The following is a 131,215-nucleotide window of genomic DNA, read 5'->3' on the forward strand; positions in this document are numbered from 1 at the left end:
TAGATAGATAGATAGATAGATAGATAGATAGATAGATAGATAGATAGTATGGGTGGGAAGAGTGATATATAACTTGTCATGTACATAGAGTATAGTAGCAGTGAAGTACACACATAGGAAACACATGCAGACAAGGAACTTTATACCCCTGACCCTGCAGGGCCCTGCTGTCCTTTATCTTTTCATAATGTTGTTCCCACCTGGGTACAATGTCTCCACTGGGCAGGTCAGTAAGCTAGACTTCCGATTGCCAGGCTAATTTTCTCTTCAGTTTATAGTTATCTCCTTTTTCTGGTGCCAAGGGTCACATTCCACAAGGCTGTCTTACTCAATTACTCAAGTCTGTTCTCTGCTGGGCATTACGTCTCGTTCTAGAGCAGTAACTTTGCTATAAAATGGCATGGATGACTCAAGGGGAAGATAAATAGCTGGCCCCCTCATAACTGCTAGCATTTATACAGCACTTTACAAATATTATCTCACTACAGCCCTGAAAAGCAGGTGCTCTTATTATTCCCATTTTACAGATGAAGAGACTGAGGCAGACAGAGGATAAGTGACTTGCCCAGGGTCATTCAACTAGTAAGTAGCTGAGGTAGAATTTGAATTTGAATCTTCTTGACTCTGGAGTCAGTGATTCATGCACCATGACACCTAACTGCCTACTCTTTTTTAAGTAAAAAGACTTTTTCCAGAAATGGCTCTCTTTTCTGCTGTTGGGGGTCATTTTCATCAAAGCTGTCTCTACTAGCTCATCAGTCATTTTTCAGTGGTGTCTAACTCTTCATGACCCCATTTGGGGTTTTCTTGGTAAAGATACTGGAGTGATTTGCCATTTCCTTGTCCAGCTCATTTTATAGATGAGGAAACTGAGGCAAACAAGGTGAAGTGACTTGCTCAGGGTCACACAGCTAGTAAGCATCTGATGCTAGATTTGAACTCAGGTCTTCCTGACTCCAGGCCCAACATTCTATCCATTACTCCACCTAGCTGCCCTCATTTCTCACATTGACCATGTCCAAAAACATATGCTGCATTCTACATATGTAGTCTGTCACCTCTTGGTCAGAAAGTGGGTAGCACACCTCAATATTGGTATATATATATATTTATATGTGTGTCTGTCTGTCTGTACAAACATATACACACACATATATATTAATTGAAAATGAGTATCACTCAGAAGGCAATGGGAAAGCAAATGGTAAGTGTGAACAGGCTGTAACACATTGCAAACAATGTGAACTGCAGTAAGAGATGCCTTCAAAGAAATGTATGAGGGGGCAGCTAGGTGGAGCGGTGGATAGAGCACCGGGCCCTGGAGTCAGGAGGACCCGAGTTTGAATCTGGCCTTAGACACTTGACACTTACTAGCTGTGTGACCCTGGGCAAGTCACTTAACCCCATTGCCTAGCCAAAAAAAAAAAAACAAAAAAACGGAAGAAGAAGAAAAGGAAAAGAAAGAAAAAAGAAATGTACGAGCTAAAAAGTTGGGCTGGTCATGTGACCAGAGTGAGGGTTAGTCAATGGACAGCCTATCAGAGCCATTGAAATATGTCCTATGTCAAGACGAATCAAAGTAAACCTCTAATATGTTGGGTGGAATATTTATGGGACAAGGTGAACAAGAGTTGCATAGGATGTTTCTAGCTATTTTGTAGGAGGGAATATCTGTAATGGTGAAACCCCAAATCCATTTGAATATTTGATTATTATCAGTCAGTCAGTCAATGAGCATTTATTAAGTGTCTACTGTGGTGGCTCAGTACAATAGAGTGCTGGGCCTAGAGTCAGAAAGACCTGAGTTCAAATCTGGCCTCAGACACTCACTAGCTGTGTGACCCTGGATGTTTGGCTTAATCCTTCAGAAAAGGAAATGGCAAACAATTCCAGTATTTTTGCCAAGAAAACCCTACATAGGATCACAAAGTGCTGGACATGACTGAACAGCAACAACAACAACATGTACTCAGGACTGGGGATACAAAGAAAGGTAAAAAAAAAAAAAGAAATAGTCCTTTTCCTCAAAGAGTTTACAATCTAAATGGGGTGACGTCAATAACTTTGTCCTTAAAGAGTACACATTCTAATTGGGCTGAACCAAAGACATTGAATATTTGCACGGGGCAGCAGACTTTGGAGAAGAGATTGTGAGACTGGTCTTTAGAGGCTAGTGCTGACTTTTTCCTGGGGCTAGAGATCAAGGGAAGCCAGCCCCCACCGTTCACCTTGATTCCTAGCACCTGAAACCTTAAGAGTTGTTAGGAGCAGATCCCCCTGGGTAAGATCGTTCTATCTCTCCTGAGTTGAGCGGAGGTTTTATCTTGCTGCTGTCTGAAGGGCGCTTGCATATTCTTTGATCTCTTCTAATCTGTATAACTTCCTCTCTCTTTATTTTTTGTTTTGATAAAGAGGTTTACCAGCTATTTGTCATGGTCTTTTGTGTAATCAGTTTGGATGGAGGGAGTTAAACTGGCAATAGGAAGTCTAGTGTTATGCTCCCCTTGACAGTGATGGGTAAAGTGCCTTTTATTCTGGATCTCTTATTGTACTGCTAGGCTACAGATATTTGATATGTGGTAGGTAGATGTATTTTTAGTCCAATGTCCTTCTTGGCGATAGGAGAGTGTAGGAAAGACCACATGCTATGTTGATCTAGAATCCCACTTGCCCTTCCCCTGCTATACTACTGAGTATAGGCAGCGACCTCTTCTTACTCTTCACTGAGAGAAATGATTATTCCTCCCTCATATTAATAATCAATTATTGAATTAGGACCAGGATTTTTTTTTAGAAGCCTGTAGGTTGCTCTAAAGGACATTGCTGATGATGAGATTGAATTAACTTTCTCCTCAATCTTGTTCAGACCCCACTCAACCTTACATGGAATCTAATCTAAGGTAAGGAAGCCCATTGTGCTCTACACAGGTATGGGTGGAGATGAATTCTTTGATTAGATTGTCCAAGGCTGGGAGATTTAGAAGTAAATGACATAATCAAAGTTATATCCCCAGCCCCTCATTAGAATAGGTCCACCTCTCATTGTAATATTCATTCTCTGTCATTAATTGCTAACCAATTAGAGTTGATTGCCACTCTCAGGAACACCCACTCTTCCAAGGACATAGAAACTATGAGCCTCAAACCATGATTGGTCTTTGGCATTCGAGAGTGTCACTGGCCCTCTTATTAACAAATGCTAGCATTATTAATAAAATGATTACCCAGAAACCATGTCTTTTGAACTTTTTAAATGTCACATCACAAAGACAGAAATTACAGGAATAGGAGGGTACTGGAGCTCATTGTACAGGGTGGGGAGAGAAGATATGGTTGGACATCAATTTTTTAAAAAATATCATTGGGTGCTGAGTGGAGGATGGATTGGAATGGAGAGAGAATTGAGGCAGGAAGACTAGTTAAAAACCTATCATGGTGGTCCAGGAAATAGATTATGAAGACTTAAAGTAGGATGGTCACTATGAGAGTAGAGAAAAGGAGACTTCTAGGAGAGAGATTGTGAAGGCAGAAATGACAAGGTTTGGCAACACTTTGAACATGAAAAGTGAGAAGTGAATGACACCAAGATTGTAAACCTGGTTTACTTGAAGGATGGTGGCACCCTTAACAGAAATAGGAAAGTTTAGAAATGAGAAACATTTGGGAGAGACATATAAGGTGTTCTGTTTTGGATACGTTGGGTTTATGATGCCAACAGGGAGGACCAGCCCACATGGCGGAGTAGGAGGAAGCATTGCAGCCCAGCTCCCCCAATGACTACATAAACAAAGATATCAGATAAACACCAGAACAAACTGTAATCAGAAATCTAAAATGAAATCATGGTAAGTCATCTTTCCAGCATAAGATCACAAACTCAAACCACAGACAAGTGACCATAACAGGAACTGTGGAACAGGGGTGAGTCACGATGGAACAGGGGTAAGCCAGACCTGAGAAGCAGAATGAGGGGATTGGCATCTTGGTCTCAGCCCTTGGGTTTAGTGGCCGCAGCTTTATCACTGTAACCCTGGAAAGGAGACCTTAGCTCAATGCCCTCCCCCACCCCCCACCCCATGAGAGGGATCTAGGAGGCAGCTCCTCTTTGCAGAAGACATAGTTCTATTGCTCTATGTAGGACAGAATCTCAGAGCCAGACCTTGGGTGAAAAATGGGGTTGCAGCACTGTTTCTATGACCCAGTGGCAGAAAAAGAAATAAGGGAGGTCACAACAATCTTCCAGAGGGTGCAGAGGCTGGCCCTGATGCAAAATCCCCATCTAGGAAGTAAGGCTGGAAAAATAAGTAAACAATAAAAGATGAAGAGTTATTATGATGCCAGGGATGCCCAAGTTGAAAACTCAGAAGAGAAGAATAATCCCAAAATACCTACAAGCAAAGCCTCAAAGAAAAATACAGCTTGACCAGAAGATCTCTTAGGATTCTTTGAAGAAATGAAACAAGATTTTTTTAAAAAGATGCCTATGGGAATCCAGTTTGAGATGTTTAAAAAGCAGTTGGAGATGAGTGACTGCAGCTTGGGAGAAAGAATAGAGCTGAATATACAGATCTGGGAATCACTTGCATAGAGATGATAATTGAACTTATAAGAGCTGATGACATCACCAAGAGAGACAACATAGGCAAAAAGAAAAAAGGATCCCAGGACAGAACCTTGGGGGACACCCATAGTTAGTGGGCATGACATGTTTGAAGAGTCAGTAGTGGAGACCAAGATGGAGCAGTTATTAAGAGAAGAGCCAGGTGAGACCAAGAAAGGTCAAGAAAACCTAGAGGAGAGTGCATCGTTGCATGAATCCATTAAATAACCATTGTCAATAACCCAGCAAGAGAAAGAGACATTTTTACTGTAGCTCATTCTCTCAGAGTATGACACACTCCATCAGCAATTGATGGAAATGTGTATCATTCACAATTCAGCTAGTAGTATTTATACAAGACAAAGAAGAAAAGATGGCTGCTTATTATAGAGCAACTGGTTATACAAAGAAAAAAGTGTGCTCATTAAGGAAAATGTATCTCCCTAGCTACAGGAGGTAGAAAAGGGAATGTGCCCTTGTTAGCATAGCTAGTTGTACTAAATCAAAAGGAACTATACATTATGTCAGACAGGATAAAGAAGGGAAACATTCTTTGGGCTGCGGAAGTCCTTTTGTAGCAATTAAGTCTTTTGTACCAATTAGGGGAGGAAAGAAGACACTGAAGGAAACCACTTGTTGCAACTGGTTCTGTAGTTTATGCAGGGGTCATACACAGCAAAATCACAAATACAGAACAAAATGGAGTTAGTTATGTCAATTCCTAACAGACCACTCTTAGCTCTCAAAAAATCCACTTATTTAATAGTATCCAAGAGGAGAAAGTGATCAACAATGTCAAATGCTGCAGAGAGGTCAAGGATGATAATCGAGAAAAGGCCATTTGATTTCATAATTCAGAAATCATTAGTAATTTTGGAGTGGGAAGTTTCTATTAAATGATGAGACTGGAAGCCTGATTATACAGGGTTTAGAAAGTTGTGAAAATAGAGGGTGTAGAGGTCCTAAGTGTAGATTATTTTCTCAGAGAGATTAGTCATCAAGGGGAGCATTGGTATAGGATGAAAGTTCATGAGTATGGTGGGTGGGATCAAGTGAGAGACTTTTAAGTGTGAGAAAGATATAGGCATGTTTGTAGGCAGCAGAGGCCTTTTCCTTCTAGTAGATAGGAATCTCTTGAAGATAAGAGAAAGAATGGAGATGACAGTGGGGATAATAGGCTGGAGAGATGAATAGGGGATACAATCAAGGGCACATATAGAGAGGTTTGCCTTGGTAAAGAGAAGGGCTACTTCTTCATCTGAGCCCAGAGCGAAGGAGGAAATAGTGGGGGAAGAATTCTCAGTAATGGATGTGAAAGAACGTGTTGGGAAGGAGGAGCTCTTTGTTTTCTTGTCAGTCAAGTTGACCCTAGGTCCTCAACTAAAAAGGTGGTGGGAAGGGGTGCTGTGGGATGCTTGAAGAAAGAGGAGATTTGAAACCACTGTTGTGGAGAGTGGCTGGTGAACCCATTAAGAAGAAATAGAATGTTTGTAATATCATAAATAGCATCTATCCAAAAGTAAGCATTACATATAATGGGGATATACTAGAACCTTTTCCAACAAATACAGGAGTGAAGTAAGAATACTCATTCTCCTCTTTAGTATTTGATACAGTACTGGAAATGCTAGCAATAAGACGAGAGAAAGAAATTCAAGGCCTAAAGATAGGTAAAGAGGGGATAAAACTATCCCAATTTGCTGATGATGTAGTATATTTGGAAAATTTTAAGGAATCAGAAAGATATTAATTGAAATAATTAATAGTTTCAGCAATTTTGCAGGCTACAAAATAAATCCTCAAAAATCAACATTTCTATATAATAATAAAATTCAAGAAGCAATAATAGAAAGAGAAATCCAAATGATTACAAAACACATAAAATATCTGGCGATTGACCTACCAAAGCACATAAAAGACTTGTACAGAGCCAATTCCAAAGTGCTCCTTAAAGAAATAAAGAACAACTTAAATAGCTAGAACAATATTCAGTGCTCATGGCTATGCCCTGCCAATATATTAAAAATGATAATACTAGCAAAATTAATGCATACTTTTAATGCTATCCCAATCAAATTATGAGGGGGATGCTTTATAGAACTTGATACATTAATAACAAAGTTCATTTGGAAAAAAATGAGAAATATAGACTATCTGAGGAAATGATGAAAAGAAATAAGGATGAAGAGAAAAAGACCTTAAACTATATTATAAAGCAGCAGTCATTAAAACCATCTGGTATTGGTTGAAAAATAAAGAGATAAATCACAGACTAGAGAAGAAAGAATCAGAAACAATGGAATGCAATAAACTGGTGTTTGATAAAGTGGAAAACATAAATTACCTAGGAAATAAATTTATAGATAAAAACTACTAGGAAAATTGGAAAGCAGTCTGGCAGAAATTAGCCTCAGACCAGCACTTTATATCACATTCTATAATACTCACTCAATGGATACATGACCTTAATATTAAAGATCATACTATAAAAAATTTAGAAGAGAAGTAGATCATATGCTTCTTATAGCTATGGGTAGGAAATAAAGGCAATAACAAAAGATAAAATAGATATTATGATTAGATGAAATTGAAAAGCTTCTTTCTGCACAGACAAAATTAATGTTCCTAGGATAAGAAGGTCGAATGGGAAAAAAAAGTTTTTGTATAAAATTTCTCTGATAAGGGTTTGTATCTAAGATTTATAAATTACATGCATATAATGTATGTGTATACACACACACACACACACACACACAAAATTAATAGCTTTTCTCCAGTAGATAGGTGGTCAAAGGATATGAAGAGTTTTCAAAAGAATTGCAAGTATTTATAACTATATACTTAACATCATTGATAAGAGAAATGCAAATCAAAGCCACCCTGAAGTGTTGTCTCACACCCTGCAAATTGGCATAGATGACCAAAAATGGCAACAGTCAATGTTGGAGGGATTGTGGAAGTGAATGTGACAAAATTATAAAGCTCAAGCATGACTAGAATGAAGAGATATGAGAGGATATTCCCAACCCACCTCTTTGTGGAGGTTGGAGGGCCACATGGGTTACACAGTGCATGTGTTTTCTTTTTCAGTATATCAGCTGGGCTGATTTATTTCCTCTTTAAAAAACTATTTGTTATATGGGATCGCTGTCTGGGAGGAGAATGGGAGAGTATCAACAGTCCCAGAGCCAGCCTCTAACCTGTGGATGGCCGGAGCCGAAGTGTAGGCTAGAGACAGGAGTCGGGAATCAAACTGAAGTTTAATTTCAAAGTGAGGAAATGGCTTGCAAATGAGGACACAGGTGCCAGAGCCCAGTCCCTAGTGGGGGCACCTGAGGCAGTGTGGCGAGATCTCAATACTTATACCTATGGCTACACAGTGAGTTTTAGCCCTAATAATGAGGGGTAACATTAACAATGTGACGTTTGATTCACAGCAGGGCTTCATGACTAGAAACATTTCTGGGATTTTGCTGTGGCTGAGATCACCAAGAGGGTGAATGCAAAGGATTGTTATTATGCCAAGCTCAGGACACAGCCTGCTTACTGGGCCTTAGTTCTGGAAAACTGTGTGTCTCTCAATATCTTGATGGGAGGGATACTGAGGATAATAAATTTGATGATATAAAAAATAAGACATTGCCAAAAACTTATTAAAAAAATGTTTGCCTCACTGTAATGCAGACCCTGTTGAAATTAGATACTAATTGTAGCGGGGCCCAGTCAGCATCATATTCAAAGCCCATGAATAGGAGGAGCAAGAGATGTGAGTAATGTAGGCTTGGGATTTGGCTATGGATAAAACAAGCAGATTCAAGGATAAATGATAGAATGGAATTGGTTCACCAAGGGGTTCAACTAGGGAAGAGAGGAGAGCGTAGCTTGCAGAGGGGAAAGTACTTAAGGGTGGAGGGTTGACGCTGTGGTTTGTTCTTTGTTTTCAAAGAGGACCAATGACACCATGGGGTGATGACCTGACTTGAAGGGGAAGTGGATTTAAGAAAGTCATCAGCCTGGTTCTCCCTTTCAGAGTCATTGACATCCAGCGGTAGGACAAAAATCAGGATGACTGGCGATAGCCTGGGACGCAGGGCAGGGCCTTGGTATCTCTGACGTCTGACCAAGCTGTAAGCCTTCCATGGCATCTGCTTTCCACCACCTTCCTTCCATTTCCCACTTTTAATCCCCTCCTAGCTTGATCATCAGTAAGAGGGGATTCAGTTGTAGTTGTCAAAGACTATCTTTGTTATCTTATCATGCTCCTGGATTTGTTCTCATTCCCAGCTCATTGTTTGTCCTTCCTGCTCAAAGACCATGACATCAGGAAGGTGATGCCAGGACATGAAAGTGAATTGGATTACAGTGAGGGAGGGCTGTAAAAAGTCACCAGCCTCACTTTCTCCTCCAGAGCCATCTGAGTCCAGTGGGCAGATATGGATCAGGACGACTAGCGATGGCCTTGGAGAGGCAGGGTAGGCCCAAACTCCAAAGCGAGGGTAACTCTCAAGGCAGTGACATGTCATTTTTTGAGGTTTCCCATGTATAGAACCTGGAAGGTTCTGCCTCATCACTTATTTCTTAGGCATACTTTCCAATACGTTTCTTGCCACTCTCAGAAAATTTCCACCTTTACATAAAAGGGTGGAGGGACTGAGAGGACAAAGAATGAGGGCAGGGGTCATAAAGGATCATAAGGAAAGGTGGAATGAAAAAAGGTTGTGACCAGACAAAGAAGTTCACAGTTCAAAACAAGTAGGTATCCTGTGGCCTCATTAATAACCGCATTATTTCTCTTGGGTCCAAGGCTCCAGTCAATGTCCCAGGGACTCCCAACAAAGCTGTAAAATCTAATGCAGCCTCCATAGCCCTGGCCTTCTTTCCAGGGCCGGATTCCCTGAGATCCCGCCGGTGCAAGCTTGATGCAAACTTGCTGCCCGGGTCCGAATGAGACGCAGCTTCACCCGGAGGTTCCTGATTTCTCTTCCCATAAATAATAACCTATCCACTTAGTTTTATTTAAAAAACACAATCAGCTGCCATCTGCAGGCCTTCCCAAGGTCTCTGCCCCGAGCGGGCCCAGGAGGTGCCGTCCAACTCTTACTGCACCCATGTTCTCGAAGAGTAAACTGAGGCTGGGGGAGGAGGCTTGGGGCTTGGATTCCGAGTCCGAGGCCTCTGGTCCAGCGCAGAGACCCAGGCATGAGGGTATTGGTCAGAACCGCAGGGCAATGCGCAGGGCGGCCTCGGGGCAGACTGGGGGCCCGTCTCCGGGCCACGCACGCCCGGTTCGGCTCGAGCCGTTAGGAGGAAGCCTAGCCTATAGGAAGGCTGGCTTGGAGAGTGGCTGGGGGCGGGAGAGGAGGCGAGGGGCGGGGGGATGCGGAGCTGAGAGGAATCCAGGCTCCCGCGCCAAGCCGCAAGGCGGTAGGGGGCGGGGCTTAATGCTCAAGACGGCATCGGATTGGCTGGAGTGCCTCTGGGCCCGCCTCCTAGCCGCCTCCATCATACATATTGATGACTTGCGCCGAGGAGCGTATTGATTATTCATCACGTTTCGCGGGCTCCTCCGGGTCACGTGGGCTTTTTCGCGCGAAAGCTACTTGCCCGGGAAGGAAGGAACTGCGGGTCGGGTAGCTGAGCTGAAGCAACTATGGCGGTGAGCGGGGAGCACGGCCAACCTGGAGGCCGGGAGACGGGGGGAACGTGACGGAGGGAGACCCGTGAAGCGGATACGGGGGCTTTGAGGGACTCGGTTGGGGCTGCGATGAAATAGAGAAAGAAAAGAGGGGTGGTGGGGGAAATGAGAAAACTTTGGGCATGTTGCGCATGCGCAGTGAGCAGGCGAGGGGCCCTTGCGCCTCCTACGAGTGGGGGGAGGGGAAGGTTGTGCATTGGTTCCACAGGCATTTATTAAGCGCCTGTTGTTTAGGGCCCTGCAGTCTTAGTGGGGATGAGGCCCCCACCTGCAGACGGAACTGTAGGGACTAGCCCACTAGGTTGGGGGGGCAAGTGGGAAGTCATTATCGGGTGGAGGTAACTGGGTGGGTGAGAGGGGAAGCATGGGTGGGGGCGGGGCAGGAGAGTGGTCTTGGGGTGGGGGGCGGGGACAATCTGCAGGGGTAGAAAGAGAGTAGACTAGAAGTCTGTTCTTTCTCTTCTGGTCCAGTTTCCATATGTGTATATATATATGCATTGAAATGAGTCAGACGAGTTAAATGTCTCAAGTTGATTATTTCATTTTAGAGATGAGAGAGGAGCCCTAGGCCCTGAAAAGTGGGTGACTTGCCCAGGGTCATACAGTTAGTAAACAATCAGTAGAACCAGGATTCCTAGGGAAGTCCTGATCCCCGAACTCCAGGTGCCAGGGTCTGTGACTCAAAAAAAGACCTAGATAGAGGTAGTTTAGAGGAGACGCAGTCTTTGCTCTCATTGGAACGTAAACCCTAATAGGGGGAAAAAAACAAGTAGGCTAACAACACCTAAGTGCATTGGAGGGATGAGGCACCAGCCTGGGTGAAGGAAATTAATGGTAGAGTATCCAGGAAGACTTCTAGTAAATAAACGTTTATTAAGCACTTGTTAAATTACCAGCCCCCTCCTACCCCTGAACTTAGGCAAAGGGAAAAAAAAAGTCTCTGTTCTCAGGGAGTTTACCTGTTACTCAGGGTAAATGGGTAAATATACAGATAATTACAAAATATTTCAAAGAAATTTCAAATGTAGGGGGGGGAAGTACTAACAAGTTCAGAAAAAGCCTCTGGAGGGATGTGGTGCTTGAGCTGAGCTTTGAAGGGGGAGGAATGGGAGCTTCCAAGAAACAGGAATCAGGAAGAAGAGCATCCTGCGGCTTCCTGGAGGAGGGAGCATTAGAGTTTGGGCTTTAGAGAATGGATAGAAATTCAACAGGTGAAGAAGGAAGGGGGGATGGCAGTACACCCATAGGGAGCTGTGAGGAAGGGGGCTTCTCTTGAGTTAGAAAGACCTTGTTTAGCCAGGCTTATAAAAGTGAGGAGGAGGCTGCCGGGGCTGAGCAGACTAAAAAGAAGCATTCTACTCATTGCCTTAAAGAGCCTTTCCTCTGAGTCTTTGATGTACTTAATATTTTGTAATTATCTGTATATTTACCCATTTACCCTGAGTAACAGGTAAACTCCCTGAGAACAGAGACTTTTTTTTCCCTTTGCCTAAGTTCAGGGGTAGGAGAGAGCTGATAATCTAACCAGTGCTTAATAAATGTTTATTTACCAAAAGTCTTCCCGGATTCTCTACCATTAATTTCCTTCACCCAGGCTGGTGCCTCATCCCTCCAATGCACTTAGGTGTTGTTAGCCTATTTGTTTTTTTCCCTATATTAGCATTCTCACCTACAACTTGAATTGGCACCAGGGCTGAAAGTGCCCCAATTTATTATCTCCCTTTTATTTCTACCTTCTCTGCTTTGACAGAAGTTTTTTTTTTTAACCTGAAAAATAATTGATCTAAAAGGAAATCTCTACTTTGCAGGATTCTTTCCTAAAGTAAGGGTAAAGAAAACTTATTTCCTTATACTTCAGTTCTCACCCCATAGATCCTCTTCTTGACCCTAGCTTTCTTGCCAAAACAAGCCCTTCTGTGAAAGCCTCCTTGTCACTGCCTCTACACAAATGCAGAACTGTTGACCATTCTGGTCCTTTTTCAGGATTCCTCAGAGTCTTTAAATATAGCCTCCTCCAGTCCAGCCCGAAGATACAGACGTGTCAGTGATGGTTTGACATCCAGCCCGGGGCGAGGTTCCCGGCGTGGGGGCACTGATGCTTTGACCTCCAGCCCTGGCAGAGACCTGCCACCATTTGAAGATGAATCAGAAGGTCTTCTGGGCACTGAAGGGCTTCCTGATGAAGAGGAAGAGGATGGAGAAGAGCTTATTGGGGATGGAATGGAGAGGTGAGAGGTTTGGGGGTGGGAGGGGAGCAGAATTGGTGGTGGGAGGATCAGGGCATTTGAGAGTATTCTAGACCAGAACCCTATTCTTTAGGACTGGCTAGTCAGGTAGGATACCAGGGATTAATTCCATCTGTCACTGCTTTTTTAGCAAGTTTCTTCTCCCTGTGTCAGTTTCCCTTCCATAATATATGGAAATGATGATAGCACTGAAACAACATACTAGAATTTTTTGGATGTAGCCTTAGCTATCCTTAGGGGGAAATGTATGTCTCTTTATCTGGTGTATATCTGTATATCTGTTGAGGTTTCATGGTGTGTTGTGGTGGGACCATCTCAAAGAATTCAAAGTCAGACCACCTCTAATCCAAGTATAGGCGTTTATTGAAAATTGACGCCCCTCAGAAGCAGGCTAGGTTCCAAGAAGAACCAGCAACTTAGTAAGGTAAAATAGGCAATTTTATAATGTAATGATGCTGATTACACAACAAAAACTATGAATATTAAAAAGGCAGGAGCAGTTTGTTAACGGATTAGGTAATGGGGAGGGCTCCTTTCTATGATTCAGTGATCAAACATCCTGGTGGTGTTGCTTTCTGATTGGCTACCTATTATGGTCATGTCTAGTCAAGGTGAATAGTTAGGTATTGTGGTCCTGTCTTAGGCTAAATGCTAATGTGATTGTGGTTGAGTACAAGAACATATCTGTTCAAATATATGAACTGGATCTGGGGGCAGTGGCTAGCTAGGGGCAGTGTCTGTATTGAGCCTGGGAGCCTATGATGTGGTTAAAGCCAGATTGTGTGGTCAAATCAGGACGTGCCTGTTGTTCAGTGAGGCCCATTAGGAAGTTAGAATATTGGGGCTGGGGGCAGCTTTATTAGGATTCCATCACTTTCATCAGCAGAAGAGAAGGAGCAGGTCAATGAACTGGACATGCAACTAATAAAAATTAGATAACCAACAAATTTTTAAAACTTAAACGCCAAAATGGAAAATTTGAAAGTCAAAGAAGAGATTAATAAAATTGCGAGTCATTTTCCCTTTGCTGAGATAATATATTATAGTTATTAAGCAAAAACTGCACCAAGACTTTTGGAACACCCTATATTTTGAGCATTATGTTGTAATTATGCAGACATACTGCTCTACAGACATCAGAGATTCTGTATTGGATCTTAGCAGTGCTTTTTTCATACAATATTCTTTCTCTGACAGCAGCATCAAAAGATGATGTGTGGGAGAGCACAACTGCCTACCTTGATACTGACTGTAAAGATTGATGTTGTCTAAACATCCCTAACTTTAAGTCATAAATGTCTGTATCCATTAATAAAGTGCTTTTTGATCTCTGGGGTCGTGAGGTCTTATGAATGAGACAATTACCCTTTGTAGCCCTAAGGCTAGCCACGTGAGCCCTCTGTGTCCGTGACTGTAGAACTTGCGTTGTCTTTCCTCTGCACTAACTCTACTTGCTCTTGGGTCTCCCTAGGGATTACCGAGCCATTCCCGAGCTAGACACCTATGAGGCAGAAGGGTTAGCCCTCGATGATGAAGATGTGGAGGAGCTGACAGCCAGCCAGAGGGAAGCTGCTGAGCGGGTGATGCGGCAGCGAGACCGGGAGACTGACCGAGGCTTGGGGCGCATGCGCCGAGGGCTGCTCTATGGTAAATACTTCGGATTTCTTGCTTTTTGGGACTAAGCGCCTAAAAGTGCTTGATTTTTATTATCTCTTCCCGTCCCAGGGCTTGGGGATAAACCTTTGGAGGGAAGAAGAGAAAGAGGGGAAGGAAGATGGTATTTATGCTCAGTTAAAGAGACTTGCCATTCAACAAGTCCATCTCCTTTGGGGCTACCATGATTTCCATGGTATTCAAACTTTTTTGCCCTTCTCAGCTGTAGGTTAATGGCTGCAGGTGATCTATTCACTGAATAATGGGAAAGGTGGGTATGGCCCCAGGGAGCACACTGGATTGGTGGTTGAGAGGGAATGATCTGGTGGAAGGAAGCTATGAATTAGACGAAGGGAGAGACAGAGGAGGCTGACCGGCTTGTTCCTTATGGTCCTCAGATAGTGATGAAGAAGATGAGGAACGGCCAGCCCGGAAGCGGCGCCTGGTGGAGCGGGGCACAGAGGAGGGAGAGGAGGAGGAGGACATGATAGAGAGCATTGAGAATCTAGAGGACTTGAAAGGCCACACCGTTCGGGAGTGGGTGAGCATGGCAGGCCCTCGACTGGAGATCCACCATCGATTCAAGAACTTTTTACGCACTCATGTGGATGGACACGGTCACAACGTCTTCAAGGAGCGAATTAGCGACATGTGTAAAGGTACATGGCCAGGGCTCCCTTCTCTTTCCCCTGCTCTCAGACCCCATCCCATTTCTCATGTTTTCTCCCTTTCAAAATACATTGCACATCTAGTTTTCTATTTTCTGTTCTCCTAACAAGATGCTGTTTTTAGCCCTTTAACGGATAAATTAGGACACAGGGCACTTCACCAAGCTGAAGTGAGCAGAGCTAGACCTTGAGTACATGGTTTTTGAGAATTCTTGCTCTGTGCTCTTTCTCCATGCGTGTTGTCCTGACTCTAGCATGGCCGAATTCGAGTTAGGGCCATGTTCTCCCCAACGTAAGTAGAAGGAAACCTGCCTGCATTGCTCAGGACCCTAGAGAAAAGCTGCCTTGGAATTCTAAAACCATTTTTGTGTCCCCCCTGCAGTTGCACCTTTCTGACCTCTCATACATGCGTGGTATCTCCTAATTAGTGGGTGAGCTCTATGAGAGCTGCGACTGTCTGGCTTTTTCTGCTGGCATCCCAGGACTTAACAGAGTGCTTGGTGTTAGTAAGCACTTACTACTTACTCTCCATTCGTTCATCTTTCCACCTCACCAGAGAACAGGGAAAGCTTGGTAGTAAACTATGAAGACCTGGCTGCCCGGGAACATGTCCTGGCCTACTTCTTACCCGAGGCACCAGCAGAGCTCCTTGGGATCTTTGACGAAGCTGCCCGAGAGGTGGTGTTGGCCATGTACCCAAAGTACGACCGAATTGCCAGTCACATCCACGTCCGTATCTCTCACCTTCCCCTAGTGGAGGAACTGCGCTCCCTCAGGTGAGAAGGAGGGAAGCAGAGCCAGGGTCCTCAGGGGAACGGGTGACGGGGATTGCTTACCAGTTTCTTCTGCTAGACCTTCTGAAAGCTGGGCCTCTGTGGGGTTTACTTCACCCTTTCTAGACCTGGATGGGATAGTAGGATGAGAAATTAAAGTCTACCTAGAATGCCTAGGGGAACAAATCCTGAAGAGTTCTGTCTTGTGCAGGGATAAATGAAGATAGATCTGGCTAGTTCTGCCCAGTGGGGCAGCTGAGGCTTTCGTTTTCTGGAACAGGATTTCTGTGTGCCCTGAATGAGAGTCCTCTGGTCCTTCCCGGCCTTGGCCTACTCTGAGGAGTGGCCCCGGCCAGAGCCAGTTCGCCTGTGGCCTCTGAGTGGTTCTTCTTCCTTCCCCACCCTCCTCTCCTTCCTATAGGCAGCTGCACCTGAACCAGTTAATCCGAACCAGTGGAGTGGTGACCAGCTGCACAGGAGTCCTGCCTCAACTCAGCATGGTCAAGTACAACTGCAACAAATGCAACTTTGTCCTGGGGCCATTTTGTCAGTCCCAAAACCAGGAGGTGAAGCCCGGCTCCTGTCCTGAATGCCAGTCCGCTGGTCCCTTTGAAGTCAACATGGAAGAGGTGAGCACAGGTGGTTCAGTGGATAGAGCATCAGGCCTGGAGTCAGGAAGACCTGAGTTCAAATCCAGTCTCAGACACTAGCTAGCTGTGTAACCCTGAGCAAGTCACTTTGCCTCGTTTGCCTCAGTTTCCTCATCTGTAAAATGGGGATAATAACAGCTCCTATCTTCCAGAGTTGTTGTGAGGATCAAATGAGATAATATTTGTAAAGTGCTTAGCACAGTGCCTGGTCATAGTAAATGCCCTATAAACATTAGCTATTATTATAATTATTCTATTACTACTATAGTCTGCCTGGAGGAAAACTAACTAGGCAGTATGAAGCAGTCATTTTGACTGCTCGGGGCATGTGGTGGGGTATTCCCTGAGTGTAATTGCCCTTCCTCTTAAAAAGAGAAATCTTAGCATGCATCCATAGCATGAGTGATCCCTTCCTGTGCTTCCTGGAGTGTCTGGGTGGATATGAGTGAGAGGCATTTGGCCAGCCTCACCTGCAGCATCACCAGGTGACCTTGGTTAAGTCACATCTTTTCTGCCTTCATCTTCATCTGTCATTTACACGTAACACTGCTCCCTGAAGGACTGGGAAGGATTGACCAGTAGAAGGAAATAATGAGAAGTCAGAAGGTCAGCAGTGATCCTCCATGACTTTTTTATTGGAGAAGCCTTCTGGAGAAGGGCATGTCAGGGTAGATAGAAAGTCTTTACTTTCTGTGTGCCCCTATATAGGGCTGTGGCATGAAGAGTGAGACATGGGTTCTTGTCTTGGCTCCCATCCTAACTAGTTGTAAGACTTTCAGCAAGTCATTTATCCTAACTATATTGGTTTCTTCAGATATATCAACATAAATATCCATATCTGTGTATCCTGGCCAATTCCACAGGGATATCATCAGGATAAAATGAGATAATGTAGATGAAAGAGCTTTGACAGATTAAAAGTGCAACATAACAAATATAAGGCATTACTGTCCCAGAGGCGGAGGGAATTATTAAGTTTGCTTTGTCAGTTACATTAAATATTAAGCACCTGCAGCATTCAACACTATGTGACAGGCACCGAAGGAATACAAAGAGAGGGTCCTTACCCTCAAGTAAGGTAGCTAAAGAAATAAGTGTCATACAAAGGAGGATACTGAGTGCTGTAAGAGGTTCAAATGTTTTGGGGATTTGGAGGAAAGCAGAGACCATAAATCCTGAGAGATTGGGAAGATTTTATGAAAGATGCTGCTTTGAACTGAAACTTGAAGAATGGGTAGGATTTTGATAGACAGTGATGAGGAAGGAGGCATTTCAGGTAGAAGGAACAGTGAGCAAAGGTGGGGCAGTGGGAAAATGAAGAGTTTTTAGGAGAATCGCAAGTGTTTGAGTACAGCTGGAATATATTGTATATATAGATGACAGAAGATAAACAGCTAGAGGCTGTTTGGGGCTAGGGCATAAACTTTGAATTTCCTATGGAGGTGGGACTTGATCCTGTATAGGCATTGATGAGCAGCCATAGTTTTTTGAGCAGGGTAATGGCATGACTAGAGAGCAGTGCTTTAGGATTCTCACTAGAGCATCCTTTGTCTTCTCTAGACAATCTACCAAAACTACCAGCGCATCCGAATCCAAGAGAGTCCAGGGAAAGTGGCTGCGGGCAGGCTTCCTCGGTCCAAAGATGCCATCCTCCTTGCCGATCTAGTAGACAGCTGCAAGCCAGGAGATGAAATTGTGAGTGAGCGGGAGAAAGAGGGGGGCTGAGCCACCTTCACCTCCGGACCACACACTGGGAAATGCAGAAGAGTGGGTACAGGTTGGGGGAAAGATGGGTGTGGCAGTGTTTGTAATGGGTGAAATGTGCATTTGCATATATAACTTGAACCAGTCAAATGAAGAAGCCTGGGGTGAAGATGATGATGAGAACAACAGAGTGGAACCTTGCTCTGCCATTCATTCATTGAATAATTTAGGGCAGGACAGCTTATTTATTTGTACCCTGGTTAGATAAATAACTTGGATAATGGAGTTTGGAATTATTTCCCCTATAGTTCTAAATAATTTTCTAATCTTGGTACTTCAGGATTAGAGGGCTTAAGGAAAAATAATAAATTGGTGGAGGCCAGCTGTGGGGTGGGATCTAACTCTTAGCCTTGCTCCTCCAAAAGGGCCATTGACCACTTCCTTTTTTCCCATTCAGGAGCTGACAGGCATCTACCACAACAACTACGATGGCTCCCTTAACACTGCTAATGGCTTCCCTGTCTTTGCTACGGTTATCTTGGCCAATCATGTGGCCAAGAAGGATGACAAAGTAGCTGTAGGGGAACTGACTGATGAGGATGTGAAGACTATTATTAGCCTCTCTAAGGATCAGCAGATTGGAGAGAAGGTGAGTTGGGTGGAGAAATCTTGTTGTGGAGATGTTTAGCAGTTAAAATCTTTTCACTGAATCACCTTGACCTCTCCTGTCTGAGTCTTTAATTCTGGATTTGTCCTTTCCCCAAAGTGGTCAGTGAGTATATTGGCTCTCGAGTGAACTGTGGGTATGTCCAAGAAACCCATAAGATAGGACAGAATGTCTCAGAGTTGCTGAGATCCCTAATTTTGGGGGCACATAACTGCAGATAATTTTATTTCCACTGTGTGGAGCTGACACATCACCAAACCAGAGGAACGGACCTTTGAAGGCCTGTAGTGCCTTAGTGTCTGCAGGCTAAGTGTATGCTGACATGGAAACCAGGACCTCTTAGGGTTCTAGCTCCTGTTTCCCCGCAGTGGTCCTTCACCGTATTATTATCTTCACCTCGAGAGATGAATGACTGTCTGTGAAGTGTCATAGAGGCTTATAATATTGCCATTGTTTGGAAAAGTGATAGTGCTCAAGGTTCTAGTTCCCATCATGCTTTCAGGATGCTTGTGTGAGAGGCAGAGGATCATTCTCCTGGGGGTGTGCAGAGGGTATATTACAAGGAAGTTTAAAGAACCCTGACACCTCAGGGGAGGGGGGTGTAGTCCATCCCACTCTCGTAGCATCTAGTGCTATCATTCTGCCCTAGTCTTTTCTATTGAGGAAGAAAGCCCTGTTAGGGAGTTAATGTGGTTACCTAGTTCTAGGAGTTTTTGCATTTTAATGTAGCAGCATAGGGGAGACAGTGAAGTGGAAGAGGCATCATGGGGTTAAAGAATTCTTTACTTGGAATGCTCATCCTCCTCATCACTGCTTCCTTCAGGTCCCAGCTCAAATCCCACCTACTGCACAAAGCCTTCCTAATTCCCCTTAATGTCAGTGACGTCTCTCTGTCAATCATCTCCGGTTTGTCCTGTCTCTGTCTTGTCTGTTCATTGTTGTTTTCTCCGTGTCTCCCCCGTGAGACTATGAGCTCCTTGAGGGCAGGGACCGCCTTGCCTTTCTTTGTATCCCCAGTGCTTAGACAATGCCTGGCACACAGAAGGCACTTAATACATGTTTATTGACTGGCTGATTTAACTGGAGAATATGCCTCAGAATTGCTTATTAGAAATCACCTGCCTCTCTAAGGTTAGCTTTTACTGGGGTTGTAGTAAGAGCTTCCAGGGGTTCCAAATGCTGTCAGCACCTGTAGCCTCACACACTGGTTGATTCTTTCAGGTCTTTGCTAGCATTGCCCCTTCTATCTATGGACATGAAGACATTAAGAGAGGCCTCGCCCTGGCTTTATTTGGAGGAGAACCCAAAAACCCAGGTAAGTGGTAATGTACCATGGGGCTGACTTGTGGCTTTTTCAATGTTGACTCTCTCATTTTAGTGCACGTTCTATTTAGAAGCAGTCTTATATGAGACCTGTTTGACAGAAGTGTATGTGTTTGGTAGTTTGCAATTTGAGGGTGAGGACACATGTTCAAAGGTAGCCTGTGTTGACGAGGGATAACTGGTAGCTTTTCGTGCTCTTCATACTGTAGCCAAAATGGTCTGAGTGACCCCCCCCCCCGCCCCATAATACCTTGATGCTCCCCTCTGTCTTTGTCCATCAACTGGTTATCTCGGTGGTATGGTGCTTCTTCTTTGTCCCTATTGCCCTCCTGACTAAGTGACAGTAAGGAATCAGTGGAGTTCAGCTGCCTGATAAGTCCCTAGTTCTTACCTTCCTCACTTCCTCACTCCAGGACAGTGTTACCTATCCCCCAAACATTTATCCCTTTCTCCTTTTAGGTGGCAAGCACAAGGTTCGAGGTGATATCAATGTGCTGTTATGTGGGGATCCTGGCACAGCCAAATCGCAGTTCCTTAAGTATGTGGAAAAAGTGTCTAGCCGAGCCATCTTCACCACTGGCCAGGGGGCCTCAGCTGTGGGGCTCACTGCATATGTCCAGCGGCATCCTGTCAGTCGAGAATGGACCTTAGAAGCTGGAGCATTGGTTCTGGCTGACCGAGGGGTGTGCTTGATTGACGAGTTTGACAAGGTGGGTGCTTGGGCTTTAAAGGTGTTGAAAACTGGTTTATGGGAAAAGCTCTTGGTTGAACCCAAGTCTGGCGTAGACGAGGGAGTGGGGATGTGGACTAAGAAGGACACTTGCCTATACTGCAGATGAATGACCAGGACAGGACCAGCATCCATGAAGCCATGGAACAGCAGAGCATCTCCATATCCAAGGCTGGCATCGTCACCTCCCTGCAGGCCCGCTGCACTGTCATCGCTGCTGCCAACCCCATAGGTATTAGGGTTGGGGGGTAGGAATGGTTCTTCCCCTTTGAATACAGAGACTGGCGAGAGGGCTTGACTCCCAGTAGAAGACCGTGTCGGAGGGATTCTGCCATCGTTTCTAGGAGTCCATATGGCCCTTCACCTTCTTGTCTCTACGATTATACCAGCTAGAAGTAGGTTAGGGCATCTGCTCCCCAGCTTTGGTTTGGGAAAGTAACTGATAACAAGAGGTGCAATAAAGCCTCTGATAATATATGTTCATTTATGTTAGAAACACTAAAAATAACAGCTCTCATTTACACAGCAGTGTAAGATTTGTGAAGCACTTGGCATACGTTATCAAGATTGAACCTCTTAACAGTCCTTTGAGGGAGGTGCTAATGTTATCCCTGTTTACAGAAGAGGAAACAAGCTCAAGAAGTTAAGCTAATTTGCAACTCACAGCATTTCAGGTGACACTTGAACCCAGGTCTTTCCAGGTTCAAGCCCACTGCTCAAGAGCCCACTATGTTCTGTAGCATTTCCCTTTTTTTTTTTTTTTTTTTTTTTTTTTGGTGAGGTAATTGGGGTTAAGTAACTTGCCCAGGGTCACACAGCTAGAACGTGTCAAGTGTTTGGTCTGAGGCCAGATTTGAACTCAGGTCCTCCTGACTTTAGGGCCGGTGCTCTATCCACTGCGCCATCTAGCTGCCCCTCCCTTTTATTTTATAGCTATCTTTTGATAACGTTTCCTTAATATGAGAGAAAATATTTGTTTGAAACTTAGAGCTTATAATATTTGAAATGGAGCAGGAGGAGATACTTTCTGACTAAGGAGGACAAAGGAAGGCTGCCTGTTGTCAACATTACTGTTCATTATAGTTTTAGAAATACTAGCTTTGCAGTAAGATTTTTTTTTTAATGGCATAGAAGGCAAAGACGATATCAAATATCCATTTGTGGATATACTTTGTTTAGAAAACCCAACAGACAACAAAATGAACCAAAATAATAATTCAAATGGGTTTAACAAGATACCAGAATATAAGAGAACCACACTAAAACCATAAGCTAATAAAAATAATCACAGCAATAAAATGTATCAAAGACTAGGTCTTTCATTTAACAAAGACCTATGTAAAGCCAACTGTAAAACACTTTAGACAATAGTAAAGGAAGAGTTAAGTAATTTAAGAGATGTTCAAAGTACATGGCTTAGGTTGAGACAGTAAGATGGTGATACTGTCTAAATTAATTTGTAGATTTAATGTAGTACCCAGATTAACAAAAATATTTTTTACACTTATACATCGCTTTTGAGATCTATAAAAAAAGGATGGAGGTGGCACTAGGAAGGCAATCCTGGGGACTCAATTGAGCATTTACATTTCATCGGCATCTACGCTCTGCTCTCTCTGTAAATGTGGGAGAGAGAAGTCAGGTTCATACTACCTTGCAGAGCAGGCATTAGGTTTCCATCAGGGCAGTTCAGGTGTTGCTACACATCTTTTTGTTACTAGCTTTTCTTCTCTGAGAAGCAGCTGGACCCTCTGAACTATTTTCCTAGGTCATTCAACCCTTACAGAAATAGCATGTCTACCTTTGTCTTTGCAACATCTATATGGACCATTTTGTCCTTGGGCTGGAGAAAGTGTTCTGAAAGCTGAGTAGAGGTACAGACTTGGGAAAGTAAGAATTAATTGAATCACCCTTATGTTGCAGGAGGGCGTTATGATCCTTCATTGACTTTCTCAGAAAATGTGGATCTCACAGAGCCCATCATCTCCCGCTTTGATGTCCTGTGTGTTGTGCGGGATACTGTGGATCCTGTTCAGGTACTGCTATTCTCCAAGAGATTTGAGCAGTGAGGCTTATTAATAAGGAAAACTCACATTTATGTAGTACTTTACAGTTTATATAGTGCCTTCCTCAAAATCCTGTGAGATGAGTGATTATAGGTAATTGTCTTCCCATTTTACAGGTTTCCTGAGGCTTAGAAGGTTAACTGACTTGCCTAGTCACATGGCTAGTAAGTGTCAGAGCCAGGATTGAAAACCAAGTTTTCTGACTCCACATGCAGTGGAGTGCTCTTCCCTCAGAACTCTCCAAACTAGGGGTTCTTAACATTTTTTGTGTCATGGTCCTCTTTGGAAGTCTGATGAATCCTGTTGCCCCCTTCTCAGAATCATGTTAAATGCATATAGTAAATTGAAGAGGAAATATCAAAATAGAAGTTAGTGGTTAGTGAAAATAAAGATGTAATTTTTTTAGCTAGCCAAGCTCACAGGAATCTAACCATGCATCCTTCGGGAATCCAGAGACTCCAGGGTATGAACCACTGCTACTCCTGACTTTGGTACTTGGATGGTGCTTGGGAATGTTGGGTTCATTATGGTAGTAGTACTGAGCAGAAGGAAAGGGATGACCCGATTGGAGATATCATTCTGGTGGTTAATTGGTTGCCTTCTCAGGGTCATTTCATCTCATTTCTTCTATCTGGCTTCCCATGGTTAAGATGATTGAATGACTTGCTGCAGGATATGGATTTGGTTTAGAAAAACAAAGTGTCCTAACTGACCTTTCCCCTCACCAGGATGAAATGCTGGCCCGCTTTGTGGTTGGCAGCCACGTTAAACACCACCCCAGCAATAAGGAAGAGGAGGTAGCCAGTGGTAGGGCACCGGAACCAGCCTTGCCAAACACATATGGTGTGGAGCCCTTACCTCAGGAGATACTGAAGAAGTACATCATCTATGCCAAGGAGAAGGTCCACCCAAAACTCAACCAGATGGACCAGGATAAAGTTGCCAAGATGTACAGTGACCTAAGGAAAGAATCCATGGTGAGAACCCTAGGGAGTAAAACTCAGACTGGGAGGAAAGGTGATTTCGGTTCAGTTCAGCAGGCATTTACCAAGAACCTACGATGTGGTAGGAACTGAGTATACAAAAACAAGAAGTAGTCACTGCCCTTAAGTTCATATGCTACTGGAGGACATAGCATATAGACAGGGAAGCAAGTAATAATTTGAGGACAAAGAGAACACTAAGGTCTAGGAAAGGTTTCTTCTACGTGGTGGCATCTGAAGTGAGGAGGAAGATCATTGGGCAGAAAAACCTGGATGAAACAAAAAAAAGGTGATGCATCGCTAGGTTTAGGAATAGGGGAGTAGGCTGGTTTGGCTGGAAGCAGAGTGTAATACTAGATTTAAATGTAATTGGGAAATATTTAACGAAATACAAGAGCATATTTAATGTTAACGTGATTTTCTAAGTCAATATTCAGCCCATAGGGATCCCATTTCTACTTCACTTTGGTACCACTGTAGTAGGTGTAAAGGGGAACAATATGAACTAAGTCCGGAAAGGTGCAGCTGGTGCCATGTCACATGAAGGGTTTTAAATGCAAGGCTTGGTGATATGGACCTACTCATCACCAAGATAGTTTTTCCAGACTTGTTGGACATGTAGGGAGTGTTTCTTCTGTTTTCTTTGCTATTTTTCTTTACTCCTCTAAACACTAGTTTACTAGATTTCCCTCCAGCTAAAAGCCTGAACATGATCTCTCTCCGGCAGGCCACAGGCAGCATCCCCATCACGGTTCGGCACATTGAATCAATGATCCGAATGGCAGAAGCCCATGCCCGCATTCACCTTCGGGACTATGTGCTGGAAGATGATGTCAATATGGCCATCCGGGTGATGCTAGAGAGCTTTATCGATACCCAGAAGTTCAGCGTTATGCGCAGTATGCGCAAGGTGGGATACAAATATGGGTTTAGATGAGGAACAGTTAGACAACTAGCCTTGCCTGAGAAGGAATTCAGTGGGGGGTTGGGGGACTCATGGCCCTACAGGTGGGGCCCTAACCCTGCCCCAGGCTGTTCTAGTCAATGGAAGCCGGACTGGTCTCACTGCTGTGAGCAAGTAAGAGGAGGTGGGGGCAAGGGACACAGCAAAAAAACCTGGTTAATGGGGAATGTTAATGCTATGGAGAAGTGGTTGAGAGCACATGGGTTGATCTTGTGTCCCTTTTTTCTTCTTAGACCTTCGCCCGTTACTTATCGTTCCGGAGGGATAACAATGAGCTATTACTCTTCATCCTGAAGCAGCTAGTGGCAGAACAGGTGATCTACCAGCGCAATCGCTATGGGGCCCAGCAAGACACCATTGAGGTACCTGAGAAGGACCTAGTGGATAAGGTAGGGACCAAGAGCAGGGATGTGCTGTCCTGGGTCTTAGGGCCATGTTTGGGGAGCATGGGCTATCACATAGCATGCTTTAATTCCCTAATTTTGTCTTTCTTAGGCTCGTCAGATCAACATCCACAACCTTGCTGTTTTTTATGACAGTGAACTCTTCAGAATGAATAAATTCAGCCATGACCTGAAACGGAAACTGATTATCCAGCAGTTCTAAGACCTCAGGACACTGTAGCTAATTATGTACTTTGCTTCTGGAAGGTCAAGACAGCTTTGAACACCCTGTTTGCTTTGTGCCTTAGGGAAACCTCACCCAAGAGCTTTGTTAAACCACCAATGGACATGGGAAAATGGTGGAGTCCTGTTGGTTCAGGATTCGGACACCTTAACTTGGCCACCAGGGTCCCCTTGGCTGTGGTTCTGAAGGTCACTGGTTGTGGGCCGGAATGGTCATTTTGTATGTTCTCTTCCTTTGCTGCTTTAGATGCCTCTATTTTGTATTTTTCTTCCTAGCTTCTCTGGAGCTTGAGCTCAAGACCTTGTGATCTAAAAGATAGTGCCCTCTTATTGATTTTGGTCAGAGAAAATTTCATATTTAATAATATTCTGAAAGCATGAGATACCCTGGCCCTGCGCTTAGTTGACTTTGGCCAGATGACGTATTAAGACTGGTTTTTTTCCACTCTGGCATTTCATTTATCATCTTTAGTTATTTGTGCCATCCTCTGCTTAATAGCAGTTACAAGTGAGTAGGAAAAACTAGTGTATATCACTTCTAGAACTGTCTGCCTTACACTCATCTGGGTAGAGGTGAATATCTGTATAGAACAGAAATTAGAAACCTAGCAATATAAAGTGGATAATTTTGACCCTGCCTGGCCCTCCTCAACTGAGGAGAGTCAAGCAGCAAATATGTGACTACATTATATGATCATGAGGGCCAAAGGTTCAGTCGTTTTTGCCACATCCACCTTTTCCCATCCCAGTTGTTTCCTTTTTACCAATGGTTTTTGTACATTGTGTTTTCACTTTTGTAGTTTTCATTTTGCATAAGATGATTAAAATGTTTACTTGGAAATTCTAATGTCTTAGTTCTCCTTTGAGGCATCAGAGTATAGTAGAAATAGTGCTAGAACAGAAACTCCCGAGTTCTGCTACTTAACTAGCAGTATAACCTTGAGCCTTCAGTCTTCTGATCTTTGGGGATAGTACCCTGCTTTGTCTACCAAGGTCATGAGACAGCTTCAGGGGTCAAATGAGGAGGCAGTATGATAGAGTGCTGGACTTGGAATTGTGAAGATAGTGGGCTTTAATTCTGTCTCTGACACCACCTATGTGATCACAAGGAAGATACTTTTCTGAGCCTCAATTTCATTATTTGTAAAATGGGGATAATACCTGTAGTACCTGTCTCACAGAGAGTTATGAAATGCAAATGAGACAGTGTATTGCAAAGCTTTTTGCAAACTCAAGTGCTGTATAAAATCCGTTTCTAATTATGATCATTACTGTGTCTTAAATACACACTCTTTAGGGTTCTAGCAGCCTCTTTTGAGGATTTCTTTCTTTAGGAGATCAGTCATATAGCATGCCTTGTTTAGCCTATATGTGGGTAAGGACATTTAACCTAGGGCTGATTGAGGACTTTACAGTTGCTGACTGGTAAAGTGAAAAGATCTCTGACTTTGGAGTTAGAAAACCTGGGTTCAAATTCCTATCTCTTGACTACCTGAGTAACTTTGGGGAAGTCACAGCTTTTCTAGGCCTCAGTTTCCTCATCTGTAATATAAGCAAGATAAGACGAGATGGCTTCAAAGGTCCCTTTCAGCTCTAAATCTGAGTCTGTTTGAAAAAGATTGGACATTTGAGATGGCATGGAAAAGACCATAAAGCTTATCTATTCCAACCTTCTACCTTCCATAGTAACTCTTTTAATATCTTAGTCCCTCCTTGAACACTTCCAGTGATGGGGGAGCTCACTACTTCATTCCACTGTTGGAACAGCTCAGAAATCTTCATCCCTATATAGCTTCGGCCCACTGAATCAATGAATGTCAGAGCTGCAGGGGACATGGGAAGTCATCCAGTTCAACACCTTCATTTTTACAAGGGAGAAAACAGGATTACAGAAAGTGAAATGATGTTCCTAAGATCAGAGTGAGTGGGACTAAAACTCAAATCTCCTGACATCTTCTGCTCTACTATTGCAGTGACTTGGTCTTTGTTCAGCCATTTGGAACAACAAATAATAGCTGACCTTTATATAGCTCCTTATGGCTCCACAGTGTTCTGCATACATCTTTTGGTGGATACTTAGGCTCCTGAGCACTTGTTTATTACTGCTAAAAGGGTGACTTTCCCATGGGTGGCAGAATCCACCTAAGCTGCTTCTATAAGCCATTTATTCACCTGTCTGCCACAGTCCCACTGCTTAGAAGTCCTATCATTGCTAGGCCACATTGTTTCCAGGGTACTTTCAGCTGTTCCCTCTAACGGTCTGGAGCCACACAGGAATGTAAGGATCAGGCTTGTTCTGTGTGGCCCCAGGCCTCTGAGGAATGGTACTGGTGAAATTTGGACGGACATAAGAAAACTCCCCTCCATTCCTGCGGAGACTTCGAATAAAGGCTGAATGAAGCACCCCCCCCCCCCCCCCAGGGATGTGTTCGGAGGCCCTTGCTCGGTGCGGGTTGGCCCTAGGGGCCCCGGGGCCTGCTGGTTGGAATGTTCCAGCCCTGGACACACGGCTGTGGACGAGGTCGGCCTCGCCTCCGTGCTACAGCAGCGAGACTAGAGGGACCAGGTCTCGGGCCCGGGCCCGATGCCTCCCAGCACAACCGTGGCCAAGCAAGGCCTCGTTCCTCGACCGAGTTAACCATCCCGAGGCTGGGTGTGTGCCTGGCCCCTGAACCCTTCAGGCGAGGCCCGCTTGGCCTGCGGCTCCTCTGCCCCTCCCCAGGTTCCACCTCCTTCTTCACCTGCCCCAGCAGGGCGCTACCCGACGAAGTGGCAAGGAGGGCGCGAGGGAAGACCTCTAGAGCCGTTAAGGAGGTTAGGGCCCTTAGAGACGCGAGGCACGTGAGAGCAGCCTCAGCGCCTGATTGGTTCGTCCCGACAGAAAAGGGCGGGGTTGGGGCGGAAGGGGGTCGATTCCTTCTGTACCCGCTTCCTTCCGGTCGAGGCGTGAGGCACGAGGCCCGGCGAAAGAGAGAGGGAAGGAGAGAAGGGGCGGGGTCCAGTGTGAGTGACTGCTCAGCGGCCTTATTGCGCTCGCCCGGCCGGCCCCGCCCTCCGCGCTCGGTTACGCCCGAGGCGAAGCTCCGGGGTTGCTGCGGCTGCGGCGGCAGGAGGACGCCCGGGGCGTCTGTGGGAGCCGAGCGAGGCTGCACCATGGGCCCGCTACTGCGCGCCGCCCTCCTGCTGGCCTGGGGTGAGTGTCCGGGGCCTACGGGCATGATGTCTGGGAGGCCTAAGGAGGAGAAGGGGGGAGGGGAAAGTGAGAGGGGGAGGGTCGGTGACAGACATAGTGCTGATGGACAGCGCCCGGGTGTGGGTGTGTGTGTGTGTGTGTGTGTGTGTGTGTGTGTGTGTATGCATGCATGCATGTGTGTGTGTGTGTGTGCGCGCGCGAGTGTGGATGTGTGTGTGAGAGACAGACACTGCTATACGGAGTGTGTATGTATGTGACACGCTGCTGGATAGAGCCTGCCTCTGTGTGTGACATACGGGGTGTGTGTGTGTGTGTGTGTACGCGCGTGCGTGTGACAGACACTGGTTTACGGGGTGTGTGTTTGTGTAACACACTGCTCTATGGTGGGTGGGTGGGTGTGAGAGAGGGAGACGCTGCTGTACGATGTGTGTGTGTGAGATACTGGTTTACAGGGGGGTGTGTTTGTGCGACACACTACTGTTCAGTGTATGTGTGTGTGTGTGTGTGTGTGTGTGAGACGCTGCTGGACAGCTCCCGGGTGGCCTCACCCACGGGTGTGCGAGGGTGCACGCCACAAACCCTGCCGTGCTGGTTCTTGGGTTGTCTCACATGGGGTATACGTGCACAGTTGGTGGGGGCAGGGAGGTAGAAGCGGTCAGTCGAGCTGCTGGACAGCGCCTGTGAGGCTTCGCGCAGGGGGTGTGTATGTGTCTCTGCTCCCATATGGCCCCCACCAGGGAGAGGTGTTCATAAGCATGTTTGTGTGACTGACACGCTTCTGGATAACGCTTATATGGCTTCATACAAGGTGTGTGTGACAGACGCTGCTGGACAGCTCCCGTTTGCCCTAACTTAGGATATGCGTGATTACTAAATTACAGCTTGGTGTGTGGGGCCACTGCTCAAGGGCGTGGGGTATGTGTGTGTATGTGAGAGACACAGACATGCTTCGGAGATATGATGCATGTCATACACACTCCCTAGTGGCTTTGACCCGGTGACACCTGGGGTGTGATCTTACGTGAGAAACAGACAGATTCTGCTGGACAGCTCCTGGTACAGCAGCCACTCAAGGATATGGGGTGAATGCATGATAGAGTAACAGCCAGTTCTGTGGCTTTTACACAAAAGAGAAGGGAGAGGGGTGTGTAACATAGTAGCTTGTACATAGTAGGTGTGAATGGTAGGTGCTTAATAACTACTGATTGAATTGAATTGAATAACTATTGATTGAATTCACATTCAGTAGCCATACAAATGTAAAGAATTATGTGGCAGTGAGTGTTTGTGTATGATATGTACCACCACCTTGGCCTTACATTCATGTGATGCTTTACAATTTTCAAAGTGTGTTCACATATATTATCTCATTTGCTCCTCAGGACAGCTCCTGAGGTATCTCAGTTTTACAGATGAGAAAACGAAGGCGTAGACAGGCTAAATATCTTGTTTATGGTCACATGGCTGGTTAGTATTTGAGCTGGGATTAGATCTCAGGTTTTCTAACTCAATCTATTATTGTTTTTGTTACATCACATTATCTCATCCACTGAGGAATAGTTCCTATATGATTACTACACAGGGGTGAAAGCTGTATATGTGCATGTGTTTGTGTTACAGATACTGTTGGATCTTGTGTAGCTGCTACCAGAACAATTAGGAAGGTATGATTCTGTCTGTGAGCAGACACTGTTGTACAGTCTGGCATAGTTGTCATACAAGGGTATAAATGTGAGCTTTTGTATGTCATAAGTGATGCTGAATAATTATTTTAAGGTACATACCGCTCAGGTCCTCTTTATATCCCTGTACTGACTGCAGACTGTCCCCTAGCTTAACCAATCAAGGCTTTGCAGAGAAATGTAAAGCAGAGTAGAATAACTCATTCCCTGTTTTGTCTTGGGATCCTATCGTCCTGACTTAGTGGTAGTGTTCTTTCACTGCCCTATTTTGCACCCCCAAGTGGGGACCTCCTAAGGGAATTGATCTATTTGTCTCTGTGTGTCTACCAAAAAGGTGCTTAAAATGAACTGGATTTCAGAAGCACTTACAGAAAAACAAAAACAAAACAAGATAGCTCTCTTTCTGAGCTGACTGCTGGAGCCAGGAGCTGACTACTGAGACAGAATTTGGAATTTGGGAATGAGCTGGGCAATTGCTAGGTGACATACCTCCTTCCCTTTTCTGTGTGGGATGATCAGTTAGATATTCCACTCTTTGGGGCTGTTACCTTAAAGAAATCTGTATGGGATCATAGTATGACCAAAGATCTAGAAGGGACCCCACAGTCCATCTAGTTCACCCTTACTTGCACAAGGTCACATCAAGTATCAGAGGCAGAATTTGACCCCAGGCCCTCTGACTCTAGAGTCAGTGTTCTTTCCCTTGTACCAATGTGCTTTGTGATAGCTTCTTTTACTCTACTCACTCTATTTGTCAAGCATCGTAAAGTAACAAAAAATTTAAAGTGCTTAGGGGTAAAGAAAACCAACCATTCAGAGTGAAATCCTGAAATATGAAGTTGGGTGTGGCCTTCATTAAGGCAGATTAATTGTTAAGTGTGAAAGTAATTATACTTAGAATGGTTAGGTCTGTGCTACTATTTTGGTGTAATCTTTTTGTAGATGTATTTGAAGAGAAAGGACTCTCATCTAATTACCTAAATAATTATGTACTGTCAAGGTCTTTGAAAATATCAAGGTCTATATAAAGGCAAAATACTCATCATAGAAGCAAAATAACCAAAGAAAATGGGATGCTTCCTGGAGAACATCAGCTAAAACCTAGAGATGAAAAACCAGGAAAACAGATTCTCTTACACGCACACACACACACACACACATCATTTCATTCAAGTCGGTCAAAGCCCCTGGTTATTTCAACTCATCCAAAAGAGATAGGAAAGAAAGCAGGGCAGGAAAGAGAGATGTGTTGCAGAGAAACTGACTCTCCTTACTTTACAGGTGAAGGAACTGGGTCAAGGAGAAGGAAGTGACTGGCCTGAGCCTCCACCTGAGTCAAGAATGGAACAGAGAATAGTGCCCACAAGTCCTTCAGTTGGACATTCTGTCCTGAATGCTCTATACAGGACTCAATGATCATAAAAATAATGGACTTTTTAGAGTTGAAAAGGACCTCAGAGGTTATTGAGTCCAACACGTGACTGAAATAGAGTATCCCTCACCAATGGTGGTTCAGTTTCCACATGACCACTTCCAGAGATGGCAAATCTAGTGCCTATTGAGGCAGTCTGTTCCACCTTTGGGTAGTTCTAATGGTTAGGAAGATTTGTACTCATATTTAGCTGAATTTTCTTTCACTGCTTCTCATTCTGCTTTCTAGGACCAAGCAAAACAAATCTAATCCTTTTTCCCATGTAGACCTTTCAAATATTGAAGATAGCTATATATCATGTTGCCCCCTGGTTTTATCTTTTTCAGGTTAAAAATCCTCAATTTCTTCAATATCTTCTTGTTTCATGGCTTCTAGTTTCTTTACTATTCTAGTCACCCACTTCATACTGTGTCACAGTTTATCAATATCTTTCTTTAAATGTGTTATCCAGAACTGAATGCATACTTCCTATGTCATCTGACCAAGGAAAATTACAATGGAAATATAAACTTCTTGCTCTAGACATTTCTATTCATGTAGCCTAAGATTGTTAAGAGTTTCTTTTCCTTTCCTTTTTTTTTTTTTTGGCCACAACCTCACACTATTGACCAATAATGAACTTGCAGTTCACTAAAGCCTCCAGGTCCTTTTGACTGAAATATTGTCTAACATCTTCCTCCCATGCTATATACCTATACAGTTACATTTTAAACAATTGCCTTTATTTTTAGTCTAAACTTCATAAACACCAAAGAAAAGATCATTTCCTCCACATAGTAGAGCAAAAAAAAAGAAGATTGTATGTGAAATGTACAGTTGTTTTTTAACCTAAGTATGAGACTTTTATGTTTTTCCTTTTAATTTTATTAAATGAAATTTATATCAGCCTGTCAGAAGCTTTCTAGATCCTATTTCTATCATCCAACATGTTATTTTTTCTCTCATCTACACAATGAATGAGCATACCATCTATACTTTCACCGAAGTCATTGATAAAAAATATTAAATTGAATAGTGCCAAGAATATAGTGCTGTGTCCTTGCACTAGAAATAGCCCTTCAGTTTGACCTCAATCCATTAATATCTTTGGGTCTGGTCATTGAATCAATTCCAAACCCAGCAAATGAAGGATCACTCAATTCACACCTTTTTCTTTTTTCAGCCAGGATATTGCAAAAAAAGATATTTTGCCAAATGTCCAACCAGACTTCCTAGAAAGATAGGGAAAATGAATGACTCTTCCTATCCATTCAGTCATTTCACAAACATTTATTGAATGTCTACTGTGTGCTAGGCCCTATGCTAGGCATTGAGGAATATAAAAAAATAAGTTTACAACCCAATGGGAGAAATATGATTTGTATGAAAACAACTAATGCAATTTATAGTATCCTAAATTCGAAAAAAAATAGTTATATCAAAATACTTTGGGATTACTAAGGAAGATTTCTTGGAGGAGGCAGGTACCTTTCAGAAATGTACCTGGAATGTGTAGTAGTTAATTCCCCTATCTTGACCCCCTCCCTGCAAGTTTGCCTAGTTTGCCTTAGAAGGTGTAAAAACTGCCTTCAAGATATAATTGACTCATTGAATAAAAGCTTGAGCCACTGAGGGTGACCTGAGTATAAAGCATCCAGGACATGAAGGGCTAGAGGTCCTTTCTCTGGCTTATGACTATGGACTGTCACCATGAACCACACTGGGAAGCTGTGTCCAATTGAACCAATGCTTTATCCTAGATGAACTCTGTCCCTTGCTCTGACTGCCTTCTCCTGCCATGGCTAAGTAAATTTCTTTTTTGCTAACTGTTAGATGGATTACAAGAGTATCATTTCATTTTGGTTTTAGATCCAGACAACCAGGATATTAGTCTTAATCAGAGCCAGCCCATGTCAGACTTCAGGTTTTCCCTAGGTGGATATAGGAGGAAAAAGACATTCAAGGAAGCAGGAATAACATGAGCCAAGGTATATAAGCAGGAAAGTATGGCATGCATTTGGGGCATGTGAAATAGTCCTATTTTACTGGACAGAAGGATTTGTTTAGAAGAGTAGTGGGAAGATGAAACTGGTAAAAGGTAGGTTGGGGAAAGATTGTTCAGAGAATTAAACAGATCAAGGCGTTTGGACTTTATTCTGTAGGCAAGCAGGTAGCCGTTGACAGTTTTGTTATTTTTCCATTTACATGTTTGTGGGCATTGTGTATGTTGTTTTCCTGACTTGTCTTATTTAGTTTTCTTTCAATTTATTTGTCTTCTTGTGCTTCTCTGAATTTTCTGCTTTCGTTGTTTTTTGTAGTATTAATAATATTGTATTGCATTCATGTGTCACAATTTGCTAGCCACAATAGTCCCCAAAATATGCTACTATGAATATTTTGGTGTTTATGGAATATTTCTTTCTATCTTTGACTATATATAAATGTGTGTGTGTCTCTGTGTGTCTATGTGTGTAATTTCTCTATAAATATGTGAAATATATCTAATATATATTATTATGTATTATAACCTTATATAGTATACAAAATATGTATTTCATATATTTATAGAGAGATATATTTGATGTTTATATAGAAATAATTTTATATTCTATTATAAATCATGTATGTAATAATTACATAATATATAATATTAATTATATAACAAATATAATTATATATATACATACTTAACAATAGGATATCTTAGTTAAAAGGGTAATTTTAGTCACTTTTTGGCACAATTCTAAATTGCATTCTCGAATGGTTGGATCATTTTATGGCCTTTCAACAACAGCTGTGTTCTGCAACCCATCCAACACTGATTATTTCCATTGTCATCTTTGCCAATTTGCTGGATATAAGGTAGAATCTCAAGTTGTTTTGATTTGAATTTTTCTCATTATTAGTAATCTCTCTACTTAATGCTTCTACTTCTCCTCTTACTCTCTTCTAAGCTCGATTCAGTCTGGCTCCCAACATCATCATTTAAATAAAACTGCTTTCTCCAAAGTTACCAATAATCTACTAATTGGCTAAAGCTGATGGCCTTTTCTTAGCCTTATTTCTTAATCTCTCTGTACCATTTGACACATTTGATCACCTCCTAGATCAGGGGTGGGGAACCTGCGGCCTTGAGGCCACGTGTGGCCTTCTAGGTCCTTGGGTGCAGCCTTTTAATTGAGTCCAAGTTTTACAAAACAAACCTTTTATAAAGGGGATTTGTTCTATGAAGTTTGGATTCAGTCAAAGGGCCACACGTGAGGACCTAGAGGGCCTCAAGGCTGCAGGTTCCCAAACCCTGGAGCTCTTTCCTCTCCAGGTTTTTCAGGACATTGTATTCTCTTCTCCTCTTAATTGGTATGACAATTCCTTCTCAGCTTCCTTTGCTGAAGTGTGTATGTCATGCCCACTAACCATGACTGTGTCTCCTCAGGCTCTGTTCTGGGCTTCTCTTTTCATCCCAAACTATCTATATGCCCTCATTTAGTGATCTCATCAGCTCCCCTGGGTTCAGTTTCTATGCAGATGATTCATAGATCTGGCTATCCAGTCCTAGTGTCTTTTTTGAGCTCTACATTTTCATCACCTCAAATTAGATGTCCTGCAGACATCTCAAATTCAATATATCCAAAACAGAACTCATTAATTTTCCATCCAAACCCTCCCTTCCTATTGTTATTGAGGGCATTACCATCTTTTTTAGTTACCAAGGCTGGTAACGTGGTGGCATTCTCAACTCCTCACTCTCAATCAATATACATATCCAATCTGTTGTCAAAATTAGTCATTTGTGCCTTCAAAACATCTCTCCTATACCTCCCTTTCTCTCCACTCCCACTTCCACCAAGAGATGATGAGGACTTAGTTCAGGCCCTCATCATCTCTTGTTTAGACTATTGCAATAGTCTTCTAATTGGTCTCTCTGCCTCTAGTCTCTTTCCCCTCCAATCCACTTCTTCTTCTTCTTCTTTTTTTTTTTTTTAGGCAGTTGGGGTTAAGTGACTTGCCCAGGGTCACACAGCTAGTAAGTGTCAAGTGTTTGGCCTGAGGCCGAATTTGAACTCAGGTCCTCCTGACTTCAGGGCCGGTGCTCTATCCACTGTGCCACCTAGCTGCCCCTTCCAACCCACTTCTGCTCCACTGCCAGTAGGATTTTCCTATACTTTAGTACCTTTTGCATAGGTATGACCTTGTCACACACACCCCATTCCCCATCCCCATTAACTGTAGTGGCTATTACCTCCACGATCAAATTTAAAATCCTTTGTTTGTCTTTATAACCTGGCCTCTTTATACCTTTCCAGTGTTCTAACACTTTACTCTCCATAAATTCTATGATCCAGCTACTCAGGCCCTCACACATAATACTCCATCTCTTGTCCATGTGCCTTTACACTAGCTGTCTCATGCCTGTAATGTTTGTTCTCTCTCCCCACCTCCATCTCTTACAATCCTTGGCTTCCTTCAGAACTCATTTCAAATGCTACCTCCCTCAGGAGGCCTCTTCTCATCCTCTAACTGCTAGAGCCTTTCCTTCTAAGACTACCTCCTATCTATTCTATGTGTTTCTTATATGTGTCTATTTCTCTCCATGTATAAGAGTATAAGATCCTTGAGGACACAGACTGTTCTTTTTGATTTTCTTATTTATTTTTTTGATTATTCTTTTTTGATTTTCTTCCAAATGCTTAGCACACAATATGCTCTTAAATAAATGCATATTGAATGACTGAAACTATGAATATTATGTACTGCTTGCCTTTTTAAAAGTATATTTCAAATCTAACAAGGTAATATCCACACTACCCTGCTTGTCTTCATCCCCTTCTGAATTTTCTTCTTTTCTCTTCTGTGCATTTAAAATTGTCTCACTAATGTCTTTTTCTTAATTTTCTTGAGTCATTTTCAACCCCTTAGTCCCCCTCACAATTCTATTACCTCCAAAAAATGACAGACTTCCCTTGTTAAAAAATACATATAGACAAACAAAAACAATCTATACATTGGCCATATATGAAAACATATCCTACTCTGCATTTATAATGCATCTCTCAAGAGGTGGGAAGTATAGTTTATATCATTCTTCCAGAGTTTTGATTGGTGAGAGTTTTTAAGTCTTTTAATATTGTTTTCCTTTACACTATTATATTCATTGTTCTCCTCTTTCTCTTCACTTCCCCAGGATTCTCTAAATTTATATCTTTTATAATTTCTTAATAATATTTCAATACATTCATATATATGATTTGTTACCCATTTGATGGACATTATCCATTTGATGGGAACCCACTTTATTTCTAGTCCTTTGTGCCAACAACAAGTGCTGCTATAAAATTTTTAAACTTATGGGTGCTTTTCCTTTTTCTTTGATCTCTTTGGGGAATATGCCTAGAAGTGGTATAACTGGGTCATAGAGTATGCACAGTTTAGTGACTTTTGGAGTATTGTTCCAAATTACTTTTCAGAATGGCTCAACCAATTCAAGGCTCCATCAACAATGGATTAGTGTGGCTGTCATCCTATAGCTGCTCCAACAATTGTCATTTTCCTTTTTTGTCATCTTTGCCTATTTGAAGTGGAACCTCAGAGTTGTTTTAATTTATTTTTCTCTTATTAGTGACTTAGAACAGTTTTTCTATATGGTTGTTGATAACTTGCATTTTTTATGAGAACTTCTATTCTTTGACCATTTATATATTGGGGAATAGCTCTTGTTGGAGTAATAGCTCTCATAGTAATATTAATAGTAACAGGACCATAATTTAGAGGTTAAGGAGACCTTAGAGGTCATCTAGTCCGATCCCTCATTTTTTTTTACAGATGAGGAAACCAAGACCCAGAGAGGTAAAGCGACTTCCCAAGATGACACAGGGCCAGGATTTGAATCTAAATTCAGAACTCTTTCTACTATAAATACCCTACTTCCCTATTTATTGTCCATACTGCCCCTCATGTGCCTATTGCTCTTCCCTAGAGCAATGGAGATTAAAGATTTTCATCACACAATTTTCAAGGATTTACTGCTCAGGTATACGTCGGACCTATAAAATCATCCCATATGTTATTGCAACCTTTTCCCTTTGATATTTAGCCTAGAGATTTAGCCAGGATGATTTGCCTGGAGGAACTTGGATCACTGTCTCCAAATGCCCAAAAGAGAGTGTAACTTGTCCTGGGTAGCTCCAGAGAGCAGAACTAAGACAAGGGGGGAAAAGTTAAAGAGTCAGATTTTGGCTCAGGATAATGAAGAATAACATTGGGTTGATTTTACCTCTGTTTTATTGAACATTGTGCTCCAGATTTAACTTCTGTTTGCTTGATTCTTTGCCCCTGGATGATAGTTGTTCTACAAAAAGCAGTCCTGGCATCTAGGTGAATGGGGTAGTGGAAGTACTCATTTATCTATCCAGTATCCTGGGAGCCCCAGGAAGACCAGCACTGAAGAGAGGGATGGGGGATGGGAATGGAAGGAGGGAAAAGAGAGAGACAGAAACAGAGAGAGACAGAGACAGAGAGAGATGGATAAAGTACTTATTACATACCGGAGAGGCAGGTAGGTGGAGCATGGAGCCTGGAGACAGAAAAGACACGAGTTCAAATCCAGCCTCAGATACTTACTACTTATGTGATTCTGGACAAGTCACTTATGTTTTTCCTTAGTTTCTTCAACTATAAAATGGGGATCATAATAGCACCTAGCACTCTGGGTTATTGTGAGGATCAAATGAGATGTTTGTAAAATGCTTAGCACAGTGTCCAGCCCATACTATATAAGTGTTTATTCTCTTCCCTATTTCCCTACCAGGTATTCTGCTAAGTGCTAAGGGTACCAAAACAAGACAATTTCTGCCTTCAGGGAGCTTACATTATAACAGGGGAAGACAATATCCAGGGGAGCTAGAAGGTGGGAGGTGGGGAAGAATGAGAAAAAGGGGAAGGAAAAGAGAATCCCCACATAGGGGCAAGGCAGTCTACCTTTGCTCCTGGTGCCAAAATAACTTTCATTCCTCCCTTATTTCTCTTCCAGTGGCTAGGATGAGATCAGAGATGTCGTAGCATGGAAGAGAAGACACTAACTATACATATGCAGCTATTTCTACAAAGGGAGGAACTGGACCCTCTGGGATATGGCAGAGGTGTACTGGAGCCAGCTCAAACTGCCTTATGAGCAGATTATCAAATTTTCAATATGAGCACTTACAACTCAGAAATTGACAAAAACTATGAATCAGGCCTAGATTTATTGCTTTGTTGTTTGTTTAGACTTAAGAAAATGATGGAAAAATGTTAATAATTCAAATCAAGCTTAAAAATGTATCATGGCTGCATTTTTTTTGAGAACCAATCATTAAATATTGACCAATGTACTCCTGGAAGTAGATGTGTGTTTCCAAAAATGATGATATGTATCCACAGATGGCATCTGGAGGGAGATCCCTCACTAAGGATTAAATGGAAAAGAGATATGTAGTGGTAATTAGTGACTCCTAGGTGAGAAATCCTCAGGCAGCTTTTTGTTGGCTTGACATTAACAACTGATGTCCATCTTCCCAGCTTACATATCCAGCATATGATGAAGAGTTTTCCAAGACTTGTCTAACCTGGTGACCATTGCTCATTGCCAGAAATTCAGGTGGGGACAAATGGTACTTCAAGAAGAAATTGAGAACATATTTCTGAAATGATGAAGTATTTAGCAAGAAAGTGAAGGCCTCAAAGAGCACAAGTGATATTTTCCCCATGGTTACTAGTTGAAGGTTGGGGCTTTGATAAAGAAAGGCAGATTTGGGAAGTAAACTGCTGGTTAAGAAGATGGGGGTCTAAGAACACAATTTAGAATCCTCTATAGCTTAAAATAGAAGAGTGATTGGCTTTTGACTGGGGATGGAATACACTCAGTGAGTGATGTTAAAATATACTTTTCTGGAGTCTTTTGAATCTGATTTAGAGGATGTTAAACTAAAATGGGAGGAAGAAGGTAAAAACTTGCTATGTATCACTCTAAATACCAGAGAGTAGCAGCTACAATATGGGCAGAATAACAGTAGAAACATTTAGTAATTCATATTCAATAAACTCCAAGAAAGGAGCCAGTAATAAAAGCTGACAGCCCTAGATTTTTGCATACAAATGCAGAAGTATGGGTGATTTCTAGAACCTAACCAAAGGATGCAAGTTTGACCTCATAGGTACCACTGAAACAGTAAGACAGGAATCAAAACTAGAATATGTCTTGGAAAGATTAGACTTTCTTCTAAAGGAACCATTACCCCACCAGCATATATTAAGTGCTTACTGATTTCCAGTATTTAGTGTTGGAGATGAAAAGAAAAAGCAAGAATGGTGCCTGCCCTCTAAAAACTTAATTCTAATAGGGGAAATAGCATATATAAATGAGAAAATGCAAGATCAACATAGCATAGTTGGAAGGTAACCTTAAAAGGGATGGCACTAGCAGCAGGCAGAAGAAAGGTCTCATGGAGGAGGTGGTCCTTGAACTGAATCTTATAAAAAGTCAGGGATTCTGCGAGGTGGAGGTGAGGAGGGAGAGCATTCCAGGCACAGGGAACAGCCAGTGCAAAGTCATAGAGACAGAAAATGGAGGGCTGCATATGAGGAGCAGCAAGTTGGCCAGTATGGCTGGCTTGTAGAGAGTATAGAGAGGAAAGTGGAGTGTAAAGAGATTGGAAAGATGGCAAGGGGTCAGGTTGTGAAGAGCTTTCAGTGCCAAAGGACTTTAAATTAGATCTTGAAGGTAGTAGGAAGTCGCTGAAGTTGATTGAGTAGGAAAATTATGAAGTCAGATCTACAGCTTCGGGGAGATTGCTTTGGAAGCTGAATGTGGAATGGATTGGAGTGGGGAGAGACTTGAGGCAGGAAGAATGGCAGTCCCTGCTGTGTATTAGGGAGGCCCAGGCTGCCTTTGCCTTACCTTGAAGTTACATCCTCACATATGTCACCATCCCCAGGTTATCTTTCTTTCTTTCTTTCTTTCTTTCTTATTTTTTATTTTTTGAGGCAATGGGGTGAAGTGATTGGTTCAGGGTCACACAGCTAGTAAGTGTCAAGCGTCTGAGGTCACATTTGAACTCAGGTCTTTCTGAATCCAGGGCTGGTGCTCTATCTATCTAGCTGCCCTTCCCAGGTTATCTTTCAAGTAGTGGAAAAAGCAGTGAGGAAAACTGCTATTCCTAATCTGATTATGAGATCGATGATGACTCTAAAGAATGACAAGAAGTGCACTTTAAAAAAAAGTCATGCTGGGGAAACAAAGCAAGGAACAGAAGGCAGCCCACTACACTGCTCAAGCGACAGTGAGAGCAAACAAGGGTGAGAAGTGACGACTGCTCAACGTGGCTTGTTTCTGGTTTTCTGCCAACGAGAGTGATCTGGGGACTAACAAGGATGAAACAAGAATGATTAACAGGGAATTGAAAGCCAGTTTAAGGGAGGAGATAGCAAGGAGAGAATCTACTTGCCATCAAGGAGTATGGAAGAACTACATTGTAGGGTAGTGAAAAAACCAACTAAACTGGTCGCTGAGCTACTGGCAGTGATCTTTGAGAGATTGGAAAGAAGGAGAGAAGTGATGCAGGTCTGGATAAGGACCCGTGTCCCACTGTTCAAAAAAAGGAAGAGAGTAGAGTCTGTGAATTAATCTGGTAAACTTCAATTCTTAACAAGGTTCTAGGGTGTATTTTTAAGTTACTTTTATTTATTTTTCATTTACTTTTAATATTTTCTTTTTCCCCAATTATGTGTAAAAACAATTTTAACTTTTATTTTCAAAATTTAAGTTTCAAATCCTCTCCTTTCCTCTCCTCCCCCCTCCGTTGGGAAAGTAAGCAATTTGACATAGGTTGTACGTTGAGTCCATTATTAAAAAAGATAATTTGTTATTATCCATTTATAAATGAAAGCTGTGATCATTAAGTGATGAGTCAAGTCACACTAGCTTATTTATTATTTTTTAAAAATGTAACCAGATCAGGAGAATGCTATAGATACAGTGTGCCTATGTTTCAGCAAAATATCCTACAGTCTCTCATGCTATCCTTATGCACAAGATGGAGAGATGTAGGCTAGGTCATCTTAGTTTAGATGGATTCAGACCTTGTTGAATGGCCATCCTTAAAAAATAGTCATTAATGCCTTGATAACAGCTTGGAAAAATGTCTCCAGTGCAGCACTCCAGAGATCTGTCTTTGTCTTTGAACTGGTTGACATTTTTATCAATGATTTAGATGAAGACAGATGCCACAAAGCTGGAAGGAATAGATAACACATTGGGTGACAGTCATAGAAGACCCTAAAAATAAACTGGGTAGCATCCAGAGGAGAGCAATTGGGTTGTGCGAGGGCCTCAAGTCCATACCCTGTGAGGATAGGTTAAAGGAACTGATAATGGTTAGCCTGGAGAAGAAAAGTCTGAAAACGTGATAGCTGTGTTCAAGTATCTGAACACATGTGGAAGCAGGGCTAGATTTGGTCGGGCTGGCTGCAGACGACAGAGCCAGGAGCAAAGTGAGACTTGATGTCCCCAAAAACTTCCTTCCAATTCAGGTTTTCCAAAACTATAATGGACTGCTGGATGACCACTTGTAGGGTGTTTCATAAGGAGGATTCTTTTAATAAAATAAAAATTTGTGTAACACCAAATTTAGGCCCCCACTGTACACTGTGCTACCAGTACAGGGATGAAATGGGCTAGATTGCTAGTGAGGTCCCTTTTGTCTCTAAGAGTCTGTAATTTTCTGATCTCAACAGGCTAGAATTATAGACTTAATCAAAGAAGATATGGTGGGAGGTTGGTCAGCAATAAGTTATTTGAGGGCAGGGACTGTTCTTGCTTTTTCTTTGCATCTCCGGCACTAAGTACAGTGCCTGGGACATAGTAAGCACTTAATGTATGCTGGTGGGGTAAACAGTTCCTTTAGAAGAAAGTCTAATCTTCCTAAGACATATTCTAGTTCTGATTCCTGCTGTAGGGCATTGGGCCTGGAGTCAGGAATACCTGAGTTCAAATCTGGCCTCAGATACTAGCTGTGTGATCCTGAGCAAGTCACTTACCTCTACTTGCCTCAGTGTCCTCATCTGTAAAATAAGCTGGAGAAGGAAATGGCAAACCACCCCAGTATCTCTGCCAAGAAAACTGAATGGAGTCGTGAAGAGTCAGACTCAACTGAAAAACAACTGAACAACAACAACAACAAACACTTGTGCTCATTGGGACTTTGATAATTTTTCTCTGTGAAGGGCAGAGACAGTCATTTGACTCATTCTAACTCAATGTGGAGTGATTGGGGATAAGTTGGTTGGCTCAGACTTAAACTGGAGTCTTCACTTCCCTTCCTCCATTAAAGCGCAATCTCTCTGAGAGTAGAGATTGTTTTATTATTTGTATTTGTGCGCCTAGAGTCTAGCACGGTGGCTGGTACATAGCAGATGCTTAATAAATGCATGTTAGTTGATTGATTGGAGGCTTGCCTTTTCTGGGGAGTTGCTGAGAAAGCAATATGGATAAAAGTGAACCTGAATCCCGGGGAGTGGCGAGGGATAGTGGTGGGTGGATAGTCGGTGCACGCATATAACCTCACCAGGATTAGGTAACAACTGTTTCTGAGACAGAAGCATGTGGGAGTTGCATGTATGTTCAAATCTATGCAGCCAAGAATGCCTGACCTTCAAGTAGCTAGACTCAGCCTAGGTATAAATAGAGGAAGTGGAATAGCCTCTCAGCCTAAGAGATAGCCGCTATGGAGAGGGGAACCATGTGATCTGAGTACCAGGAGTTCCCAAACCAAATTATCTGGAAAAACGTCAAGAGTTCCTGGACTCCAGCCTTCTGGATGAAGTGGAGATTTCCTGGGCAGCATGATTTTGCCTCTTAGCAACAGAAGAGAGGAGCCTCTGGGTAATGTCAGCCTTGACAAATTCAAGAATTTGGGGATCCAGAATTCTAGAGAGAGAATGGGCATAGGGGTTTTCATGGGCAGTACTGGCCTCTTGGATAAAAGAGAATCATACATGTGCCCACCCACCTGCCCCTGAGCAGCAAGGGCCTAAATATGGGGAAGCAAAAGAACTGAACTCTCTGTTGTTATTATGAGTTATGTGAGACAGCATAGGTCTAATGGGAAGTAGGCTGCCTTTTTAGCAACTCTTACATTTGTCTTTCTACTTAGGAAAATTCAAACTGTAAAAGTTATACCGTAAAGCTGGAAGTTTTCTTATTGTTCCCAAGTCTGGGACTTGTTTCCTAAGAGCATTCCTATAGGTTCATAGGCTCTTTTGGACTCTGTGTCTCTTCACTTTTGCCAGATTTATCATAGAACCGTAGATTTATAGCTGGAAGAGGACCTTAGAGATCATTTAGTCTAGGCTTCTGAGTTTAAAGATGAGAAGACAAAACAAAAGAGAGCACCAAAGAAATTAAATGACTTGTCTGGCTAGGGACACACAGTAAGGAGCAGAGCTGGGATTTGAACCCAGGTCCTCTGCCTCCAAATACAGGACCCTTTTTACTGTACCACATTCCCCACGTTATGTTCATCACCCTTGCTTCAAGGGCAATGGCGACCCAGGAGACAGAGTTTTACCCACTCTACACAACCCCCATAGCTATGGAGCCTACTCAGGTAGTCCAGGTAAGTCAATCCCATAGTGTGCTGGGTTTTCCTTAGGAATTCAGGGAGCTGACAAAAGTAATCATCATTCAATATAATCCCTCACTCCAACAGAATTGACAGTGTCAGCAGCTTCTTCATGTTATTCTTTTTCTTTTTTTTTTTGGCTAGTCAATGGGGTTAAGTGACTTGCCCAGGGTCACACAGCTAGTGAGTGTTGTGTGTCTGAGGCCAAATTTGAACTCAAGTCCTCCTGATTCCAGGGCCAGTGCTCTCTCCACTACGCCACCTAGCTACCCCTTGGCAATGTTATTCTAATGGAGTTGGCCCTTGCTGATCCTCAGACAAGGAAAACATTCTGCTCTCTGAATCTGACCTGTCAGCCTCAAGGACATCCACCCTATGTCATCTCTTTGGGTCTCTTGGCCTGGGGATTATAGTTAATTGAAAGGTCCCTCATGCGTTGAAGACAAGGAAGGAGGAGGGGTTTCTTGGTAGCTATTTTTTGCTTCTTAAGCCCAGAGACCCGTACGTAGACTTCACACACAGACAATAGATGGAGAGTGTAAGACATGATGCTCTTTACAAAGATGAATACCCATCCTCCCACAGGTAAACAAAGGGAGGGAGACCAACCTTGTCAATTTTCACAAAAGATTGGAATTCCTGACATTGAGAGCTCAAGGGAAGGGCCAGCTTCTGGCTTGCACCAGCTCTACCCAGGAAAGAAAAGTCAGGTAGCTTGGAGACAAGAAAACAGCTCATCCTCTTGTAAAAGACCCGGTGGGATCCCTTATGGCATCACCTTCAATCAGCTTCCTAGTCAGTCTTCAGCCATCACCTTTTACAGAGGAGGACACTGAGGAACAGAGGGGTGAGGGGCCCTACATAAGATTGCAAATAGTGGAAGAGGTACTTATGGAATAAAACAGACAAGCACACTTGCAGTTCCATTCTGAAGAGGAATGAAAAAGCGAACAATTTGGGGGGCCTTACTAATTTGTATATTACATTGAATAAAATGCAAAGTGAATCTCAGAACCACTCATCAGTTTGTACCACAATTCTTTTTAAAGAAAATATTCAGGATACTATGCAGCCAAAATACAGAGCAAGTTTTAAAAAGTAACCAATTTAGTCACATCCTTGATCAGTAGAAAGACTTGGGGAGACATGACTGTGGATGGAGTTAGTCTGGGATTCAATACTAATTTTCTCCTTACCCTCCCCCACACACTAGCACTATTTCCTAGGCCTTAAATGCTCTCCCCCTCTCCCTCCCCAAAAGAGCTGAACAGCCATTTGTCAGGAACTCCCCAGCCCTGCCTAGAGAGAAAAAGGAGGCCCAGCCTCTTCCTGCAACTGAAATGTGCCATCCTGCTGCCTCTCCTCAACTCATCCCCCATATACATGTATGTGAACCTATTCCATACCTCACTCCACCTCCCTCCCCAAATTTTGTTCACTACAGACTAAATTGATAAGGGTATTAATAAACTTGTATAAAGTTTGTGCTCTTGAGTGATTTTTCGGTCCAGATTCCTCTCTTCTGTCCCTTCCAAACTCCTATGGCCTCTTTTCTTTTTGTGTTTGCACAGGTATGTCCTTGGGTATGTGCGTGATAGGGCTTGAAGAGCCTGGCCCTGAAGGGCTCACTTCTACCTCTCTGTTGGATCTCCTGCTGCCAAGTGGACTAGAGTCAGTAGATTCAGTTGAGCCAAGTGAGGCCATCGGGCCAGGAGTTGGGTTGGGAGGCCCTGGTTCAGGCTTCACCAGTGAAGAGAATGAAGAGTCTAGGATTCTTCAGCCGCCACAGTATTTCTGGGAAGATGAGGGAGAGCTTAATGATTCCACCTTGGACCTGGGACCCACCGAAGGTAACTTGTTACCAACAATGCTGATTGAGTGCTAGCTACATGTATGGCATGGTTCCAGACAAGAGTGCAGATGACTTACTCCCCTTAGGTTATTATCCACACTCTCCCATCCCCCACACCAAATTTTTACTGTCAGAGTTATTTAAAGGTCCTTCCTGTCCATGTCCACACTAAAGGTGAACCTGTTCATCTACCTTTGAGACTCAGGTGGTGACAGGGGCAAACATAGGAAAGCTTATATATTACTGTATTACAATACCTAACTCATTTTAATTCTAAGGGACCAATATAATGGCTCCTAAGGTTCACTTTATTCTATCCTTTTTCACTGTAGGAAATTTATTTTGGATGAAAAGTTCTAAGTTCATTCACAATTCCTCCAAACCCCCAGTTAGGAAATTTCCTAACATTTAGGCAGAGGTTGGCCTCTGGCCTAACTTTACATTTATATCCATCTCTAACTAGCCTATGGCTTCTTGGTGGTTGACAAAGTTCAGTTTTCTGGAAACATCTGGGTAACAAAGCAGTAGCTTATATTAAAATGTTTGTGGATAAACAGACAGCAGAAGGAAAAGTTGGGGAAAGAGCCAATCTTATCTGGGGACTTCCCTCAGCCTGGGTCTTCTGCCTTTAAAGCTAATACCCTTGCCAGTTCTACCATTGCTCTTCAAGGATGTGCTGAAAAGCCACAGATACTCCAGCTTCTTGAATGAATGTGGTTCTAACTAGTTTGATAATTTATAGATGACCCTGAGTCATGGCCAAATTTCCTCAACCTATCCAAATATGAGTCTTGTATCACTACAGTTTGAAGGACTTTTCTACACTTAGTCTAAGGCCTATGAAATTGATTGATTGGCATGTGATCACTTACTTTAAGTGGGGTAAGTTTGGGTACAGGATTTTATTCTGCACTGGGTTGACAGGTTTGGGTTGTGTTCCAGGGTCCACCTTGTTCCAGGACTTCATAATTGGCTAGCTCTCAGTAGTCTTTCAGCTATCTGTGGTCATGGAGGATACCTTCCCTAGGCCTGCCGTAATCCCTCCTCCCAGAGACACTCTGAGATCTGGTGAAGGTGAGCTGGAGCACCTAGCAGTTCATGTGAATGATTTAAAAATTACACAGCACACTGTTCTTCAGCTTTGTTCTAGCAGCTGTGCAAATGTGCTTGGTTAGCAAGAACTCCTTATAGATTTCAGGCTATTGAAATTCTAGAGTGGCAATTTGGTAAGAGTATTGAGCCTGAGTCAGAATATTAGCGTTTGCATCCTGGATTGACTGTTTACTAAACCTGGGACTGGGTCTTACTCCCTCTCTGGGTGCCAGTTTTGACACCTGGAAAATGAAGATAATAATACTTGCACTACTTGCCTCAAAGGAACACCAGTTATGGGCTATAAAATGGCTGTATAAATGAGCTATTATTAAGCTTGAGATGGAAGGCCCACTCTGAAGACCCCCCAGAAGAGGAAAATCTAGTGTTGAATCTGTGCTTCCTGTTTCCCTCCCCACCCCCCATCCCCCAGGGACCTACTTCTGAGAAGTTAATGGGATGGATTTTTATCTTAGATTATGCAAAGTTCTCAATGCCTATCTCTTCCTACTTTTTGTTTCTCCTCCTTTTCCCCTCTTACCTCATAAGCTTTTCTTCCTTTCTTTCCTCAGTGTCTTAAATAGATTTCATATGTGTGCACAATACACACATATATATGAGGACATATATGTATGTGCATGCTCGAACACACTAATAGCTGTGTGTCTGAAGGCTTGTATTCATCTGCATGTCTTTCTCTCTGAGTCACTCATTCTCTTTTCCTGAGCATTGCATAAAATCTCAGAGTTGTAAAGGACCTTAGGGAACATCTAGTATAAACTCCCACACAATATAAGGATCTGCTCTATGGCTTCATGACATGTGATCATAATACTTCCAGTGACAGGTAGCTCATTACCTTTCTGGGTGGTTTATATTATTGTTGGCCAATTCTAATTCATGGTACCATGGAAAGAACACTGGCTTTGGAGTCAGATCCTGGATTCCAAACCTCCCTCTAATGTTTACAATACCATCATGACCTTGGACAGGAAGTCCCTGCTTCCCTGGGTGTCAGTTTCATCATATGTAAAATGAGGAAATTGAACTAGATGTCCTTGGAGGGCCCTTTTAGCTTTAAAGCTAGAGATGTAACATCTTTTCAAATCGTTAGAAATTTCTCTCTTGTACTGAGTTGAAATCTGTCTCTTGGTAACCTCCACTCATGAATCTTAGTTTGCCTTCAGGAGTTACACAAAATCAGTCATAGACTAAGAATGTTAAAGCTAAAAGAGACTTTATAGAAAGAGACTTTATAGATCACTTAATGTAACTGGATCTTCTTATGCATAAGAAAAATGAGACTGTGTAGATAAAGTGACTGAGCTCCATCTTGTCTGGTTTTGTCTTGTTTTTGGTTGGGTGAACCTAAAAAAAAGGTCTACTCAAAATAGTCCTGGGAAGATTTTTGACCTCTGTAGTACAGTTTAAAAAAATTTTTTTTTCAAAAGGGATCTTGCCCAAGATTTTTATATTCTAAGCCAATGTTTAACTTTTCTTTAAAATATCTTCAAGAGAATTTATAGCTAGTTGTATGTGTCTGAAAAGAACAAAACTGAAACTATAGTTTTTAAAGTCTGTCTGTTGTCTCTTTCAGATGATTTCCTTTGAAATCAGCTCTAAATTCCCTCCCATCCTAGTCATCTCCTCTCCAGGCTAGACATCTCTAGTTCTTTTAATTATTTCTTCTCTGACACTGAGTGGGAACTGCTGGGTTCTACTCTCAGTTCTGCTACTTAGGCAGACAGTAATCTCTTTCTTAGGTCTTCATTCTCATAGCTCAACTCAAGAGGCCCTTCCTAAGTTTTCAGCAATACTTTAGAAAAACATTCCCAGTTGTCTTTGCTTCCAAGGTCCCCGAGCTCAGAGTAGAAAATCAACACTACCTCCTCTAGCTTCTCTCTTCTCAGAGACAGAGTCCTGACTTGATTCAGGTCAACTTTGGAAACTTAGAGTCTTGTTAGGGTGAAATTATTATTGCCATTACAATGATTTGTACATTGTGGGCTCTTAACGTTGTTTTGAACTGAATTGGATCATTATCATTATAATTGTATAAATTTAAGCCTGAGTTGGCTCAAGTAAAGGGCCATGTTGGGGAATAGTGGGAAGTAGTAAGTCTGAAGAAGTAGGATGTCTCTCTCCTTATATCAGTCTCACCCAGTCGTAATTCCTTCCACCTTGCAGCTGGAAAGAAGTAGGGTTCAGGGAGAAGATTACTTAATGGTTAAATGAATTAATGATTAAATATTTGGATTTAATTAAATTTAAAATAAAATACTTAATTAAAATATTAAATGTTTAAATAAATAAATGGTTGAGTAGATAAATGAATAAATGAACTTTTTAATCTCTCTCTGTAGACTCTATTTTTCCAGTCTCATCACATTTCTAATCTGTACATAGTGATACTCAGAGCCATAACTAGAAGTGATCAGAGCTTTGCCTTAGGGCCCCAACATCATGGATAAAGGAGGAGTGCTTTCCTCTCTAGGCACTGGAATGTGCTTCTTCCTTACAGCTCTCACTATGCCTGTGGCAATCACCATTTGTACACCTTGCCCCACCTCCCACTGTGTGCCAGTGACTCTGGAGCCCCAGAGGGGCCAATAGAGTTGTTAACACTTCTGCCAGTTCAAGTCTGTTCAATGTTGGCAGCATGTGTTAAGTGCCTTCACAGTGGAAGGTGCTAGCCTGGGCCTTGGGCACACAAATGCACAAGAAGGAGAAACACTTCTTGTCCTCAAGGGGCTGAAATTGTATCCCAGAAGCTTCCATTCTTCTAAGAGGCCAAAGAAAGAAGGTGAGCAGACAGGCTGGCCCGTAGGCTTCTTAGAGAAAGAGACCACTCAGTTACAGACTTCTGTACCCCTCTACAGATAAGATACACTAGTCCAGTCCTTACATTTTACGGCTAAGGAAACTGAGGCCCAGCAAGGTAGTGACTTAATCAGGGTGAATTAAAGATAGGTTCAGAACTAGAACTCAAGTCTGCTGATCCCTAGTCAGGTGTTCTTTGATGTCAGCAAAGGATCTTGAGTGAAATGATGTGAGTAAATCAAGAGAGGCTAGGCCCCATAAACCAGTTAGCCCATAAAAGGGTAGCTACGGTCTAGATTACCCGGGATCATTGTCAGAAGATTATGATAGTATAGGAGCTCTCAACTCCACTCTATTCTTCCTGGGAGTTTTTGGCCACTCCCTGTGCTCTTTCAAGAAATGACTGTCGACCTCTAGAAGCCAAAAAAAAAAAAAAAACCCAAAAAACCTTGGTTTGGTGTTTAAAGCCCCACTCTCCCTGGCCCTTCTCCCTCTCCAGTTGTCTTATACTTTACTCTCCTCAACGCATGCTATGGTGCAGCTGCACTGGCCTATGTGCTGTTCCTCATACGGACCTCCTGACATACTACTGGCTTCCTTTAAGACTCAGCTCAGATCTTACCTTTTGGGGGAGGACTGTCCCATTCTTCCTCCCAGTCTCACTCGTGTTCTATCACTTTCCATTTACACAGCACATATCTTGTGTATATTATTTGTGTGTTGTCTCCCTGCATGGGAATGTGAGTACCTTAAGGGCAAGGATTAGGCTTATGCCTTTCTTTGTATCCACAGCACTTAGCATGGTGCCTGGCACATAGTAGGCACCTAATAAATGCTTGTTGATTGACTGACTAATATCTCCCTTCCAGTGGGTGTGCTCACAGAAACTCATACACACATATAAACATACACACATATACACACACATGCACAAACACATGTATACACAAACACACACACACACACACTCACACACACACACATACTCTTGCAGCTACAACATAGTATTAAACCAAAAACAGAGTAACCATCACAGGTAGACTTCCCAACTGCATGCAGACTCTTAACATATGCACATGTCTACTGGAAACTGTAGTGGGCCCTGACTCCGTCCCTGTTCCTCTTGGTTCCTTATTCGCAGGGAATCAGAAAATGCTTTCTGGCTTTTGCCAGGCATTTGGCCACAGGGACTTCTTTAAAATTACCTAGCCAGTCACTGTGAGCACTTTGGATAGAGTTCTGGAGCTTTGCTCTTTTAAAAAGTAATTTTTATTGATAGCTTTGGTTTTTACATCACTTAAATTTTCACTGGAATTCCTTCTCCTTCCCCCAAGAAACTTCTCATATAACAAAGACTTTTTTTAAGAAAAAGGAAAAAGAAAAAGAGGAAGAAAAGACAAACAGCAAAACCAATTAATACATTGAAAAAATTGCAAAGTCTATGCCATGTTCTTTTTGTGGAGCTTCTGCTTCTACAAAGTAGTCTGGGGAAGATGTCTTCTTCTATCTTTTTTGGGGGTCATGTGCTTGGTAATTTCATAACATTCACTTTCAGTTGTTTTGTGGTTGTTCTTTCCATTTATGTACAATGTTGTAGTCATTATGTATATTGTCATCTTGACTGTTTACTTCGAATTACACCAGTTCTCGTATGTCTTTCCATGTTTCTCTATATTCATTGTTTCTTATGGCACAGTAATAGAACGTTCGTTCAGGAACTGTCGCTTATTTAGCCATTCCCCAACTGATGGGCATCTACTTTGTTCTAGTCCTTTACTGTCACAGAAAGTGCTGTTATAAATATTTTGGTGTATACGGGTCCAAGTATTTACTCTTAACCAATAGAAGGATAGATTGAGAAGTTTGGGGCTGATCATTATTGCTTTTTACAGTTTCAGGAAATGGTATGTAGAATGGGTATTGTCATGGCTCCTGTCTCAGGAACTGACAGTTTAGTATGTCCAGGATGCTAAATTCTTGACCAGGAGCTAGTAGGGATCTTAGAGGCCATCTACTCTAACCTCTCAATTTTACAAATGAAGTTATTGAAGCCCAGGAAGATTCAGTGACTTGAGTCTTAGAACTTCAAGTTTGGTAGCCTCCTTCTAGCAACAACCACTCTGGCCTTTGAGACTTCCTGCCTCCTAATTGGTTTTGAGGAACAGCCTCTTGGGAATGATCCCAGGACACATGTAGTAGCCTTGCCCAGGCTTATCCTGATAAGGAACTTGAGAAACTGGAGATATTGAAAACCCATCTCCAAATGTCTACATGATATCTCCTCTTGAATGTTATACTGTTACCTCAAACTCATGGGACTTTTGGGACAACGTGTCTCAAAAATTGAGTTCATAATCTAACTTAAATCAGCACTCCCTTATAACATTCATTTTACATTAGGGCCCCAACCAGTCTCCTAGTCACCTGGCCTCTGAATCTTGGAGTCATCTTTTGACTCTTTTCTCTCATTTGTCCCCTACCTTCAGTCAATTACTAAGATGTATGGAGCATTCCTTCAAAATAGCTCCCAGACTGATCACTTTCGGTCCATCCCTACTTTTTCCACTTTAGTTAGATTCTCATCACTTTATCACTATTATTGCAGCGGCCTCCTTGCTAATTTCTCAGTGTCCACGTGTCCCACTTTTAATCTTCTAATCCATCATACATACCATTGCAAGACTGATGAGGTTTGTTTTTTTTTTTAATGCATAAAACCTTGAGTTGTTCCTCACCACCTATGAGATAAAGTCCAGATTTAGTCTGATTGTCAAAAATGTGGCCAAATATAGCATCTATTATTCCTTAAAATGATCCCTCCACTCTGGCTGGTCTTTTCTCCATTCACCAACAATGTTTTTTTACATTTCTTTTGTAGCACATTATGGTTGATAAATAAATCATGAATGAATGAGCTAACCTTTTATCTCTATCTTCAGACTACACCTTTCCACTCTCACCACAGAAAGTAGCACCAGGAGAAGACAAGAGCCAGGACCAAGAATCTCCAAGCCTCTCCTCTCCCCTGCCCACGATGAATCTGGCTGAGCCACCCTGGCATAATCCTCCTGAGGATTTGGATGAAGAGGAAGAGGAGGAGGAGGAGGAGGAGGAGGAGGAGGAGGAGGAGGAAGAGGAGGAGGAAGAAGAGGAGGAGGAAGAAAGGGAACCAAAAAAGGAACAGGAGGAGGGATTGCTTCCAGTGAATGGGTCCCAGGAGACACCCCAATCTCAGCTCCCTGGCCCCTTTTCTACCAGCACTACCCCACCTGGCTCAGCAGCAGGGGCTCCCAGAAACAGACATGAAGATCCTGCGGACCAGGGTGTGGAAGTGGGGAGCAGCGTGGAGCCAAGCTTATCCCCACTTCCCATCATCCCAGCTACAGTGGCCTTGGGCAGCCAAGACTTTACCAAGCAGGAGGCAGAGGGGACTGTGGGAGTGTTAGAACAAGATATGGGGCATGCTACAGAGTTAGAAGTCCGTGGGGGAAGAGATGAGGAGGCTACAGTGGTAACAAAAGGACCAGTGGTCAAGCAAGGGGATGAGGCCCCTTCACTGTCACCTACTCAAAGAAATGTACCATTTGGGGGTCCTTCCCAGACCAGGATCTCTGCCTCTCCCACCCTGGACCTCAATGGAATAGAACTCACTTCCTCTGCTGCTGCCACAGAGCAACAAGACCTTCCTCTTCAAGCTGAGGATGGGAAGGCTCCTGGGGTACCCACCAGAACATCCTGGGACCCAGCTCAGGTAACATGAAGGGACTTACTGACTGGGAAATAGTGAGATTCTGATACCATGTGCTAACATTCCATAAAGGAACTCTCAATAACCATGCATAATATGCACAAAATATAATATAACTATAACACAAAAAATAATGTTCATAAAGACTGGCCACTCCACTGGGTCTCTTACAGGGGAGCTAAAGCTTTTGATTTTGTAGGAGTAAATCTTTTAAATCAGTTAAGTGACAGCCCAGGGGTCGGGGTGGGTCAGGAAGAGAGTGGAATTTCAACTCTGAGAGACCCTCTAGGGAGATCCTCATGGCTTGCTGATGATTTGGTGGGGGGGTGGGGGGGGGTGGGAGGGGAAGGCAGGCTTCTACTCCATTAGCAATGGCATCCTACATGACGCATACCACTTGCATCCAGGCTAGTTGTCACTCTACTCCCTACCTCCTCACTTCTCTCCCTTTCAATGTCCAGGTTATCTGCAAAGACTGGAGCAACCTGGCGGGAAAGAACTACATCATCCTGAATATGACAGAGAACATAGACTGTGTGAGTGGTGGGTCTTGGGTAGGGACTTAGGAGAGAAGGTTTACCTCAAGAGGATTTGGGGGAGCAGAACAGAGGTTCATAGCAGGTGGGAGATTTGGCTGGGGATCAAGAGAAGGCAGCAAGAGGCAGGTTATGGATATTCACCAATATCATGGATAAAAAGTTCTCATACATTATTTTGTAAAATGTTATTCATTCATTATGCTTAATAGAACTAACAAAGGTTTACATCATCCATTTATTCATTTGCATACGAAATTTAGTTGTTATTTTTAATGATCTTTTTATGGCATTTGAAAATACAAAGTAATTTGTAATGGCATTTGTTTTCCTTCCTTCTCCTCACTTTAAGGGGCACACTTGGAGCTCTAAACAGCCACAGGCACCCTCAGAGCCAAGGGTTGGTTACTCCTGTTCTAAGTGGTTGCCTTTGGGAGAGTGGGAGTGGCCATGAAGATGGAGCCCACATTGGGTTGATGTTGGGCAAATCAGTGCCCAAATACTGGACGGTCAGAGGGGGTGAGCACTCTGTGGGCCAGGCATAAAGAAGATAATGCCACTGGGGGATGGGGCTCCAGAAAATATGCTTCTGAGGACTTTCCATTTTGGTGGGGACTTTGGGGAGAGGAGAGTGGCAGTGCTTTTACAACTCCACCCTTTGCTTGCCTAATCCCTGATCCCAAATCTGCCAACCAACCTTGACTTGGGAGTCTGTGCCTTGCCTCTAAGTCCTAGGAGGTTTCCATGAAGCGAATTCACTCTAGGAGGGTGTCAGTTCTTCCCACATGGTCTGCAGAGGGAACACTCCAAGCAGTCTGGACCTGAGTGGAGAAGAGGGCCCAAGCTAGATGGTGAAATATGGTTCCTGATCTCTCCCCAGCTCTCATTCCATCATCTAGTTGGCTCTGGGACTGCTAGGTGGCATTGTTCTTTCTCCTAATGTCATCTTTCTAGGGGACTGGAGTGACAAAAAATAGGTAGTAGGAGCTATCTGGGGTGGATGTTGTCTGACTGTTTCTGAGGGCCTTCAAGTCTGCCAAGCAAGGGTCCCTCTCCCTTCTTAAGTTCAAAATCAAGCCCTCTCTTCCCATTAGGCCAGGAAGAGCCTTGAACTTTTACCTTGGTAACCGGGGGGATGGTCAGGCCTGTGAATCATCTTGGTGGCCTTTGAGTTGGCATGACAACAGTAGCAGCAATATGGGCCAGAGAGGAGAAAGGAGGGGATGGGAAATGGCAGAGAAACCCCAAGGGATGGATCTGAATTCAATGTCATGCATGTCTTCAGGCTCCCCCAACCCAGTCACATGGCACAGGAGACAGATAGAGATGAGCACTGTCACCTCACCTGGCTGCTACCCTGGAGGAGAGGCTGGAGTGGGGCCATTAGGGAGACATACCGAGACTGTGTTAAGTGGAAGGGAAAGGCCTTCTGAGTAAAACAGAAGATCTGGAGCTGAGGGACCAGGGGAGTGACAGGACCAAATAAAAGCATCTGTAGAACTGGAGGATGGTAACTCCCTATGGGGGAATGTAGGTTACTTGTCTCTAAACAGGGCTGGACATCATTCATTCATTCGTTCATTCATTCATTCATTCATTCATCCATCTATCCAGCTATTCACTCAACTAGCATTTTACAAGCCCATACTGTGTCTAGAGCTCTACTGGATATTGTTAGTGGTACAATGATAAGTAAGACATTCCCTGCCATAAAGGAGTCCAGGATCATCATCATTATATGATTAAGGCCCAAGCAAGTAGTACAGACAACTTATTGCCATGAGTTTGAAGTACATCAAAGCCTGTTGCCAGGCTTCTCTGATGTTTGTGCTCATAGTGGTACCTCCCCTACAATACAAGGATGGGGCTAGGGAGGAGACTGTGCTATTGGCCTGGTCACCTCTTTAGAGCAAATGGAACAGGTTTGCATGGTGCAAAGCCATTGAGCAGAGTTTCTAAGGGGAAGGACTGGAGAGAGATAGGTCTTGGAAAAAACATCTCACTCATGGTGGCTTTGCTCAGCTTAGCTCTTAGGGAGATCTTATCTCTTTGGCAGGAGGTGTTCCGGCAACACAGAGGGCTTCGGCTCCTGGCCCTGGTAGAAGAGGTACTGCCCCGACAGGGGGATGGTCGTCCTGGGGACTGGCACATCTCCCTGAGCAAGCCCAGTGAGAATGAGCAACATTTGCTGATGACCCTAGTGGGAGAGCAGGGTAAGTGACCAGAGCAAGAGGTGGGAGGGCTTAGAAGAAGAAACACTCACATGTAGTGGGTGGGACAGAAGAGAATCAGTGTGAAGGAGGGCACAGAGTAGAGGCTTAGGATGACAGGGAACAGGAGGAAGAAAAACCTATGGCAGGCAGAAGAGAAAAGGGCTAGGCCTTTGCTCTTCTTTTCTTTTGTTAGACACAGAACACAGCAGGAGGCCTAATTCATTCAGAGGGCTAGCATCTTATTATGGTGCTTTGTAAAAGTAACAACAATTTGGCCAATTCAGCATTTCCAGGGTCCTTGAGAGTTTTCACACAGAATGAATTACAAAATAAAAAATGTAAAACCTTGGGTTTTTACATTTTCTCTTATTTTAGGGCTTTTGGGGAAGGTAGAAGAGAAGTCACTGATTAGATTTGTCAATCACATATTCAGGGTTCAGTGCGGGAGTTCTGGGATCTTGAGGCTATAGGGAAAATTTATAAGAACAGCTTTAGGGCACTGGAGAAGAAGAGGAGAGGATACATTATTAGGTTCATTCAGATCTATAAAGGCAGCCTGCCATAATGAACAGAAAGCTGGTCTCAAAACTAGAAAGACCAGGATTCAAGTGATATTTCTGACAGATCCTCATTGTGTGACCTTGGGTAAGTCACTTAACCTTAAGTACTGTAGGCACTCTCTAAGACTTTAAGTCAAAGAGAAGGTGCTGATCTGCAATTGTACAGAGGATACAAGAATTCCCTGTATCAATATAGTCATGGGTCCAATCCCCAATCCCTAATCCAGAGTCATAATCAGGCTGAGACAACCAAGGCTTTGTCTAGGTTACTGAAAAGTGCTGACATCACTTGTAGCTACAGCTCAGGTGAATTTCTGCCCTGGACTACTCCCAGCCTTGGCAGTAGTCTCCAGGTTCCCCACTTAGTCTGTAGAAATTAGGGAAATCTACAGGAGGAAAGAAAGGCATTTAAGTAGGAGAGAGGCATGTTTATAGGAGGAATGAAAGGAGGATGTGTGTAGAGTGAAAAAGGTGTGAGTGAGGAGTGTGGATGTATGAAAAAGAGTGGGAACTCAGTGGGGTTAGAGAGAAAGCCAAGGATAGAAATGGATGGGAGGCCCAGGAGCTGGGGCAATAGAGACAACCCTTTATCCTTCTCCTCAGGCGTGGTTCCAACTAAAGATGTCCTCTCAGTTTTGGGTGATATCCGGAGAAGCTTGGTGGAGGTAAGAGCCTTAGAGGATGGGTGGGCAAGGTGGCCTTCTTCAAATCACATAGCCATGTGGGCAAGGGCCTTACCAGGTAGACACATTAGGTATCTGCCTACACATTTGTGATTTGGGGGAATAAATGACTGTCAGCCCCAAAATATATCCTTACTGGTCTGCCACTGTCTGAAATTCCCACTATCAGCCCCTTCTTAAAGAACCTCCTGGAAGAGCCCAGTATTTTAGCTAGTTTAAGCCTCTCTGTTGCCTAGGAGGTATTTCCACATTCCTAGTAGACACATTAGTAGGAATTAGTATATCCTAAGTAATAATTTACTGCTCTATACATTGTTACCCAGTAGAGAACATAACCCTGAGGGGATGGGTGTAGTAGAAATCTGAGGGGGTAATAGCTACTTGGGGGAAGACCCTTGGTAGCCCACCTGAAGGCTAGGAAGGATTAGGGATTGTTAGAGAAATGGAGGAGAGTGAAGAGGACCTAAGAAAGGCTTTGTTGACATCACTGTTTGGCTAAGAATCAGCCTTGGCTCCTGGAAGGGTAGAGAAGGTGCTGTCTCCAAGTACAAAGCCAACATTTCATTCCCAGCTCAGGCCCTTCCTCTAATGAACTGCCTCTCAATGAGCCCCAAGCCAAACTTCTCTAAGGATTTTTCTACAAAGAATATAGCTGGAGATTTTCCAAACCCAGAAAATGGCAATGGAAGATTGAAATGAAAGAACTTCCTTTCTACCCCATTTTATTTTAGGTTATTTTGCTCCTTAGTATTTTAATCCTATTCTTTCTCAGTTGGATTGATTTTTAAGAAGACATGCCCTCAAGGAGCTTACAACCTACTGGGGAAAACAACAGGAGGTCAAATAAATTGGGTGTGAGGTAGAATATGATCAGGGCAACAGGAAGGTCTAGATAGGATGCTCTAGGAAATCTGAGGAGGGAGGAATGACCTTCAGTTATGAGGATCAGGGTGGGTTTCCTGGAGGACGTGGCACCTGAAGAGGGCCTTAGAGGGCTTCAACAGGCAGAGATAAGAGAGTGGTACTATGCCTATGGACTGGCTCATTTGAATTCAGAGAAAGGAGAGCTTAGGACCAGGTTCATGTCTAGACCCATGACTAAAGGGTGAGGACTGGTGGGCAGAGAAGGAGAGGGAGAACTGGGCTACTCTGGAGAGAGGGAGAGCTCCGGGTAGACAAAGTATTGGCCACCTAGGGTGGATACAATTCTCCTGAGAGCAGAAAAAAAAAGGGGCACATCTAAATATTACTTTTTGTAAATGCTCATGTTTTGTTACAAAATATTCCACTCTCCATGGTACCTACTATTTATTTTGTGATAAGTTAAGTTGTACATGTCATGGTGAGGCTCAAAACATCCATTGGATAACTACATATGATGGTATAACTTTTGATAGGAGGGAACCCAATTTTCTATCTTTGCCAAGGACATACAAATACCTTGTCTGTCTGCAAACTGACTAGGCAAGGACTGGCTTCACCAGCAGATTTATTAATTGATTGATTTTTAAAGAAAGAAGGGGTGGTAGCCCTGGAGCTCTGTGATATAGTCCAATAAGAGAGAATTGAAAAGGAAACTTCAGTTGGGACTGGATCTGAGCATAAGTTCCTTCTTGCTTGGGGGGGGGGGGCTGTTTATTAATAGAGCCTAGTTCTTAATGTTCACTTCCCCTTACTTGGTATGAATTTCCAGAGTCCCCATTATTCAGCTTTTGGATGCCTCTACGAATGAGACGCCATGGCCATCACCTTGTCACGTGAGGATTGATTGAAGGAATGGGAATACTTAGCCTGAAGACTTAGTGGGAGGTCTTGAGAACTGTCTTCAAGTATCCCAAGATTCTTAGAGAAGGCCTTAGACTGTTCTTTTTAGCCCCAGAACTAGGAACAATGGGTAGAAGTTGTAAAGGGACACTTAAAGTTGTATAAATGTTAGGAAAAATTTGCCATCAATTTGTGCTGTCCAAAAGGAAATGGGCTGCCCCAGGAGGCAGTGAGTTATCCTTCCCTGAGGTCTTTAAGCAAAGACTAAATGACGCCTTTTCTGAGTATTGTTCAGGGGATGGTCTGTGGGCACCCTCCGGATCTGCTACCCTGCTCTGCTATTTCCTGAGGATTCTTGCTTGAGGGCATCCTTGCTCCTCCCAGCCTCCCTCTGCTCTCTGACATACTTCTGCAGTGGACAGGAGTAGCTGGGAGGCTATTCTGGGGGTTCTCAAAGCCTCCCCATAGTGGCTAAGCAAGTGCCTCTGGTGCCTCAGGGGGGAATGCCCTCACATTTTTTTGTCCTCCTGTCTCTACTCTAGATTGGCATCCAGAATTACTCCACTACCACCAGCTGCCAGGCCCGGCCAAGTCAGGTCCGGAGTGACTATGGGAAGCTCTTTGTTGTGCTGGTTGTCATCGGCTCCATCTGCGTCATCATTATCGTGCTAGGGCTCATCTACAACTGTTGGCAGCGTCGCCTGCCCAAGCTCAAGAACATGGTAAGGGGCCAGAACCATCATGGGCAAAAGACCACAAAGACAAGTTGGGAATGGGACGGGCGAGCTAGTGGGGCAGGCGATGGCCAGAGAAGTGGGGAGTGGGCTGAAGGGCGAGCTGCTCAGTCATGGGCTGGGGCTAGGGAGGATGTGATCCCCTTCAATTCAGCGGATCTTTGTGGAACCTCTGCGGAATGCCCAGTGCTGGAGAGGAGCCAAAGATGAACAAGGTTCATGGTCTGCCCCCTCAAAGAGCTTACAGTGTAGTAGAAGAGGCTAGGCTGAGAAGCAGTACACAGCGGTATGTAATTGAGAGGCACACAGATGGTACAGACACTAAGTACTCTGGGGAGTCAAGAGAAGGAGATGTCACGGTGAAATCCTCTGGACCTCCATAGCAGGAGTCACGAGAACTTCATGGAGGAGAGGGGTTAAAGGACTGGTAGGATTTGAATTGGTAGAGAGGAGGGCATTTCAGGCAGGGGTGACATCATGAACTGGCTTTTTCTCATGGCTGGACATTCTCATCTCCTACCTCATGACAGTTCATGTGATTGATCTTTTATCTCTGACTTCTCTGAGGTAAGAGTGAGGAGGGGAGAAGAATGGGTACCCGAGTTCCTGTGTCCCTCCCATGATGGAGTGTAGTGAGCTGGAGATGAAGCTTACCAGGGAAAGAACTGCATCCTGAGAAGCTACTGAACACGGAGAGGGCTAGTTTGTTCAGAAAGGGAACAGGTTTCTGATCGATCCAGGCAGGAGAATAAGAAATGGGAAAGGGGGGGGGCAGTGTTCAGGTTATAACCAAGAGTAATTCCAAGGGACCTAGGAAGAGATCGAGCTTCCAAGAAGATTTCCAAAAGGGGCAGGAGGAAGGGTACATGGAGGCCACTCCTGTTGTGGTGCTAGGTCTGAAGAGTACTGTTGAGTCCAAAGACCTGGTTGTAGGTCAGGCAGTCCCAGGCAGTGCCACCTACCAGTGAGCCTATTCTAATCACCATATCCCTTGCCATGCCTACCTCACAGAGCTGTGGTGAGGATCCAATCAGAGAGTGTATGGGAAGTGTTTTGAAAAACTATAAAGCACTATCCAAATGGGAGGCTGGTATAAGTGAGGTGGTGGGAAGCTTAACTCCTAGTCATGGGCTGTAGGACAAGAAAGATGCAGGTCCTCAAAAAGAAGGGGCATCATTGTTCTCCTGGCTGGCCTGGGATGGCTCATTCTTCTTGCCTCCTCTTAGTTTTGGAGGCATCTGAGGAGAATTTTCCTTGATCCTCTTTCTAACAGCTTTGGTTTTTCTTATCTCATCCTCAGGCCCATGGAGAAGAACTTCGCTTTGTGGAGAATGGATGCCATGACAACCCCACATTGGATGTGGCCAGCGACAGCCAGTCAGAGATGCAGGAGAAGCAGCCAAGTCTGAATGGGGGCAGCACGGCCAATGGGCCTGGGGGCTGGACTGTGCTGATGGGCGGCAAGAGACACCCTGAGGACTCTGATGGATTTGAGGAGGACACACACCTGTGAATTGGGTGGGGGGACCAGTCCCCTCCCTCCCCTCCACCACAACCAGGCATACTCCTTTCTTTCCACCCCAGGACTTTGGACCAGCACTCTGGACCAAACCAGAGTGATATTGTTGATGGGGTGTGAGTGGAACATGTTCAGGTCAGGTTAGGTATGTCGGAGAGATAAGTACCCAATTCTGTCCTGCTTTAGAGACAAATCTGTATTATTCTGCTCGAAGCCCACCACTAGGTCATGTCTCTTTCTCTTCCTCTAAATCACCTTTCACCCTTCCGTCCCAGCCTGGCATCTGCCTCTCTGCTGGCCCTGAGCATCCCAAGCAGAGAGCTGATGACTTGATCTCCGCCCATCTCCAAGAGCTTGGGTCTGAACCTACAATGTCAGGCTTGAGCACCTGAGACAAAGAGAAAAGAAAGTCCAGGTCAACCTTCATTTTCTGTTCCACCAGAAAGCACCACCAGGAAACCCGAATATACTATACCCCTTCCCCCACCTCCTTCCTGCACCTCCGTTTCCCACATCTTGCTTTGGCTAACCCCAAAGCACAGAAGGGGTGGGCCCAAAGCCTGGTAGGGATTAGGACAATGCAGCCCACTCTCTGCTTCTCACAGCCCTCATTTCCCCTTTGCTGGTGTGGACCGGATGGGAAAGCTAGCAAATGAGGTTGCCCCTTCTCCTTTGGGAGCACCCCCTCCCCAGGTATCCCAGATGCCACTGCTACTTCCCTTGGTCTATGCAACCAAGGTTTATGAACCAGCCCACAAATCTTGCCTGGCCGTTTTCCCAAACATGGGTTAGAGAAAAAATGCTTCACTTCTGGACACCCTCGATCTGTTGTGCTGTTGCCAAGCTGACTTCTCATGTGCTCTTGATCAACCGCAATTTGCTGATGGGTGGTTTCTCCAAAATCACTGCATACTGCCCCAGTAGCAGCTGTGATTCATTCTAAGCTCTTCAGGGCAGGCAGAGAATGCTGTTCCCCTGGGGATCCAGGCAGGGTGCCTGAAGGTGGAAGCTGCTGTTATTTATTTTGGGGGGTGGGGGGGAGGGGGAAGGAAAGGGCAGATGATATCCTTTCCCTATTCCCAGTCAGCTCTCCTGCGGGCACCGTGGAACTGATTAAACTGACCCTGGATTAAGGATGCTGAGCAGAAACGTGCCTCCTGTCCCTTTTCTCCTCGGCAGCTAGGTCACTGGGCATTCCTGTGCCCAAGGAAGTGGCTAAACATGATGGCAAGAGCTGGCCTTGGCCAGAGACAGGGATAGCGAGACCATTGCGCCCAGAGCTGCGGTTTGGCAGAAGAGTCTCATCCAGGAGATTGTGTGCATGTGTGGGGCGGGGCCTCGTGAGGAGGCGGAGCGGTCAGAGAGCCAGAAGCCAATCAGAAGATGTGCACAGCTGCCAACATCTAAGGCTCCGCCCACGAGAGCCAGAATTCATCGTAACGCCCTGGGCTGCACATCCCCTGAGCTGATCCTAGTTTGGGGTTGGGGGACAGTGGGCTCGGGATATATTTTCTTTATTCGTTAGAGGGGACCTATCTGTGAGGCAGGGGCAGGGGAAAGAGGGTGGGGTGGGCGCCTCGGAGGGCGTTCCTGAATGCTTCCTAAGAGATCACCTAGGTACATCGCCCGCCCAGGTCTGCACATGCTCAGTTGGGCCTAGCTCCGGCCCGGTGGGTGATCAGGCAGCTGCGCATGTTCAATTGGAAGACTCTCCCGGAGTTTGAGCGAACGCAAATCCCTTTGAGGGGTGGGGGTGGGGGTCTTTCTTTCCACTTTCCCCCCGAAACTACCCCTCCCCGCCCCCAGCCCGCCATAACTGTATGCAGCCCAGCCGCCCACCTGGTGATGGAAACAGGCAGAAGCAAGGTTAGAGGTCATTATTTGTGGCCTCAACCCTAGATCGAGTTGTGGAGAAGGTCTGGCTTCGGAGAGAGTGCTTGATGTAGTCAGGAGACCAGTGTTCAAATTCTTCCACTCACGAGCTGTGTGACTCGGGCAGTTATGTGACCCCTGAGGTCATACTTTTCAACTCCAGCAGAGTCATAGAATGGCCAAGCTGAGAGAGGATCTTCCGGAGAATTTAACTCCTTCATTTTACAGCGAAAGAAACTGAGGCATAGAGAAGTGATTTGCCCAAGATAACACAATGGATCAGTAGAGAAAGGACTCTACTTCCAACTCAAAGCTCGTTTCCAACTCAACAGATCTCATAAAGTATCTACTATGTGTTAGGCACTGTGGCTACCTAGACAACAATTGAAGTAATTCCCTTAACTCAAAGAGCTTACGCTGTACTGCGTCACATGTGTATGTCTTCCATTGTCCCCAAACTACCTCCTTCTAGCTCTTGGGAAGGGCCATAGATCATACTAATGTCTCTAATTCAGGAGACCATGTTCTGTTTGGCATGAAATGAGGCCATGTTTTGGGTTTTTTTTGGACAAAGTTACTAAACTAGTAGATCAAGGATATGTTGTTTCTGCAGGAGTTTATCTGGATTTTAGCAAAGTCTCTCATACTATTATTGTAGGAAAGATGAAGAAATGTGAACTAGACAGTAATACAATACAGATGAATTAGGAACTAGTTGACTAGAGACACTTGACCATTGGTCTCCAGGGGAGGGCTTTTTTGATCTGTCCTTAGTCCTGTGCTTTTTAACATTTTTGTCAGCGGCTCAGACAGAGCACAGGCAGGCGTGCTCTTTGACTTTACAGGTGACACAATGCTAGGAGGGACACATTTAGCTGACTGGTAGGATCCTTGGCTGGGTCAGTGGAAGATCTCATCATTGTCCAGAGAAGAGGGATAGAGGCTGTTGCTCCCAGAGCTGTGATTTGGCAGAAGGGCCCCCTCCAGGAGATTGTGGGTATGTGGGAGCAGAATAGAAGAAGAATACATTTCCCCACTTTGCATAGATGTCACATTCCTGGACTATCGAGGAGGAAGAGAGGAGGTGTAGTCATAGAGACAGGATCCAAAGAGATCTTGAGAGATTAGAACATTGGATTGAATCTAATAAGAATTCAATAGGGATGAATGTATATACTTGGGTTAAACAAAATCAACGTCGAAAGTATAAGATGGGGATGGGCAGAGAGTGGGGAGGAGGCATGATTAGACACCTATTTGTAGGAAGAAAAGTTTTGGGATTCTTGATGGGCCTGCAAGCTCAATATGAGTCAGCAGTGTGATATAGAAGCGAAAAACAAAACGAAACAAAACCAAACCAAAAAAACACAAACCAACCAAAACCAAACCAAACCAAAACAAACAAAAAAACCTAATGTGAGCTTGGGCTAAAACAAGACATGTTTTCCAGGAATATGAAGATGATAATCCCTCTGCCCTCTGCTGTGGTCAGATAACAGCTGGAACATTGTGTTCAGCCCCAAGTGCCAGTTTTTAACAAGGGTATTGCTGTACACTCTTTGAGGACAGGAACTGTGGACTGTCTTTCGCCCTTTTTTGTATCCCCAGTGCTTCTTACAGTGCCCAGCACACAGTAGGTGCTTTATTAATTGATAAAGTAGAGAGTGCCCAAAGGAGAGCAAGCTCATCTGAAGGAACTGTGATTGTGTAGGCTGGAGAAATCTCGAGGGGAATAGGATAGTTATCTTGAGGTATTTGAAGGACTAGCCTGTGGGAATTGGCCCCACAGGGTAGAACTAATTATAATGGGGCAGAAGTGGCAAAGAGGCAAATTTAGGCAATGCCAGAAAGAACTTCCTAACAACAAGAGCCATCCCAAAGTGGATCAGGCTGGCTTGGGAGGTTGGGGGAGCTCTAAGGAGAAGCTGGATGACAATGGGCATTCCTTTTGGGTCCAGCTTGCACCAGATGGCTGTTGAGGCCTCTTCCAACTTCAATTCTGATTTCTTGTTCCTGTTTCCTTTCAGCCTCTCTCAGCTAGAGAGTTCTCTAAGGCCTCAGCATTTGCATCTGTCCTCACCTGACCCCCAAACCACCAAATCAGGCCTTCCCTGGAGAAATCCAACCTCAGAGAGCTTCTTTTGTGGTGCCCTGGACAGACCCTGAAACTTCTCTGAGGTCACCAAAGATTACTTAGTGCAGACATGTTCACAGGGTGGACAGGGGTGTCTAAGGTGGGTTTGATATGTCAGTAGCCTTCTCTGGATCCCCACCAGTTATTTTGTTGCAGTCTCCCTTATTCTACCTTCCTCAAAGCTGCCCAACAAGGTATAACTTGAGGACCCTGGACATAGGGTATTGTCTTCCAAAGACCTTGTGTCATGGTAGAAAGGATGTGGACTGGCAAGTTAGGAGCTGTGGGTGTAAATTGGCTCCACCACCAACTAACAGTGCTATTTTAGACACATCATTTCACCTCTCTTGCTAAATATGGGGGTCTGGGCTAGACAGTCTCTAAGGATCTAACATTCTATGAATGAGCTTAATTAACTTGCCTATCGTGGCCCTGAAATTCTATCATTTAGAAATTGATTCCTTTGAGTCCTGCCAGCTTTGGGCTCTTTCAGTACCCTTGGGAGGGAGAATACCCTGGAAGGAATTAGTTGAAAGCCAGCTGAGCCTAAGGGCTTGTAGTAACTGGTTTGGAGATGGAAAGGGGAAGAAGGCCCCTTACCCCAAATGTCAATCCCATATCCATGCCAGATCCTTAGGTGGCCAAACATGGTCAGAGCCCACCATCGGAGAACCCCATAACCTCTCGCCCCAAACTGTCGGTCTGACAGGTTCTCAGCAATAAGAAGAGATAGGGTGGGCTCTCGAGTTAGCATTGAATTGTAGAATTTACTCATTCATCAAGTGCCTACCAAGAGCAAGGGCTCTACTAGGAGCTGGATGAGATACAAGACAGCAACAACAAACATTTATTAAGCACACCTGGTCCGCTGTGGAAAGATACAAGCTAACCACAACAATTTCTAAGGGCGTGCAAAGTGAAGCTCCGCGTCACAGAGCTGAGGGGCTCCAGAGGTCATCTAGTCCCTCATTTTTGAGATCAGTGATTTGGCGAATCCCACAGGGATCAGGGAATCGTGGATTTGGGGCTGGAAGGGACCACAGAGTTTCTCTAGTCCATCGCTTTTATTATTACAGACGAAAAAACTGAGGCCCGAGGTTGAGTAACTAGGCGGAGGTCCACGTTGCAGAGCACAAATTCGAACCCACGTCCTCTGGCTCCACGTCCGTGCTTCCGTCAGTCAGTCAGGTGCTCTGGCCCCTGCCCTTTCGGAAGGCGCTTATAATCTCGTGGGGACGGGGGTCTTCCCTCCTGGCCCGCGCCGCGCAGCCTAGAACGCCGCCGCAGCTGCCGCTCTAGAACCCGGTCGGGCTCCCCGCACCTAGAACCCGGCGTGAGGGCACAGGGTCGTTGGTCCTCGGGCTCCAGCCGCCGCAGCGGCCGCCCCGCCCCAGGGGCGGAGCCGGGCCTTCGGGCCTGCAGTGTTTACATCCGCCCCGGGACTGGGACGAGGAAGGGCCGTGAAAGGGAAGGGCCGACGCCGCCGCCTTCGCCACCGCCAGAGTCTTCCCGAACCCCCGCCGAGCCCGAACCCACCGGGTCATGAGCGCTCCGGGCCATGGACACCAGCGATCTCTTCATCAGCTGCAAGAAAGGAGACGTTTGCCGAGTCCGGTGAGGGAGGCAGGGAGCCTGGGGGGAGTGGAGGAGGGGAACGTGAAGGCGGGGCAGGTGTGCAAAGACTGGGGGGGTGGGAGAAGGTGGGGGATAGGGGATGGGGTAGTGCAAGAGGAGATGAGGGATGAGAGGAAGTGTGCAAAGATTGGGAGACTGGAAAATGGGGAAAAGTGGATAGAGGAATGAGTGGAGGTCGGGATGGGAGATGTGTGGGAATGAGGGGAGGTGGGGGATGGGATCAAGTGTGTGATGGAAACTGGTGTGTCGAGAGCGGGGATGGTGGAGGTGCAGGGGGGATGGTGGAGGTGCGGGGTGGATGTGGAAATTCAGAGAATGAAGGAGATGGGGAGAGGCAAGCAGAGATCTGGGGAGCCAGGGGTTGGGAAGAAGTGTGTAGAGGAGGGAGAGTATGTAGAGGGAACGTGGGAGATGTGAAGGTGCAGAGATGTGGGGAGTGGGAGGATGCAGTGGAGAATTTGGGGGACTGCATGCAAAGTTCAAGGGGCTTCGGGAAGAAGAGTGACATTGTAGTGCCGGGTGGGTGCTGAGGGAGAGCTGGGGAATAAAGGTAGGGGCCTTAGAGTCCCTTTTGGCTGTGGCCTGGAGTTCTGGGGTGCAGAGCCAAGGCTGGAGAATGGGGGTGAGGGGCACACTAGTACCCCCTGAGGGCCCTCACCACAGCTTAGAGTTTGGCTCTTCATGGGGACAAAGAGGGGCACAGTTTATATTATTCCACAGTGTTTGTGAACCCTGAGAGTAAAGATGCGGAGGGGAAGGTATGGGGGCAGGCAAAGGGCAGGGGATGAGCTCTGGCCAAATTCCTGCCAGGAGCCCTTCATTCTCCACACCTGCACCTGCTCTTACGGGGGAGCTGTGTTTTCCTCATAGGGAATTCAGGGTCCGTATATCTTCTTTGCAATTAAGAGAGGTGACCACCTGAGTGTATAATCCAAGGACTAGGCCTGTTATGTAGGTGAAATTGTCCACCAGGACCATCCCGTTTCCTTCCTCCCTCTGCTGGCCTCTCTGGGCACTGCATGAAGCTGGCCCAATGACGGCCAGGAGTCTAGGTTCTGCCTGGGACTTTTCCCTTAATGCTCTGTCCACTCCAAGCATACCCACCTGCATGAGCCAGGTAGAATTAAGTCAGAACCTCTATAGGCTGGGGCTGGGCCAGACCTCTAAGGAGGTTCTTCTAAGAGGGACCCAGTTTCTGGGGAAAGGGGGGACTAGAGGGGTTATATGTCTGGTGGGAGAGCTCGGGGACCTGGGATGAGCCTTTTAGACACAGGGCAGGATAGCCACTTGGGGAGATAGAGGGTGGTGTTTAGAACCTGAGGTATGATAGGCTCCACAAGAGACCTTTCACCCTAGTTCATCACCTAGCAGCCTGAGGTCTTACCCATTGGGGCCATCCTTATGCATGAAAACCCCACTTCTTTGGTAGCACTAAGCCAGTTAAAGGAAACTTCCCTGAGTCACTGCTTAGGAACTAGGATCGTGGACTATCCAAAACTGGGAACCTGGGGTTTAGGGGGGTGCCTCATGTACCCCAGGGAGAGATTTTGCTGATGTGCAAATGATGTCACCTCTTGCTTCCCTAAGAGAAAGTGGTCATTGGTGCAGACTACATTTCCTTGTCTCCTCTCTACCTCAGCATATTTGTCTTTCTTGCCTTAGGAGGAGGGAGGAATATGTCCACCCTTCAATCAGTCTGCGTGCTTGCCCCTGTCTCCCTCCACCTCCTCTGAGTCTACTCCATCAGCTATCTCTTTCTTTCTAGCAAATCCAATCACTCTCTGTCCATGGACTTCTTCTTCAAACTGTCACAAGTCTCTATAATGGAAAAAAACTCTTTACTTTCTCCTGCTCTCCTTTCTGTCTATTATCCCTTTTTTTAGTGACCGCATGTCATAGCATCACCTCCCTGATGTCATGATCTTCTTCGAAACTGAAGGACAAAGTACAACCAGATTTCTTAAGGAATTGTGGACATACCTTGCTTCCATCCACTTTTTTTTTAACCTCTTACAAGACCCACCCAATCACTGTACTTACAGTTTCCGAGGGCACCATTGACCCACCCAGTCACTGGCCTTACAGTTTCCCAGGGCACCATTGACCCACCCAGTCACTGGCCTTACAGTTTCCCAGGGCACCATTGACCCACCCAGTTACTGGCCTTACAGTTTCCCAGGGCACCATTGACCCACCCGGTCACTGGCCTTACAGTTTCCCAGGGCACCGTTGACCCACCCGGTCACTGGCCTTACAGTTTCCCAGGGCACCGTTGACCCACCCGGTCACTGGCCTTACAGTTTCCCAGGGCACCGTTGACCCACCCGGTCACTGGTCTTACAGTTTCCCAGGGCACCGTTGACCCACCCAATCACTGGACTCATTGTCCTTTTCTCAGGCCTCATCATCTCATCCCTTTCAACTTCATTTGGTGCATTTTTCTTGAGATAGTTGCTCCTCTGCCTTCCGTGCATTCTGGTTCTCCTGTTACCGTTTGTTGTTTGATCCCTTTTCCTGGCTTCCCTTCTTCCTTTCCATCCCTAAGCTTGTGGCTTCCTTTGTCTGCGTCTGTCTCTCGATCCCCTGACCTGATGCTTCTATTTCCTCTGGCTCCAACCCTCACCTGTATCTAGATAACGGGGTAGTAACTGATAAATATATTGAGGCAGTGGAGAGAGAATGGGACAGCATTGTGGGGGAGAAAGATTTCACACTCAGAACAGAGGAGGCCCCAGTTCAAACTAGGCCGGATACTTTGAGACATTTAACCTTTCTGAGTCTCAGCTTCCTCATCTGTAAAGAATGGGAATAGTAGCAGTTGTAATACCTAGCAGCCTGCTTCATCCTCTGCCTGAAAGCAGTGGTGGGGCCACTAAAGCGTCCGTAAGGATCTCTTCAGGCCACGTAGTACATGAGCAAACTGCCTAGCAACATTATCTATGTTCTGTTGTAATTTTAATTATTTTGTTAAATATTTCCCAGTGATATGAGTCTGGTTAGGGCAGGAGTGGGCCCTGTGTTTGATGCCCCTGCCTCCAAGAGCTCTCTGAAATACCAGGTGCTATTCTTCTTTGTGGCAGACCTGTGACTTCAGTTTTGGAGGAAGTTTCCAGTGAGAGCCTTTCTCCCAGGGCAGATTGGCTTCTTCTCCCCGAAGCCTAAAGCCTTACTGGGGGCACTGACCTGTCCAGGGACCCTGGGCAGGACCTATAGCCAGGCCTTCCTGAGCCCCTGGGCAGGCTTTCTAACCATCCTGAGACACTGTCTTTGCAGCTCATATTATAACCCTATCTCCAGCACCATTTTTTCTCCTGTACTTCAGGCCTCTTTCCAATTAGCTTCTGGTAATTTCCTACTCAGCATTCTGCCAGGATTGTAAGTTCAGCATTTCCCAAACCAGGCTTATCTTATCCTCTGAAATCAGCTCTTCCTTCTAATTTCTCTATTTCTGTTCTTTGGTTCACTCACTTCTTTCTTGTCCTCCACAGCTGATCAGTCACTGAGTCTCGTCGATTCTTTCTTCAGAATCTCTCATCTACCTCCATCTTTTCTGTTCCCAAGGCCATTATCTGTCCTGTGAGAAGAGGCCTCATCTCTAGTCATTCTCCACTGGGCCCCCCAGTCTCATGGATGAGTTGAGTTTCCTATCTCCTTTGAGGGTTGGATGACTTTCACTGAGGAGGCATTACTCAATTATTTTGTATTCTTCTTTCCACTCAGGTACCTTCTGGAGCAGAGAGATGTGGAGATCAATGTCCGGGACAAATGGGACAGTACCCCTCTGTGAGTATCTCTACCTCCCTTGGGGGGAAAGAGTCCCCCAATCTCAAATTAGTCAGTCATTAAGCATTTATTAGGGGCTCAGTACTATGGATATAAGTACAAAGAATGAGACAAGCCCTACTCCAAAGAGCTTACATGCTCATGGGGCATATATATATAGAGCATAAATATATAGTGAATAAATATAAATATATACCAAGTAGTGTAATACAAAGTACTATGGGATGGAGGGCACTAGTGGGTGACGGGGTGGCGGGAGGTACTTGAACAGTGTCTTAAAGGAAGAGGAAAGATGGTATGACGTGGAGGAGAGTTAGGAATGTGTTGTGGGCTTGGTGAGATGGCCAGTGCAAAGGTGTGGAGGTGGGAGATGGCATTTTGTGTGTGAGGAACAGAGAGAAGGCCAATTTGGCTGGATTGCAGAGCATGCAGGAGAGAGGGGTTAATGGCCGTTGGGCGGGAAAGCTAGGTTGGGGCCAGGTTGTGTAGGGCTTTCAAGGCTAAACAGTAGTTTCTATTTTGTGCTTAAGGCAATAGGAAACCATTAGAGTTCAAGGAGTAGGGGAGAAACCTACTTTGGGGAGGAAGGAAGGGGGGCCAAGCCAAAAGCTGGGACCTTGAGGACAGGGCTGCCTGTGGCCATGATAATTTGATTTCTGGAGCACTTCAAGGCTACTATGGCACCTTCTGTCACAGTGGTTACGTAGGTTTTTCAAATGTGACATTCTCTCCCTTCCCCATGCCCTTATTTTAGAGATGGGGAGACTGTCACCCAGCTAGTGAGTGTTGGAGCTGAGATTTGAAAGCCTGGACTCCTTGAGAGCTCTGGTCTTGCCAATATTTTATTGTCCTGTGGTGAAGAGAAGGGGGTTCCTGTACTATAACTTGCTGATATTTTTTTCCCTCACAGATATTATGCCTGCTTGTGTGGACATGAGGAGCTTGTACGGTATCTCCTGGCCAATGGTAAGCACAGGAGGGGAAGAGTATTTGCACATTCATTTGTATTTGTGTGTGTGTGTGTGTGTGTGTGTGGGCATACGTGCATGTGTGCGCAAGTGCACCCCTTAGGAGAGGGACACTTTGAGGTAGGCTGAGCCCAGAGATTAGCAGCGGCCCCAATGGACACCTTTCTCTATGGTCCTTCTACCAGCCTGAGGCCTTACCCAGGGGAACTGTCCTTATGGATGAGAGTACTAGGTCTTTGTTTTTGCATTAACCCTGACAGCACCACCTCCTCATCTTGTAAACTGTTTGGGGCCTTTCGGAGCACGTGGTGTTTATATGCTGACCCTGTTGGGATCCCCACTGATGGGTTTAGAGAGGAAGGGTCCCATTGGAGAACAAGGTGGTGGGGCTGGGATGAAGGTCTTGGTGTTGGGGCCTCTAGGGTGGGACCAGTCAGCTGAGGGTTGGGCTCAACATCAGGCAGACAGCAGGGAGAGCAGGTCCTGCTCATTTTCCATCATCCCTCAGGAGCCAGGTGTGAGGCCAACACTTTTGATGGGGAGCGCTGCCTGTATGGGGCACTGAGCGACAGCATCCGTCGGGAGCTGAGGGATTACAAGCAGATCACCTCCACCCGAATGCAGAGGGATTATTATGATGACTTCCTGCAGCGGTGAGGGGCTCAGGGACGGCCTGAGGCTGCTGGGCTCCCTTCTTTCCCTGGGGCAGAGGAGGAGGAAATCCCGGGTCACCCACCCATTTGGGCATTTTAAGGGGCCTCCCTTTACGCCTCAAAGCCATCCTCAGATAGGCCTTTTCCCAGCGGTGAGGAGGCCAGAGAGTGGCAGACATCCTCATACCAATTTGTGTCATCTCAAGGCATAAAATTGGAAATTTGATACCATTTTTTCCCATATCAGAGACTAAGCCGTCCAGACTAAAAAAGAGCCTACTCACTCACAGGCCCAGGAGTGCTGGGGGGAGATAAGCCGCGTGTGGATGTAGCTTCCTCCAGCTACCGTCTTGTTTACAAACCTTGGGTCCTGGCTCTGAAAGAGGCATCTGCAGGGCCTGGGACCTGGCGAGAGGCCAGGGATGGGGGTGGGGATGAGATGATAGCCACTTCCCCATCATGGCCCATGGCCCCTTCCCCTCCGTGCCCCTGCCCACCCAGCCCCCTTCCCCCAGGCTCCTGGAGCAAGGCTACGAGAGCGACATTGTATTCATCGTCCATGGGAAATCCTTTTGTGCCCACCGATGCATCCTCAGTGCCCGAAGTAGCTACTTCGCCAACATGTTTGATACCAAGTGGAAGGGCAAAAGTGTGATTGCCCTCAAGCACCCGCTGGTATGACCCTGAAGGCTCACCCTCTGGGCCCCAAAAGGGTCTGTCCCTATTGTCCACCGCTCAGGAATAGGAAAAGTCACATTGCCTGTCCTGGGTGGGCATTTCCTTCATTTGGGATCCCCGGCCTGGGTTCTTCAACACCCTGAGCTAGGCATGGGCTCCTTTCCCTCCCCCACCCTTCCCACCCCCAAGGCCTACTAAGTGTCAGCCTGGTGTTGGGGGAGGGGACTCTGGAATTGTTTCACTGAGGAGATACTAAGTGTCCTTCCCGAGGGAGGAGGAGGGGAACTCTGCCTGGGATCCTGGGACGATCTGACCTTTTGTTTCTTTCCACAGATCAATCCCACGGCCTTTGGCTCCCTTCTGCAGTATCTCTACACAGGTGGCCCCTCTCCTAGGGGCTGGTGATTGGCAGAGCTGGGGTGGTTGGTGGTGGGGCAGACTTAACTCAGTTATCTCCTCTCACTCGGTTCGTTGCTGTCCATGTCCTGCCCGTCTAGGAGATGGGCGTCAGTCAGAACTCATTCCAGAGTACCCAGTAACGTTGGCATGCAATTGTGAGGGTTTGGGGATTTGGACACAAGTCCTTTATGGGAGAGGTGGCATGATAAGGCAGTCGTCTTTGGTCATCTGCCACTGAGAAGGGTGCCCCTCCTTCTTAACCTCGATTAGGGTTTTTGTGTTGAGTAGGGATTCCATGAATTGTGCTGGGCCAGGTCATGCTCTCTCATCCAGCCCTGTCCCACAGCACCCCTGAGCATGTTTGTGACCGTAGTCATGCTCCAAGTGTGTCACATCGCTCTCTGTGTCCTGGATGACTTAGTTTCCAACTTGGTAAATCAGAGACAAGTGCTGACCAAGCTTTTCTGGGCAACTCAGGAGTTAGTTTTTGAAATTTACTGATGGGGAAACAGAGGCAGGTTGCTGTACCACCTACATTTGTACAGCAAGTTAGAGGAAGAGGCCAGAGTCCTTGTCCTGAGCCCATCCCTTGCTTTCCCCCACGTATCCAGGGCAGTAACTGCAGCCTGCCCAGCTGGGAAAGCAAAGCTTCTCCCTGAACACCCCACCTTCAGGCTCTTCTCTCTGCAGGCCGCCTGGACATTGATGTGGAGCATGTGAGTGACTGTAAGAGGCTGGCCAAGCAGTGTCAGCTGCAGGAGCTCATCACCAGCCTGGAGACCAAGTGCAAGAAGGCCTATGAGTTTGGTGAGCCCTGTTCTCTTTGGCCACTGTGGGCAGCAGGCAGGACCGGGACGTCCCCAACTTGGGCCAGACTGGGCAGCGTTGCCTGGGGGTAAAAAGAGAAAGAAGCTCTGTTCTTCCCTTGGCAGTGGCCTCCAAGCCAGGGACATGTGTGAAGGTGCTGACCATTGAGCCGCCCCCTGCTGACTGCCGGCTCCGGGAAGACCTGGCGCTGCTGGCAGACTGTGCCTTGCCTCCGGAGCTCCGAGTATGCCCAGGACCCTGCCCCAAGCTCCGCCCATCTCCATGTCCACGGGGATGGTGGAGGGATGAGGGTGGGATGTTTAGGGAGTGCTGGCTCTGAAGTAGACCCTTGACTTCTTTCTTCGAAGGCTGGTGTTGGGACACAAGTGGGCAGGAGCTTTGAATTTGGCTACCACCCCAGTCCTGTCCTTGCTTTGTCCCCTAGGTGGGCTTCGGAGAGTTGCCTTTTGACAGCACCGACAATTTCAGCAGCTGTCCTGACGTGTGTTTCCGCGTGGCTGACTATAACTTCTTATGTCACAAGGTACCAAAGTGTTCATTAGCCCTCCTAGATCTCCCCCTATTCCAGTTTCCCAAACCTGTCCCAATCCTCCCAACTCCTTCACCAAACCCTACTCCGTCTCTTCCTCCCCCTCACCTTGTTATGTCTTGCAGGCTTGCCGATTCCCAGATCCCTCACACAGACTCCCTAGCATTAGTTCAGTGGTATGTGGGAGTCATTTTCTTGGAGATGGGGGGAGGCAAAGGCGTGGAGTTTTAGTGAAGGCCTTTGAGAAAAGACCTGGACCCTTATGGGACAAGGTCAGCCAACGTTGGCCAGAAAGGACAGAAAGTGCTGGCCTTGGAGTCAGGAGGTCCTGGTTTCAAATCCTGTCTCTGACAATTTAAGTGACCGTGAACAGGTCACTTAACCTGAGAGCATTGGACAGGGTACCTTCTGAAGCGCCTTCTAGCTTTCACTCTGAGGTCCTGTGATAATCTGATGGAGCTGGTGGAAGGTCCCCTCCAGGACGATCCCCTTGCTCCTGCCTTCCCTAGGCCTTCTTCTGTGGCCGTAGTGACTACTTTCGGGCCCTGCTGGATGACCACTTCAGTGAGAGTGAAGAGCTGGCAGCATCTCCTGGCCTCCCTGCGGTCACCCTGCATGGCATCTCCCCTGACATCTTTACCCGAGTGCTATACTATGTGTATAGTGATGACACTGAGGTCAGGCTCCCCTCTTGGGGTTCCCCATGCTCTTTAGCTATTCCCTTACTTCATTTCACATTTATTGAGTGTTCATGATATGTGTGTAGGGTGCTTTCTAGCTGAGTGCTAGGAAGGAGAGAAAAACAAATAACAGGCCTTGGCATTGTGGAAGTAGGTCATTGCCTAGTTGGGGAGGGAGTGGGGAAGACACATGGTAACTGAGTGTGGAATGGAGAGGACTGACCCTCTGTGAGGGATAGAGATTGTAGGAGAGAGTGGGAGATTCACACTAGACTGTGAGGAGGGACTGGACCAGGGGTGGGGAGCCTGCAGCCACAAGACCACATGTGGCCTTCTAGGTCCTCAAGTGCGGCCCTTTAACTGAGTCTTAAGTTTTACAGAACAAATCCTTTTATTGGGGGGATCTGTTCTATGAAGTTGGGTTTCAGTCAGAGGGCCAAACTTGAGGACCTAGAGGGCCACGTGTGGCCTCAAGGCTGCAGGTTCCCCACCCTAGCCACTGCAGAATGACAGAATCTCAGAGGCCATCCGAACCAAATCCATACTTGATCAATTCTCCCACAACATCCCCAGCAAGTGACCATCCAGCCTTTGCTTGAAGCCATCGGGATGGGGAGCTCAGTGATCCCAGAGGCAGCCCATGGCACTCTGGGACAGCTCTGATGGTGCCATCAAGCTAAATACCCCTGGGTCTTTCAACCGGTCTCTTTCAAATGCTTGATTTCAAAACCCATCACTGTCCTCATTGCCTTCTGCTGGATGTTCTCTTGCTTATCAGCATCTTTTCTAAAATGTAGCACTCCAGATTGAATACCGGCCTTCTGACATAGTCTGACCACAGTCAGGGAGCCTGGAATGCTCATCCCTTTCCAGCATCAGACACTGCAGCCTAGGACAGCTTTAGCTCCTCTGGCTGCCTCGTCACCCCGGATTCCAGGAAAGCCCAGCATTCCTTCGGATGAGCTGCTGCCCTCTAGCTGGGCTGCTTTCACTTGGAAAATTATTTTCTGAAACCGATTTGATTCGACAAACATTTATTAAGCACCTCTACTGTGCTTGGCAGTGTGCTAGGCAGAGGTTACAAAGACAGAAGTGAGACTGTTCATGCCCTCAAGGAGCTTACCTTCTACTAGGTTAAAAAACAAACTTTTATTGTCCTTTTCAATAAATAAGCATTTATTTCCTCTCCCACCTACCTCACCCCTCAATTAGAAGAAGAAGAAAAAAAGAGAAGTCTATGTAAAAAAATTACATTCTACTTTAAATTTAAATTTCATTCTTTTTAAAATTTAAATTTAAATATCTTCTTAAATGCTGCTTAATCATAGGATTATAGATTAGAGCTGGAAAGAACCTTAGCGGTCCAGCCTCCTCATGTTACAGAGGAGGAAACTGAGGCTCAGACAGGTTAGGCTACTTATCTGTGGCCATACAGCTAATAAGCAGTAGCAGAGCTGGAAATAAACTCAGGTCCTGGACTCCCACTGATCTTCCCACTGTCCTTTGCTGCCCCCCAGTGTTCTAGCCCGTCATGAATTTTTTGGATCCTAATTCTGTTGTCCAGTGAGTTTGCTCTCCCTTTCTGCTTTGTGTCATCTAGATATTTGATGGGCATGCCATCTATGCCTTCAACTAATTTATTAAAAAAAAAATATTAGAACAACACAGGGCCAAGCCTAGATGGAGACCTCACTCCAAGATGATGGAGAGCCATTATCGACCAGTTTTTTGGGTGCGATTGTCCAGCCAGGTCTTAGTTCACACCTGACTGCACTCCTTAACTAGCCCACATAAATAGCGTGAGTGACAGTCAAATGTTGTAATGCTAACATCTAGGCAAACTGTCCATAGCATTTTCCTCCTGCTTGTCGAGTAACCCTGTAAGAAATGGAGATGGAGTTGGCTTGGCCATCCCTTTAATTTAATTTTAATGTCTAGAATGGGGACATTTTGATAAATGAAGATATGGGGGCGGGGTAGGAAAGGCATTCTGGGCAAGGGAGAATCATGCCAAAAGTCATGGGAAGGAAAGCCCAGGATGGGGCAGTGTGAACGGGGAGTTCCCCCCTACCTGGAATGCTTTGCCCCTTGTCACCCCCAACTCTCTTCAGAACTTGGCTTGAGTGTCCTTCCCTCATTCCTCCTGTTGATCAAGTTCTCTGAAATTACTTTGGATTTGGTTTGACTATGTTTTGTGTTGACTTATCTATGTGCTTGTTTCCATGCCAACCTCTAGTAGACTGTAAGCTCTGGGAGGGCAAGGACGGACTGTTTGCAATTTTGGTTTTATATCTCTAGTATATAGAGTTGAATTGGATTGGGTTAAATCTGAGGCGTGTGAACTTAGCATGGTATGTGCCTGGTACATAGTAGGTGTTTTATAGATGATTATCATTTGGTTGAGAGAAGTCTCACCAGGTAGCTGAGGGTCAGATTGTAGGGCTTTGGATTCTACACTGAGCAACATGACTTTATTCTGCCATTATCAAAGCCCCAGAGCAGGGGGTAGCTCTGTTGGGGATGTGCTTTGGAATCCTATGTCCCCACCCTCACCTCATTTGGAGGGGGGCCAATTTGGAGGCCCTTTCTGTTGTTCCACTGTGTGGGGGGTCCTAGACTAGAGGCCCCCCCCCAAGAGGCTCTGCCCCATCTGCTCCACAGCTGTCTCCTGACATTGCCTACGATGTGCTGTGTGTGGCTGACATGTACCTGTTGCCTGGCCTGAAGCGGCTGTGTGGCCGGAGCCTAGCACAAGTGTTGGATGAGGACAACGTGGTTGGTGTCTGGAAGGTGGCCAAGCTGTTCCAGCTGACTCGCCTGGAAGACCAGTGCACAGAGTTCATGGCCAAGGTCATCGAAAAGGTGGGAGCCAAGGCTGGGAGTCCTTGAGGTTGAGGGAGTGGAGAGAGGAAGGCCCGGGTAGAAGGAATTAGATTTGGGCCCCAGGGTGGAAGGCTTTCGGTATAAGCTTCTTGAAAGGGAGGTTCCCTAAGCTGGAATGTCTGGTGTCCCCCCCCACTCTCCCACCCGGGACTTCTGGCCAGACCTTTCTTCTTCCCCTCTCCAGCTAGTAGAACGCGAAGAGTTTGTGGCGGCTGTGAAGGAAGAGGCTGCGGCGGTAGCTGAGCGTCAGGAGACGGACTCCATCCCCCTTGTGGACGACATCCGTTTCCATATCACTAGCAACGTGCAGACTTACAGCGCCATTGAGGAGGCCAGCCAGAGGCTGCAGGTCCTGGAGGAGCTCTTGGCCAACATCGGCCTGGACTGTTGACTTCTGCTGCTAACTGGGGACCCCAGTGTCCCCCTCCCCTTTCTGATGAGGGCTTGGTGTGGCTCCCCCCTTGCTGCAGAGAAGCAGCAGCCTGAACACAGGGCCCTGGCCACGTTTGACGCCAGGGTGTCTGGGCAGCTTTCTCTCAATGGCTTTGAGATCAGCATCCCCCCCTTCCCTGGACCTGGGATTGTTGGGTGGAAGGGGTTTCCTCCAAGCACTGATTATATCCTTGGGATTGAAAGCCCCAATCGCTATAGGTCTTGAATCTTTGTTTCTAGAAGCTAAGAATGTGTTTTTCTGCTAGGCGAAGGAGAGAAGCATTGTCACAATCAGCTTCTCTTCCTGACCATGTGTGTGTGTGGGCAAAGCCCTCCCCTTCTCCTCCCCGGCCGTGGGGCAGATGGGCTTTCACTCCTGTGGGACATGGGCTGTGTAGCTCGTTTGGCCCCAGCCTGCCTTATTCCATCCAGGTTACTGAGCTTTCCCCTCCGGTCCCTTCACTAGAGGGGAAAAGAAGGCTCTGGGGACAAGACTGTCCTAATCCTGCCTCTTGGGGGAGGAGTCTTTTGGTAAAGATTATCTTCCTTTCCTTTGCTTCTAGGATCAGAGAGGCCTGGCGCTGGAGAATGCATTACTCCAGGGAATGTCCCTTCCCGCACCGTGTGGTCCCTTGACTCCACACGGGCCAAGAGCCAGTCCCATGGTCTCTCTAGCTTAGGCTCTGGGTAGGAGGGAGAGAGGCAGGTGGCTTTGCTCAGGACACTGGAGGCTTCCCTGACTGCCTCAAGGTACCATCAGAGTCCAGTTTGGGGTCAAGCTGAGTACTTCTGGTTCCTGGGGCCCAGTGATGGGGGCTTTCCTTTTTTTTTCCTCAAAGCACAAACGGGTATCTCAAAAACTCCTGGTGGGGCTGTAGGAGAGTGATTTTTGGTTGGGGTGATAAATCCTGGAAAAGCTGGGATGTTGGAAAAACTGGGTTCCCCCAAGGTCTCCAAGGCCAGATAAAGCCTGGAGATTGTGCTAAGCCCAGAGAAAACTGATCTGGGCTTGTGAGGAGAGCTGTCCTCCCTGCCCCTCGTTCCCCCTAGGCTGGTTATGGAGGGCTCCCCAGATACCCTTGCTCAGAGAGGGGAGGGGAGGGGCTGAGAGCTGCCCAGCAACTTTGCTTCAGAAAAAAAAAACAAAACCCAAACTGCAGGTTTTCAGAGCTAAGATCTATTCTAATATATACTATTTAAAAATAAAACAGAGGAGCATGTGTGCGGCAATAAAAATATATTTCCCTATGATTATCTCGGCGACGGCTTGTTAATTATCAGGGGTTTATTATATCTGGGGCTTGGCTGCGTTTTCTCATCTGTTTTATTTTGGAAGCTGCTCCCTGGGGCTCTGTCTTCCTCATTTCCCAGCCAAGATCTGTTTTCTGTGCCTCCAGCAAATCCACCAGCCTTTGAAGGCATTGGTTTCTCAGCTCTGATGGCCTGTTGGGGCATCAGCTCTGGAGCTCTGGGTCCTAGGCTCCTCCTGGGCCCCAACAGAGGCAATTGAGGGGGTTGTGAGGAGAAGGTCAGCCTGGCTTTCTCAGGTAGAAGCTGCTCTCCTGACCCAGGACTGCAGCAAACCTAGCTTAGAGAGAGAAGCATCACACTGAGGGAAGGATGGATCCCTGTCAATGAGGAGGTGTGGGTATGGCCTGCTGCATGGCCATGGAGTCCTGGGAGTCCAGGAGAGAGCTGGCCTGGAATTGGAGCTTGGATGTACGTGGCAGTAGGCTTTGAATCCCTCATTTCACTGATGCTGGTTCCGGAGAGAAGCACGTTTCCCTCTAGGCCTTGCTGGGATCTCCCATCAGCTCAAGCTGCTAACCTCCCATGGGGTGATGCCTGTTTGTGGGGCAGAGATGGCAGGACTCAACACTGGTCACAAGAGGGCTGGAATCAGGTTTCTCAAGCCGTGACCTTGGGCCTTGGGAGTTAGCAGCATGGTATATGGGGAAGCCCATGGGCCTCTATTTCAGTCATAGGCTGGTCTTGATGCCAGAAGACCTGACTTCAGGTCCCGACTCCAGAACCTACTATCTTTGTGGCCCTGGGCAAATCCACTTCACTTCTAAAGTAAAGTGACAATACCTGTTCTACCTACCTCACTGAATCTTTGTAAGAAGAGTTCTTCCTGGGGAAACATAAAGGCCTAATAGAAATGTAAGTTACTGCCGTTTTCCTGCAGGGCCTTTGGCTCTATCTCCAAGAGGAACTTGGAGAGAGGGAGAGGGCACAGTCCTCTTGGTTCATTATTCAGACAGGCTGCATTGGCCTTCTGGCCCCCTTCAGAGGCCAACAGCCCTTTCCTGGATTATTGGGTGGGCCTCTCAAGGACCCCATGACTTCCTACAACTGTAATCATCGAGGATGAAGTCCCTTCTCACCTGTGCCTACCTGGAATCTCTGGATTTCACTTGGCTAATTCTTCGGCTTCCTTGCCCGGGTTGCTCTGAGCAATCAAATCCCCTCCAGTGTCGGGTCAGTGGGTAAGTGACTCCATTCCTGTGGGGAGGGGCAGGAAAGAAGTTCTTCAAGTGAGAAACATGCATGTGCATTGATGAGTTAATCACTCAGTCCCTTGCATGGGACTTCTTTAAAGTCACCAGACCTGAACCTGGCCTTCTCCCTTTTTACAGACTCCGTGTCTCTTCCATCCTGCCCCCTTTTACCATTCTGTCACCTGCCTTCCATACCCAGCCAGGACGAGCTCCTGGGCATCCATGTTAGCAATGCTCTCTCCCACCAGGATCTTAGAACCTTAACCATGACAATTCTGCCATCTGCTTTCTCTGCTTGGGCTGCTGTGTTCCTAGAGAAAGAAACACAACCATTAAAAATTCCAGCTAGGCAGCCTTAGTGGGGCCTTCACATGAATCTACTTACCGCTGATTCCCTATACCACTGGGTGTTATGAACCTTCTCCCCTCGAGGCCCCACTCCCTCAAGCTCTGTCCATCGCTGGCTCCCCTTCCACTTGCCTTTATCATTCTTGCCCATGGTTTAAGTCTTTATGTAGGTGATTCCCCCCATCTCTATTTTCAGCTCCAAACTCTCAAGCTTCAACCCTACAGTTACAAGACCTGGCTTCAAATCTTGGCTCTGAAACTTACTAGTTATATGGCCTTGGACAAATCATTTAGCTCAATGGAAGCTTGGTTTCCTTATCTATAAAACGAGGGATTTGGTGATGGACCCTCTAGCCCCAAGCCCTGTGATTTCCAGCTGCTGGCTGGACCTCATGTGAGTGTCTTGCCATCACCTCAAGCTCCATGTGTCCAATACTCAACTCAACCATCTCTTGCAAACCAGTTCCACCTTGTAGTTCTCTCCAAGTTCTGTTTTTTTTTCCCTTAATTAAAATAAAATTCATCACCTTTATTTCTTAATATATCCCTCCTTCTTCCACACTACTCAGCAAGCCATCGCTGGTAATAAGAGATAAAAAATGGGAGGGGAGCTTTTCAGCAAACTAATCAATAGAGTGGCCAAGTCTGCCCTTTTGTGCAAAGTTGCATATCCATAGTTCCCTGCCTCTGCAAGAAAGGGAGGGAGGGCAGAAGGAAGAGAAGGAAGTGTATTTTTTTGTATCCCTTCTCCTATTTCTGCTGATGAGATGGTAGTGATTCTACTCTACTATCTTCTGACAGTCTCAAGGCCCCACCCTCTGTGATTTATGTCTTGCTCAACTGCCACATCCAATCAGCTCTTCAGCCATCTAGCGTCCACCTTTGTAGTCTCTCCAATGAGCCTTCTTCTTTTCACTCCCACTTCTCTGGGTCAGATTCTGCTCATCCATCACCCGGACTATTGTGATCACCTCCTAACATGTCTCAGCTCTTAGTATTTCTCCTATGTTTTAACTTTCAACCTCCCTACCTTTAAAAAAAAAATCTGTCCTGTAGACCACAGACCTTCCCAAGGCAGAGCTCTGATCACATATGTAACCCCCTCTTTTGCTCCCCTTTCCCTACACCAGTGGCATCAAACCCAGAAATGGGGGCCACTTTATATAAGGATCCCTATGGATCCCATAGTAACTTAGACTATAACCTATGAATATCATCCATGTTTTATTTCATTTTTATTTTTGTTAAATATTTCCCAAATACTTTTTTTTTTTATTGGCAAGGCAATTGGGATTAAGTGACTTGCCTAGGGTCACATAGCTAGTGTCAAGAGTCTGAGGCCAGATTTGAACTCAGGTCCTCCTAACTCTCGGGTCGGTATTCTATCTACTATGCCACCTAGCTGCTCCCCCCAATTACATTTTAATCTGTTTCAGACTGCTGGCTACTGAGTGTTTGACACCTCTCTTCTAAACAATCTTTAACATCATAAATTTCATAACAAGCACCAATCTGCATTGGTAGAGAAAGTTAGCTCACGTGGGAAAAATTAAAGGTCTTGTCCCTATCTGTTTTCTTCCTTCCTAGACAGCGAGCTGCTGGAGAGTAGAGATATCTATTGAGCAGCTGCTATATCCAAAGCCCCAATATACTCCTAAGGAAAAAAAAAAGCCATAAAGATGTAGGTTAATGGCTATTTAGAAGTAAATCCTTTATCTTCCCATGAATAGATTTAGTAAAAGGGACCCTCAGCTACTAACATCTTCAACATCTCACATGAGGTGCTGCTTTGGCGCCTCCACCTGAGGGGCTTCTCTCTGGATGGGTGGATCCCTGGCTTGGGACCCCATTTCCTGAGGGTCAGGCTGACCTCACTCCTAGCTGTTGTTGTCGTTCAGTTGTGTCTGATTCTTTGTGATCCTATTTGGGATTTTCTTGGCAAAGACACTGGAGTGGTTTTGCCACTTCCTTCTTCAGGTCATTCTACAGATGGGGAAACTGAGGCAAACAGGGTTAGGTAACTTACCCAGGGTCACACAGCCAGTAAGTGTCTGAGGCTGGATTTGAATGCAAGTCTTCCTGACTCCTGGAACAGTGCTCTATCCACTCCTCCACCTAGCTGTCCTTCACTCCAAATCCCTGGACTTTTCCACCTCCTCAACTCCTTACTCCTTGAATGGGTACACTCTCCAATCCAACCCCTTACTTTCCAGTTCCCCTGTTCCAGCTCTCTGAGAATAGAGACCATCTTGTTTACTTTTATTTGTATTTCCAGCACTTAGCATAGAATCTGGCACACAGTAAGCACTTAATAAATGCTCTATCTACCTACTTACTACCTACCTACATTATCTATCTATCTATCTATCTATCTATCATCTATCTATCTATCCAGTCTACTCATGGCCAACACCCCTGGGCAGCTCTCATTGACCACCTACATACATTCATAACATCCCCCTGATGGACAAAGTGGAAAGAGCTCTGGATTTTGAGTCAGAGAATGTAGGTTCAAATCCAGCTCTTCTTTTTCTCTTACATGAACTTGGATAAATCCTTGGCCTAGAGCTACAGCTGTAAGGGACCCTTAAGAGACTTAATTTCTCTGGGTCCTGGTTTTCCTCATTGACAAAATAAAGGGGTCGGACTAGGTGATTTCCAAGGTTCCTTCCAACTCTGAATCTATGACTCCAAGGTTCTGCTTGTCCTCAGCACCCCAGAACTGAGATGCTCTGATATTGTAGACAGTTCAATAAGAGAAAGTATCCTAGAAAAAGTACTGGGGAGTGGGGGGGGAGATGGGGCATGGTGGGGGTCTGAAAAAACCTTGTCAACATAATGTATAGTCTTTCAAACTCATTTGGGGAATAAAGGCTGGCTATCAACAGACATACATATTTTTCTTTAAAATTTATTTTTAAAAAATTAACATTTATTTTCTCCTCTGACTCCCTCTGCCTCCCCCCCCCAAAAAGAAGAAAAAGTCCTTGAGAACCCTACGCATTGTCAAGTAAAACAGATTCCCGTATTCGTTCTGTCCAAGAATGTGTGTCTCGTTCTGCCTGGTTAGTTCATTTCCTCTGTCGGGGGATGGGCAGCATTCTTCACTATTAGTCATCTGCAATTAAACATACATTTTGCATAGCTTTTTTTTGCTCCAAATATTTTAACGATCAGGCTTTTTCCAGGAGTTGGTGGGGAAGTACTTGGAGAAAAATGATGAAGCGTTTTTTCTTTCTGATTTTCCCCATAGGGGCTTCACGTATCCACTTAGGTCTGAGAAGCCATTAAGCTTAAATGACAAAGTCTGGAATTCTGGCACCTCTCAGGCTAGTTGTCTCCAGATGTGTAGGGGCACAATCGTCCTTAGGAGCACAGAACCACAGAATTTCCTATCTAGAAGGCATCTCAGAAGTCATCTCATCCATTGAGCCTAGAGTCAAAAGATCTGGATTCTAGTCCCACCCCTGATGCTTACTGTCTGTGTGACCCTCCCTGGGCCTTACTTTTCTCACCTATAAATAAAAAAAGGAGGTTGGGCTAGACAGCCTTTGAAATCCCTTCCAGTCCTAGCTCTATGATCCTGTGATCTTATGAACCAATTCAGTGTACAGCTGGGGAAACTGAGGCCCCAAGAAGAAAAGTGACTTGTGGAAGAACCGGGATTAGAATAGTTGCTTTTTTATCTCTCTGGAAAAACTGGAACATCACTTGAAGAGGAAAAAACATTCTCTATTTTCCTTCTCAGAACTGGAAGAGGGTGAAATTATGCGGTGGAGAAAATGATATAAATACATGGTCCCTCTTTGGTGGGTTACCATCCTAAACCATATGAAAAAGTGTCAATTATCCTTAATTTTTCCCTTCCTTCTGGTCTTCCTTATGGACTCCTGTCCTTTTGAATAGTTATCTCCCTCCGGCCCTCCTTCCTTTCTGTGAAACATTGGCAGCAGTAAGGACAGTCATTGTGGGAGATTTTAGCCTGACTTTTCTGGTGTGTGTGTGTGTGTGTGTGTGTGTGTGTCTCTGGCTCCATGGGAGGCTGAGTATCCACTTTCTTTCCCCCAGAGTATCCATAATGCATTAATGGTGCATAATAAATATTTCTTGACTGAATACATGACTGTTTTCAGTTAAAAGTAAAATCCTCACTGGATGTTAGGAGCATGGGCTTTAGAGCTGTAAGACACCTTAGAGAGTACCTACTCCAACCCCCTCCTTTTCCAAATGAGGAAACTGAGCCCCAGAGGAGTGAAATGATTTGCCTAAAATCATACAAAGTATTCCTTAGTGTCATGTCCTTCCTTATCTCAGGCTTCAGACACTTCACCAGCCTGATTCTTGTCATGTTTTCTGGGCAGCCCCAGAAACCAAAGCATCCGGAGTCCTGGTTCTGCCCTAGCTCTGCCTTTAATTTGCTGTGTGACCTTGGGCAAGTCACCTTGATGCTCTATGACTCAGTTTGCCCATTTATGAAATGGGGGAAAACCTCTTAGGTTTTGTCTAGCTCTTGATGTAACCATGTTTCTTTGTCTATTTTGTTGTTTCTGTTCAATCGTGTTTGACTCTGTGACCCCATTTGGGGTTTTCTTGGCAAAGATACTGGAGTGGATTGCTTTTTCCCTCTCCAGCTCATTTTACAGATGAGGAAACTGAGGCAACCAGATTTAAATGACTTGCCTGGGGTCATACAGCTTATAAGTGTCTGAGGCCAGATTTGAACTCATGAAGATAAGTCTTCCTGATTCCAAGCCCAGTACTCTGTCCACTGAACCTGTGTATTTATACCTAATTTCATATGGCTCTTGCTGCATTATCAACACAAAATGATATATGGATTGGTTGTTTTCAAATGATGAGAGAGTCTAAAAGTGGCCTTCTCTTTTGCCATTTGCTTGGAGTTTAACATTGGTCCAGTCCAGTCACTTACCCTTTCTGGGATTCTTTTTCTCAAAGATAAAATAGCCCACTTCCTCTCTCCGAGCCTTGGTTTCCTCATCTGTAAAATGATGGAGTTGGACAAGATGACCCCTAGCTTCCTTTCCAGCTCTAACACTCTCTAATCTTGTGATTGATGGTTATTCAGGCAAGCCCTATGAAGGTCAACAGCCTGGAGAGGAGCCAGGTCTATCAGGTGTGATGGCTTTTTTTCCGGTGGTCATTTAGAGTAATCACAGAATTTTGGAGTTTTCCAATGCATCAGGTTGATTCAGTCTGTGGAGGACCTTGAATGTCAGATAAAGGAGTCTGGTGTTTATTTGACCCTTGGACAGGGATCTCCTGTAGTCAGCTACAAAATGTGATCTAGCCAGATGCATTCCATGAGGAAGAAACATCTGAGTTAAATTTTGTTTTCAATCAGTTTCCTGACTAAGCTGTCTTTCCCATTCCCCTCCCCCTCCTCCCCTTATTCTCCTGGTTCAGTGGAGACAGAAAGGGTTCCCAGATTGAAAGCAGGACTCCAGAGGTGTTAGATAGAGCTATTGGCTTCTGAGGTTTGGATTCTTTGCACAGGGAAGCTGTAAAGTGCTTACATAAATGTGAGCTAATGGCCTTAGGCAGGAGGCGGAAAGAAACACATATAAATCTGTTGCTTTTGGGAGAAACCAAACGTTTGGTTCATTTGTCTTTTCCATTTAAAACAAGGAACGTGCATGACCGCCGAAGCAACAAATTAAGAAATTAAAAAATCCTTTTTAAGTTTCCCATGATGGTGGGTTATGGGAGAAAGAGTTAAAAAAAGAGAAAGAATGAAAAAGGAAAGAGGAGAGGGAGGAAAGTAGGAAGGGAAAAGGGGAAAGTTAAATTCAGCAAACATCGTGGAGATCATAGGAGCATAAATTCCAGGACTGGAAGGGAACTTACCATCTAGTCCACTCTTTCATCACATAGACGAGGAAACAGAGGCTCAGAGAGAAAATGACTTGACCAAAGTCATACAAGCAACAAGTAACAAAACTCAGATTTGAGCCCATGTTCCCTAACACCAAATCTAGCATCCTTTGCACTTTCCTGCACTGGCTTTGTCTGACCACCCCAGCTCTACTTTGAGCTCACAATTGTTTTGGTTGTCCTTGATGGTGAGGGGACTGGTAGTGAGGATGGACAGACAGGGACACCTGTCATACTGAGTTGAATTGTATCCATTCCCCAAATAGCTCTCACTGAATGGCCGGGACGGTGGCTTGAGGATTTAGCAAGTGAAGGAACTGTGGTGGGGATGGGGCAACAGCTGAAACTCTTGTCTCCAGCTTGGCAAAGAAGACTGTAATTTGCCAGTCCTGGGGAGAAATGTTCAAGAGCTGCTCATACCAGCATCTGAGTGCCACTGAAAAAAGACACACACACACACACACACACACACACAGATCTAACACCATTCAGAAAACATAGGTTTTTATTATTGATTAGCAGTAATCATACACTGTGTTCCTGTAATAGTTCTAAACTTGTACACATTTGCCCCACTAAAAGTCTCTATGAGTATATGTCATTGAACTGCAATGGAACATGGCAAGAGGACTGGACTAGGAATTACTTGGGGGTCTTGGTAGGTTTATGTTAGCGATAGGTTAAAGTGCAGGGCTGGGGGCAGGGTAGGAAAAATACCATTGAAAAGAAGATGCTTCTGGCCTTTTGTTATATAGGGCCTTTGGATGCTAGAGTGATGGGGGCAGGAAGGATAAAGGAAGCAGGCACAGAGTACTATTGCTCAATCGCTATTGGGCTGTGTTCTTCTTTTAAAGGAAAACCCAGTTCCATCAAATATTGTGCAGTGCCACTGATGGGTGGAAGTCCACATGGTTTGGAATCAAGACCTGAGCGTGCCACCTGCCACCTCCCCATCACCACTGGGGACAAGGGGCTTGGTTGGAGGGTGAGATTCCCAGGGGACATGGGACCTTCACCAGCAACAACTGGTTTCCATTCCTATATAAAAGCTTTTCATGCACATCTAGTCCAATCTAATCCATTCCTACCCAGTGCAATCCAATCAAGTGTTTATTAAGCTCCTACCATGCTTAAGGTGCTGGGCATCACATGCTCACAGTTTAAAAACCCTTAAAATAAAGGGATTGGATGGTGGGGTACCAATACTCAACCAACAAGCATTCACTCAGTGCCAGCCACTGTGCTAGGTGCTGGGGATACAAATATAAGAGAGAGACAGTCACTGCCCTCAAGGAGCTTACATTTTAATAGGTGGATACAATTTCTTCACAGATAGGTCTGTACTCTGGTTTGTCAGTGGTATTGGTGGTATTCTCAAGACTCAGTTATACTAGACGAAAATTCTCTCTCTCTCTCTCTCTCTCTCTCTCTCTCTCTCTCCCCTCTCCTCTCCTCTCCTCTCTTCCTCCTCTTTTTTGGCTTCTGTTTCCACCTCACCTTCCAGGGTGCCAGGCACAGCTGGCAGCCTAAGTTTCCTTAGATTGGCGTCATTTGCTCCTTACAGGTTTGGGAATCTCTGCTCATTTCTGCCCCATAACAAGATTGATCTCAGTCCGAGGGGACTAATAGCCCTTCACCGGCAATTAGGTGAAATAGACCTAGCACCTGGGTCAGTTTCTTCAGAAGTCAGTTTCCCTCTTCGTACCTTGCTTCAGAAACTCAGTACGTAGCTAAGGTGTCTGTGCCTCAAAGTGCCCAGTGGAAGACTAGGTCCTGCCTCCCAGTATTCACTGGGCCCTGGCTTAGGAGGGCTGGACGGTGGGGAAGTGAGTGCTTTTTCAAGGAACTGTTGAGGGAAGAGGGAGGGTGATAAGTGTGATCAACTCTCCCATCCTAAAGATTAGCATTCACTGCTTAGAAGACTAAGGGCCCTACTCAAAATTTTTGCTTTTTTTGTTGGCTAAAAAATGGTGCTCTTTTGATAGATTCTTTGGTCCTGCTAAGCATATGTGGGTTAATCTTTTGCTCAGAACTCAATCTCTGCCTTACTTTTCTCTCCCCAGGCAACTGACTCTAAAGGAGAGGGAATCACACAATCTAGACATCTGAAACCAAATGGACTATGGCGTCTATTGCCAATGAACCCACAGGTGCCTGTCTGTCTCCTGCCTTTGGTAATGCCTTGGCTAAAGTGGGTATGAAGTTACTATGTGCTCATGATCTCACCAGGGGTCATTTGTTATTTTCTGAATCTCACTAAGTTCAGGAGTAAGACCCTCCTGCTAGCCTATAGTGGTGGCCTTTGAGCTAGGTGACCAAGGTAGCTGTGTCTCGTGGGAGTTGGGGAAGAGGTTTCCATCTCTCTGAGGTGGCTTAGCTCATCGACTCTTCCCTGAGCCCAGGCTCCCACGGCCAAAGTGGGCTCCTGGAGATGGTAGGTGTGGGTGAGGCTGTACCAGAAGTAGTTTTTACTGCCAGTTACCATAACCTAGCCATATAAACTGGTACCCACAAAAGTGGCAATGAGTCAAGCTGGAATGGGAGCAAGAAGCACCTTTTTAGCTCCTGGGAGACATGGCAGGTATATTTCAGTAAACGCCTTTTCCAAGACTCTGCCTCACCTTCAGATAGATAGCTGAGTTTGAGGCCTGGAAAGGGAGGGAAGAAGGCATTTGGCCAAAATCTCACTTCTCAGCAGGGTGGTAGAAAGATGTAATTTTCCCCTCTCTGTTGTGAAACTGGTGTTGGCATTTCAGTGGGCGAAGTTGGCATCTATGTGCAGTTTTGGAAACAGAAACGAGTCCTTCAGACTGATGGGTGGGAGGGACCCTCGTGGTGGGGGTTTGCTCCTTGAATTGTCCCTTTCAGAGGTTCACAACAGCTGTGGAATTTATATCTGATGAACCATGCGGAGTTAAAAAGAAAAAGTCCATTTTGGAAAAGACAGTACTGCTGTGTCTTAGCCACATGACCCCCTATTTATTGCTGGCATTCACTGAGGGGAAGAAGAGAGAGGAGAGGAGAGGAGAAGGGAGGCAGATGGAAACAACACCTGAGAAGAAGCAGGCCACTGGACTGGATTCAGGGCCGGAGGCATCCTCCTTCCAGCTCCACTTACTCTGCTGTTAGGGGCCTGAGAGAGAGATGACAGGTTTCCCTCATGGCTTAAGGAAGTGACTCCCCCTGAAATCTGATTGTTAATTATGCGAAACTCCAACCTGCTTCTGGCTTTCCCATCTTTGTATTCTTGGGGCTACTACATTCTCCAGACTGTGCTGCTGGGCAGACTTGGGAAATGAGGCAAATGATTCCCCCATCTCTTCTCCAAGGTCCATTCCCAATGAGCCAGACAAGACTGGGAGAATGTGCTGGCAATTTGGGAGCACCCAGATCCCTCCACCAGAGGTAGCTGTGTCCTCAGTACTGGTGACTTCTCCAGGAAATGTTCAATGGCCCTCACTTCAATCGGAAGGCACCAAATGGAATTTAGGGAGCAGTTACCCAAGCAGCAAGACTGCTGAGTCAGTTGTCTTCTATACTCCCACATCATTCAGGGACTGGGGATGAGCTGGACTAGATCTGGCAAAGCCAGTGGGTGCCCTGCACACCATGGATTTGATGGGAAACCCTGGCGTAAGAAGTGCCCTCCATGCAGAATCGATGAAGGAAGGAAGACTGTCTCCAGGGTTTGCCCATCACGTACACTGACATCACCTTGGAAGATCCTGTTTTCTCTCATTTTATCTCCTGAGCATCTTCTGGGCAGTTCAGACATGCTTTGGCTTCCTTGACAGCAGACCGCCCAAGCAGCGCTCTTGGCACCACTAGCTCTCTGTGCAAACTATCCCATTTCTAATGCTTATATTTTACCAGTCATGCTGGTTCTTACTCCAAGAGACAGTTGGGCCGTAGCTGACAGATGTCTGTGGGCATAGCTGCTCTCTTCTAGAGAGTCATTCTGGGGGATATGGGTTGGGGGAGGGACCCTGGAAAGGCGCCTTAGGTCTTGTTCTTCTTCAGAGTGTTGACCATCTTCCAAAGTGCAATGGAACACTTCTGAGCCCCCACCAGCAGAGTCCACTCTTGTCTTCCCCCAAGGCTGATGGTAAAGCTGTGGGCAAAGACAGATGTCTAGGGCCATGTTAAGAGATACAAGTGATCCTAATGGCACCCTCTGAAGAAGACAGAGACGTGAAGAGCTATGCCGGACAACTGTCTTGGGTCTTGATGGTTTCACCCATATCCACCATGGACTTTTTTTTTTTAAGCAAGGTTCTCTCAAATCCTCCTTGGTCTCTGATAATTAGTCTTCTCCCAATCACCAAAATATTATATGTCTTATAATATGCATCATATATTAAACATTTTATATTAAATACGGCTTTTTCTTTCATAGTGTCAGTGGTTAAACAAGTCTAGGCAGACTCTTTGAAGGTATATAGCAGATCTGTCTATTAACTCCAGGGTTTCTGGTCCTTTGAAAGGGGAAGGGTCTATTTGGGGAAAATAGAGAATTGTCTCCCGTTGTGTTGGTTTGTGTGCTGTTATTTTTCATGCTCCTTTTTAATATTTCATTCTCATTTTCCCCTGAAAACCTGATTATATTGAGAAGGAACTTAATGTGCCCCCATGTTCAGTTTTTCTGTGGGATGGCAGCCTCCCCCTGGAGGCTCTACAGTCCCAGCCAGCTAAATTAGCCATGAATTAGATCATGGAATGACTTACACTGATTCTATGACTAGACAGATCTCCTACCTGGTTCCTTTGGTTTTAAGACTCACTTTCTGTCTATAGGAACATCAAATGGCAGGTGGGAAGTGGGGGAACGGGACGGGAGTCACATTAGGAGGAGAAACTCAACGAACTGTCAGTTATAAAGTCACTGCAAATATTATTGCAGTATGGGTAGAGATAAACACCCCACCCCCACCCCCACCCTGCCCTGCATGTAATGCAAGGCTTCCAAGAGAAACCACATCGGGGCTGGGAGAATTGGTGCAGAGGAACTCCTTCCTATAATCATTGGCATATAGACCCTATCTTGAGATTTGCCCGTAGCTCTTCCCCCACCTGGTACCCTTTTTCCATAAAGGGTTTCTCTCTCCCCACCCCCCTCCACTTAAGGGAAATTTTCAAATAGCTGACGGGGAGGTCATCCTATGATAGGAATGTCTACTTATTTTTTTTTTAAGCAAATTGTGCTAGGAATCCCTCCAATTTGAGATTTTGGTAAGACGAAGCCAAGAAACCAGCTTCCACCCCTTTCTCTGCCTATTTCCCACAGACCATGATATGGCAACCAGGCTGACATGCTTAGGGATTGGAAGTGGCTCCTCCTGAAGCTATTCTTTGGGAGAACCACATCTTTATTTCGTGGAAGACAGAGCTCGTCACTTCGGGAAGCTCTTTGTGGAGGACGTGGTAGGCACCTTCGTAGATCTGTGGCCAAGAAAAAAACAGATAGTCAGAGACACCATGGACAGAGCAGAGAGAAGACACAGGCACGGGCGCCTGAAATGAACGGGAAAGTTTACAACGTGAACCTCAGCCTCAGGATCACTAAGCCCACTGAAGACAAAGGAGGCTCTCTGCTGCTGAATCTGAATTCAGATCTTCAATCTGTCTACGAAAGTGGGGCAGGAAAGACCGGTGGATACTCGGGAAAGGCTTACTGATGGTGATCAGTACCAAAAGGACAGCTATTAGAGGGTGGCAGCATGGCACAGGGCAAACGACCCCGAGCTGGGTATCGGAACACTCAGACTCTCACCCCAGCTTGGAAGCTTAAGAACTGAGGGACCTAGTATGAATCATGAGACCATCTTATCTCTCTGGGACTCTGCTTCATCATCTATAAAAGAGCTATTATACAGAAATATTATAGATGTACACACACACATAATATATATATTATATATATATATACATGTGCACACATACGTCTATGTTTCTATATATAGGCACATATTCTATATAATATTTTATATCTACCTATACAGACACACATGTACACATGCACACATACAACATACTTGCACACATGTGCAATGCAATGCACACAGCCCATACGTGCACTGGGCATATAAACACAGCAGTGTGTGTATATGTACACATGTGTGTTGTGTACATACACACACATGTACACTTGTGTATATATCTATGTATATAGATATATACACATATATGTATATATGTTTCTATGCATACACACACATACACACACCATACATATAGTACTATCTCCTCCACGGGGCTGTTGTGAGGAAAGGTGCTTCGTGTATTTTATAGGGCTGTAAAGATATAGGCCATCATTCCATAGCCACTCTTACAGATTGTCGACTGTCATTGCCATGTGCAGAGTCCATCAAGGTTTTTTTTGTTTTTTGCTTTTTGGTGAGGCAGTCAGGGTTAAGTGACTTGCCCAGGGTCACATAGCTAGTAAGTGCCAAGTGTCTGAGTCTGGATTTGAACTCAGTCCTCCTGACTCCAAGGCTGGAGCTCTCTCCACTGCACCACCTCGCCGCCCCCCATCAAGGTTTTAATTTCTGATCCACATCCTTCTTCTGTCTGAATCCTTGGCTCAAAAAAAATGGAGAACCCCTCCCTTCCCAGGTTACACCTAGGATGGCTACGGCTACCCCCAACCAGCTACGGCTCTCCTGTTCAGCCTCCCTGGGTCTCCGGATCTGCTCAGTTTTACCTTCTCAGGGTGGTAACAAGCTCTTTGCGGTTTCTGTAGGCCTGTCTCATAGTATCTTAATATCATTTGTAGTTTGAGAAGAGTATAACATTATGGGTGTCAGGAGGGCACAACTATCCAGTGGGGAGAGACAGAAAGAGGAGACCAGCACCATCAAACGGACTGGACCTCTGGTATCCTTACATGGACCTCAGCACTAGACTCTTTGTAGGGGCTGTGCGCCCGAGGCATTTTCCCTTTCGGTCATTGAGAGAAGAATATCGGCCAATACTTCTTACTCACACAGAATGATCTGAAGGCCAATTTGGAGATTCTAGAATGTAGTAATGGCTTCCTCCAGCCTTCTCACCTCAAGTTTAGAGTTCTTTGCTAAATCAGAACTAATCCAGGCCCTTCCACCCACTGCACTCTCCTAAATCAGTCCTGTTCTCTTACCCCAAACACAGGACATTTCAAAAGTCTCAGTGTATTTTTAAACTGTTAAAGATGAAAACCACGTTAGTGGGGCTGGAGGAGAAAAGAGAAGGTGTGGCAATGAAAGGAAGAGAAATAGAATGAGAGAGAGAGAGACAGAGAGAGAAGAGAGGAAGAGAAAGAGAAAGAGGAAGAGAGAAAGAAAGAGGGAAAGACTCAGTCTCTTGGAACCTCCTTGCATGTCAACAGGTCCAACAGAGGCTTCATTATTACACACACACACACACACACACACACACACACACACACACACACACGGCTGGACCACGCCTATCAGAATGGACTGGAGCCAATGGTACCCGTATTTCAGACTGTGACTCATTAATACACACACACACACACACACACACACACACACACACACACACGGCTGGACCACGCCTATCAGAATGGACTGGAGCCAACGGTACCCGTATTTCAGACCATGTCCTTGCTACAGCTCAGAGGTGACTGGGCCGTGCATCCTCTCAGGCCTGATACACAAGGCCACGTGGGGTAGTAGAGACAAGGCCATGCTCAGAGTCACAGAACCTAGGGCCAAGTCTCGACATCTATGAAAAGTCACTTGACCCCTCTGAGCCTCAGTTTTCTTCTCTACAAATGACTGAGGGTGCACTCGGTGACCTCTAAGATCTATTTCTGCTTTCCTCTATGACTTGGTGATCCCCCGTGGTGTCACGGCTAGTCTTAGAGCCAGCCCAGTGCAGACACCCACATGAGGTTTACCTTCAAGGTCTTATCCTGACTTTTGGCAGCTTCCATGAGCACGTAGGCCCCCTTGCTGTCACACAGCTTGTCAGCGGATCCCTGCAGCAGCAGAATTGGCAGTGTCAGCCTGGGGAGGGCCCTCTCCACCCGGGATACGGCATTCAGCAACTGGATACCAAAGCAAACCTTTAATCCTGTACGGCAGATCAGGGGATCTGAGTTGTAGGAATCAACCTGTAGGAGGAAAGAGTTCAGGGTGAGCAGATTTCCTGGGCTGCCTGCAGCTGGACCAAGTTTCCTTTCTATGGTCTTCAATGCCTGCTTTCCAGGCAACTTGTATTTAGTGGAAAACTAACAGCTCAGACTAAACTTTTATTTTCTTGACCCTGAGATAATATTTGTAAAGTGCTGTGTACATAGTAGGTGCTTAATAAAATGCTCATCTCCATCCTTCCTCCTGGCATCTCAATCAAGGAAATTTCTAATCTTCACCCAACATTTATTCTTTCTTCCTTTCTCTTCATGTTCTTTCTTCTCTTCTCTTTCTTTCTCATTTTATTTTCTCCCTCTTTTATTCCCTTCTTTCACCTCTCCCTAGTTTCCTTCTCCCCTTTTTCTTTCCCCCTTTCTTTCATTCCCTCTTTATTTTTCTTTCTGTCTTCCTCTCTCTCTCCCTCTCTCTCTCTCTCCCTCTCTCTCTCTCTCCCTCTCTCTCTCTCTCTCTTGCTCTCTTGCTCTCTCTCTGTCTGTCTCTCTGTCTCTGTCTCTGTCTGTCTGTCTCTGTCTCTCTCTCTTGTTCTCTCTCTCTGTCTCTATCTCTCTCTGTCTCTCTCTGTCTCTTTCTCTCTCTCATGCTCTATCTCTCTTGCTCTCTTTCTGTCTCTGTCTCTCTCTCTGTCTCTGTCTCTCTTTCTCTCTTGCTTTTTCTCTGTCTCTCTTTCTTTCTTGTTCTCTCTCTCTGTCTCTGTCTCTGTGTCTCTCTCTCTTTGTCTCTGTCTCTGTCTCTCTCTTGCTCTCTCTCCGTCTCTTTCTCTCTCTTGCTCTGTCTCTTGCTCTCTCTGTCTCTGTCTCTCTCTGTCTCTGTCTCTGTCTCTCTCTGTCTTTCTGCCTCTCTGTCTCTCTCTCTGTCTCTGTCTCTCTCTCTCTCTTTCTTCTTTCTCTCTCTTTTAATCTCCATACCTCCTCTCTTTTCTCCCTACTACAACCTTTCAGGGCTCTCCAGGTTGCTGCCTGCAACTATGAAATATCAACCATATTGACATCCCTGCTCCCACTCTACCCAAAGGAGAGTTACAGAGTGGGCTGCTACATGTCATCAAACAACCATCTGTCCAGGCATCAGGACAAGGTGACGTGGAAAGCATTCTGGATTGGAAATAAGAAGACCTGGGTTCTAGTTCCAGTTTGGGTCCTAACTTGCCTTGGGACCCTGGGCAAGTCACTTCTCCTACTTGGTTCTCACTTCTATCACCTGGAGCATGTGAGGGTTAGCCTGGATGATCTCTCCAAGGTCCTTGTCAATTCTAATGTTCTTTGGCATTATGAGTCTAAGGTCATATTCTAAGATGCTTCCACTGAGCAGGTTATAGAAAGCAGGAGCTGAGCACAGTTAGCAAAAAGAACCAGAGACTCCCTATAGAGTTTTTTTAGAGGACAGTGAAGGGTCCCACATACTACTTTAATCTAGGTGTGGCAGAAAGCATCTCATCAGACTATTGAGATTGTAACTTTTCCCTTAGCTACCAGGCACATGCAAGCTGAAGCTGGAGCTAGGCTGGCCAGGCTGCCCACCATGGGGCAGCTAGGTGGTACAGTGGACCTGAGTTCAAATCCAGCCTCAGACACTTACTAGCTGTGACCCTGGGCAAGTTGCTTTTTTCAGCCTCAGTTTCCTCATCTGTAAAATGGGGATAATAATAGCACCTACCTCCTAGAGTTGTTGCAAGAAAGAAGTGAGATAGCATATGTAAAGTGCTTAGCAAAAATCTTAAATGCTAGCTAGTATTATGCTACAGTTCTAACTTTTATACCCTTTGGATTGCTTCAAGGTTCAGCACAGGAATCATAGCTTTTCCTGATTCCCATTGGCAACTAGTGCTCTCTGTCTCTCTGTTTCTGTCTCTCTTTGTCCCCCTTCAAATTATCATATATACATATATATATATATATATATATATATACACATACATACATATTACACAAATGCATATATAGATATATGATTCATCTTGTATCCCTCCAGTAGAATGGAAGCTCCTTGAGGGTAGCGACTTTTTGTTGTGGTTGTGGTTGTATCTGTGCACCCAGCACAGCGCTTTGCTCCTAGTCACTTAAATGTTCATCAGAATAGACTGGATATGCATACTGGACTTCAACTTATGCCTATTAATTACCTGTGATTAGTAAGGCCCCCATGTTAGGCACTATAGGGTACAGAAATGAATAAGAAACAATCCCCATCCTCCCAAAAACACACAGTTTGAATGTGGAGAGGAGTGATGTAGCCCTTACAAAAGCCTTTCTTGTGCTCTATGGAGATGATACTTAGTTTCTGAAGGCTTTGCTCTGGCAAAGTGCATGCTTTGGGGCGTGTGCCCTGACACATCCTAGCAAGCTCCAAAGGCTTCCAGAATAACAGGTCTGGAGATGGACTCTTTGTGTGCATATGTATGTGTACGTGGGTGTACATGGGTGTGCGCACACACATGTGTTTTGATGTACAAAGACCAGCCTGGCTGAGTGTGGCCCCCCAAATAGCAAATTTTTTGGTCACAGAAACTCAGAAAACTGCCAACAAAGGTCTCTCTCCACTCCAGTCCTTTTTCCACTCAATTGTCAAACTGTTCTTCCTAAAGGACAGTCTTGCCCATGTCACCCCACTGTTCCTGTCCTCATTCAATAAACTTCAATGGCTCCCCTATTACCTCAGCTAAAGTCCCACTGCCTGTCCTAGGCATCCTTAATCTTAGTGCCTTCCCTCTAAAATGACCCCCTCTATCTATCCTGCATACACCTTATTTGCACACAAGGGTTCACACGTTGTCTCCCCCATTAGACTATGAGGCCCTCCACAGTAGGGACTATTTGATTTTTGCCTTTCTTTGTATCCTCAGCACTTAGCAGAGTACTGGCACATAGTAGGTGCTCAATCAATGATTGCTGACTTAACTTGACAAATGTGTGAAGGTACATTCTGCATCAAAGAAGGAAGCAGCTACTCGGCTAAAACCTTGACTCTTTTGACTAGGTATTGAAGTAATACATACACACAAAATGTGTAACCTATGGTAGTGGGTTTTAGGAACCACAAGAGAGGCACAAAGAATATTATAGGTGTTCAGGGGAGGGAGACTTCATTCCTAGTCGTAGTGGTGGAGGCCGGGAAGGATGGGAAAAGCTTCATGGAGGGTTGTGGTGATAGAAGTGAGCCACATGAACCTTGGTTGATGGAGGTGGGTGTGGTCAGGAGGTACTCCAGGTGGAACTTCAGGTAGAACTCACAAAAGTACATAGGATGGAAAATATCTGATGTGTTCAGGGAACAGAGAGTCCCGTTTGGTCGACACTGATAGCTCTCATTTTTACAACGTTTTGGGGTTTACAAAGATTCTTTCACAACAGCAGAAGGTAGATAACACATGGAATTATCCTCATTTTAAAGATGAGAAAATTGAAATCCTAAAAAAGTGACATGATTTGCCCAGGGTAATAAGTGTGAGAGTTAGAATTTGAACCCAGGTCTCCTGCCTTGAAGGCCCCAGATTCATTTCATTACGTCATGTTAGTTAGAACCAGAGGGTTTGTATATTAAATAAGGCAGGAGATAAGGCTGGGAAGGTAGCCAGGTTGTGGAAGGCCTTGAATGCCAGACTAAATAGTTGGGCTCTTTTTTGTTTCTGTTTGTTTTGTGTTTTGTTTTGGATACGCAACAGAGAATCACTGAAGGTTTATAAACAATGAAAATGGAGTGAAATAAACATTTGCTGTTGTTGCTCAGTGCGTGTGTTTGACTCTTCGTGACCCCTTTCAGGGTTTTCTTGGCAAAGATGCTGGAGCAGTTTGCCATTTTTTTCTCTGGCTCATTTTACAGATGGGGAAACGAAGGCAAACGGTGTTAAGTGACTTGCCCAGGGTCACACAGCTAGTAAGTATCTGAGGCTGGATTTGAACTCATAAAGCAGAGTCTTCCTGACTCCAAGCCCAGTGCTCTATCCACTGGGCATTCTAGCTACCCAAAATAAACATAAAGGAAGATCAAGATGGGAGGGGTATGCAAGAGACACCAGAGGAGGAACAGTCTGTGAGCTGGGAAACTAGACCAGGCATGAGGTGGTAAGGGCCAGGACTTTGCTGGTGGCAGTGGGAGACGCTTTCAGGTCACTCCTGTACATATCCTGCTCTAGGCTTCGCTTCTCATTAGCCATTAGCAAAAAGCCATTACCTGACGTGCTACCTGTGTGATCATGGGTGAATCAGTTACTCTCCCCGGGCTTCTATTTCTTCATTTGCAAAATGAAAGGGTTGGCCTAGATGCTTCTGAGATTCCTTCCAGCAATCTGGCTATACTCTATGGTCCTGCTTCCTGTTCAGAGGCATCAAGGAGTCATGGCGTCCATTAGACTTGGGGACAGAAGCCCCAGTGTGCCCCTTACTAGCTGAGTGATCTAAGCAAAGCCTACTCCTTTCTCTGATCCCAGTTTCTGTAAAAAGGAGCTGCTAAACTAGATGCTTACTAAGGCCCTTCCAACTCTAGATCCTATGATTGCTACAATCCAGCTCCATCAGCTTATTTGCTGGACCTGCCATGTTGACCTCCATCTCCGGCCTCAGTCTTTGCGCTAACTTTTCTCCCTGCCTGGAATGCTTCCTCTCTTCCCTCCTGACTCCTGGCTTTCTCCAAGTCTCAGCTCAAACCTCACCTTTCATAGGATGTCTGTCTCAATCTCTCTCTCCCTCTATGACCCCTCCCAGGCTGGTGAGGAAGGTACAAGGGTCCAGTAACATGGGCTGGGAGGCAGGGGCAGGCCGGGGGCAACAGTCCTGGCTGTAAGAGGCTTGGCTGGGTTGAGTGGGTGACGTGAAAACAGGAGGGGCGTCAGAGCCTCAGAGTCAGAAGGGACCGTCTAGCCCACCCAACCACGAATCAGACTCACATACCTCCAAGGTGCTTGCTTGCATACCTCCAGGTTAAAGAACAAAGTGAGCAGTGAGCCCAATCGTACCCACATCAAGGGTGTGACAAGGCAGGCGCGAAAGCTAATGGGATCTCAGGCAGCATCAACAGAAGCCCAGGGCCCACAATAAAGGAGACCACAGTCCAGCGGTCCTCTGCCCCAGTTCGTGATCATAATAGCTCACTTAAGAGTTCACAAAGTACCCTCTTCACAACAACCCCTTAAGGTGGGCAGTATAAGCCTTCTCCCCATTTTACAGGTAAGGAAACTCAGAACTTCAGTGATTTGCCCAGAGCCACATAATCAGTGTCAGAACATGGACTTGAACTTAGGACTTCTGACCACAAGTCTAAGGTCGGGTTTCACCAGACAATGTCGGGACAGTTGTGTTTAATTTGGGCCATTTTCCTCTATTTCTTTGGTCTTGTTATCTTCAGTGCCTACCATAGTGCCTGGCACATAGTAGGTGTTCAATAAATACTTGTTGATTGATTGAACTTAGGGCACTGAATTTGAGGAAAGACTTTCATGAGCTGGAGGGGATCCGGAGGAGGGGGACTTAAATGGCAAGAGCTAGATGGAGGAAATGAGGGAGAGGCTGGCCTGGACAAAACAAGATTTAGCAGATCTTCGGATGTCCAAAAGGCTGTCAACTACTGACCTCCCTGACTTCCTTAAGTCCCAAATAAAAGCCTATCTCTTGCAAGATGCCTTCCCTAGCCCCTCTTAATTTTAGCACTTTCCCTCTTTTAATTATTTCCTACTTATCCTGTATATAGCTTGCTTTGTATATATTTGTTTGTATAATGTTCTCCCATTAGATTGTAAGCTCCTTGAGGGCAGAGACTGTCTTTTGTGTCTTTTTGTATCTCCAGTGCTTAGCATAGTGCCTGGCACATAGTAGACGCTTAATAAATGTTCACTGATTGATTCTTGGCTCCAGAGGGCAGAATTAGGAACAATGGGTGGAAGTTGCTGAGAAGAAAAATTTGGCTCAATAAGCTTCCTAACAATTAGATCTAATTGCTATAATAATAATAATAACAATAACAATAATAGCCAGCATTTATAGAATACTTTAAGGTTTGCCGAAGAGTTTGACAAATACTATCTTACTTGATTCTCACAACAACCCCGGGAGGTAAGTGCAATTATTATTCCCATTTTACCAAGAGGGAAACTCAGACAAACAGAGGTTAAGTGACTTGTTCAAGGTTACAGAGATAGAAGGGGTCTGAGGCTGGATTTAAACTCAGGTCTTCCTGACTCCAGGTCCAGAGTCCACTGGGCCACCAAGCTGCCTCTGTCCCAAAGTGGGATGGGGGCATTTTAGGAGGTAACTAGGTCCTCATTTCTGAAGATGTTGTGAGCAGAGGCTAGATCTCTGGTCACATGTCAGGGAAAAGATTCTGCTCAGGAAAGGATTAGACCAGATGGTGTCTAAGGTTCCCTCCTGCTTGAAATCTCTGGCCCTCCTAGGGCCACAATCTGGGCAGCAGATTTAGCCACATTCTTTTCCATGCTTGGAAGTGGTCAAGAAGAACCAGGGTATTTGTGAATTGCCAGGGGAAAAAAGGAGCAACTGAACAATGAGCCACCATTGAGATCATGTCTGTCCTGCTCCCTGCCCCAGGACTGGAGCCAAGCCATCCATCTGGGGGCCCTCCACTGCTGAGTGCAGCTTGTGATGGTTTGAGTGGCTTGGGATGGGAGGTTATGTCTGGTTCTCTTGTTACAGAGCTTGAGGTTGGACAGCCTTCCAAGATCAAGTTCCTAACCTCCCATGCCTGCTCCTTAAAATACCCTTAGAAGCTTTGCCCAGATTGGTTTTTAATGACCCACAGAAGATGCTGAGGGTTCCTCTGGAAGGTTGTTCTCTAGGTTAATGGTCCCAAAAGCTTTACTGTCTTCCTGCGATGCAGTTCAAATTGTTTCTTGTCCTGGCCCACATTGGCCACTTCAGACAATGGCCTATTTTGGGTCTGAGTTCCTGCCAAGCCAGCAGTACAGTCAGCAGATGTGTGGGAAAGGGCAGGAGAGGAGATGGGAGGTGGACTTAGGACTGTGGGTGAAAGGAGAAGAAAGAGGCTACGTTGCTCAGGACTCTGTTGCTTAGAAGGAAGTAAAAGAGTTTTAGAAGAGCTCTTCCCATGCCAAATCTTTTGCTGCTGGCATGGAGAAAAGAGCCTTGGCCTTGGAGTCAGAAGACCTGACTTGAGACCCTGGCTCCACCACTTACCTGTCTGTCTGCTACACATGGTGGTGCTAAGAATGCTTCCTGTGCCTTAAAGGGCCATAGAAAGGGGACTTGATCTTATTTCCCAGGGATTTTCAGTTCAACAAACCTTTATTTTTGCAGTGCCTTTTTCGGGCAAATTAAACTCAAAGACAGCCAATGGGCAGTGTCTGGGCTTTGAGGATTTTAAGAGTAAAATCTCTTTGGAGAAAGAACTTTGAATGAATGAAATGGTAATCAATGATAAGGGCCATTAGGTGGCGCTGTAGTGGATAGAGCACTGGGCTTAGAATCAGGAAGGTTCATCTCCATGAGTTCAAATCTGGCCTCAGACACTAGCTGTGTGACCCTGGGCAAGTCCTCTAACCCTGTTTGCCTCAGTTTCCTCACCTGTAAAATGAGCTGATGAAGGAAATAGCAAACTACTGCAGTATCCTTGCCAACAAAACCCCAAAATGGATTCACCAAGAGTCCGATATGACTGAAATTCCTGAACAACAACCAAAAAACCAATGCTAATACAGTTTCAGTCAATACCCTAGAAGTTTTCAATAAGGCCTTGACTGAATATAACTAAGGGATTGTCCCTGCTGCCAAATCTTAGGACTTTAGTTTTTCCATCTTACTTTATAATAAAAGGTATGGCATAGTGAATAGAGAGTTGGCCTTGGACCAGGGGCATGTGGGTAAAATGTTTAACGAACAGCTCTCTGAAAAGTAGGGCACACACTTTTAAGTTTAATCTGCATCATTAACATTTTTCACATCACTTTTTTTTTAAGGTCTCTAGATAATCAGCAGAACAATAAAACAAACCTTGATTTGCAACTTGTGATTTCTGGGGCATAAATGCTTATGCCCAAAATTTAACATCAGCTTGAGCCAGAGACACCTGGGTTCAAGTTCCATCTCTGACACATACTGACTGAGTGATCCTGGCTAAGTCACTTGTCAGTATCCCAGGGCAACTCCAAAAGTATAAGATGCAGAGAAGGTGCCAACAGAGGGAGATATGCACTGGGATCTCCCCACACCTATGAAATCATAGATCTGGTCCAAAACATAAAAATGCTCCCAACATTCAATTAGATTTCATGTTTAAATTAAAAGAGAAAACTAAGATACATTTTCCTTAGATTTTAATGGTCTGAGGGAGATGGCGTACCTAGCTATCGAATAGATAAGAACAATAATCAATCTTTCACTGTGGAATGGTGTAAATTGTGCTGGGTTTGAGGTGGGATGACCTGAGTTCAAATTCTGGCTTTTGCTTCTGTAACTTTAGGCAAAACAGCTCCCCTTCACTGGGCCTGTTTCCTCCTCTGTGAAATATGGGGGTGGAAGATAATAATCATATAGCCTATTTGGAGTCTGCAAGGTTTGCAAAGCTCTTTACAGTTATTATCTTATTGGATTTTTACAACAACTCTGGGAGGTAGAGGTGCTATTATTATCTCCATTTTACAGAGAAGGAAACTGAGGCAGGCAGTGATTAAGTGACTTATGCAGGATTACATAGTAAGTGTCTGAGGCTGGATTTGAAGTCAAATCTTTCTGACTTCAGGTCCAGGACTCTATCCACAGCTTCGCCAACTGCCAATGATCTCTTAGGTTCTCTAATCTATGATCTTGTGATTCTTTGAGTGGGAAATAAAAATGTAAAACTTGTTTGCAGTAGAATGTCAGTGGGCGGTATCACATAAATAATTATGTGAAATATTTGTGGACCATAAGGTCCCCTGGTGTGATGGAGAAAGCACTGGATGAAGACTCAGACTGAGGTTTAGGTTGCTGAGAGTAACCCATTGGGCAACAATGGGAAATTCACTGTCCCTCTCTGGGTCTCAGTTAAGACACTCTGTCCTAAATGATGGGGTTGGACTAGAAGAACCTTAAGACTTCTTCTATCTAGAACACTTTATGTTCTCAGGACCCTCCCGATTCTACCATTTCATGTGCCAAAGTCTTCCAGTTCTGAGATTCTCTGTTCTAAGGCCCCTCCCAGCTCTGACATTTTATCATCTAAGTTCCTTTATTATTATAACATTTCATGTTTTAAGATTCCCCCTTCCATCTGAAGCATTCCATATTTTAAGGCCCCTTCAGATCCTTCCAGCTCTGACATTCTATGTTTTAAGTTTCCTTCTACTTATAATTTCTGTTCTAAGATTTCTTCTCACTCTGATATTCTCTGTTCCAAAGTCCCCTCCCAGCCCTGTCATTCCATGTTGTAAGACCCTTCCCACATCTGACATTCCATGTTCTACGGTCCTCCACCAGCTCTACCATTCTATGTTGTAGGGTCCTTCTCTGCTCTGACACTCCACGTTCGACGACCCTCCCAGCTCTGACATTCCATGTTGTAGGGTCTCTCCCAGCTCTGCTATTCTATGTTGTAGGGTTCTTCTCTGCTCTGATGCTCCACATTCGAAGGCTCTCCCAACTCTGATATTCCATGTTCTAGGGTCCTCCTCCAGCTCTAACTTTCCATGTTCTAGAGTCTTTCTAAGCATTGACATTCTATGAGTCTACTTGGAGAAGCTGGCTTGACAAGCCCACATAAGTATCAGCAGTACTTCAGCGTTCACTGGAGTGCTAAGCTTCTAGATGGTATACTGGCAGACAGCCCAGTCTTATTAACGGTTGCTTTACATTTTTCATGTTGGTGAGTCTGACTTCCCTATCTGCTGTACAAGAGACAAGAACTTAAAAAAATTTAAAACATCATACCCCAGACAAATTGTGTGAAAAATAATAATGACATGGGTTTTTGCAGAGAATTACCTCTCCATATTCATGTCAAGGGATTGATAGTTTTTCCTGGGAGTGTGGGATGAGAGTATTCTCGGAAGCTGAGCTTACCTATAGCCTGAGGACCTAACAGGACACTTAAGAAAGCCCCCTCTACTTAGACTGCAAAGAAAATGTTGCAGTGAAGAAAGCTTCCTGCACAGGGGAACAGTCTGACACCCTATGGTTTCCAGGCAGTCTCCAATCCAGAGCTGGGTGTAGAATAAGGTAACTTGATGTTCCACCCTCTTAGCCAAATCAGAATATCCCAACACCAGTGGCAACAAGTGACCATAATCTCTGGATATGGGATCATGGGTTTTAGAGCTAGAGGTCATCTAGTCCAATCTTCTAATTTTATAGAAAAGGAAACTGAGGCCTGGCAGGGTTAAGTGAATGTCCCAGGCTCACACAGGTAGAAAGCAGCAAATTTGGGATTCTAAACAATGTTTTCACCACTATACCCCATGGTCTTTGGTGAAAAAAACATCCATTATGAACAAGGGATTCTGCCCTAAGGGATGCTACAGTTTGATGGAGGAATATTTGGGAATGGAACATTTTAAATGTTGATTAGGAAATTAGATAGGGCTAACCTAAACTGAAGGCTTGATTTTAAAGACAGACCATTTAATCAAACACACAGAAATCATTTATTATTCTTGCAAAACACCACTTTTTGAAGATCCAAAGTTAAAGCCACTGGATAGTCTTACATTTACTAGAAGGTACCAAGATTTAGCAAAATGTCTAGTAATAACCTATCACAGAATACTCCAGATAAGGGACTGTTGAGAGTTGTCTGACTCATAGAGACACAGATCTTGGAGTTGGAAGGATTTCCGATTTCAAGTTGGAAGAGACATTAGAAATCATTGTTTAGCTCATCCCCCTCCCATTTTAAAGAGGATAAAACATCTTCAGAGAGGTTCAGTGATTTCCCCCAAGGTTTAGGATTTGAACCCGGGTCCTCTCACTGAAAAGCCAATGCTTTCATCACACTGCCATGCTTCTTTTTTTTAGTTGTTATTCAAACCTATGCTTTCATCACCATTGCAGAGCTCTTGGTGAAGAAACTTCCTTTACTAATGCAGACCAGCAACTCTTCTGCAATTTATCATCTTAAAGAGATGTCTGAGAAATCGACAAGTTAAGTGGCTTGCCCAGTGTCATACAAACAACATGCTTTGGAGATAGAATTTGAGCCCAGGTCAACCTGACTTAGGGTTCAGCCCTCCAGTTATACACCATGCTGACTTCTCATTTTTCCTTAGAGGAATCCTAAAGATCATCTAACCCAAGCTCCCATTCCACACAGGAATCCCACCTTGTAACATTCCTGACAGCATCTGGCCTCAACTTGAATACTTCTAGTGATGGGGAGGTCATTACCCATTGGAGTAGCCTTTTTCATTATTGGGTCACTGTAATCATTAGGGGTAGCTAGGTGGTACAGTGGATAGCGTGCTGGGCCTGGAGTCAGGAAGACTCATCTTTGTGAATTCAAAGCTGGCCTCAGACACTTACTAGCTGTGTGACCCTGGGCAAGTCACTTAACCCTGTTTGCCTTAGTTTCCTCATCTGTAAAATGAGAAGGAAATGGCAAATCACTCCACTCCAGTATCTTTGCCAAGTGTGGGGTCATGAAGAGTTGAACATGACTAACAACCGAACAACAACAAAACCATTACAGAGAAATGTCTCATACTGAGCAAAAATCTGATCTCCTGTAATAGCTACTGATTAATCCTAGTTCTAACCTCTTGCATTGATCCCTTTAACTCCTTTAAGATAGCTACCATGTGGTCCCCTAAGTCTTCTCTGTTCCTGGCCAAACACCACTGCCCTCTTTGTGCCATCGCTCCTCCTTTGGAGGCCTGAACAGCTCCTTTACCACTGAGGCCAATGCTAAAAGTCAGCTGTCCATCACAGTGAATGGTTCCTGACATTTTACTAAAGATACAGAAATAAACAGCTGATGGAGCCCCGGCGTAACCCCAGAGGACAGAGAGAAATCAGCTGCTTGGTCAGTGGACAGCTACTCACACCCTCCAGCCAAGGTTTCCAGCTGTAGTCAGTTGCCTAAAATTGTTCTGGGAATTTATATGGTACCAAGTGAGGTGTTATCGTCTTCCTTTTTCCTAATTCTTTTTCTTTTATTTTTTGTCAGGCAACTGGGGTTAAGTGACTTGCCCAGAGTCCCATAGCTAGTAAGTATTATGTGTCTGAGGTTAGATTTGAACTCAGGTCCTCCTGACTCTAGGGCCGGTGCTGTGTCCTCCGTGCCACCTAGCTGCCCCCTTGTTCCTAATTCTTGACCTTAGAATCCCAGAATCAAACAAACCTCAATTTCTGAATCCCAAGTTGGCAAAGGACATTCATGAAAATGACCACCAAGCTACAGGGTTGTGGGACAGGGAGGCCTGGGTTTTAATCCTGCCTCTTTCATTAACTGGCTGTGTGACTGTGGGCAAGCCATTTCCTCTTTTTGAAACTCAGTTTCCTTATTTCTAAAATGAGGTTAGAGTAGATGACCTTGTGGTCTTTTCTAGCCGTAAGAATCTATGTTCTACCAGCCTGACTTGAGGAGCTCAGAGAACCTTAGCAATTTTTCCAGGGTCACAGAGAAACACTCCAAATCCAGTGTTATGGATAGAGTACTGGATTTGGAGTCAGGAAGACTTGGGTTCAAATCGCAGTTCTGATACTTTCTCTGTGACCATGGGTAAATCACTCAAGCTCTCAGCTCCTCAAATAAGGCTGCTTAGTGGTGCAGTGGATGGATGCCAGATCTGCAATTAGGAAGACCTAAACTCAAATCCAGCCATAGATATGTAGTAGCTATGTGACACTGGGCAAGTCACTCAACCTTTGCCTGCCTTTATTTCCTCATCTGTGAAATGGGGATGATGATAACAGAACCTACCTCCCAAGATTATTGTGAGGATCAAATGAGACAGTATTTGTAAAGTGCTTTGCAAACTTTAAAGAGCAATGTAAATGCTAGCTGTTATTATTAGGTTATATATATGCAAAGGGCTTTTCAAACCATAAGGCTCTGAATAAATGGAAACTGTCACTATTCTCCAGCCTGATCCAGCCCTTGCTCGGAGCACATCAGTTTGTTGGGCTCAGGGAGCAGCTGAATTCAAGTCTGGCTCCCATCTATTTTATCAAAGTCAATAAGGGAAGGGCTCTGGGGGAAAAACATCAAAAGGGGGTAGGTGACTACATTGACAGACACTCTATTCCCATGGAGTAAAATAATGGAACTCAATTCACATAAGCTGTCTTCCTCTCCCCCACCCTCCAATCAGCCACCCCCATACAATGCAGTGCATGCCGAGAGATGTTCTCATGGGCTTCGGATTGTGGGGTTTTTTTGTTGTTGTTGTTTTTTAAGCAACAAAGAATTTTTAGCTGCAGCAAACAGACAAATCTTTTGTGTGGATTATAAAATGCTAGTGATGGATGTTTTTAAGATCAAAATGGCTAAGAAAAACAGTCTTTATTAGAAAGGTAATGATCCTTGCAAGGAGGGAGTTTCTGCAGAAAGCTGTGTGGGAGGGAAGGGGTTAGCTTTAGCTGTTGGATGGCTTAGTTCTCAGTATTTCCAGTTTTTCACAGTCTTAGCAGAAGCCTTTCTGAAGGGATTGGGCAGTGACCAAGGGCGCCTGAACCCAGGTCTTTGGAAAATACTTTGTGGACTGGTGTGTGGGGAATGATGGAGAAAGATCTATTATGTGTGGCTGGAAACTGGTCCCCGATTGTGTTAAGAAGATAGGGGGCACTTGTTCTTTTTCACTGGGACCAGAAGGAGGGAGGGAGAAATTCTAGATGGAAAACGAAGTAAGCAAAAGTTATTGACTTGTAACTACAACTTGCATACATATAACTCACCATATGGCCTGCCTGTCGTGAATATAAACTAGTAAAAATGCTCTTGGAGGGCATCCCAAAGATATTTATAGAGGGCAGAAAGCTGGTTCTGGAAGAGGAATATATTTGACATGTAAATAATGGATGTCCCTAGGACTCAGAAACTGTCTTATCGTAGCTACTACCAGAGAGCTTAGAGTCTCAGCTAAAATATTTCAGCTTTGAAACAAATCAGTGGGTCTGATCTTAAAGCACTTGGATATATATTGATTGCTTGAGGAGGGAAGAAGCCTTCTCCTTCAAAAGCAGCCCTCCTCCAGTAAAGTTGACCAGGGTCACCCAGAACAATTTCATGGGTTCCCAAAGGGAGGAATTGAGTCATTTATCCCACTCATATCATTCAGTAAGTAGCCTGTAAGCTCCTTGAGAGCAGGAACTGTTTGTTGTTTGTATATGTAATGTGCCCAATTCAAGATCCTTGTACATGACAGGTGGTTACGAGATTTATGGTGAGAAATAAGGTGAATTCTAAAGAGTGCCCCTGTAAACAGAATGCTTAATCCAGGGTCCTAACCTACCTTTCTTGCATTTTATGAAATGTCAGAGCTGGCAGGGAACTTAAAGCACAAAAAAACCTGCACCAGAGGGGACTTCAGGACATAAAATGTTAAAGCTAGAAGGGACCTTGGAATACAGAACATTGGAGCTGGAAAGGGCCTTAAAACAGAGTGTTATTGGAGGTGGGAGGGACCTCAGAGCACAGGATGTTAGAGTAATATTAGAAAAGACTTTGGAGTTCATCTGGTCCAAACTTCATGTTTTACAGATTGGAAAACTGAAGCCTTCAGGGATGAACGTTTACCTAGCCTCATATCTTGCACCTTAAACGTAGAGTTTGATTTTGAAATGACCTCGTGGAACATTGTTTATTCACGAACAGTAAGCTGTTCTCTGGAATCACTATTTTGATTCTCACCCACTTTTAACGCTTATTGTTGTTGTTATTCAGTTGTGTCTGAGTCTTTATGACCCCATTTGGGGTTCTCTTGGCAAAGATACTGGAGTGGCTTTGCCATTTCCTTCTCCAGCTCATTTTACAGATGAGGAAACCGAGGCAAACAGGCTTAAATGACTTGCTCAGGGTCACACAGCTAGTAATTGTCAGAAGTTATATTTGAACTCACAAAGAAGAGTCTTCCTGACTCTAGGCCCTGCACTCTACCCACTATGCCACCTAGCTGCCCCTTTAACACCTGTGGAGACACACAAATATGTCTGCCAAGGTTTTCACTGAGCCCAGGTAGGTGGGCAGCTATCAGAACAAGAAAGATCATAACACTTGGTTGGATTCCTTGGGTCTGTTGCAAGGTAGTTTGCCAAAGAGTTCCCAAAAGATCCCACTTTGGACATTCAAATGACAAAGCAAAATCTAGTTACAAAGAGATTTCTAAACATCGCTCTCCTATTTGAAATGTCCTCACATCCTGTTTGAGAATCTTGCTTCACTGTAGCGAATTGGAGAAACATGTTTTCCACTTGTCATTTCTATGGTCTTTGGGAAGTCCATCTGTAGTCAGGTGGTTTGCTTAGGGAAACAGTGATGAGCTCTTACCCGAATGAGCCATATCATGACCTGGTGTTCCAGCTGAAAACTCTGGCTGTCAGGCTTTCTCTGGAATATGCTCCTTTTCATGTCTTTGTTCACTTCAAAGCTAATCAGAGAATGTTCAAGGGAGACACAAAATTGACAGCCTACTGGCTCATCATCTAAGCTAGTGAACGAAAAAGAGGAATGTACTAAACAAAGAAGAGCCTGGGCCAGTCTTGGTCCTAATCCTACTCAGGCACTGCTTTCATGCATATTCACAACTGGGGAATTCATCAAGACCTCTGAACCAATGACACCATTTACCTGGCCAGTCAGAAAGCTGGAGCAGTATGAAGCAGTGGCAAAGAGAGAGAGAGGGATAGATGGAGAGATGGCAGGACCTGCCTGCCACACTAATGCTGTAATTTTACTTTCAACATCACCATCATCATCATCATTAGCAGCAGCATCACCACCACCACCACCATCTTCATCATCACTATCCTCCTCCTCCTTCTCCTCCTCCTCTTCCTCCAGATTTTGAAAGTGCTTTTTGAAAGTTTACAAAGCTCTTTCCTTGCAACAGCACCCCCATGAGTTAGAGTTGTTGAAGGAATGCTGAATTTGGAAAGGAAGTAGGTTCTGATTCTGTATCTATTAGATGAACTTCCCACCTCTAAATCCATAATCCTCTAATAACCCAGGGCTCCTTCAGCTCAAAATCCCATGAAGCTAAGAATTCATGGAGTCAGAGGATGTACGTTTGAATCCTTATGAATTTTCCTCTCTCTCGGTCTCACTTTCCTCATCTTTCAAATGAAGAGATTATTAGGTGACTAATGAGGTCTCTTCTGGTTCTAAATCTGATGATCCTCTTAGCCTCATTTTACAAGTGAGGAAACTGAGGCTTAGAGAAAGAAGTAATTTGCCCTGGGTCAAGCAGCTAATAAACGCCAGAGCAGGGACATAAACTCAAGATTCCTGACTCTGAGTCCAAAGGTCTTCCAACAACACCACACTGACACTTTGGCTTGCCTCAAAAAGCCCTGGATTTCATTCCACTGGATATTGTTGTTGTTGTTTGGTCATGTTGGACTCTCCATGACCCCATTTGGGGTTTTCTTGACAAAGATGCTGGAGAGGTTTGCCATTTCCTCATTTTATAGATGAGGAAACGAGGTAAACAGGCTTACATGACTTGCTCAGGGTCACACAGCTCGTAAGTATCTGAGACCAGATTTGAACTCAGGAAGATGAGTCTTCCTGACTCCAGGCCCAGCACTCCATCCACTGAGCCACCAGACGCCCCTTAACATCACTTGATGTTAAAGGGAAGTAAAATCCAGATGTCAACCCTTTTAATGCAAGACTACTACAATTCTTTCATTTTCTTCTTTCTATCTCACCCATATTTATTTTTAGGTGCAGAAATAAACAACTTTTAGTCTACACCTGGATGCTTCCTCCCCAAGAGATTTTTCTTTGTTGTGCTATTGGTGCTGTTGCTAAGATAATTGGTTTTAATAGGGATTTTTCATCCAAGGAACAGCTATTACTATGAACATCCCCAGGTGGGGCTCCTTTCTTCCAAACTACAGACATAGTCAAGGTAGTCAAGTCATGTAGATAGGACTATATCTTTTCCCATAAATCTAATCTAGGAGATTAAATAACTTCAAAGTGGATTGGATAGGGCTGTGCTTAGACTGAAAATGATCAGAAATATTTACAGGATTAAATTGAGTCATGTTTCAAGCTCACAGCACTACAGTTCTTCAAGATTTACAGAAGGTGCTTTCTGAACAGTGGTCAGTTAGATGAACAGTGTTAATACTCTATCCTCCATTTTACATATGAGGAGATTGAGGCTAAGACAAGTGAAATGACTTGGTTTGCCCATGATCACCCAGGCCAGGAATCGTGATTTGAGCCCATGTCTAGATTCCAAGTCTAGCATTCTTGAAGCCTAGAATTGAATGCTCACTAAAGAAGGGGGCAGATCAATTCAATGGCATTCCATAGCAAAGTTGAGGCTCAATGGGGCTGAACCACCTGGAAGTTAGAGCTGGAAAGAAACTCAGAGATCATCTAGTCCAATCCTCGCCATTTTACAATGGAGGAAATAAGCCTGAAGAAATAAAGTGATTTGTCCAAGGTCACCCAGTAACAGACCCAGAACCCAAATCTAGGTCTTCTGACCTTAAACCTAGAGGTCTTTTCATTCTGGAAAGTGGTAACATTGCCTCACGTATCTACACTAGCTCATTATGCTCTCCTAGAATGACAGACTACACACTATTTTGTTCTATGAATGTATTCTATGGGGTTAATCATATACACCTGTAGTAAAAATGTGATTTGTAGTCTTCTGCCATAAAACATAAGTTTCTTCTCAGTTCCAGGCACAGAGTAAACACTTAATATATGCTTGCTGAATGCCTTTCTTCCTGTTACTTTCCATCTGTTCTATAGCTATTTTGCATATCTCTATTTATGTACATAGGATTATAGATGGAAAGGCCATCTAGTCCAAAATACTCATTTACCCATGAGGAAACTTAGGCCCCGGGAGGTTAAGTGATTTGCTCAGGTTCACACAGGTAGTGAGAATCAGAGGTGGGATCTGAACCCAGGTCCTCTGACTCAAGAATCAGTGCTCTTTCTGTTGTACATACGTGTTTCCCCCATTAATAACTAATAATAATAATAATGATTATGATGATGATGATAGCTAAAATTTATATGGCACCAATTATTTGCCAGGGGCTTTACAATTACTATCTCATTCGACCCTCACAATAACGCTGGGAGGTACGTGATATTACTATTCTTCTTTTACAAATGAGGAAACTGAGGTAAACAGAGTCAGGTTCACACAACTAGAAAGTGCCTGAGGCTGGATTTGAATTCAGGTCTTTCTGAATCTAGGCACCACCTACCTGTCCCGGGATATAAGCTCTTTGAGAGCTTTTTCTTTGTACCCCAGCACTTAGCAACGTTCCTGGCACATAGCAAGCAAATGAGGATTTGATTGGCAAAGCCAACTAACAGGTCAGAGGTAGATGGGTGATTGTCTACCCTAATCTATTATCATTATCAATAACCAACAAGATACCTTCATTAAAGATTTCCAGAGAAGCTCACCTCAGTCTTATTTCGGGAAATCACACTGGAGTCGATGGATCCTAGGGACAGGTTGGGGAGAACAAGGTTGAGAACTTTAGCAGCAAGGACCTAGGTGGGAAGAAACAAGTCAGAGTGAGGAAACAGTGGGATTGTGGCAGGAACAAACATCCCCAGAGTGACAGTTTACAGTAAATTGTGGAAAATGCCACCAAAACTGAACATCTGCCAAGTTCACGTCCTGAGATTGAACACTCCGCGAGCAATGTTCTCGAGGGCTTGGCGCGTTCTAATTCACACAGCTGCGAACCAGCGTTGGCTCTTGGCCACTGTGGGTGAGCTGAGGAGAAGCTTTTGCCTGACTTGCTGCAATTACACACACACACACACACACACACACACACACACACACACACACACATCAGCTCCTTGCTAAATTTATTTTCCGTGGTTGCCCTTCCCACAGTCATTCAGTGATTCTACAACCATGCCTGGTTCCTTTGGCTGCACTCTTGATGAGAAGCAATTTCCCGTGGGAGCCTGGCCACAAAGAGTAAAAGGTACATGACCCTGATTTGAGGAATCGATTGGCTATGGGTCACCCAAGACCACTCAGAATCAGATACCCATAGACTGTGAGAGCTGGAAGGGATCACCCAGTCAAACCACCACCTCATTTTATAGATGGGAAAGCTGAGATTTAGAGAGAAAGAGGAAGTGACTTATCCAAAGTCTTACTGCTAACATACAGATTTCATTGGAAAATCTTGGCCCAGGAAGAGATAACCTTTTCCCCCTCTAAATATACAGCTTCACAGACTTAGAGATAGCAGACTTTAATGGTCATCTAGTTCTAATCCTCTCATTTTACAGATTAGGAAACTGAGGGTCAGTGCAGGGAAGTGGCTTGTCTGAAGTCACCCAAGTAAAGAGTAGTACAGTGAGTCATCAAACCCAGATCTTCTCTGGCTCCAAATCCTATGCTTTTTTCTCCATCACTCCATTTCTGCCTCCAATAACCTCATTTCACACATGAGGAGCTAGGAGTCAGAACAAAGAAGCTGTAGAACACATTGGACTTCGTCCAGTCCCATGCTCTTTCTCCCAAGTCTTCTGAATCCCTCATCTAAGTCACACCTAGTCTGAGCATCTCTGATCTTGGGACAGTGTTCTTCTAATCAGAAAGTGGTGAAGTTATTTTTCTGTCATTTCAGTTGTGTCCAACTCTTCACGACCCCATTTAGGATTTTCCTGGAAAGATACTGGTTTGCCATTTCCTTCTCCAACTTATTTACAGATGAGGAAACTGAGGCAAATAGAGTTAAGTGACTTGCCCAGGGTCATACAACTAGTGAGTGTCTGAGGCCAGATTTGAACTCAGGAAGATGAGTTTTTCTGACTCCAGGCTCAGCGCTCTATGCATTATGGTGCCCCCTAGACAAGGCAAACATCTCACTGCTGGCACTTGTTCTTTTACTGCCCTTTACTTTCCTCTTGTTTTAGGAGGGTGAAGAAGCACCCTGTTTCTAGATCAATTTTGTACAAATTTTCAGACAGAGGTTGTGTTAAGCTCTGGAGAATTTCTAGGCTCTTGGGTATGAAAGGTGCTATTTCAAAAGTGAACTGTGACAAAAGGAAGCTGCTTTGCTGAAATTAGAACAGCTCTAAAGGAGGGGAGTGAAGGAGGAACAGTGAAATTCTTTGCAAATGTCACCAGCCCCCCTTCCTGGAGGCAACCTGCTGTCCTCACTAAACCAGGGAACCTTTCCCCAATCAGGGACTCCAGGGGCACCTAGGGAGAAATCAAAAATTATTCATGGCTGAAATCTGAATCTATTTCCAGCATTTTCTGCTTGAAATGAGCCTGCATATTTATTCATGAAAAGACATTGTGGTGTAGGAGACAACACACTGGCCTTGAAATTAGGACACATGGGTCTATGTCCAGTTGGACCATCAGCCTGGTAGCTGGAACTGTAGCCCTCCCTCATCCCTACCCCTGCATCTCACATCCCATTTAGAGCCATCAGTACCCATCAACCAATAAAACAAAGTAGAATGAGAAGTTTAAGACATGGATTTTTTTTGCCACCACCTGATTTCCTTTGGATTCTAGGCACACAGATACTGGTAAGATGCATCCAGAAATATGTACTTACCTATATACTTGTACCTAGGCATAAACAATTCTCAACTGTTCCTTCCTTTTTTAAGACCAAAATGTTTGGTAAAGAAAAGCACCAAAGAACAGTGTCATCTTCCCAAAGGATAGTAAATATATGTGAGTGGACAAAGATGATAATGATAACAAATCTTAAAGTGATGCTTAGCTTCTGCTAAGGTTCAGAAGTGAAGCTGCCCAAACCAAACTCCACCTGGCTTGTGAGAGTAAATGGGAAAGTGAGCAGGGATATGAGAATGATGGCTAGAGAAATGTTTCTACTCCCACGAAATTGACTTACTCCCTTGTATTCCTCTTATTTTATGTGCAGAGAAAATTGAAAACGGGAAAATTTCCACACCACTGGATTTTTTTAAAGGAAGAGATCTTCATAGAAAAGAAAAGAAGCTAATTTCCTTAACAGAGATGCTACCATCTAATTCTTTATTATAGCAAAATTAATCATGGGAGGTCTCTGTCCTCTGTGGTGAGGATTTATGAATCCTCATCCCCTAAGATTTATTAGGCACTGAACACCCCCACAGCTAGGTGGGACATTCCAAGCTCCTTATGGGTGCTCTGACTAGATCTGCTTTCAATGGTCCATTACGTTCTTGAGCACAAACACAAGGGATAATTGTGATAATGCATCACTTGTAGTACTGCAGGAGAGGGTGGATGGGTCACTGAATCCATTTAAGTACTATATCTTTTGAAAAAGCCACATGGGTAAGTCATTTGCTGTCTTTCCAAGGTGGTTAGTGTGAGCCAATTCCTGGGGGTGAGGGGTGGGAGTGGGGGTGGGGAACTGCTGAAAGGATTCTGGGCTACTTCCTTGAGAATGAGGTCATAACAGTGAAACTGCAAACATAGCTCTTACAGTTGAAGACTGGGGGAAATGCTGGTGTCATAGCAACAAGAACTGCATAGTCAATTACATATGTATATGAGAGCTAGCATCCCTCCATGACTGCAATGTGAATGAAGAGGTTACAGCATTTGTTAGGGGTCTTTCCAGGCAGGGCATTGGGCTGCACATTTCACATGTCACAACAAATAAGAGGAAGGGAGGAAAGAAGCATTTATTAAGCTCCTATTATGTGTTAGGCATCATGCTTTACAAATATTCTCTCACTTTGTCCTCACAACAATCTTAGGAGATAGATGCTATTATGATCCCCATTTTACAAGTGAGGAAACTGAGGCAGACAGAGGTGCCCAAGGTCACATAGCTAATAAGTGTCTGAGGCTGCGTTTGAACTCAGGTCTTCCTAACTCCAGGCCCAGTGTTCTATCAACTGGGCCTTCTGCTGCCTCATGATAATAAGAAATAGTGCTTACCCTCAGAAGAACTCTAGTTTTCAGAGGGAGAACTTAGCCCTAGAGTAGGAGTGTTTTTGTCAAATGCAAAAGGTATTCCCTTCCCTTATTTTCTGTCACTATTTAAGACTTTTATTCTCATCGTGTTTTATCTGTTTCATTATCATCACATTCCAGGTAGAAAGAAAATGGCTGCAAGAAGAGGGGAGGGAGATTTAAGCAGAATGAGTGGAAGATGCTGGGAGTCCCAGAATGAGAGAAGAGATCAAGGTGGGGGCAAAAGGTCCCGAGAGGTGAAGAGGGCAGTAAGGTGGGATACCAAGAGGCAGGGGCAAGAAACGGACACCACCGACATCGTTGGTCAGTTTTCCAACAGACACCCTGCAAAAGACGAAGTGAATTGTAATCAGATGTGGCTGCAATGAACCCAGTGGCTTTTGCCGCTGCTCCTCCAAAATCATCTGCTTCTGGCTCATCACTTCCCAAATGCAACAGCTGTCCCCCCAGGGTCTCAGCTGCAGAATGAAAGAAGAAGGAAGCGAGACAGGGAAGAGAATGATAGAAGGTTGTTGGTGGTGAAGCTCACCCAAATAATGTATGGACTCCAATGGGCTGCTTTGGCTGTTACCGAATGCAATATTCCTTTCAAGTCTTGCAACGATTCCTGGAATAGTTGTGGAGAAATCCCAAAAAGCCAAGTTCAGCAAGTGGCCAGCACCATGGATAGGTATCCATAAGACCAGCTAACGGTCTAATACAGAGAAATAATAAGGAAGGCTAAACATCTTCCTGATTATATTTGTTCATTTCTAGCACTGATTCACTCTACTTATTAATAATGTAGACGACATAAGGACTGATGTTGAAAGTGTCGAGATCATTCAGAGCAGTGGCTTCAGGGGGAAATGTTGGACTCCTGTCATTACGCCCAATGAGACCACATCCAGAAGAATTTAAATGTTTTTGTTTCCTTCCAATTTGTGCATAAAAGGACTGTCACCCATGGAAGAAGCAAAAATTTCCACAAGCTGCAGAACACGTGACTGAGTAAACTAATCCAGTTTTCTGATTAGTGAGAAGTTCCAGCATGGCGGGGAGCCCTTATACATGTTGGAGAAAAAGAGGGCTGGAATAATAATTCGACGGCATCCTAACTTGTTCCTGATATCAGTGAAGCTCCTGACACTCCAGGTACTATAGACATTCACAAAGGCCTATTGATCCAAAAGGTTTTAATAGCTCCCTGAGATCATTTTTAAACCTCTGATGGTTGAAAGGCTTGACATGAGAAAAGGTAATTACAATAACTATAATTCTAAATGGAGTGGATAGGAACAAATGGACAAACTACAAAAGTGGCTATAGGAAGCTCAGGATTTCAAAGTATCAAAGGATTCTGCAGCCTTGAACAGCCATAGCATCACGTATCCTGCTATATTAGAGGACAGTCGAAATATCTCTGAATTGGAAGGGGCCTTAGAGATTATTTAATTCCACCCAGGAAACTGAATCCAGCAAGAGAGATGATCAGACATTGGATTCTAGACATGCAAAGAATTGACCCTCTAGACACAGAAAGTCGGTGCTAGAAGGTTCCTTGAGAAGTCATCAGGAAGATGTGGGATGTGCTTGATGCCTTCAAAATTTTGAAGAGCCGCCATGTAAATAAAAAATTAAATTTGATCTCTGCTTGGCCCCAGAGGATGGAACTAGGAGCAGTGGGTGAAATTTGCAAAGAGGCAAATTTAAGAAAAGCAAAACAAAGCACAACATTTCCTAACAATTAGAGCCATTCCACAGTAGGATGGAGGAGGGAGAGGTAGTGGGTTCTCCCTAACTGGAGGTCTTTATGCAGGGCTGGATGGAGTTCTTCTTCAGAGGCAGTTGGGTGAGATCGCCTAAGAGATCTCTTCCAACTTTGTGATTCTATGATAGAATGTCAGAACTGAAAGAAACATTAGAATGTAGAATTTCAGAGCACAACAGAGCCAGAAGACCATACGTTTTAGATTGTAAAGATATTGAAAGAGATTGTAAAACAGAGTATCTGAGTGGGAAGGATTTCAGAACATGTAACGTCAGGGTAGAAAGAGGCATTTGAATGTAGAATGTCAGAGCTAAGGGGTCCTTCAGAATCATCTGGTCATACCCTCTCATTTGATAGATGAGGAAATTGAGGCCCAGAGATTTTCTTAGGATCCCATAACCAATTAATGGTAGGGTCAGAATTAGGACCCAGGTTTCCTGACTCAGTCCACTGACCTTTCCATTGGCATTCTTCCTGAATAGAATGGATCACCAGATGGCCAAGTTATATAAGAAGCCAAAGTACACCATGGATTCAAAGCAACAGTTATCCATTAAGTATGTAGGCCTCAGGACAGGTTTATGCTAGAAAAAGGGTCCCGCTGCATTCCCTAGAAAACCAAGTTGAAGAAAAGAAAATAGAAGAACTGTGAAAACTATATCTAAATCTTGACTGAGCAGGATAAATTCTTAGCAAAATCACATTCAAATAGCCCTCATGGTCTGGAAAACTAGGTTCTAAGTGATAAAACAGGCTCATGAAAGTCAGAGGTAAAAATACATTTCATATGTCTCAATCAGTTGCACAAAGAGGCTGCCAAAGATGAAAGGTCATGGTCACAGCTGGCCCACTGAGATTACTGTGTCTAAATTCACTGGAAAAGCATCATAGATTGGCAAAGCTCTTGGGTGAAGGCCAATCAGAGGCACAGATCTCAGTGGAGAAGCAACAGAGATGACTGTTCTAGATAGAGTCAAAGGGAGTGTAAGTGGGGGAAAGAGAAGATGGTTCTGATGAACACGAGGGTATAATGAGATGTGTGGTCCCTGCTACCTTTAGGAGACATGAGGATGTTGCTTTGATGGGGGCTTTCAGAGAGTGAACCTGCTTTGTCAAAAAAGCTCATTGGCCCAATCTATCAGAAGAGTGCTGGCTCACTGATCCTGAGATCAGGTTTTAAAACTAAGGTATGAAGGAAGAAACTTTAGCTGGTTATTCCCTAGCTTTCAGGCTGACCACCTAGACTGCTCTGGCAAGATGGGAAAGATTTAACAAAGACAAGGGAGAGACTTTTCCTAAGAATGATGAGAAGGCTCAAAGCCATGAGACTCAGTTGAAGGAACGAAGGATGTTGACTAGAGAAGAGAAGACTAAAATCTTCAGAGTCTACATTCAGAGACACTGCTGTTAGCTCATGAGAAGATATGGTGAGGAAACTGATGGGGAGTTCAAAATCCTCTGGACCAGCCTTCTCCGAGGGCTCTCCTTCCCCACCTCCAAGCAGTTCTTTCTCAAGGGATTTGGCTGAACACCACGCTTATTCCAACCTTTTGAATGAATCCAGTTCCAGCTAGTTTTGTAATTTATATATAATTCTTGGGGGATGGTCAAGTTTCCTTGGACTATACAAAACTTGTTTCTTGTTTGAAGGACATTTTTGCCCTTAGGTTAAATTGATTGATTAACTGAGACATGTTCTTACCTTTTTAAGGTAAGTCAGAGGACAAAGATAGAGACAAGGAGTGGAAATCACTGTGAGGCAGATCAATATAAAGAACTTATTGGAGCTGTCTGACAATGAAATGAGCGTCCTCAGGAGATGGCTGTTCCTCTATCACTGATACTTGGGGATTTTGTGGAAGGGATTCATGAATAAGGCAAGGAATTGGATTCCTTGAGGACCCTTCCAATTCTGCACTTCTCTTCTCCTTGAAGACCCTGAGAGAAAGAAGTGCATCCAGGGGTGTGTTAGTAAATGTTTAACAACCGGCTAAATGTATGCATGATACACCTTGAAATTTAATGTGTATTATTAACATTTTCTCTTTAAAATCCAGACAATCCACAAAACAATGAATCAAACTCAAGCTTTTATAATTTAGAAGGATCAAGGAGATGCAGCCTTCTCAGAGATGCATAAAATATATTGGTCTTCTATACTAAACATGGATGTATATTAAAGGGATTGAGTTATTATTCAGCCTATTTTTGATAGATGGAACTGGAGGTTGGATGGGCAAAGAATTGCTTTTTGTTGTTGCTGTTCGATTGTGTCCAACTCTTTGTGACCCCATTTGGGGTTTTCTTGGCAAAGATACTGTAGTGGTCTGCCATTTTCTTCTCTAGCTCATTTTACAGATGAGGAAACTGAGACAAACAGGGGTAAGTGATTTGTCCAGGGTCACACAGCTAGTAAGTGTCTGAGGCTGGATTTGAACTCAGGAAGATAAATCTTCCTGACTCCCTGCCAGGCACTCTCTCACTATGGCACCCCCTAGCAATTGCTTTACCGTTTGCTTAATGCTCTAACTGAGGTGATGTCAAACTCACATAGAAACAAGGTCATTAAACCTTACACAAGGATCTCTGCAGACCATATATTGTCTTAGAAAACCACATAAATGTTATCTATGTCCTGTTGTGTTTTTATCTATTTTGTTAAATATTTCTCAATTACATTTTAATCTGATTTGGGCAGCACTCGGGAATGTTACAGGAGTTAAGAGGCCCAGGAATCTGGGTTCTAGCTCTTCCATTAATCTAGCTCTTCCATTATCTAGCCGCGTGACAGTGAGCAGGCCACTGGGGCTTTCATTTCTGCTTCTACCAAATGAGGGGGATTAGGTGAGATCTTGAAGATACTTGGCAGCTCAAACCTTCTCTATCCTATGAAATGCTTCAGCATGGAAGGATTCAGCAGCCAAGACTGACAGATGTCTATATGATAAGCAGATAGTCTGTGAGTGAGACAAATGAATGAATAACAAAATCCCAGAGGTTTAATTCTCACAGTGAGTCAGAGCTAAGACTAGAACCCAGAGAGATATCATCCTGCCTCATTACTGATATTATCGCAATTAATGTATTAAAATGTATTTATTCCATCAATAAACCCTTAATGACTACCTATTTTGCCAGACTCTGTTCACAGAGCTACAAGGGACAAAAATAAGAGTACGCTGGTAAATGTTTAACAATCAGCTCCTTGGGGAAAAAATAGTATGTGCAACATGCTCTTAAATTTAATTTGCATTTAAACTTTTTCTCTATCACTTTCTTAAGTCTAGACAATCAACAAAACAATAAATCAAGGCCTGATTTGTAGTGTTGGCTGATTGCTGAGGTGTAAATTTAACAATTGAATCTTTTGAATCAAATTGGTATCGATGGTTTCAGCGTGCCTCAGGATGCAAATATGAATGAATGGGTCATGGTCCTTGGTCCTCAAGGCCTTCACAGTCTACTAATATAATATAATTCAATAAACATTTATTTTTTTTTAAATTTTTAGGCAATTGGGGTTAAGTGACTTGCCCAGGGTCACACAGCTATTAAGTGTCAAGTGTTTGGTCTGAGGCCGAATTTGAACTCAAGTCCTCCTCACTCCAGGGCCAGTGCTCTATCCACTGCGCCACCTAGCTGCCCCCTTAATGAACATTTATTAAGCACCTACTATGTACCAGGCACTGTTAAAAGTGCTGAGGATACAAAAAGAGGCAAAAGACAGTCCCTCCTTACAATCTAATGGCACTTACAAAACAGGTAAAAAAAAAGGTACTATGAGAATGGTAAGGAGGAAGAAATTACATTTGATTGAGGGAGATTGGGGAAGGCTTCATATTTAAACATAGGGAGGATTTGAATTGGCTGAGATAACAAATGAGGGGATCTGTCCCCAGTGGAAGGTCCTGTGTGAACAAAAACACAGAGACAACAGAGCAAAAGAAGGTCATTAGTCCAGTTTGGCTATAGTGAGTAGCCAATATAAACCCTGAGGATCCTTATTCCAACTCCCATGACTAGCCAGGTCCTCACAACTGGGCTGTTATCTCCCCTTCAGGGTTCTGTGGGTCCCCCAAGGAATCAAGGGTGATTCTCTAATGCCACTGACTCTAGGCCCCACCAAGGTGCCCCCTCCCAAGATTATCGGTTGAAAATCAATTTAGTCAGCCTGATTTAAGTAGCTTTTAAGGAAGGAGTATTTATTAAGGAAGTGCAATAAAAACTATGAGTACAAAACATTTGCCAAAAGTCTATGACAATTTCCCAAAAGTACCAAGGGCAGAGGAAAGTGAGCAGATGTGGCAAGGGGGAACTCAGAGCTCTGGACTGCTAGAACTATTGTCTCCCATCTGTGAGATGCTTAAGAAGGCTCCCTTCAGCCTGGCAGATCTGCACTCATCTTCCTTGAATCCTGATGCAGACGCTGCCGTTGGCTGATGTGAACATGTGGTGAGGAAACTGATGGGGAGTTCATAATCCTCTGGACCAGCCTTCTCCCAAGGACTCTTCTTCCCCACCTCCAAGCAGCTCTTTCTCAAGGGGTTTGGCTGAACACCACGCTTATTCCAACCTTTTGAATGAATCCAGTTCCAGTTAGTTTTGTAATTTATATATGACTCCTGGGGGATGGCCAAGTTTCCTTGGACTATACAAAATATGTTTCTTGTTTGAAGGACATTTTTGCCCTTAGGCTAAAGACTAATTGATTGATTGACTGAGACATATTCTTACCTAGTTAAGGTATTAAGGCTAAAATGAGATGGGGGTGTGGTTTGAACCCACCCTATCCTTCCAAAAGGCTCTACTAAATACAGCTGTGGAAAATAAAACTAGAATGGTATATTGGGGCCAAATCATTCCTAGCTAAGGATTCTGGACTTTACTCAGTAGGCAAGGGGTGCCATTGTAGGCTTCTGAGTCAGAGGTTAATTAGGGCAAACATTAACATTTAAGAAATGAATAATACCTATAAGAACCACTAGATTTTTAGGGTGAGAAAAATGATATCTTTTGGACCTCTGGGCTTTGAGTATACAAAAATTCTCATTTTGATGGAAGTACTATATAAATGTTTATTATTATTGTTACCACTTTGGCCATTTTTATAATTTCATCAGTACAGGAAGCTCCCAGTGATGGATTCCCTCTACCAATACAGGGTGACACTTCCTTTGTATCGTAAGAGTCTTCCACCTAGAATCCTGGGAGGTTAAGCTCGGGGTCCTATAGACACTACCTGTCAGAGGCTGGTTTTGAACCCAGGTCTTTCTCTCTATTTATCATGCCATGCCACTTTTTCAATCATCATCATCACCACCATTATCATTGTCATGATTAATAATAATAATAAGGCTAGCATATATGTGCATATAGCTATATCTATATTTTTTAAGGTACGCAAAGAGCTTTACAAACATCTCATTTGATTCTCACAAAAACTCTGTGAGGCAGGTGCTGTAATTACCCCCATTTTACAGGGGAAGAAACCAAGTCTTAGGCTTAAGTGCCTTATCAAGAATCATACAGCTGAGAAGTATCTGAAGAAGGACCTGAACCCAGATCTCCTTGACTTCAAGAGCACTTCAAGCACTGGCCACTACACCACACTGTCTTCAAATTGCATTACCTGTGACTGTGAAGGACAACAGTGCCTACATAAACTGAGAAGGATCTTGATGGAGCAACAGCAGACTAGAGCTGGAAGGGAGCTCAGAGAACATCAAGTCACTCTCATTTTATGTACAGGAAACTGAGACCTAAAGATGGGAAGTGACTGGTCCCAGGTCACACAAATCCCATCAATGTGCAATTATCAACATTTTTAACCTGGTACTAATATAAAGTACAATTATTATTATTTTTTTTTTTTAGGGATAGGCAATGGGGTGAGATGACTTGCCCAGGGTCACACAGCTAGTAAGTGTTATGTGTCTGAGACCGGATTTGAACTCAGGTGCTCCTGAATCCAGGGCCAGTGCTCTATCCACTGCACCACCTAGCTGCCCCTTAAAGTACATTTTTTGTAAGTCATTAGTGGTTCTTTTAAAATGGCGCAAAATTAAAAGGAAATATTCTTTCAGATAATATGATGATTGTTTTTGTTCTTTAATAAAAGTGTCAGATAATCTAGACTGTGTCCATTTTTTTCTTCTAGCCCCTTTCACTTGAACTGGAAAATCAAGATTTTACAGCATACAATTGATACCCTATATGCTAGAGTCTCATTCTAACACTAATTACTTTAGCACAGAACTCAATATAAGGCAGGTTTGCCTTTGGGCCTAGCCGATGACTGCAAGAGCTTAACATTACCACAAAGGCCTATGGTTAGACTCAGCCTTGCTAATCTGAAGGAACTAAGTGAACTCTTGATGCGTCTAGGTGAAGCAATGAATGGCTTGTTCTATTTAATTTCTGATTCTCCATTATCTGTAATTTTTTTTTACCTTTCTCAGAATATGCTGGAGGAACTTACTAATTCTCCATGGATCCTTTTTGAACATATCTATTAATTTTGTGGATGATTTTACAGATTTATTGATTTCCCTAACTTCTTGATATACTCACCCTATACCACACTTCCCACTGTTTGATTCTGTGCCTCCCATTCCCTGATTCTTCTCAACTCAAGATTACAAAAAATCTTGTTTTGCTCCACCTATGGAGAAACTCTTATTGTCTAGACCAGACTTGAAGTCTGTACTGGATTGTCTGATAAATCCATACATAATTAATAAACGAAATACACCATGGCATGCAGTCTTCAGAGTACTGGTAGATTATTCCTCCCACATCTGGACAAGAGACAGTCTTTGTCCACTTGGAGTTCCCTTTGTAGATAGTCAGAACAAACTCTTTTTGATGATTTCTGTTAAGCATATTGGTTGGCAGTTGTTGGTATCTTCTCTATTATTCTTTTTGGGCATTGACAAGAACTGAAAACTTTTTTTTGTGCTTTTCGTTGTCTTCCCCTGGCATGTCAGTCCCTTGACGATCTCACAATTGCATCTTCTCCATCATGGATCTCCTCCATATTGGATACTTCATCCAATAGAGTCACTTTCCCCAGCTTTATTATCCTCGGTGTCATTTCTACCTCCCCAACAAGCAAATCCGGGACTGTTACATTGGGGCAGAAGCTTGATTATCCTTAATGGTGAAAACACTTTGTCCCATGGATCTTTACAGACCTTTTCCATTTTTCTTCTATTTGCTGTCTTCAACTTCATCTTTAAATGCCCTTGGGATGGCTTTGTTTACTTTGATTGCTTGACAAGCTTTCTTTAAACTGAAGTAAGTCCATAAGGGCAGGGCCAATCTTTTGCTTTTCTTTGTATCTTTAACACTTAGCACAGTGCCTGGCACATGGTAGGCACTTAATAATGTTTACTGACTTGATTTTAGTAACTGTCCCTCACTACTTAACAAGATAATATTGATTATAACTCTCTGTTATCATTCTTCACAATTTTAAAAATAAGCTTACACTCTAAAATGGTACTGCCTTTGGCAGTCACCTCTCTCCATTTCCCAGGCAAGTCAAATGTTTGTTGATTAAGGCACTTTCTGAGCATTTCTGGTCCTCTTATGGTGACAGTAGATTTATAACAGTTTAGCTTGTGTAGAAGTACTGACCTTATCAGTGTCAATACCTTTTTTCTAGTCCATTTCCCAATTTTCATGGCCAATTACTTATTCAAATAGTTCAGAAACAAGCTGTTTCCATTATATGCCATATCTTTCCCCCGCTGTTATTATTTCTTCTTGATCGTTAGCTCCTTGAGGGCAGGGAATACCTTTTGCCTCTTTTTGTTTCCTCAGGGCTTGGCATGGTGCCTGACGCATTGTTGTTGTTCAGTCCTTTAGCTGTGTCTGACTCTTTTTGACTCCGTGGACCAGACTGTCCATGGGTTTTCTTGGCAAAGATACTGGAGTGGTTTGCTATCATCTTTTCCAGTGGATTAAGGCAAACAGAGATCAAGTAACTTGCTCAGGGTCACACATCAAGTGTCTGAGGCCAGATTTGAACTCAGGTCTTTCTGACTCCAGACCCAGTGTTCTATCCACTAAGCCATTTAGCTGCCATACCTGGCACATAACAGGTGTTTATTAAATGTTTACTGAATTGAATTTAATTGGTTTTGACTAATTCTGATCTTTGCCCTGACAATTTGGTGGCCTGACCATATATAGATAATTAATTCAGGGAAAATTCCTACATCAATAACAAATCCTTTGCTGTCTGTTAAAAAATAACTTATTTCATTTTTTGTGATATTATTTGATGTGTACCATGCCCAGAGTTTACCAATTCTTTTCTGACAGTTAATAGAAATTTATTATGCACCTACTATGTGCCAGGCATAGTGCTAAGCACTAGGGAGACAAAGAAAGGTAAAAGACAATTCCTGCCCTCAAGGAGCTTACAGTCTAATGTGGGAAACAACATATAAAAAGAAGTTGAAAAGCAGGGTGGGGTGGGAGATGGTCAGATGACCTGGAGTGGGTCCTCAAAGTGTTCATAACATAAAGGAATGAAGCTTCTATATAGTCTATATGCCTTTATTTGCTCTACTTTCTTCCTAAATCATGCTTTCTCACTTATTTCTTGACATCTTCACATTTTCCTACTTGCACTGAAGTTATGGAGTATCTCAATTCATATTGATTTAGTTTGGAAGTCTCATTCAATTCTTTGTAGAAATCCTTTGGTTCTTCATCCTTAACATAAGTATCTGCATATGTCTATGTACATATACACTTGCATATCTTTATATAACTAGATCTGTAATTTCATTGGTTTAAGAACTCTTGGTGAGAGTGGTGATTGCTCCATATAGCCTTAGATACATAGATAAGACATTTATTAAGTGCTTACTGCGTGCCAGGGTGTTGGAAGTTTAAGTAATGACTTTTCCATGGTCACATAGCTAGTACATGTCAGAAGCATGTCTTGAAGACAGGTGTTCCAGACCCCAAGGTCAGCAGCTGTTAATCCACTAGGACTCACTTGCCTCTTATGATACATGCTAAATTGAGGTGGGTAGGTGGCATAATGAATAGAATGCTGAATCTAGAGTCAGAAAGACCTTAATTCAAATGTGACTTCAGGCACTTACTAGTTATGTGACCCTGGGAAACTCACTGAAATTCTGTCTACCTTAGTTTCTTCAACTGCAAAATGGAGATAAGAGTAGCACCTACCTTCCAGGGTTGGTGTGAGAATCAAATGAGATAAAATTTCATAAAGCACTTAACACAATGCCTGGCACATAGTAGGCACTTGATAAATGTTTGTTTCCTTCTTCCTAAATAAGAAGTTTGGCGTTTGCACTTAACTTGTTAGTAAATGGTTCGCTGGGAGTCAATTCTATGAATAGTTAACAAAATTAATTAATCTAACCTAGTGCTTTTCTCCTTAAAAAAGAACAGGCATCAGAAAATAATTTTTCTTTAGTCTTTGAAAAACTTATTTCACCTTAGATATCCCAGGATCACAATGGCAGCAGTCGGTACTGTACAAATCTATAACTAGATATAAAATCAAAGCAAATGTGAGGTATAAAGATATTTTTGATGACTCCACGAACCTGCAATAAAGTAAGGTTTTACTGAACCAAATGTTCTTTTACCTTGAAAGTTGTTGCTGATTCTGGGCTGGCGACCACCAAAGGTGAAATTAACACCATGCCAGAAAAACTATTTGGTTTCTCGGAAGCAGTTAGGATGGCAATGGCTCCTCCCTGCAATGAGAAGTTAGACACCTTGAGCTGCTCATCTGTTTTAGGCAACAGGCGATGTTTCAAAGGGGTGACATTCATGACACTTCTAACTTAAATTATAGTGTTTGCCAAGAGCACCGAATGAAGGACATTACCTTTGAGTGGAAGCTGTGGAATGTTGGATAAACTAGGACTACAATTATTTTATTACAAACATTTTTCTCTGGGTTTTCCAAGAGCAAACATTTCAGAGAGATATAAATAAAATTCTTGCTTGTGGGCTGCAAGTTAAACAATAACACATTTACACTTCATTTCTAGCCCAAAGCTGGCATAAACCCAGTCAGGGCGGTGTGAGCTTTTTAGTAATCAGATCAGAAAAGGGTGGGTGCTTACATCGCTCGCTTGGTAAAGATCACAGAAGTTTAGTTCCCAAGGAAAACACTTGGTGAATTTCCTGCTACTAAAGGACCAATGCCCAATTTGTTTGATGAAATGGGAAGAGGATTCCAAGGGGCAGGCACTTGGTAATTGGCACAGGATTTTAAAGCATAGTGTACATTTATAACATGTCAAGGGCTTTCCACTGGTCCAAAGGTCTCCTTGGATCAAATCTGAAAACTTCCTACAAATGGTTCCTTTATTTCTAGTTCCCACTTCTACTGGGCAACTCCACAATGGCCAGATTAAAAACAATTGCCACATTTAATCCTCTCTTTATAATCAAGATACTTTTCCTTTCTGGTCTGTAGTGATCAGAAAGTATATCTGATTACTACTTGAGAGCCCTGGTGACTTGGTAGAACCAAAACTGTTTTTTAAAAAATGATCTGATTGTCCCCAAACAACCAAATCCTCCCGCCTCAATGAATATTTGCTGGCAATCTCACCTGCAGTTTCTGTGCTCGAGACAAATAAGCCAGACATTAAAATCCTCTCCTCCTTCCATGGTCTCCAGGGCTGTGAATCTGGCACTGACTTACAAGCATTAAACTCTCTGGGAACACAAACTACTCAGGATACAAAGAGAGCTGTCCAAGCCAGAAGGAGAGAATTTTGGGCAGGGAGGTAAGGCTCCTCCCTTTCTACTCCATTCCCTCAGCCATTTTGTTTCCCCATACAAGGTTACTGGAGTCTAGAGGCTCCTAGGAGCACTCAATCATAGATTTAGAGCTGAAAGGAGGCAGAGAGGCTATCTAGCTCCTTATCTTATAGATGAGGAAACTGGCATCTTCTGATGGTTAATTGACTTTCTCCTAGTTACAAAGGATTTGGATTTAGCTCCCCTGACTGCAAGTTCAACCCTCTTAATCCCTATCTCTAATCTAGCCTTAATCCCTATGCTGTGCTGGAGATAAGGGTAGCTATTATAAATTGTAAAATAACAGATATAATGCACTTTATGAACCCTAAAGGGCTCTATACTCTTCTACCTATCCATCTATCCATCCATCTATCACCATCATCATCATCATCATCATCATCATCATCATCATCATCATCATCA

At 44.4% G+C, this 131,215-nt stretch overlaps 4 protein-coding genes across 6 annotated transcripts in view; 3 read left to right on the forward strand and 1 right to left on the reverse strand.

The window, feature by feature from the left end:
- The first annotated feature begins 10,156 nt into the window (after positions 1–10,156).
- Positions 10,157–26,189, forward strand: MCM2 (minichromosome maintenance complex component 2). Its single transcript, XM_027864026.1, has 16 exons — positions 10,157–10,256; positions 12,279–12,523; positions 14,013–14,188; positions 14,593–14,853; positions 15,419–15,638; positions 16,057–16,264; positions 17,846–17,980; positions 18,447–18,638; positions 19,878–19,971; positions 20,439–20,689; positions 20,815–20,941; positions 22,633–22,745; positions 23,504–23,752; positions 24,486–24,668; positions 24,956–25,111; positions 25,218–26,189. Exons 1-16 carry the CDS (start codon positions 10,251–10,253, stop codon positions 25,326–25,328), a joined length of 2,727 nt encoding a protein of 908 aa, XP_027719827.1. The 5' UTR covers positions 10,157–10,250; the 3' UTR covers positions 25,329–26,189.
- A 2,303-nt stretch (positions 26,190–28,492) lies between these two features.
- Positions 28,493–62,816, forward strand: PODXL2 (podocalyxin like 2). The gene is made up of 8 exons (XM_027863986.1): positions 28,493–28,541; positions 45,859–46,137; positions 52,991–53,802; positions 54,261–54,335; positions 56,392–56,548; positions 57,712–57,773; positions 60,098–60,277; positions 61,590–62,816. The coding sequence occupies exons 1-8, from the start codon at positions 28,502–28,504 to the stop codon at positions 61,800–61,802; spliced, it is 1,818 nt and encodes a 605-aa protein (XP_027719787.1). The 5' UTR covers positions 28,493–28,501; the 3' UTR covers positions 61,803–62,816.
- A 4,441-nt stretch (positions 62,817–67,257) lies between these two features.
- ABTB1 (ankyrin repeat and BTB domain containing 1) lies at positions 67,258–80,530 on the forward strand. The gene is made up of 12 exons (XM_027863917.1): positions 67,258–67,428; positions 71,170–71,232; positions 72,143–72,198; positions 72,709–72,853; positions 73,369–73,528; positions 73,865–73,910; positions 74,621–74,737; positions 74,863–74,981; positions 75,183–75,281; positions 75,797–75,964; positions 78,629–78,829; positions 79,035–80,530. Exons 1-12 carry the CDS (start codon positions 67,373–67,375, stop codon positions 79,239–79,241), a joined length of 1,437 nt encoding a protein of 478 aa, XP_027719718.1. The 5' UTR covers positions 67,258–67,372; the 3' UTR covers positions 79,242–80,530.
- A 7,972-nt stretch (positions 80,531–88,502) lies between these two features.
- MGLL (monoglyceride lipase) overlaps positions 88,503–131,215 on the reverse strand; it is a 158,677-nt gene continuing 115,964 nt past the window's right edge. For 2 of the 3 annotated variants that reach the window (XM_027863740.1, XM_027863739.1), the window contains exons 5-9: positions 129,619–129,729; positions 118,763–118,840; positions 114,717–114,806; positions 95,924–96,139; positions 88,503–93,462 (exon numbers count right to left, since the gene is read on the reverse strand). In XM_027863740.1, the coding sequence (XP_027719541.1) occupies positions 93,337–93,462; positions 95,924–96,139; positions 114,717–114,806; positions 118,763–118,840; positions 129,619–129,729 (621 nt within the window). In that variant the 3' untranslated portion in view covers positions 88,503–93,336. The remainder of the gene's footprint in view (positions 93,463–95,923; positions 96,140–114,716; positions 114,807–118,762; positions 118,841–129,618; positions 129,730–131,215) is intronic. The other variant, XM_027863741.1, reaches the window with a different exon arrangement.

The sequence above is a fragment of the Vombatus ursinus genome, unplaced genomic scaffold (assembly GCF_900497805.2).
Source record: "Vombatus ursinus unplaced genomic scaffold, bare-nosed wombat genome assembly UNPS02014773.1, whole genome shotgun sequence".
Taxonomy (NCBI): Eukaryota; Metazoa; Chordata; class Mammalia; order Diprotodontia; family Vombatidae; genus Vombatus; species Vombatus ursinus.

What these genes read in the sequence shown, in the direction of transcription:
- MCM2 (XM_027864026.1), top strand. An exon ending in GCGCCGAGGGCTGCTCTATG is followed by an intron (nt 14,189 to 14,592) that starts GTAAATACTTCG and finishes TATGGTCCTCAG; the next exon opens with ATAGTGATGAAGAAGATGAG. An exon ending in TTGAAGTCAACATGGAAGAG is followed by an intron (nt 16,265 to 17,845) that starts GTGAGCACAGGT and finishes TGTCTTCTCTAG; the next exon opens with ACAATCTACCAAAACTACCA.
- PODXL2 (XM_027863986.1), top strand. Translation starts at nt 28,502, where the DNA reads ATGGGCCCGCTACTGCGCGCCGCCCTCCTGCTGGCCTGGG. An exon ending in GGACCTGGGACCCACCGAAG is followed by an intron (nt 46,138 to 52,990) that starts GTAACTTGTTAC and finishes CTCTATCTTCAG; the next exon opens with ACTACACCTTTCCACTCTCA. An exon ending in TCCGGAGAAGCTTGGTGGAG is followed by an intron (nt 57,774 to 60,097) that starts GTAAGAGCCTTA and finishes TCTCTACTCTAG; the next exon opens with ATTGGCATCCAGAATTACTC.
- ABTB1 (XM_027863917.1), top strand. Translation starts at nt 67,373, where the DNA reads ATGGACACCAGCGATCTCTTCATCAGCTGCAAGAAAGGAGACGTTTGC. An exon ending in TATGATGACTTCCTGCAGCG is followed by an intron (nt 72,854 to 73,368) that starts GTGAGGGGCTCA and finishes CCCTTCCCCCAG; the next exon opens with GCTCCTGGAGCAAGGCTACG. An exon ending in CCTTGCCTCCGGAGCTCCGA is followed by an intron (nt 74,982 to 75,182) that starts GTATGCCCAGGA and finishes TTTGTCCCCTAG; the next exon opens with GTGGGCTTCGGAGAGTTGCC.